This window comes from Malaclemys terrapin, chromosome 8, assembly GCF_027887155.1.
Source record: "Malaclemys terrapin pileata isolate rMalTer1 chromosome 8, rMalTer1.hap1, whole genome shotgun sequence".
Classification (NCBI taxonomy): domain Eukaryota; kingdom Metazoa; phylum Chordata; order Testudines; family Emydidae; genus Malaclemys; species Malaclemys terrapin.
This window is the reverse complement of record NC_071512.1, coordinates 20,292,520-20,436,698: the sequence shown is the minus strand read 5'-3', so window position 1 is coordinate 20,436,698 and position 144,179 is coordinate 20,292,520. Positions and strand designations below refer to the sequence as shown.

At 46.2% G+C, this 144,179-nt stretch overlaps 2 protein-coding genes across 2 annotated transcripts; one reads left to right on the top strand and one right to left on the bottom strand.

The window, feature by feature from the left end:
- The first annotated feature begins 35,611 nt into the window (after positions 1–35,611).
- ERGIC1 (endoplasmic reticulum-golgi intermediate compartment 1) lies at positions 35,612–139,938 on the top strand. Its single transcript, XM_054038204.1, has 10 exons — positions 35,612–35,734; positions 71,281–71,342; positions 81,967–82,039; positions 109,427–109,521; positions 110,658–110,782; positions 119,781–119,885; positions 125,349–125,409; positions 125,909–126,009; positions 128,747–128,869; positions 137,921–139,938. Exons 1-10 carry the CDS (start codon positions 35,715–35,717, stop codon positions 138,026–138,028), a joined length of 873 nt encoding a protein of 290 aa, XP_053894179.1. The 5' UTR covers positions 35,612–35,714; the 3' UTR covers positions 138,029–139,938.
- LOC128842301 (protein FAM204A-like) lies at positions 99,205–99,982 on the bottom strand. Its single transcript, XM_054038205.1, has one exon. The coding sequence runs from the start codon at positions 99,962–99,964 to the stop codon at positions 99,353–99,355; it is 612 nt and encodes a 203-aa protein (XP_053894180.1). The 5' UTR covers positions 99,965–99,982; the 3' UTR covers positions 99,205–99,352.
- Positions 139,939–144,179: the final 4,241 nt, after the last annotated feature.

Genomic DNA, 144,179 nt, shown 5'->3' with positions numbered 1-144,179 from the left:
TGCCGCCGAAGTGCCGCCGAAGACCCAGACGTACCGTCCCAATAACGGACAGAGCGCTGCCCCTTTCTATTGGCCACCCCAGGCACCTGCTTCCTTCGCTGGTGCTTGGAGCCGGCCCTGTGGGTGAGGTAATATCTTTTATTGGACCAACTTCTATGATGGAAGTTATCATTCAGATCAATATGATGGCTTTCCCAAAACACTGTGTTCAACTAGATTTGCAGCATGTGCCAGCTAGTAAGAGCTCACTGGAAATGGGGAGTATGTTGTGATAATAATAACAATGCTGTAGCTTATCCCTACATGGCACCTTTCAATCCAAAGTGCTTTATAAACTACAGGCCAGGTTCTCCTTTGCCCTGCGACTGTGCTGCTGCCTTGATAAAGAGGCCATAAAAGTAGAGGATATACTCACTGGAGAATATCCCTAGTATAGGGGCTTCCCTCGATGATGTAGTGCTAGCTATGATAGCTCTTCACTGCTTCCTCCTAGCTCCTGGTGTAGGCATTATGATAAGATCATGGCTAGGGGATGCGAATGGATGCACTTCGGCTGTTCTTAGCTACTAGTTTGTAGCTGAGTATAAGTTAGAGCATCCTCAATGCTGTTCTAACTTGCACCAGGCTCCAGGCAAGCCCTAGTACAGTCCTAGAGTGTGGGAAGGTACAAAGCAGGCTTAAAACCCCCTTTACCCCTTGCTCCATTCCTGGGCTAAGCACAGCTCAATCAACCCCTATAATTAGGGGATTTTTCATCCACTCCTGAAGAGCAGCCACCTTCGGGGTGTAACAAGGCAGCTGTTTCACAGCAATACCAACACAACACAACCACCAGGCTCCATTCCTTTGCCATACTAAATAACTCTCATTATTAAAAGTCAGAACCTCTGTTTTATAAGCTGGGATTTTCAATGGAGCCAGCTGGAGCTAGGTGCCCAGTTCCCAATACATTTCAATAGGCTTTGAGTGTCTAATTCCCTCAGGTGCCTTTGAAGGTAAGTTACAGATGGCCAGGAAAGGCAGAAAATAAGGGTGACAAACAAAGAGACAAACACTCATTCCCAAAGAACCCCTCAGAACATCTGGAATGCTGCAGTGATGTCATTTACCAAGAATGTCAGCCAATCCCAATGCATGCGGTTCCCATTAGTGTAAGATCAGGAGACCAGCAAGGCTAAAAATATTTCAGTTTGCTTTTTTAAAACTAGATTTAGTTTTCTATTTTTTTTTTTAAATCATGCTTACGCCACCTTTGTAAGTTAGAAATGTTTTTGTGGACAGTCACTTGAACATTGGTTGGATTCCAGTCCCCGCACCATTGCTATTACTCAGAACTTTTCCCATTGAGGATTTCATGATGTCTTTTTACTTAGCAATGGGGCATGATTCATATTTAATACCTAACCAAAAATGGTTTCTTTTGGTTATAAATCTCAGTGACATGATAGATAGATATTACAGGCCAGATCCTGAGCTGGTATAAATATGAGTAACTCCACTGAAGTGAATAGGAGTACCATAGAGAAGGTTTAATTCATTGGCGTTACACCAATTTATACCAGCTAAGGATCTGATTCTGGCCTAGAGGAAGAGGGATTGAGAGACTGATCATGCAACTTATATGTATAGATCCTTACCCATATATCTCAAAGGAGGGGCAGAAGTCTGTCTTCTACCGGCCCTGATCACAAGGCACATGGTCACCCATTTAGAGTTATAGTAGCTTGGGAGGGTCTTATTGCTTCTATGATATGGAATTCAGGCTCTGAATCAAGGAAAAGAGATTTGGCATTACCAGTGACTATACACTTGGGGATGACATCACTGACAGTCAGCCAGAAAGCTCCAGCTGTGTCCAGAGCACTGGGAGAAAAAAAATGTAAATCTGAAGAAAAAAAAATTCATTTCTTCATTGTGGCCTGGAGCTTTCACGCTTCAGTCCAAATCAGTCAATCAATTCTCTCTTTTCCATGCTTAGGGCAAGGAAAGCTCAATGCCGGTAGCATGGGATGGTGCAGAGAATCATTGCCCCAGTGGGAGCTCCGAGAGGCACCGTACCTGGGGATAATGCCTTCAGGCGCACTGTGCTCTTTATAAAGGCTCAGTGTGTGCTGACTGAGCCCCACTGGCTAATAGAATGGGAGCAGCATGGGGTGAGAGAGGTGCTCTATAGTGCAAGCAAAGCACTAGGTGTGCCTAGCCCCTGCCCTGAGGCACAAACGGGAGAAAAATCCTTGTGCCCTCTGCCCTACCCCCTGTGCACCCATGCACAGTCAGCCACTACCTAGCCTATACCTTAAAATGAAGGAGCTTGAATCTATGAGTAACAGGGGTGGAGAATGCCCCCCAGCACCAGGAAACTCCATGTGATACTTAGTTTGGATTTTGATCATTACACTTCCTACTTAGAAAAGCCTGAAGTAAGCAAGTCCAGCGCTATGACAGCTGGTACGTGCAGATTTGCCGCTCATCTGATTGCCCCTGGGGACAGTCATTAAAAATCTTTCCTAACAGCACTTGTTACCTCTTCTGTACAAGTGCTTCCAGTGTTCATAGTCACAGTGAGAAACCTCATTAAACAGTTTAGGGCTACCTGGTTTTCATTTTCACTTATATATTTCTTTTCAGTTATAAGATGAGTTTCTCCCTTGCGTCTTGCTTCAAAAAGACTTTGTTAGAATTAGCTCAGTGCTGTGAAGCGAGTGCAGAGCCTGCAGGGATCATATATAAGGCAGTCGATGATTTCACAGCATTTCCACAAATAATCCAAAATCAAGAATGCTACTTCAACCAGGGTGGGGAAAATACCTTGCACTTCCAGAGTCTACAATATTTTCAAAGTGCTTTACAAACAGCAACTATTGGACCCTCTCAGCACTCCTGGAGAGAGGTAAACTGTTATTATTACAGACAGGAAAACAAAGGCATAGAGAGCTGAAAGGTGAAATTCTGGTCACACACACAATTTCTAAGTAAAAGGATTTGCGATCCATATATAGTCTCTGCTGGCCATCTTCCTAACCATAATCAGTTGGGAATTTCCAATAGGCACCATGAAAGAAGTAAGTTTTGAGAGGGATTTGAAGGAGGACTGGGTAAGAGTTTTACAGACTAATTTGAGGGGCTGTTCAATGCATAAAAGTTCTTGTGAAAGAAAACACAAAGGCACTTGTGGGAGAAGTGAACAAATAGTCCAAAACTGACACCTTTAGTGGATTAGAGGGAGCAAGGGTTCCAGGATAAGATACAAACATGGATAACTAGGGAGGGGCAGAGTTGTGAAGAGCTCTGAAAGTGACAACAAGACATTTGCATTTCATGTGGTGGAGGAGAGGGAGCCCGCAGAAAGACTTGAAGAGATGGGTTGAATGCAGGGAAGATGATTTTAGCAGCAGCAGTTTGGATGGCCCCTAACAAGGACAAGATGGGTGTCAGAAAGCCCAGAGTGGAGGAGATTACAGTCATCAAGTTGGGAGATGCTGAGGCCTGGATGAGAATGTTGGTCAGCTGGAGAGAAAAAAAAAGCCAGATCTTGGATGTTATGGATGACCACGTGGTGAGGTTTGGAATGGCCTGCATGAGTTGGTCTAGTAGACAGCAGTCCAAGATAACCGCCAGTTAAGGAACCTAAATGTCTTGGAAGATGTGATTCTGCCAACAGTGATAGAGAAAGGAAGGTTTCAGAGGAAAGTAATGACATTCACTTTTGGCCTCATTAAGTTTAATTTGGACACATCCCAGAGGAGTTGTCAGTGAGACATGCTGAGATGTGGGACTAGATGGAGGGTGTAATGAGGCATTCCCTTGCTCTCGGGGAGAGGGATAGCTCAGTGGTTTGAGCATTGGCCTGCTAAACCGTGTGTTATAAGTTCAATCCTTGAAAGGGACCATTTAGGGATCTGGGGCAAAAATTGGGGATTAGTCCTACTTTGAGCAGGGGGTTGGACTCGCCGACCTAAGGTCCCTTCCAACCCTGCCATTCTATGACATCAGCCAGAGACCTCTTCTGAGTGCAAACCCCAGTGCCTTTTTATTTTCAGTGTCAGCTCCCACCACCTTCTATTTACAGTGTGCTCCAAACCAGCCATGTGGGGAACAACTAGCTTCTCCAGCCAGCTGTGATAGGATGGGGGTGGGGGTGCAGGTGCACATGCACACCCGCCCCAGCCACTTTCACTTCCTTCCTTCCTGCCTGCCAGCCAGCCTTATATAATCCCCTGACTAATCAGGCCCGCAGGTACTTCTCTTCTAGCAATTAGGCATGGCATACTCAGCCAGCCCCAATTAATACTTCTTAATTGGAGCTGGGCTAATAGGGGCCTGGCTCAGGACCTCCTGGCCACACCCTGTTACAGAGAGACATAGTTCAGGTACTGATCAAATGTCCTTACCATTTGGTGGCCTATGAAGAATGAATTGGTGGGTTTCCATCTATTTCCTAGTGGGACAGGTGTCCACAACACAAAGAGCACTCACTGTCTCCCTGGTCTTAATGGAAAAAATAAGGATTTAATAGACAACAGAGAAGAGAGTGAATTTGTCCTTCCATAGCAAGCTAGAGGCACGTTGGTGGGGCAAAGTATGGGACATTTGCCTTAACACTTCCATGATGTACTTGCTCTATGGATAATAGAGGATTCAATTGTCAAGGGCTGACAAAATGGTACTGTCACAGGATGGCTGGCCCAGTAAATGAAGGAGGTCCAGCATCCCCATGCCAGAACAGGCGCTCTCATTAAGAGGGTGGGACTGGGATAGCACCTCAGGCTATGAAGGATGAGGGAGAATCTGAGGGGCAGAGACCCAGTGAGAGACAGTGACGTGCCGAGTTAGGGCTGCAGCGTCAGGAGACTGGAGAGGAGGTCTCTACGAAAAGCTGCAGAGAGCAGAAAGCTCGCTACAGGCCCTCCCTGGAAAGAGACAGGAACGATCAGGAAGTCAGCGGAGGGGCTAACCTGCTGACTTTCAGGAGCTAAAGCCAGTGCTGGGAGCCTGAAAAGAGTGTAAAGGTAGGAGACCAGTGGAGAGGCTAGCTGGATGTTCTTCCTGAGCCATTGAGCCACGGCCAGAAGGAATGAAGGCTAGCGGGTGGTGAGGGATGTCAGGTCTGAGCTGGAGAACTGGGGCCTGGTGAGGGATGCCGGGTCTGAGCTGGAGAGTCGGGGCACAGTGAGGGATGCCGGGTCTGAGCTGGAGAGCCGGGGCACAGTGAGGGATGCCGGGTCTGAGCTGGAGAGTCGGGGTACAGTGAGGGATGTCGGGTCTGAGCTGGAGAGTCGGGGCACAGTGAGGGATGCCGGGTCTGAGCTGGAGAGCCGGGGCACAGTGAGGGATGCCGGGTCTGAGCTGGAGAGCCGGGGCACAGTGAGGGATGCCGGGTCTGAGCTGGAGAGCCGGGGCACAGTGAGGGATGCCGGGTCTGAGCTGGAGAGTCGGGGCACAGTGAGGGATGCCGGGTCTGAGCTGGAGAGCCGGGGCACAGTGAGGGATGCCGGGTCTGAGCTGGAGAGCCGGGGCACAGTGAGGGATGCCGGGTCTGAGCTGGAGAGCCGGGGCACAGTGAGGGATGCCGGGTCTGAGCTGGAGAGCCGGGGCACAGTGAGGGATGCCGGGTCTGAGCTGGAGAGCCGGGGCACAGTGAGGGATGCCGGGTCTGAGCTGGAGAGCCGGGGCACAGTGAGGGATGCCGGGTCTGAGCTGGAGAGCCGGGGCACAGTGAGGGATGCCGGGTCTGAGCTGGAGAGCCGGGGCACAGTGAGGGATGCCATGGCGGTGCTGGAAAGTTGAGGAGTGATGAGGGATGCCACGGCACTACTTGGTGTACCGTCTGGACTATTGTTGTGTTCTTGGTGATGGAACTTGTTTTCTTATGGTTTATGTGCATGGGGCTTTCTTTTGCAATAAACTAACCCCACAAGGGCCATTTGTACTCAGAAACTGTTTAGGCTATTTCTGGGGACTCTGAAGGAGGGAAACTGAGGCAGGCATGCCTGTTATACTGTGGCCTGCCACAGGAGGATGCTCCAGTCAGGGCCACCCTATGACAGGCACTTTTCAGCAGCATCAAATTCACTTTAGGGAATGAAGAGAAGCAGCAGCAATAACTGAAACCAACAGTTAGTAGGAAAATGTCACAGAATATGTAAACAGAACTAAAAAACAACCCTGTTCGGTGATAGATTCCAAATCTTCTGATACACTGAGCTATTTTTTTTTCTTGAAATAACTCTAAACGATTTCCTTGAAACAACACTAACTCCTCTACCCTATTCCAGTCAAGAGATGTGTGATTTTCAGCAGTACTGTCAGATTAAGGAATGGATGACCTGCTGTGGTGTGAGTAATTCAAGTATCCCAGTGATTGCACCAGAGTCAGAGAACATGTAAATTGTGTCCCGCATCCAGCTGTTAGTCACCCTCCTGGGGGGACTCTCTCTTGCAAAGTTAGTGTCCCAGAACACACTGTATGTTTGCTTATTTGCATTCTTTTCAGTCTTTCAACAGAAACATTAAATCCTCTCAAAAATGTTTGTGACCTAAAACAGCTGGAATGAAATATTCTGTTGTTTCTCAAAATAGCAAATTTCTGTACTTGTTACTCATCATTCACCTTACAACTATATAACAGTTGGAGGTATTAGTTTAAAGGGAGTCTAAGTATTTTACATACACCGCTACCTCGATATAACACAACCCAATATAACACAAATTCAGATAAAACGCGGTAAAGCAATGCTCCGGGGGGCGGGGCTGTGCACTCCAGTGGATCAAAGCAAGTTCAATATAACACGATTTCACCTATAACGTGGTAAGATTTTTAGGCTCCCGAGGACAGCGTTATATTGAGGTAGAGGTGTATTAATTAATTAAGACTCTGTGATAAGCATTATTATGAGAGACTGTGTGTCTAGGGATTCTTGCAGGGGAACAGAAATGAAGACTGCTGGGTTCTATTCCAGTCTCTTACTTGCTGTGTGACCTGGGACAAGTCCCTCAGATTCCATGGGCCTCAGTTTCTCCAACTGTAAAACAGGGATAATTATACTCAACTTCAGTTGTAAAGTTCTTTCTAATAAATCCTCAGATTAAAAATGGTATATGACTTTTACCTTGGGGGTTATGTTACCAGGACATACATATCAAGTGGGGTTCTGAAGGCCACTCTGTCTTATATCTACGGCCCTACCAAAATTATGGTCTAATTTGGTCAATTTCATGGTCATAGGATTTAAGAAATCATAAATTTCATTATTTCAGATATTTAAATCTGAAATTTCACCGTATTGTAATTGTTGGTGTCCTGACACAAAAAGGAGTGGGAAGGTCACAAGGTTATTGTAGGGGAGTTGCTGTACTGCTACCCTTACTTCTGCACTACTGCTGGCGAGACAGTGCTGCCTTCAGAGCTGGGCAGCCAGAGAGTGGCAGCTACTGGCCAGGCACCCAGCTCTGAAGGCAGAGCTGCCACCAGCAGCAGCGCAGAAGTAAGGATGACATGGTATGGTATTGCCACCTTTACTTCTGTGCTGCTGCTGACGGGGCGCTGCCTTCAGAGCTGGGGGATTGGAGGCAGGTCTCAAGTGGGGTTCCACAGGGATCTGTTCTGGGTCCGGTGTTGTTTAACATCTGTATTAATGACGTGGATATAGGTATAGAGAGCATACTGATCAAGTTTGCAGATGACACAAAGCCATGGGGGTTGCCAACACTTTGGAGGATAGAGCTAAAATTCAGAGGGATCTGATAAATTGGAGAACTGGGCTAGAGCCAACAAAATGAAATTCAAGAAAGACAAATGTAAGGTGCTACACTTAGGGAAGAAAAACCAAATGCACAAATAGAGAATGGGAGAAAACTGGCGTGGCAGCAGCTTTGCAGAGAAGGATCTGGGAGTTGTGGTGGATCACAACCTCAACATGAGTCAGCAATGCAATGCTCTTGCAAAAAAAGCAAATGCAATTTTAGGTTGTGTTAACAGAGCCATAGCATGCAAGTCATGGGAGATGATAGTACCGCTCTGGTTGCCACTGGTTAGGCCTCAGCTGGAGTACTGTGTCCAGTTTTGGTCACCAATGTATAGAAAGGATGCAGAGAAACTGGAAAGGATCCAGAGGTGAGAGACAAAGATGATCAAAGGGATGAAATACAAGCAATATGAGCAAAGGCTGAAGGAACTGGGTATGTTTAGTTTGGAAAAGAGGAGATTAAGGAAGGATATGACAGTGGTCTTCAGATACTTAAAAGACTGCCATAAAAAAAATGGAGAAAAGTTGTTCTCCTTTGCCACAGAGGGCAGGACAAGAGGCAATGGGTTTAAACTACAGCATAGTAGATTTAGATTAAATCTCAGGAAAAATTTCCAACTGTAAGAACAGTAGGACAATGGAACAGACTGTCTCAGAAGGTTGTGGAAGCTTCTTCACTGGAGGTTTTCAAATCCTGTATCTTGGCAGAGGGTTAGACTAGATGACCCATGCGGTCCCTTCTAGCCCTATGATTCTATAATAGCATTGCTCTACCTCACAAGGGTGTAATGAAAATGTAGATATTAAAGACATGGGGCCTCAGTGCACTGGTTGATGCCAGATATTTCAAATTCAATTCAAATATGCCATTCCTACCAAAACTTGTCTATTGTTAGAGAGGAAACTGAGTTCATTTCCAGTAAATCTGTGAAAAGGACTGAATGAGTGTGGCTACAGGATGATTAAGACAGGACTTTCCCTAAGGATCCAGGGACACTGGGACATGTAAGATAGGAATGTGAAGCTGAGTAAAGTTTGCAGTTAAATACACATCAGCACACTCCGATAACACTCACAAGAATTTTTTTACCCTGAAAAGCAAAGAGGCGGGTATTTATCCTGATGTGTGATCTGAAATCGAGCATACACTCTTTCAGAACTACCTGCCTTGAATCCTTTCTAATTGCTTGTTCTCCTGAGAACTGATTGTGGCTGATCCAGTGTAGCCAACTCACGCAATATTGAGTTGTTCAGGTAACTCACCGGTGTGCTTATGACTGTGTGGCACAGTCGCTTGTGTAAATAATGCACAAACAAGAGAATGACCTTTGCTCATTGCGCTCTGAATGGAGTCTATTTTTATGAGCCATTCTTAGTCACCTTTATAAAATGTAATAGCTTTTCCATTAAGTTAACACTCACAGCTTGATTTTTAGGTCCATATCAGATGTTTTGCTCTGCTCTGGTTCTACAAAGTAAGTTGGAAACCTACTGGATTTAGCCCTCTCGGGATCTCCCCTGTGTAGAGAGGAAGGATGGTTTAGTTTATTTAGTGGGGGCACTGGACAGGGATGCAGGGGGCACTGGACAGGGATGCAGGAGACCTGCCTTCAATTCCTGCGTCTTCAAGTCACTTAATCTACATGTGCCTCAGTTGCCTGTCTTTAAAATGGGGATAGTACACTCTATGGGCTGGTCTACATTATTGCTTCAGTCGATGTCACTTACGTCGCTCAGGAGTGTGAAATACTCAATCCCCTGAGCGACGCAAGTTACATCAACTTAAGCGCTGTCCACATCGGCGCTATGCTGGCAGGAGACACTCTCCCACGGACATAACTTCACCTCTCATGGAGGCGGAGTAATTATGCCAACGGGAGAGCACTCTCCCATCGGCATAGCGCGTCTTCACCACATGCGCTACAGCGGTGCAGCTTTGCCAATGTAGCGCTGTAGTGTAGACTTGCCCTTAGTCACAGGGATATGTGAGGATAAAATCTAGTAATAGTTGTGAGGTGCTCAGAAACTATGGTGCTGAGGGCTGTATAAATACCTAGATAGTACAGAGAATCCCTGTGTGGCAGCAGCTCCTTGTTGCCCCCGATCCTGGCTTCTGGTGTAGGGGGCATTTACAGAAGAAAGGGAGAACTGAAGGGGTGCTGGCAATCCTGTGGCTGGAACACTCCTTGGAACTATGGGGAGCTAGATATAAATAGGGCCCTACCAAATTCACAGCTATGAAAAACACGTCCCAGACCGTGAAATCTGGTCTCCCCCCGTCTTCATGTCCTCCTTTCAATAGGATCTTGAATTCTATCAGATCATGATAATTTCCTCCCAAGTTCCCGACCACCTTCACAACTAATTCATCTCTGTTGATTAAAACCAGATCCAAAATGGACAACCTCCTAACTGTTTCCTCAACTTTCTGAATCAGAAGGCGGTCCCCTACACACGCTAAGAATTTTCAGGATGTATTATATTTTGCTGCAATAGTCTTCCAACAGATATCAGGGAAGTTAAAATCCCCCATTCATACTAGCTCATGTGTGTTATCTAATCTTATTACCTGCTTGTAGAATGACTCATCCACTTCCTGATTTGGTGGTCTACAATGGATTCCCACCAGAACATTGCTACTGTTTTTTCCCCTTGTTATCCTCACTCAGTGACTCTCAGTAGGTCTGTTGCTCACTTCCTCTTGGACTTTGGAGCAAGTGTATACATTCTTGACATACAGCGCAACAACTCCTCTTTTTTCCCCATACCTATCTTTTTGGAACAAGCTATATTCCTCAATGCTGGTACTCCAATCATGGACCCTGTCACCATTTTACAGATGGGGAACGGGGGCACAGAGAAGTTAAGGGTACACCTACACTGCAAACCCCAAAAAACCCTGCAGCAGCAAGACTCAGAGCCTGGGTGAACTGACTCGGGTTCACAGGGCTCACACTATAGGGCTAAAATTAGCTGTGTAGATATTCCCACATAGCTGGAGTCTAGGCTCAGACTCTCCTTCCTTCCCAGGTTTCAGAGCCCAGGCTGTAGCCTGAGCAGGAATGTCTACACTGCTATTTTTAGCCCCATAGCATGAACCCGAGTCAATTGACGCAGGCTCTGAGACTTGTTGCTGTGCGGTTTCTTTTGCAGCGTAGTCGTACTCTAAGTGGCTTGCCCCTGGTCATACAGGAAGTCTGTGGCAAAATGGAGAATTAAACCTGGGTTGCTCAAGTCCCAGGTTAACCACTAACCCAGCCTTCCCCTCTAGGACTGCCGAGCCTCTCCTATACTAGCTGAAAAAGTGTAAAATGGTGACATCTACAATGGTTTCTTCCTGGTGTGAACAAGAAGCCACAAGCATTGCAACTGCACTGGTTCAGCCAGTTCTCCCTCCCCCCCCCACAACAAAGCAGTTCAGCAATTACCCAAAAGCCACTTCTCTCAGTAACAGTGATGGGTTGTAGGGACAGGTGCTTTCTAGGATGCTGTTTCTAAACAATTATAATTTTCCTTTGCTCAGCATTCATAAATAACCCATTAATAAGAAACAAGTGGGCAGAGTCTCAGCACTTATGAACAGCTAAACAAATGTGTGCAGTGCCAACTTTTATGGGCAATAATAAAACAATGCGACAAAGTTATCTCCTCCTCCTCCCATGTCAGGGTTGAAGTGTGTACACAGGGGACAGCATAATATCCCTAGTCCAGGGCTGGCTCCAAGCACCAGCTGAGCAAGCTGGTGCTTGGGGCGGCAGATTGTTGGAGGCGGCATTCTGCCCAATCCTAGGGCGGCACGGACGCTTTTTTTTTTTGTTCCATTCCGGTCGCCCTGTAGGGGGCGGCGGCGCGGAGAACCAGAGCGCCCTGCAGGGCAATCCTCTTCCTTCCCTCCCCGCCAACAGGATCAGAGCCCTCGCGGCAGGTGGCAGGAGGCGGTGCAGCAGGAGAGGCCGCGTGGCAGCGCCCCTGCTGTAGCCCTGGCCGCCCCCTTCTCTCCCTCCCTCCCCCTACCCCCCTCCAGCCGGTCCCCCTGCACCCGCGCTCCAGCCACGCCGCAGGTTTTTTTCTTTTTCTCCTTTGCCATTCTGGCTTGGGGCGGCCAAAAAGCCAGAGCCGGCCATGCCCTAGTCTGTTGATAAGTAGAAGCCATTAGCCTTCAGGGCTGCCAATACAACATTTTTTTGTACCTGAAAAATTCATGGTTCATTTTGCTCAGTTTCCCAATCATAGGATTTTAAAAATAATTTAAAAAATAATAAATGTCACAATATTTAAATCTGAAATTTCACCGTGTTGTAATTGTTGGTGTCCTGACCCAAAAAGGAGTGGTGGTGGTGGGGTGTCGCAAGATTATTGTAAGGGGGATTGCTGTACTACTACCCTTACTTCTGCACTGCTGCTGGCAAGGTGGTGCTGCCTTCAGAGCTGGGCATCCGGAGAGCGGCGGCTGCTGGCCAGGCACCCCAGCAGGGAAGGCAGAGCTGCCACCAGCAGCAGCGCAGAAGTAAGGTGGCATGGTATGGTATTGCCACCCTTACTTCTGCGCTGCTGCCTGCAGAGCTGTGCCCTTGGTCAGTAGCCGCCATTCTCCAACCATCCACCTCTGAAGGCAGCAGCGCAGAAGTAAGGGTGGCATGGTATGGTATTGCCACCTTTACTTCTGTGCTGCTGCTGACAGGCGCTGCCTTCTGAGCTGGGCACCAGTAAACAGCTGCCACTCTCTGGCCACCCAGCTCTGAAGGAAGCACAGAAGCAAGGGTGGCAAAACTGTGACCTAATAACCCGCCTCCCCTTCAACTGTCTTTTTGGTCAGGACCCCCAATTTGAGAAACACTGGTCTTCCCCCCCACCCCATGAAATCTGTATAGTATAGGGCAAAAGCACACAAAAGACCAGATTTCATGTGAGGAGACCGGATTTCACGGTCCGTGACATGTTTTTCATGGCCGTGAATTTGGTAGGGCCCTATTTATTAATGTCTGAGCTTCTCACATGGAAAGCACTATGGAATTATGGAAGTTAGAGATTATCTATCTGGCTCCCTGGGGACAATATAGGATTGTTCCTTTCAGTGCAATTTCTAGTCCTTTGTCCAGTCTATTTTTAAAAAGTCCCAGGAAATGGAGTTTCCATCACTTCCCTTGGGAGACTGCTCCATAGTCAAATACATCCTGTTGATGGGAAGTCTGTCCTGCTATTTAGCCTATAGTTAGAGTGCAAAATGTAATTATTATTATCATCATCAGAAATAAATTAATTTTCCTAAAGAATTAAACTCAAATATAAATATACCGGACCAACTCCTGGGATTCTTACTCTGATTTAAAATTATAGTCAAGCAACCTCCATTGTCTTCACTGGAAGTTTTGCCTTAATAAGGGAGGAATACAAACTGAGTAAGGACTGCCAGATGTGGGCGAAAATCTACATCTTGACAAAGAAAGAAGCTGGAAGTTCCTGTTCACACAAAGTTTCTGTCTCCTGAACTTCAGCTGGAGATGATTCTCGAAGAAGAGAAAGGACTATCAGAGGAGAGAGGAGGCACCCCAAATTATTTCTTCCTCCCTTTCTCTCTACCCATGGCATCCACAATGCCTGAAGAACAAAGGAAATAGCTCTGGACTGGGGGAGGGATCCTGATTGAAAAGAATTTAGCCAGCAAGATCACTGTAACATGTGGTGAGAGAGACTTTTGCTTTAAATTAACTTAGATTATTAAGTTAGGTATTAGTTGTGTTTTACTTTTTTCTTTTAACCAATTCTGACTTTTATACCTCATTACTTGTAATCACTTAAAATCTATCTTTTATAGTTAATAAACTTGTTTTGTTGTTTTATCTAAATCAGAGTGTTTAGACTGAAGTGTTTGAGAAAGTCCATTTGGGATAACAGGATTTGTGCGTTTCATTTTCTATTAATGATTAACTTTATATGAGCTTGTATTGTCCAGAGAGAGCTGGGCAGTATAAGATGCACATTTCTGGGGGAAAGTCTGGGTCTGGGAATTTACTGGTGTTGCTCTGCAGTGTAATTCACAATTGATTGACTATAACACTCATACAATATAACTGGGAGTAATTTACATGCTGGAGGCTGTGTGTGAGGAGACCAAGACTTGTAACTCTCATGGCAAAGCAATATAAAAGGCACCCCAGGTTAGAGAACTAAGGGGACACAGCTGTTCATCGGTCCAGATTGTACCCTGTGTAATATCACAACTTCTACTTGCTATTACTAGACTCTTTATCCTTGTTAAATAAACTTATATTTGTTTTCACTATAAACATATCTAGGTACTGTGTGTTAAGCAGAGCGGTGACCTGAAGTGTAACTAGTAAGCTGGGCTGGGCTGCTCTTTTGGGAGCAGCAAATCTGTGAATACTGTGAGTGTCCAGTGGAATAGAGGCTGGACACTTGAGGGAGATGTTTGGAGGGCTCAGGGGTTGGAGCATGCCTATCGCTAACCAATAGAGAGACAGCGGCACCTGTGTATGTATAGAAGGGAGTGCCTGCATTGCCCATGGCCAGTGGAGTTGGGGAGTTGAACAATGGCAGGCACAGACAAGGCTGCCTCACACTAAACACAGATGGTCGTGAGGTGCCTCACAGGTGGGAAGCATCACAATCAGCTCTTCTCTCTAATAAACCAGAACAGCAGGAGCAAACCAAGGAGCAAACTACATTGTTGTTTACTTGTGTCACCAGTGAATTGTGACCCCTGAACCTTTTGTACATTGCATGTGCCAATGATGTGAAATCAACATTACTCTGCCGAAACAGGAAGTAGCAGATAAGACATGGTGCAACATAAACCTTTCCCAAAGGTTGAGCAGCAGTTCAGTTCTTTATGTTTTATAAAGCACAGACTCTTACAAGTACAGTTGACAAAACTATTTTTTGCAAGTTTTAGCCCTTTTTTCTATTTTATGAACCAATTCTGCATTTCTGTGAATGCATCTGTTATCGCTAAATATTTACCTAATAATTTGGAAAAACAATTTTCCTGGGAATGTTTACTCTGGGATGTTTGCACACTGCTCACTTACACTGTTTGTTATTTGAATTGTGTAGTAATGGTGGTTTAGCTTCTGCTCCCTGGCTGAATGACTGAAATTTTAAAGTCAGAAAATTGAGGATGAAAGACAAATAGCAAATTGCAATTAATATGTGTTTCAGAATGAATTTGTGGAAAAATAATTACTTGTGCTAACATTTGTGTAACTCACAGGATTCATGAGCATTTAAAAAAAATACTGAGCAGTCATCCAAATACTAACAATAACATGACAACAAATAATATTACAACCATGGAGCAAAGTACAGATTTGCAAACTCTGCTTTTTCATTAATCAGCCAGGTCAAATTACCAGCATTAGAAAGTGTTACTCTAAAACTGACTGGGTGCCTATTTTGTTCTTGATGTCCAAAAAGCAAGTCCTGCTTCCTTATTGTCTTTTGACAAGTGTACAGAGTTTAGCATATTCTGTTTGTGGTGTTCTCTAGTCTACAACTGCTGAACCGAAACATTCAAATTTCTAGGGCATATATGCTTGACAGCAGAGAAAATGCAATCCCCACTCGGGGCATGCTCAGATATCACCAAGATATACTGCACAGTTCATTTAATCGAACAGAAGCCAGCACAACCGAGATGCTGATTAAAGTGAACAATTGCAGAGGATTTCCTATGATGCTAAGCTTTGAAAGAAAACGGTAAGTAACGTAAAGGAAATTAGTGTATTTGCTCAAACTGAAAAGGTCATCCAGTAGCAACTCTTCAATGCTGACATACATGTTACAATTCAACTTTGTTTCCATCATAAGTTATAACTTCCCAAAGTCTGCAGGAAGAGGACAGAAAGATTGCAAGATCACTGGGTGACTGTGGGAACATAACTGACCATGGGTTACACACACCTTACAGCAAGACATCCTCCTTTAAGTAATTACATACAAAATAACTGTGTCACAGCATTGCAACTTTTGCATTTTCCCATACTGATGCAACTTCATCATGTCAAATGATCCACCTTCTGTTGGTGTCAGGATGATTCAAGACCCCCATAGGAATGTCCTGCAAACCCAGTTTAATAGGACCTGTGAAAATTGGTACTCTCCTGTGAAATGCAGAACAGGTGACAACCCTGTATGAGAGAATCCAGTCAGGTGTCCATTCACTTTGATGTAACACAGAGTTCTATATTGGCCAAACCGGACAGTCTCTATGCAAAAGAATAAATGGACACAAATCTGACATCAGGAATCATAACATTCAAAAATGAGTAGAACACTTAAATCTCTCTGGTCACTCAATAACAGACCTCAAAGTGGCAATTCTTCAATAAAAAAACTTCAAAAACAGACTCCAACGTGAAGCTGCAGAACTGGAATTAATTTGCAAACTAGATACCATCAGATTAGGCCTGAATAAAGACTGGGAGTGGTTGGGTCATTACAAAACCTAAACTTAATTTCCCCAATACTAATTTCTCCCTACTGTTACTCACACCTTCTTGTCAACTGTCTGTAATGGGCCACTCTCTTACCACTTCAAAAGTTATTTTTCCTCCCTTGGTATCCTGCTGTTAATTGATTTATCTCATTAGACTGACCTAACACTTGGTAAAGCAACCCCCATCCTTTCATGTATTTATACCTACTCCTGTATTTTTTACTTCATACATCTGATGAAGTGGGTTCTAGCCCACAAAAGCTTATGCCCAAATACATTTGTTAGTCTCTAAGGTGCCACAAGGACTCCTGGTTTTTTTTGCTGGTACAGACTAACACGGCTGCCACTGAAACATATCAATCACTGTGAATACAGCAATATCTTTGATTCAGAATATCACCATATAAGAAGTGAGACAAGCTAGATGATATATCTTTTATAGGACCAACTTCTGTTGGTGAGAGAGACAAGGTTTCAAGCCACACAGAGCTCTTCTTCAGGTCTGGGAAAGATATTCCCAGCATCACAGCAAAATTCAAGGTGGAACTGATTGTTTATGGTAAGTAGTTAGCACATACTGTAAGGGACCATACAAGGCAGAGTGGCCCATTAACACCTCTGCAGACAGGGCCGGCTTTAGGCCAATTCAACCAATTCCCCTGAATCGGGCCCCATGCCTAAGAGGGCCCCGCGCCCAAGCCCCAGTACGGCATACCGGCAAGAGCCGGTGCGCCATACCGGGATGGCCCGGCTTCCCCAGGGGGCAATTTAAAGGGCCCAGGCCCTTTAAATTGCCACTAGAGCCCCACTGCTGGAGCCCTGGGGTAGGGCTGCGGGGCTCTGGGGGCTATTTAAAAAGTCCGGGGCTCCCACTGCCTCTACCGCCCCGGCCCTTTAAATAGCCACCGGAGCCCCGCCGCTTCCCCAAGGCTGCTGTGGCTATTTAAAGGGCCGGGGCAGTAGAAGCAGGGGAGCCCCGGGCCCTTTATATAGCCCCCAGACCCATGGGATAGCGGAGGGCTCGGGGGCTATTTAAAGGGCTGGGACTCCAGCTGCCTCTGCTGCATCCCCTGCACACACGAGCCCCGCACCCAGGAGCGCCGCCAGCTTTTCCGCCACCTAGGACCCTCCCTGAAATGCCGCCCCCCCACAGAGGCGGCGGAAGGTCCTGCTGCGGAAATACCGCCGCGATCGCCGCCCCCCAAATTGCAGCGCCCTAGGCGACCGCCTAGGTCGCCTAATGGATTGCGCCTGCCCGCACCCTCTGCCCTGCCCGCAGCCAGTCCCTGTCTCCAGCCAGCCCTGCACCCCCTGCCCGCAGCCAACCCCTGCTGCACCCCCTGCCCTACCTCCAGCCCTGCACCCCCTGCCGCACCAGCCCTGCACGCCCTGTCCTGCCCGCACCAGCCCCGCCCCCCCTGCCTTGCCTGCAGCCAGCCCTGCACCCCCTGCCCACAGCCAGCCCCTGACGCACCCTCTGCCCTGTCTCCAGCCAACCCCTGCCGCACCCTCCTGCGGCCCTGCCCGAAGCCAGCCAGCCCCACACCCCCTGTCCTGCCCGCACCAGCCCCGCACCCCCTGTCCTGCCCGCACCAGCCCCGCACCCCCTGTCCTGCCCGCACCCAACCCCGCACCTCCTGCCCTGTCTCCAGCCAACCCCTGCCGCAGCCCCCTGCCTGAAGCCAGCCAGTCCCGCACTCCTCTGTCTCCAGCCCTGCCAACCCCTGCCGTATCCCCCTGCGGCCCTGCCTGAAGCCAGCCAACCCGCCCCACACACCCCTGTCGCCAGCCAGACCCGCACCTCTTGCCCTGCCTGCAACCAGACCCTACCTCCAGTAAGCCCCTGCCCTGCCTCCAGCCAGCCCCATGTCCACTGGTGCCCTGCAGTTCCCAGGGCAGTAACCCTGCACACCTGCTTCAATGAGGGGGACAGGGAGCAGCTGGGACCGACACATGTGCACACCCACACCCCCAGGGAGTGGTGGGGACCCACACATGTGAAATGGAGCTCATTAATAACCGATCAACAGCATATATGACGCAATGTACATAATAGATAATTGTATTATTTATATAGTTATGGAAAGTAAATAATACATGGAAGAAATGAAAGGGGTTTTTTTACAGGGTTTTTTTTTTTTTTTGTTAGTCATCCCTGCCGGGGCCCCACCGAAAATGTTCGAATTGGGCCCCGCACTTCCTAAAGCTGGCCCTGTCTGCAGGCATAGGACAAAAAGAGTGGGTTAGTTGGTTACAGATTGTTGTAATAAGCCATAAATCCAGTGTCTGTTCAGTCCATGATTTTTAGTGTCTAGGCGAGTAATGAAATTAAGCTCCCAGGCTCGTCTTTTGAAAGTGTTGCACAGATTTCCATTGAGGGTGACAACCGATAGGTCAGATATAGAGTGATCACTGTGTGAAAGGTGTTCACTCACAGGTGATATGGTGTTTTTGTCTTTTATCATTTTCCTATGTGAGTTAATTTGAGAGCGTAGTGATTGTCTGGTTTCACCCTCGTAGTTGTTATTGGGGCATTTAGTGCACTGGATGAGGTACACTACATATTGCGATAGGTGTGTGTAAGAGCCATGGATCTTGAAAACCGTGTTGTGGGGGTATTGATCATTGTAGCATGCCTGCATGTTTTGCATCTGTTGTTCTGGCAGGGTCTGGAGCTATTTTGAGTTGGTTTGTCCTGGTCTGTGGGGAGCTTGCTTCTGATGATGAGCTTGGAGAGGCTGCAGGGTTGTTTGAAGGCTAGGAGTGGGGGTTCAGGAAAGATTTCAGGATGGGATTCCCATTGAGTATGAGTTGTAGTTGTTTGAAAATATCCCGTATGGGTTCCAGTGTGGGGTAGTCGGTGACAATTAGGGATGTACGGTCAAAGGGGGTTTTATTTCTGTTTTTGAAGAAATACTCTGTCGGGGTATTTGGTTGACCCATTCCATGATGCGATCTACTTCTGTGGTAGAGTGGCCTTGTTTGGTGAAGGCGGTTTTAAGCGTGTGAAGGTGTATAGCCCGGACACACCCATCTTGTCTCTCTAATATTCTGGGATTGACATGGCTACAACTACACTCCATACATATGAGAAGTGAACAGAACTCCTGGGTTCCATCCACAAAACTACCACTGCCTCACTGTGGGTCACTGGTTATATCACTTAACCTCTCTATCACTTGGTTTCCACATTTGTAAACTGGGAACAATAACATTTAACTATCTCTAAGGAAGCATTATGAGAATTAATTAATTTCTGTAAAGTGCATTAAGATCCTCAGATGAAAGGTGCAAGAGACAAGGTGTCTGGGACTCTAATTAGGCAGCACTCACACACCCAATGCATGGACACTGTCCGAGGTGGAGTGTGACCAACCAGATGCGGCCAAGTCATCTCTAGTCGCAGGCTGTGACACTCTGATTAGGCAGCGCTCACACACCCAATTCATGGACACTGCATGGACACTGCCCGAGGTGGAGTGTGACCAACCACAATGAAAGTTGGCGCCTGTGGGTGCTCGCGCCCCCAGCCCCGCCCTGACTCCGCCCCTCCCTGCCCCTATTGGACCCCTCCCCAAAACCCCACCCCGACCCCACCTCTTCCCTGAGCACGCCGCGTTCCTCCTCCTCCCTCCCAGCGCTTGCCGTGCGAAACAGCTGTTTCGCGGCGCAAGAGCTGGGAGGGAGGGGAAGAAGCAGGACGCGGCAGTGCGCTCAGGGGAGGAGGCAGAGGTGGGGTGGGAGGGGCGGGGCGGGAAGCTGCCGGTGGGTGCAGAGCACCCACCAATTTTTCCCCTTGGGTGCTCCAGCCCCGGAGCACCCACGGAGTCAGCGCCTATGACCAACCAGACGCAGCCAAGTCATCTCTAGTCGCAGGCCATGAGGAGCAGGTCCTTAAAAGGGTAAGGGGCCATGTGCTCAGCAGTGCACTCACAAGCTTGTACCTCCCATGAAGGCCCTTTGCCCGGACCGCCTGGCCAGTGGTTCACTGCGTTGCAGTCCATCGTGCCTCGGGAAGACTTACCTTCATCGCACCATCCATTGCTGTGCTGTGGGACACTTACCGTGAAGGATCCTGACATCTCCAGTGCCGTGCCTGTCCTGGGAGCGTGAGTATGCGAGTGTGACCCCCTGCCTTCTTTAGAGCTTATCTATCAGTATAATAAACGTGCTGCTTTCTGCCAAACTCTGGTGGGTCATTAGTCCTCCCTAAGCTTACTAGCTGGCCCAATTTTGGGTAACAAATACTACTTGTAAAAAAAGAAAGGAGAAAAAAAAGTAAGAAGAAGCTACTTGTACAGAGTGCTACTGTATCTCACAGAACCTTATGAGATATAACTAAAACACCAGATGCAGAAGACTCAGCAAACACTAACTGAAGACCAGGCTGGGAGAACAGAATTTTGATCTATGGTACTTGTACAATTCATTAGAGAGTTACATTTCTAAAGACTGGAGACAGCATGCTCCATGGATGGGGTGTCCATTGAGAAAATACCATACCCCGAAGGCCTGCAGACAGAAAGATGGCACAGTTTTTAGCCTTTAATCTGTGGGGTCTGGTGGAGAACAGGCAACAAAAATATATGAAGGACTCAGCTCATGGAGGGACTTTAAAGGTCATGAATATGACCCTTAAAACAAATGGGACCAGTTCACTTCTGTCTGGAAGCTTTACTACATGCAAATCAAAGTAGATGGAAGTCCAGCAAGACTAAGGTTAAAATAATTGATATCGGCTTGCTATTACGGAGGCTTGAATCAGGGCAGTGGATTGGATGATCAACTAATGAGGAAAGGATTAAAGAACTAAATACACATAACTTTATGAAACTAAGACTATGGTAGAATATGATACCTTTCTACAGTGCCTGTGGGGTGTGAGAGGAATTGGTTAAGAGGTTCGAGCTGGGGAGCTGGGGGATAACCACAAACAAAGGGATGAAGTGACATATACGTAGAAATAGGCTGAATAACAGGAAATGGTTTTTCACAATGAAATCTGCTAGATAGTTTTATAATCTCCAAAGGGAAGTAGTGGAAGACGTGTGCTGGTTTCAATTGACTGAGCAAAGCTCTGGAGAATCAACTGTAGGGAACAATCCTTCTATGATCCCTGGGGATGGACAAGAAGAGTAACGTGTCTTTTTCATCTCTAATTTCAGATCATGAAGTCCTTACTCAAGTAAAACTCCCAGTGAAGTCAATTAAATTTGGCCTATGTAAGGATCTTAGAATTCTTTCTATAATTCTACCCAATGTACCCAATACAAGGCAAATGTGTTCTAGTTTGCCAGAGTTTATCATGCCTTTTGGTTCCCCAAAGTTCAGTCCTCCACAGCAGACACTACTACGCTATATCTGCTGGCAAGAGGTACACACATGGGTCATACGTACACACACACGCACAGTAGAAACAAGGATAGCTGAAAGGGTCAAAGTCTTTGGGCCTGAACCCAATTCTCCTCCCGTTTAGTTACATCAGTTTTATACTCGTGTAACTCCGTGGAGTTGTAACTGATTTCTGCTTGGGTAATTAAGAGAATAATCAGGCCCTCTTTCTTGAATAATATTATATGCTGGGTTTGTATGGTCAGACACTTCACACCTGGTGCATTTGGCTGCTTTCACTGCTCATCATCACTGCTGTTGTCTGGAGTACGCTGCCTGTGTGAGGTTTGTTATGAGATGGCATGCAATGTGGTGCCCCTCAACAGCAGGACTTTTTCTTATGTCATTACTGAACTAAATGAGGGACTCTAACAAGAAAAAACTACCCTTCAAACTAACCAAAAGTGATCAGTTCCCAGTGGGGAGAAGGCTTCACTGCAGTCCACAACTTCTCCTTTTTCAATTCCAACGCAACATTTACAGTCAGCATGTAGCGATTTAGTGACTTTTGCAATCCAAAGCAGACACCAGGACTGTATAGTCAGCCCAGTGTCCAAGAGACTTTCATATTCAGAATGACTTGCCATTCTGCCCCATTGCCCCATCAACAATGCTGTGTGGTTGGAAACCATGGCCTCCCACCCATAATAGACCTGCTCCGAGAAGAAGAGAGAGGGAGCACAGTACATCTTGTAACTGAACTGAACTTAGCCTGGCTAGTTGGGAAAACAGGAAATGACAACAGAGGCTTCTCATTTACATAAAGTTCGAACCATGAGTCATTTTTTCTTTCACAGCTTCAGCTTGTCACTGTGACGAGCTTTTGGGCGGTAAGTGAGCACATCAGCTGCTGGTCACACGCTCACGCAGCATCCATGTGACTTGATCGGTGTCTGGTTCAGGGAAATGTGCAAACGTTCAGAAGATAAAATTTCCCTGTGGTGTGGGGAAAGTTATGTGCATGGCTTCTGTTATTGTTGGTGAGAGTTATTCACTAATAGCTCAAGTTACCCCAAGCTGACAGCTTAAACATAAACCTTATGTATCCATTTTTGCCTACCTATCCCCTCATATACATTACTTTGCCAATTTCCAAAGGGTCTTATATTAATTAACATAATTTATTTTCACACCATTTTACAGATGGGAAAACTGAGGCACGGGGCTGTCTTGCCCAAGGCTGCTCAGAAACTCACTGTGAGAGTTCCAAAGTGAACACAGGAGTCCTGGTTTCCGGTTACCTGGTTTAGGGCATCCATGCAGAGAAAGGCAATCTCGTTTCTCCCTGTAAGAGGCCAATATACGTTTGTGATAGTACAACTAGTAATAATTGGCTAAATTCATCCCTATTGTAACTCCTCTAAAGTTAGGGGTAGATTTTACTCTTCAATATTTTATTTTCAGACTTTGATGTTATTGTCACTGCTCTTACAAGCAACAACCATCTACTGGAATGGAAAGGGCACAGCAGGCAATTTCCACTGGAGCAAATGGAATTGGAAACCTCCCTCTATCTTATGGTATATGAGTGTGTTTCCATCAAGATTTCAGGGAAGAGACTGAGTAAATATGGGTGAATCTGGGAAGTCACCAAATTATTTCAGAATAAACCTTAAAAAAAAAGACAAACTTAGAAATGACAGAAACAGAATTTAAATGAGAGTGTGGGAGGCTTCTAAAAAATGCAATAAAGGGAAGCGAAATATAAATGTGGTGAGGGAAACATTCTTTAGGATTTGGGGGGAAAAAATTAATAGAATGGCCATCTTTGTGAACTGCATACAGATCGCAAGGTCAGCTGGGCCCCTGTGATCTACTGATCCATGGATTTTTAAGGCCAGAAGATCATCTAGTCTGACCTCCTACACAGGCCAAAGAATTTCACGGGTACCCCATGACTACCATTTTGGCAGAATCACAGGGTGACTGGCCCACTCTATCTCTGACTTTTTAAAGAAGAACAATGCTCCTGCCTCACCTGTAAGTAATCAAGGGTATGTCTATACAGCAAAGAAAAAACCCTGGCTGGCCCATGCCAGTCGATTCGGGCTTGTGGGGCTTGGGCTGTGGGGCTGTTTCATTACTGTGTAGACTCCTGGGCTTGGGCTGAAGCTTGGGCTCTAGGACCCTGCGGGGTGGGAGGGTCCCAGAGCTCCTGGGCCCAATAAATGGCTACCAGAGCACAACTGAAGGAGGGTGCTTCTAAAGATATGAGCTACCACAGAAACTAGTAGCAGATGCCTGACTACTGACTGATCTCTCCAAGCCTGCAGAAAATGGCTCAGCTTCAGAGAAGCTGGCTGAGGCCTGCAGCTGGCCTGAGTCACAACCAGGTCCGGGAGGAGAGCTGTGGTACTCCTGCATGTAAGGAAAGTAAGTCTACCTGAGTTATTACACAGGCCAGTAAGAGGCTGTGGGATTCCTGAACTTAGGAGGGGATACCTGCCTGCCTACACTGGTACCGAAACTTACAGAAGACAGGGGTCTTGAGGGTCTAAAGAGTTTGTATGCTATGTGAGAGTTAATAAATAAGCCCCACAAAGAGGGAACCTTTGTGTAAGTACTCTAGTCTGGAAGTAGAGCACTGTAAGAAGGAGAGAAGGAAGGCAGTGGGCCTGCAGGGCCATGCCACAAATGGGCCTGCTTGGTGGATGGTGCCCTGTCACAGGCAGACAATAATATAGTGTATTAACCTACAATAGCTAAGATCAGTGCTTGCAACTAGTCTAGTCCCTACATTGGTCAGTTGGATCTAGGGTTGCCAACTTTCTAATTGCTGAAAACCAGACACCCCTGCCCTGCCTCTTCCTGAGGCCATGCCCCTCACCTCCCTGCTTTTCCCCCTGAGGACCCTCCCCTGCTCGCCATCTGGAACAGTATCCCCGATAATGTCACGGCAAACCTGGTGGCTGAACTTTGTGACTTTGTCCTCACCCACAACTATTGTACATTTGGGAACAATGTATACCTTCAAGTCAGCGGCATTGCTATGGGTACCCGCATGGCCCCACAGTATGCCAACATTTTTATGGCTGACTTAGAACAATGCTTCCTCACCTCTCGTCCCCTAACGCCCCTACTCTACTTGCGCTACATTGATGACATCTTCATTATCTGGACCCATGGAAAAGAAGCCCTTGAGGAATTCCACCATGATTTCAACAATTTCCACCCCACCATCAACCTCAGCCTGGACCAGTCCACACAAGAGTTCCACTTCCTGGACACTACAGTGCTAATAAGCGATGGTCACATAAACACCACCCTATACCGGAAACCTACTGACTGCTATACTTACCTACATTCCTCCAGCTTTCATCCAGACCACATCACTCGATCCATTGTCTACAGCCAAGCTCTACAATACAATCGCATTTGTTCCAACCCCTCAGACAGAGACAAACACCTACAAGATCTCTATCAAGCGTTCTTAAAACTACAATACCCACCTGTTGTAGTGAAGAAACAGATTGACAGAGCCAGAAGAGTATCCAGAAGTCACCTACTACAGGATAGGCCCAACAAAGAAAGTAACAGAACGCCACTAGCCGTCACCTTCAGCCCCCAACTAAAACCTCTCCAGCGCATCATCAAGGATCTACAACCTATCCTGAAGGACGATCCTTTACTCTCACTGATCTTGGGAGACAGGCCAGTCCTCGCTTACAGACAGCCCCCCAACCTGAAGCAAATACTCACCAGCAACCACACAACAAAAACACTAACCCAGGAACCTATCCTTGCAACAAAGCCTGTTGCCAACTCTGTCCACATATCTATTCAAGTGACATCATCATAGGACCTAATCACATCAGCCACACTATCAGAGGCTTCTTCACCTGCATATCTACCAATGTGATATATGCCATCATGTGCCAGCAATGCCCTTCTGCCATGTACATTGGCGAAACTGGACAGTCTCTACGCAAAAGAATAAATGGACACAAATCAGATGTCAAGAATTATAACATTCAAAAACCAGTCGGAGAACACTTCAACCTCTCTGGTCACTCAATTACAGACCTCAAAGTCACAATACTCCAACAAAAAAACTTCAAAAATAGACTCCAACGAGAAACTGCAGAATTTGAATTAATTTGCAAACTGGACTCTATTAATTAGGCTTGAATAAAGACTGGAGTGGATGGGTCATTACACAAAGTAAAACCTATTTCCCCATGCTGATTTTTCTCCCCTACTGTTACTCACACCTTCTTGTCAACTGTTGGAAATGGGCCATCCTGATTATCACTAAAAAAGATTTTTTTCCTCCTGCTGATAATTGCTCACCTTAATTGATTACTCTCATTACAGTTGGTATGGCAACACCCATTTTTTCATGTTCTCTATGTATATATATCTTCCTACTGGATTTTCCACTGCATGCATCCGATGAAGTGGGTTTTAGCCCACGAAAGCTCATGCTCAAATAAATTTGTTAGTCTCTAAGGTGCCACAAGTACTCCTCGTTCTTTTTTGCTGATACAGACTAACACAGCTACCACTCTGAAACCTGCTCCCTTCCAAGGAAGCTGTCATTGAGCGAGCTGATTCATGAGACTTAGAACAGCATGAGATGTTTAAAAGAGGTGTTTGTTCTTTGCCTTTTGGAAAACTTTTTTCTCATACTTTCTTCCTTTCTACAACAAAATTCTCCACAGAAAATTCGTGTAGAAAAACCATCCAGCCTTAGAAGCATTCATTAAATGTCTTACCTCTTCTGTTGATGGGCTTTCCCCACACACCTTCGCAGGGACTTTTTAAAAGAGAAAACTGATTGCACACTCAAACGAAGCAAGCCTAATGAGCAGATTCAGTGCTGTATTATACAAATACATATCAACATTTACTCAATGTGCATCTTTTTGTAATTGTGTTCTAATACTTAAGGCTTATCTATATTAGAAAAGTTGTACAGTCTTAACTAAATTAATTTGAAGTCTGTGTAGTTAAATAGGTGATACCCCCTAATATAGATGCATTTAAACCCATTTGAACCTTGTTTAGCATGTACTAGTAAATTATTAAATTTAATTAAACTGATTTAAGTGAGGGTTAAACAGGTTTAAGTGCATCTACATTAAGTGAGAAGTACCAATAATACTAATATCCAAAAACAAAGTTTAAAAATCTTCCTATAACTTGCCCGTTAAAAGCCCATTCCACCTCTTTTCTATGTGCTATTAGATACCAACCGATGCAGGAATGTGATTTTTTTTTTCTTTGGGTGAGGACAAATGAGAAGTTCCACAAACATAGAACATAATATCCCAAGAAAATGCCAAACAAACCGGACAGGCCCGGACAGCATATGTAATTCTGCTATAAAATGCACCAACCCATTTGCCAGACTGCTGCTAGCTATCACCCCTTTTTCCATAGTCCTAATCATCTTGTTTTTGTTTTAGAATCTCAATTTGGTACAAATTTTGTGGCTTCTGGCATATTATGCACAGTAAGATTTATTTGAAATTTATGGAAATTAAGTCTTTTTAGGTGTCTACATAGTTCTTTGAAAAGCTGGCAAATTATTTTTGGCTGGTTAAGAAAGTATTGTATTTTAAATCAAACTTTATTTTAAAAATTGTCACTAGAATAAGCATCTCAGAATATTGTTTGAATAGAAATGTATTAACCCACACTCTCAACTCACAAAAAAACGTACCCTTGTCCTACTTCCCAAAGATGTGAGGGTCCAGTAATTGGCATTGAGGGGTAATGGGATTATAGGGGCACTAATTGGCATTGAGGGGGAATGCACTGCGTGGGGGCACTAGGATTTTGGGGATAGCTATAAGTGTCATTGAGGGGTTGGTGGAGGCATGGAGGGAGCAGTAACTGGCATTGATTGGGCATCGGGGGAGGACTAACTGGACTTGATGAAAGCAAGCTGTGATCGAAGGGGGGAGGGTGGATTGCTTACAGGGAATGAGTCAATCAAGGGGGCGGGTTTTCATCAAGGAGAAACAAACAGAACTTTCATACCATAGCCTGGCCAGTCATGAAACTGGTTTTCAAAGCTTCTCTGATGCTCAGCGCTTCCTGGTGTGCTATTCTAATCACCCTGGTGTCTGGCTGCGCGTAATCAGCAGCCAGGCGATTTGCCTCAACTTCCCACCCCGCCATAAATGTCTCGACCTTACTCTCACAGAGATTGTGGAGCACACAGCAAGTAGCAATAACAATGGGAATATTGGTTTGGCTGAGGTTTGAGCGAGTCAGTAACGTGTGCCAGCGACCCTTTAAACGTCCAAATGCACATTCTACCACCATTCTGCATTTGCTCATCCTATAGTTGAATAGCTCCTGACTACTGTCCAGGCTGCCTGTGTATGGCTTCATGAGTCATGGCATTAAGGGGTAGGCTGGGTCCCCAAGGATAATTATAGGCATGTCAACATCCCCAACGGTTATTTTCTGGTCTGGGAAGTAAATTCCTTGCTGCAGCCGTTTAAACAGACTAGTGTTCCTGAAGACGCGAGCATCATGAACCCTTCCCGGCCATCCCACGTTGATGTTGGTGAAACGTCCCTTGTGATCCACCAATGCTTGCAGCACCATTGAAAAGTACCCCTTGCGGTTTATGTACTGGCTGCCCTGGTGCTCCGGTGCCAAGATAGGGATATGGGTTCCATCTATCGCCCCACCACAGTTAGGGAATCCCATTGCAGCAAAGCCATCTACTATTACCTGCACATTTCCCAGAGTCACTATCTTTGGTAGCAGCAGCTCAGTGATTGCTTTGGCTACTTGCATCACAGCAGCTCCCACAGTAGATTTGCCCACTCCAAATCGATTCCCGACTGACCGGTAGCTGTCTGGCATTGCAAGCTTCCACAGGGCTATCGCCACTCGCTTCTCAACTGTGAGGGCTGCTCTCATCTTGGTATTCTGGTGCTTCAGGGCAGGGGAAAGAAATTCACAAAGTTCCATGAAAGTGCCCTTACGCATGCAAAAGTTTTGCAGCCACTGGGAATCGTCACACATCTGCAACACTATGTGGTCCCACCACTCTATGCTTGTTTCCCAGGCCCAGAATCGGCATTCCACAGCATGAACCTGCCCCATTAACAGCATGATCTCCAAAGCGCCGGGGCCCGCGGTTTGATAGAATTCCATGTCCATGTCCTCATCACTCTCGTCACCACGCTGCCATCGCCTCCTCCTTGCCTGGCTCTGGTTCAGCATAAACTGCACGATAATGCGCGAGGTGTTTACAATGTTCATGACTGCTGTCTTGAGCTGAGCGGGCTCCATGCTTGCCGTGGTATGGCATCTGTACAGGTCACCCAGGAAAAAAGGCGTAAAACGTTTGTCTGCCGTTGTTTTCACGGAGGGAGAGAGGGAGAGAGAGGGGGGCCTGACGACATGTACCCAGAACCACCCGCGACAATGTTTTTTGCCCCATCAGGCATTGGCATCTCAACCCAGAATTCCAAGGGGCGGGGGAGACTGCGGGAACTATGGGATAGCTATGGGATAGCTACCCACAGTGCAACACTCCGGAAGTCGACGCTAGCCTCGGTACATGGACGCACACTGCCGAATTAATGTGCTTAGTGTGGCCGCATGCACTCAACTTTATACAATCTGTTGCCAAAAATCGAATTCTGTAAAATCGGAGTAATCACGTAGTGTAGACATACTCTAAGAAAGAAGCCCCACCCTGGAAAATCTGGTCCTTCGTGTAGCAGTCCACCTACTCCCTATGAATACACTACTCCACCATTTGGCTGTCTGCACTGGCTCCTCATTGAACAAGGTGCTGTTCAAGAGCTCTGTCCTGATATTTAAAGCCCTCTGTTGAATTGGACCCAGCTAGGTGAGTGATTGCATCTCCTTCTGGCCATGTCCTCTTGGGACCACTACATTCTACTGGATCAAGAAAATGGTGACTAATGGGTGTGTGTGCTTGTGAATGCAGGAGGCAGAGCTGTCACAGCAGCTAGTGCTAGTCTATGGATCTCATTCCTACAAGGGATAAGAGTGACCATAGACCGCAATGTGGTGAGAACTAAATGCAAAACTCATCTTGTCAATGTGGCTTTCCCTTAGTAAATTCTTCACACACTCACACAAGCTATGAAATAATCAAGTTACGTCTTCAGGGTGGGACGGAAGAAGGGAGAGGTTGTGGTTTTGTCGTCTACACTGGGGAGATGCTCAGATACTACAGCAGTAGGATCATTTAGGTACCTAGACAGGCAGGTAAGTTTATAGTAATTTATTCTAATATTAATTTAAAATCCACTTCTACCATTAATTCACCAGTGATTTAAAAATATGATGATAAATTTCTGTACCACATCAAAATTAGACCTAGGTTTTGGTCTTTTATGTGCTTGAACAATATTGTCCATGGCCAGTATAGATTGTGAGTGCCTGGGGGCAGGGACTGAGCCTTCATGCTTGTCAGTACTAAGCATGCTATGTGAATTCAATAAACAATATTAATAATCAAGTCCTCACCTAACTGCAAACTCCCCCTGACTTGTTCACTCACATACATTTCTCCATTTACTTTAAAAAAATACATTTTTAACCTTTTCTTTTTGCTTCTCTGAACTGTTTTCTCTTCCTCAATGTCATTTGTTTGACACATCATGCAGTCATTGACACGCCCTGTAGAATTCAAAAGGGACTCAAGTAAACACACCCTGAAAACAAATGCACTTACATAAACCCTGTGGTGACATGAGGACTACACATATACCTGGTTAATAAATGCACAATGACAACACAGTACAGCACACACCCTGATATACACTCCCACATGAAGGGCTAGTAAAGTTCAGCAGCTAGCATACATTCATAAGCAACAGAAGAGGGTGCATGTCTGAATAAGCTCAATGACTGCGCATACCAACTTTTGAACAAAATGTAATTGAGCTGAATGGTGACTGTACATATACAGCTCAAGAACAAAGCTTCACAGATTTACCTTGACACATAATGACTGCTCATGACCTAGTCAATGTATCTATAGTACATTCCCAATTCATGCTTGAGCCCAAGCCAGAGGTTATCAAATAGCACTGAACAATGAGCAAGGGATCTCAAAAGAAAAAAGTGACCATTTGATGTGAGCCTTAAAGGATATTTATTATACAGATTTGTACAGAATGATTAAGAGAATTGGGATTACTCTGTTTAGAAAAAAAGGGACTTTGGGTTGATACAATAGAGATTATGGAATTATGAAAAATCAGTATAATGTATAGAGATACATTAATGAGGAGTTAAAAATAAGGGATGTCATATAATCTACATACTAGGAGTACCTAGATAATTTAGGCATACATCTTCTTATCAAGAAAAACAAGTTTATGGAATAAATGATCAAGGTAGGTGATTGAAGCAAATCATATAAAGAATTCTGGACTTCATGTTATCAGAAAGATATTGGCAAACTGGAAAGACTGCAGAGAATGGCAACAATCAGAGAACTAGAGGGGTTGACTTGTGAAGACTGATTAAGATAAATATGTCTAGTGTGGTGAACAATAACTGAAGAGACATAACAGTCTATAAAAGATTGGCTAGGGCATAAACACTTAAGCCCAGTTCTGGGCCAGATCCGCAGCTGGTGTAAATCATCACAGCTCCACAAGGGGAATAATTACTAAAAATAAAATAAAGGAAAATGGAGGCTGAACATCCGTAAAGGTTTCTTGACAATGAAATGTATTTGGCTGGGGAATAGTCTCCCATGGAAAGAATAAAACTCCCATCATTTGGGACTTTTAAAATCAGATTGAGCAAAAGACTAGAAAACATGCTGTAGGGAAAAGTCCTGAACAGGGAGATAAAGATGTTTTTCCTTCTCTAGTGTCTATGATTTTGGGTGACAAATAGTTTTTTTCTGGGAGACAGTATAGGCAGGGGGTACAAGCAAATGTTGGGGAGTCTAGAAAACTCAAGTTCTCTTTCTGGTTGTCATTTGCTCTGGCTGTGAACCTCTCTCTGTGTCTGTTTTCTCATCATTAGGTAGGGATGGATTTATCTTCCAGGGAACTTTGGAATCCAACAAGATCCACCAGCATCCCAGAGTGGATCATCAAAGCAAGTCTCCTGTTCTACTGCTGGAGTAGAATGGTACTGAATTCATCTGGGAGGAAGTGGCAATCTCACCTCAATTACAAGACCATTTTATTATTTCTCTATCTTTAATCTATGAGACAGTGCTTATGAATCCAGAGAGAGTCACCAGTGATCTATTTCATCTGTAAGAAAGCAGTCAGGAATATGGAATGTTACTTTTTGTACTTTTGTGAACATAGAATTAGGAGTTAGAAACTCCTGGTTGCTAATCTTGGCTGTGAAACAGACCCCATGTTGTTCCTAGGTGAGTAATTTCACCTCTCTGCCTGGGTTTCTTCATCTGAAAAATGGTCATAATGACATTTACTTACCAACTTCAAAGGAGTTATGAGGATCAATTAATGGTAGTAAAGCACTTTGAACAGAAACACGAGGTAGTATTAAGATTACTATCATCAGGAGAGTGATAATTTATTGTTTCTTTATTAAAAAGATAGTTACTTTCAGATCCAGTCATCAGTATCAGCTTACTTATTTCAACTCCAATTATGCTATAGTCATGCCACATAAACTCTTGCTTTTAGTTCTTATTCTAACACACAGTATGATCTAAGCAACCGCACCCAGCTGGACTGCAGTCAAATTCCTGTTCTTATCTCAAGCTTTCTAGAAGCCTTATGTAATTAAACAATGTAATGACGAGGGGTCTTATCTCAGGGCATTAAGTTCTCCTTTCCTTGGCAGGACTGTGAGCTGTATCAGGCCGTAAATCCATTCTGGCATGCTGTGGTGGCCCCATCAGTTTCTTCAAAATTTGACTTTTTTGTTTCAAATAAAAACTTCCATATGTGACCTATTGCTGTGTTGTATATATTCCTAAATATATAGTCAGAGCTATTGTTTTAGGCTGCCTAAGGCTCTGTGTACATTACAGTTTTTGAGTTTGTAACCAGTTTAGTAACTTGCTTGGCTTACATGGTTTATGTCTTCAACACAATATGGCTAATACTAGGTGACTGTAGCAGCTAACACTGTTTGGTTCTTGCTAGTATGTATTCTAGGCTGTATCTAGATCAGCACTGTTATTTTGGGTTTTTTGGGGGGAGCGGGGGGGTTTGCTATAGGACCCTCTAGCCAAGCCTGTCTAACCAGCTCTACCTTATGAGAGCTGGAAATTGCCCTATTAAATTTTGATGGGCTGTTAAATTTCAGATGAGTATGTTAACTAGCTCACTGCTAATCATTTAAGAGAAATATCCCACTAATGTGCTTGTAAAATGTGGTCAGATAATATAGATGTCTGAGTTACAAAAGGTCTATTAAATATTTTTTTATTCATTCCCAGGGGCTTTTGCAGGATTGTTCCTTACAGTCTAATCTCCAGGGCTTCCCCCAGTCTAGTTTCACGTATCCCAAGAAAGGAACATAAGAATGGCCATACTGGGTCAGACCAAAGGTTCATCCAGCCCAGTATCCTGTCTTCTGACAGTGGCCAATGCCAGGTGCCCCAGAGGGAATGAACAGAGACTAGGGAACCATCCCTGCCCATCCTGGCTAATAGCCCTTGATGGACCTATCCTCCATGAATTTATCTAGTTCTTTTTTGAACCCTGTTATAGTCTTCACAATATCCTCTGGCAAGGAGTTCCATAGGTTGACTGTGCATTGTGTGAAAATATACTTCCTTTTGTTTGTTTTAAACCTGCTGCTTATTAATTATATTTGGTGGCCCCTAGTTCTTGTGTTATGAGAAGGAGTAAATAACACTTCCTTATTTACTGTCTCCACACAGTCATGATTTTATAGACCTCTGTCATATCCCCCTTAGTCATCTTTTTTCCAAGCTGAAAAGTCCCCGTCTTATTAATCTCTCCTCATATGGCAGCCGTTCTATACCCTTAATAATTTTTGTTGCCCTTTTCTGAATCTTTTCCAATTCCAATATATCTTTTTTGAGATGTGGCAACCACATCTGCATGCAGTATTCAAGATGTGGGCGTCCCATGGATTTATATAGAGGCAATATGGTATTTTCTGTCTTATTATCTATCCCTTTCTTAATGATTCCCAACATTCTGTTTACTTTTTTGAATGCCACTGCGCATCGAGTGGATGTTTTTAGAGAACTATCCACAATGACTCCAAGATCTCTTGAGTGGTAACTGCTCATTTAGACCCTGTCATTTTATATGTATAGTTGGGATTATGTTTTCCAATGTGCATTACTTTGCATTTATCAACATTGAATTTCATCTGCCATTTTGTTGCCCAGTAACCCACTTTTGAGAGATCCTTTTGTAGCTCTTCGCAGTCTGCCTGGAACTTAACTATCGTGAGCAGTTTTGTATCATCTGCAAATTTTCCCACCTCACTGTTTACCCCATTTTCCAGATCATTTATGACTATGTTGAATAGGACTGAGCCCAGTATAGACCCCTGGGGGGGCACCACTATCTACCTCTCTCCATGCTGAAAACTGACCATTTATTCCTACTCTTTGTTTCCTATCTTTTAACCAGTTACTAATCGATGAGAGGACCTTCCCTCTTATCCCATCACAGCTTATTTTGCTTAAGAGCCTTTGGTGAGGGATCTTGTCAAATGCTTTCTGAAAATCTAAACACACTGTATCCACTGGATTCCCCTTGTCCACATGCTTGTTGACCCCCTCAAAGAATTCTAGTAGATTGGTGAGGCATGATTTCCCTTTCCAAAAAACATGTTACCTCTTCCCCAACAAATTGTGTTCATCTATGTGTATGACAATTTTGTTCTTTACCATAGTTTCAACCAGTTTGCCCCGTATTAAAGTTTTCACCCCTTCCCTTAGGAACCTATTTCATAGCCTAATGGATCTCACCATTAAGAAGTGTTTCTCTGCATGTTCCAGCCTAAACGACTCTTGCTTCTAACCATAGCTTTGGTTTCCTGCTGAGCCACCAGAGAAGGGTAAAATAGAGAGAGGTGAGTCACTGGGAGGAGGCAGATGCCAACAGCCACAAGAAGACGATGAAAGTGGTGGAACCACCATGGAAGGCAGTGCGGTACGCATAGAGTTCTGCGAATTTTCTCTTCCCCTGGATCCCTTTTCTTGATTAACCACCAAGAGAAAGTATTTTGGCTGTAACCATGTTTCTTTTCTGTGCTGAGCGACAAAGAGTCCTATGGCACCTTATAGACTAACAGACGTATTGGAGCATAAGCTTTCGTGGGTGAATACCCACTTCGTCAGACGTCTGTCATGCGTCTGACGAAGTGGGTATTCACCCACGAAAGCTTATGCTCCAATACATCTGTTAGTCTATAAGGTGCCATAGGACTCTTTGTTGCTTTTTACAGATCCAGACTAACACGGTTACCCCTCTGATACTTTTCTGTGCTGTGATCTAACTTGTGCTGTAGGTGAGACCACTTTGTCAACCCCCTTTCCAAAGCAGTGATTAGTTAGTCCGTAGCCAGCAAAAGGCCTGGGGTTATCCTTACACCTTCCTCTGAAGCCTCAGCTGCTTTCTCAGTTTCCACTTATTGCTGGACTCAGAGATGATCTGAAGCATCCCCATCAGTGACAGGCTGCAGCTTATTGGGCCCAGGCTCTCCCTCCAGTGCAGCCCCAACTACTCCTGTGGTAACTCATTATGTAAGGAGAGTGATTATTATGGTATTTATTGTTTGGGCTGAAAGGTCCCTAGCGAGGTCAGGCCCCCTGTGCTAGGCGCTGTACAAACACGCAGTGCTTACCCCGAAGAGCTCACACGAAGCCGGAGGGGGGCGGGCGGCAGAGGCACAGAGAGGGAAGGCCCTTGTCCAGGGTCCCCCAGCAGGGCAGTGGCACAGCTAGCTCTCCTGAGTGCCAGCCCGGGACCAGGGAGCGGCTCCTCTAGGCCGCGGACCGGCGGCGCCGCCTGCCCCCGGCCGGCCTCTCCTGGCCCTTTAACTCGCCGGCGGAAGCGGCTGCCGTGGCCGGTGCCGGCTGCCCAATGGGGATGCGGTTCGCGGCCCATCACTTCCTGGCCCTGCAGCCGGGCCGGCACGAGCGAGGCTGAGAGAGCCGGGCCGGGGGAGGGGCCGCACCCGCCACCAACATGCCCTTTGACTTCAGGAGGTGAGTGCGGGCGCCCCCCCCAGCGCGCGGGGAGGGCCCCGGGGGCTCCTTGCGCGCGGACCTCACCGCGGGCTCCAGGGCCCCTAGAGCACGGGGGCGGGGGACACCCGTGGCATCCCATGCTGTCCGGGGCGATATCCGCCGGGGCGTCACGCGCTGGGGGAGGGGTCGATGCAACCCCTTCCCTCCAGCCGTGCATGGTGTGGGGGAAGAAAAGAGTCACAGGATCCTTGCAGCTCTCGGCATCTTGGGGCTGCTCCTCCTCCCCGAGCTGGTGACTTGCTCAGGGACATTCTTCCCTTGCAGGGTGCAGAGCACAGTTGTATCCGTTCACCAGCTAAACCTGGCCTGGCCTGGCCTCATCTGGGGACGCTGAACGCCCCCACCCTCTGAGCGCTTCCTCCCACGTGTACGTTAGTTCACAGGGTGCAACCTGTGCGAGTGTCTCGTAGACACTGGGTAGAGCTCGCTGAAGCACAGGCAGGGGTGTGATCTTTGCGCAAGAAAACATGTTATTATATAACACCATAAATGTGCCCAGTGCTTTGCAAAAACAAGGTGAGGTCCCGACCCAAATTGCTTATGACCTCACTCAAGCTGCAGAGCAGGCTGGGGAGAGGGTGGGGAGGCCACTTTAGGGCTGGGGTGGGCAGGATGCCAGGGGAAGGGGACTAGGTTTTGAGAGGGAAGGTGCATGGGAAGTTGGAGATTCTTCCACCAATGCTGTTATGTAATAATGTTGTGTAAAGCGGGTGTCAAGAATCTTTATAGAGCGTATTGAGGGCATGTGGGCATGCTGGGTGGAGAGGAAGAACCCTTTGTATGATTCCTAAGCTGGCTGGGTGGAGGTGATGCTTCATTACTTTAGACACAGACAATAACAAAAGAGCTGAGTTGAGCACTCTGCCTTCTCTTTCTCTCCTTGCAGGGAGACACACTGACAGGTCTTTGATCTCAGTATAATGCTCTTACCAAGCTAAAGCTTCTCTACGGGGCTGCCTGATATAATAAGGCTACATGTAACTAAATCTTTGTGCGTTGTTGCTACTGACAGCATTGAAAGTCTCATCAATCAAAACAGCATGGACATCTCAACCTGTACTTGCCTGCATTCGTGTTAGCAAACTATGTCTTGAGACACAGACCTATAAATGAGGTTGCCATGCATGCTTCATGTAGCCTCATAGAGACTTAGATTCATACTCAAATTTTTTTTGAAAAACAACAAGGAGTCCGGTGGCACCTTAAAGGTTAGTCTTTAAGGTACCACCGGACGCCTTGTTGTTTTTGTGGATACAGACTAACATGGCTACCCCCTGATTCAAAAAACTTGGTTAACATGGACTTGAGGTTGCAATGGCAAAATCATTCCCTGTGCTCCTTGTGCTCTTCCTGCACATGAGCTTTTAATTCCCCAAATTTGCACTGGAAGAGCAGAAACTGTGCAGTTAAGGTGTCCTCATGTGCCCCTTACAAGAGTGTTGGGCTTACAATTAAAAATGCAGAGTAAGCATTGGAGAACTGGAAAAAGTAAAGTCAAGATGATACTTCCCACCTAAGAAGCTATAAAACCTTAGCTGTGCCCTCTTTGGGATACCTTTGATTTCAAGAGGTGAGATGCTAGAAGGAACTGGGAACATCACAGTACCTTACCTCTCCCAAACAAAACTCATTTTCTCTGTGCCCACCATAACTCCAAATCAGGATTCTTATTTATACAGTTCAGTGGGATTTTCTTTGTGTTCTGTGAGGCACTATTGATCCAGTGGGTAATTGCTTCTAGTGGAATGAGCACAATGGAGTATTGCTTAGCTGGAAACAATACAATTTCACTAAATCCTACTAGATTTGGGGAGGAGGGGGGTCTGTGGCTTCAAAGTCCCCTGTCTGATTTGTGTGAAACTTGGTGGTAGAATTATTCCTCAGCTTTGGAGATAGAGGCGTATGAGGTTTGAAATTGGCATCCTATTTGCAGACAGTAGAGGTGTGTGGAAAAATAGGGCTTATAATGGGATCTGGAGCAACTGCTATAATAGAATAGTATGCGAGGGAAGTGTGTTTCAGGTGGCTTGATAAATGCAATTCCTCGTGTTCCAAAGTTTCAAAACCCATGTGGAAACACAAGTTCACTAAAATAAAGGAAAGGGCTGATGATTCACAGCATGATGAGACAGAGAAATTAAATAAATCTGGGGTTATAAAGTTTGATCCAAACTTCCCCAAAATTTGGAGGTGTTGATTCAGAGCTATTTTTTTGAAAGATTTCAAAGTCACAGATAAACTTTGCATTCTTTGTTTCTTGGCAACCCAGAGGGCTAAAAATAGATTTTTTTTTTTTTTTTAAGGTTTCAGAAATAGCAGCTGTGTTAGTCTGTATCCGCAAAAAGAACAGGAGTACTTGTGGCACCTTAGAGACTAACAAATTTATTAGAGCATAAGCTTTTGTGGACTACAGCCCACTTCACTTATGCATCCGAAGAAGTGGGCTGTAGTCCACGAAAGCTTATGCTCTAATAAATTTGTTAGTCTCTAAGGTGCCTGTATTTTTTTTTTTAAGGCATCATCTTACATAATGTAAACTAAAAAAAAAAAAAAAAAAAGAAAGTGTTTAGCTTTCATCTAAGATGACAATCATAAAATTGTCAAACTGGTATATCCCAGAACCCAGTCGTTTTATGGTACAGAAATTAATTGTCATGTCTGACAAAATAAAACTATACAGTGTTGTTGCAGCCGTGTTGGTCCCAGGATATTAGCGAGACAAGGTGGTCGAGGTAATATCTTTTATTGGACCAACTTCTGTTGGTTAGGGACAAATTTTCAAACTACATAGAGCTCTTCTGTAAGAACTGTGTTGCCCGGTAGAGTAGCTCTAGATAGAGTGGATTGCAGTAGTCTGGACTGGAGATGATAAAGGTACGAATGGAGTGAGATCTTCATCTGCCAGGAAAAAAACACAACCTTTTGGCCAGCCGAACATGAAGGAATGTGTATTTGCTGCCCTGAATAGAGATGAGACCAAGACTACAAATCATCTTCAGACGAGCTACAGCCACAGCTTCTCATCTCCTAGATCAGTAGTGACCAAAATTGGCCTTTTCACAGCTTTTCAGCAACCAGCATATAAAATGAGTTGGTGAGTCCCAATCCATCTACTAGTGGACATGGATACATATCATTTTTTGCCTGTATAGCTTATCCCAGTTCCCCAAGCAAAATGAGCTGTACTGGCAAAAGCATTTTTGTACAAGTATGACTGTATCTACACCAGGGCTTTTGCTGGTATAAAAAAAGTCACACTCCTTAACCAAAATTACTATATTATACTAGCAGAATTTTCTAGTGTAGACCTGGCCTTAGACTGGAAGTGCTCAGAGGCAGGAGCTGTCTCTTATTCTGTTGGTATGGAGCCTAGCACAATGGAGCCCTATTCTCAGTTGGCCCCTAAGCACAACTGTAATAACGTGGTGGTTTTTTTTTTTTTTTTTAAAGGAGGCTGTCCCTAGGATGACTATTTGTAATCCACACTTTAAAACATACTTTTTGTTGGGGGATGAGCAAATGTTTGCTTCAGTTCTTATTTGTTTTTCCTGAGCTGGTAGGACCATCTCTAATTGAAGCTGACATGCTTTCAACCTTGTTGCTTTTAGTGGAGGGTAAAGCATATATGTGTGGTGTTTTTAAAGCTTAAACCCATCCATTGTGATGGCTAATGGACAAAGTGATGCTTGAATTAGCCAGCCTGGAGTATTTGAGAAGCTGATGAAGCAGATTGCAGCAGGAACTATAGGGCAGTGTTATGTTGCCCTTTTTCTCTCTGCCTCTACCCCAAATATTAAAAACTGGCTTCAGACTGACAGATTATTGACTACTCTAAAATCTTACAAAATTTCTCTTCTGAATTCTGTGATTCCATGAAGAACTTCTGCATTCACTTGTGAGCCCTAGGAAAAGAGCTTTGTTTTCAGTCCTCAAACTTCTGAAGAAGACACACAACTTTCCTTCCTGACTCTCTTTTTTTCTTTGACGATTCATAAGGGTTGCAACTCAAAATCCTGATGTGACACTCAAAATGCTGGTTAATTGGGAGTTGGGTGAACATCTTTTCCATATCCCCTTTTCTATAAATTCACCATTTGTGTAGTTTTGAATAGAGTTCCTGACTAAATGACGCATCGCTATTTCCAGATCCATATCAAACGCTTAATGGAAATGTACATATTTAGACGATAGTTTTAATTTGGAGTCTCCAAGGTGCTTTGTAGGGACTCAAATGAGTCTGTATTGCTGATAGCCCAGTAGTAGTTTGCACTGCACCAATCTGTCTGTTTGCTCTTGCTGTGTGTTGTTTAACTAGCTGCATTAATGCACAGTGCTAGTTGATTTGGCAAAAACACACTTTTTCAAAGGAGCTCTGGGTGCCCTTTGTGTAGAATATAAAGTGCTGGTGCTAGGTAGCAGTGGGTGTGTATTTCTGTAAGGGTGGGGAATTAATGCCAGCTTTCCACTTCCATGGCTTTTTGCTGATGAGATGTGTTGGGCTTATTTTTTTGCTTTAGAATCACAGTGTGTAAACCTTGGTATGTGCCCTATCGTAAATTAACCTCAAAATGGCAATTATTCAACAAAAAAAAACCTTCAAAAACAGACTCCAATGTGAAGCTGCAGATCTGGAATTAATTTGCAAACTAGATACCATCAGATTAGGCCTGAATAAAGACTGGGAGTGATTGGGTCATTACAAAACCTAAACTTAATTTCCCTAATACTAATTTCTCCCTACTGTTACTCACACCTTCTTGTCAACTGTCTGTAATGGGCCACTCTCTTACCACTTCAAAAGTTATTTTTCCTCCCTTGGTATCCTGCTGTTAATTGATTTATCTCGTTAGACTGACCTAACACTTGGTAAAGCACCCCCATCATTTCATGTGTTTATACCTGCTCCTGTATTTTTTTACTTCATACATCTGATGAAGTGGGTTCTAGCCCACAAAAGTTTATGGCCAAATACATTTGTTAGTCTCTAAGGTGCCACAAGGACTCCTTGTTTTTTTTAGTGACAATAATTCCTGATGTTCATATCATGCCTTTATTCAGCAGAATTGGTAAAGGTCCTCCATGGACTCTTGTATATGATTCAGTTGGATGCTGTACTCTTCGCTCCCTGACCTAATTTATGGATGTATAAGTAAAAACGGTAGTGTTGCTCTGTGCTGTTAAATAGCTTCTGCTTTACACTCCAGAGAGAGCTGCATTTTTATTAGCTGTTAAAGTGATAACTAAGCATTTGGTTACACAATACTTGTCATTCCATATTTTTTATTTGATAACACGGTCACCGCTGGGGTGGAAAGGGGTATGTGTTCACCAGTGATAGAGCACAATGTAGAGCAGGGGTTGGCAACGTTCGGCACGCGGCTCACCAGGGTAAGCACCCTGGCGGGCCGGGTCAGTTTTATTTACCTGCTGACGCGGCAGGTTCGGCCGATCGCGGCCCCCACTGGCCGCGGTTCGCTGTCCCGGCCAATGGGGGCAGCGAGAAGCGGCGCGGGCGAGTGATGTGCTGAACGTTGCTGACCCCTGATGTAGAGTGACACACAACCTCTCCAAATGCACCTGATGCGGGAACCGTATGTAGTTGCCAGAGTTTGGTATCATTCAGGATACTGCCTTGCCCTCAACTTTGTTTAAAATAAACAAGATATCGTTGGGGAAGAATTGAGGGGAATTATTGTGGAATCTCAGGAGTTAACTAGCAAGTATTGGGATGCGCAGAACCTCTAGAAGTGTCAAGAACTTTAGTGAAGCTTGTACCATAGGTAATGTGATTATATAAGTACTACTTTCTTTCCAGGTATTCTTAATCCCCCCCTATATTCCTTCTAAAATCTAATTACTCGAGTGCAAAGTTTTTTTACTCTGAACACAGAAGAAAAATATTAAGCTTCAGTTAGCTTTGGCTTGTTTCTTCCTGACTTCACTTTACCAAGATATTTGTCTTTCTTACTACGTTCATTGAAGCCACAATCTTCACTTTGTGACATCACAGGTCATTGACTTGCAGTTGCATCAGATATTGCGCACAGGATTGTAGCAACGCTTCATGAATTAAGCAAGAGTAGTGGAAGCGAGAGAGCTTGAGTGTAAAACATATGTACGTACCTATTGAAAAGATTCATAGATTTTTATGGCCAGAAGGGACCATTAGATCAGTCTGACCTCCTGTGTGACAGAGGCCACAGAACTTCATCCAGTTACTCCTGTATTGAGCACAAAAGCGGGGAAAACTTAATCTGCGAAAGGCTGAAATAATCTTTTCCCCATCCACACTGCAAAATCTCCCATGTCCTAAAGCAGTTTTCTAAACTCTTGAATGTGTGGATAGTGATCAGTGCTCTGAAATCAGAATTAATGGGCTAGTAACTATGAGATAGTTTGCTGTTCAGTGACTGAAAACACCCATTGTAAAGAGACTTCAGCTGGAGAGAGTGTGATAAAAGGCTGGCAGCTTTTGAACTGGTTTTGCAGGTTGTTGTGCATTTAAGAAAAATCTTCCTTAATGAAGCATATCTTAAACGTTTATCAGGAAAATGCACAAGGAGCCAGAAATACAGATTTGATTTTTATAACGAATGAACACTTTGCAATGGGCACAAATTCATGTTAAGGTAACAAATCCACTTTCTCAAATCTTTCTCCAATATTCGTTTGAAATAGTGAGACTTTGAGGTAAGTCATTTGCCCCCCTTCTCCCTGCCATCTGCCCACAGGCCAATCCATGCTCCAGGTAAAATACTTTTGGGGATCCTGATAAAACACTGTTGCGACTTGTAGTGTAGATCTGACTGTAGCCATGTTTCTTAACCAGGGTGAAGCCTTGGGGATTGATACTAATGTTTGGTGTAAATTGGGAGTAACTTCACAGATTAGAACTGGGCCTCTGGACTGTCATAACATTAGCCTGGTTGGAGAGCACTGATTAAGTCTCATTCAAGTTATAAGCTGTAACTGTCTCCTCTCCCTCGTTGGCATTTTATAGTGTGCCTTGCACCTTCATAAACTTTTCTTGGAAAGGTTTCAGAGTAACAGCCGTGTTAGTCTGTATCCGCAAAAAGAAGAACAGGAGTACTTGTGGCACCTTAGAGACTAACAAATTTATTAGAGCATAAGCTTTCGTGGACTACAGCATCCGAAGAAGTGGGCTGTAGTCCACGAAAGCTTATGCTCTAATAAATTTGTTAGTCTCTAAGGTGCCACAAGTACTCATGTTCTTCTTTTTTCTTGGAAACTGGGTCAGAAACAGGAACGGCACTGAAAGCCAGATGCTGTGTCTGATCTGAGCTAATCCTGTGGTAATACAATCAGTTTCAAAAGGAAATCAAAGGTACTCCCACTGCCTGTGCCGGAGAAGCAGCTCACAGGATTTGAACACAGTAAGTGGAAGTCTTAGCTGTATATTTCACCTAAATTTTTTTAACCCTGCCTGTACTCCTTGCAGTAAAAAGTTTGTGACAGAAACATTGCTGTAAAAAATGTTCCATAGCAGACAAGCAATGGCTCAGATAGGGAATGTTACTGAACCACAACTCTTAATGTTCCATTGGCTTCAATGGATGACTGTAGCACAGCAGGTGCAGGAGAATAAATCAGAGGTGTGGATGTTGTGGGGAGGCCATAGTGAAATTGGGATCCTATATAACTATCAAATCTTTCTTTTCTGCTAGGTAAGCCAGGATACCAAAACTGGGCCCCAACTAAGACTTTTAAGGAAGTTAAAAGATGGTCCAGCTGAATTTGTCCATGTTAATTTAGATGGTTGGTTACCAAGTTGAATCCTCTGTAATTAGAAAAGAATACAAAGATCATAGAACGGTGCTCAGGAATTAAATTCTAATTGGTCTGGAAGGGAAGAGAGTGGCAGGTAAGAGAACCTTATCTGGTAGCTGCCCCTTTTGAGCTTTGTCGCTGGATAGTTACTGAGATGCTGCTTGATATACCAGCAGCCAGAACATATTTGGAGCCATCTTGGTGTCCCTGGGAAAGGGGTATGTTGTGGCCTGACATCTAGCGTATTGAGAATGACATTTGTCCATACAATATTATCCCATTTTACTTTAGGAATGTAGGGGGACTCTTCAGTGCTTCAGGTGTGTGGCTGGGGTCCCACGGGAGCCACACTGCGGTTACTTAATTAGGGCAAACTGCAAAGAATGGGGCAGACAATCCCCAAAGCTGGTGGTCATTCCAGTACTTAGATACACCAAACTATCCTCAAAACAGCTTCTGTAATACTTCACTGGTTACCCAGAAACCAAAACACCGTTCCCTTAAAGCAACCCAGCCTTAGGCCTCCAACCAGACACACAAGTCAAATATGATGAGGATTACTGAAAATCTTACTCATTGTATAAGAAAGTTCTATTAATCCCGAAGGATCAGACACATTACCTCCCAAGTTAATGAATATTTCAGATCTTACTCAAGTACACGCTTACAGCCAATTCTTAAGAACTAAACTAAAATTTATTAGAAAAGAGAGAATTTATTAAAAGCTCAGTATACATACAGACATGAGTACCATTCTGAGATCAGTTTTATAGTAGAGATGATGAGCTTTGTAGCTGTAAAGAGTTCTTTCAGATTAGTCCATAAGTTATAAGTCCAATGTTCATATTCAGTGTGATCCAGATGGGACTGGAGATCTCAGTCTTACGACTCAAGCTTCCCCTGCATAAAGTATCAAGCAGATCTGAGATGAAAGGATCAGGACTCAAGAATCATTTATACAGTTTTCTAGCAGCTTCTTGACCATACAGTCCTTAAGCGGACAATAGGCAATCATAGAGACTCTCTGAAGTAGACCTATTTCCTAAGCATCACTGGATTAACATAAGGCAATTTATCCATTAAGCCATTTATCACAAACTTTAAAGAGAGCTATATACAGTGACATTATTTCACCCAAGATTCATCTAAATGTTAATACTCCCTTTGATCTCTGAATCAATAGCTATAGGAATAGACAGGAACTGTCTGTTTACATGGCTAACATCTAACAAGATATAAGTAAACACATACAATTAGTATCCCCTCTAATTTTCTAACAATACAGGTTTGCATTTCAAAGTTCTAGCCTATCTAACATGGAATGGCCCTAATTACCATTTACATACTTTTCTAACATGTCGCTAAAGGTTGAACCTGGGTCAATTCGCCTGTGAACTGCTTAGCCCTTTCTGGCTATGGGTCACAGGGTATATACAGGGAGGCAGCATTGTCTAGTAGTCCCTGGAACAAGGGACAAGGTGTCTGGACTCCTGGGACTCGTTCCTGACTCAGACAGCTCTTTGTGGCCTTGAGCAACGAATTTCACCTTTCTGTGCCTCAGTTACTCGATCTCTGAAAGGGACATATTACTTGCAGAGCACCTTTCATTTGAAGTGTTCACAGTTCTTTTCTCTCTGGGGTAAGAAATGTCGTATTTGGCGTTGTACAGTAGGAGCATAATCAGTTGTAGATAGCAGAGCTCTAGCAGTTTCCCTGTTTGGTGTGGAGAAATCTTTGTCTCCTTGAGTGGAGCATGGTTTCTCTGAAAACCATGGCTGTCCAAACCACATCTACAGGTGACTGTTCCTCTGTCTTCCTCACCTCTTGGCATCCCCCACACGTCCCATTATCCTGACACAATACTGTCCTTCACTGTTCAGGAAAACCATGTGAGGTTAATACTAGCAACAGCTATGTACCACACTTAACATGTTTTCAGTTCTAGTGTGGTACTGATGCTTTCTTTACTTGATCAGATTTTGTTTCATGGCATTGTAGAGTGCAGGACAGAAGTGGAGTCTAACGATTTTTAGTCTTGGCTCCTAAAGTGGACATCCCCGCCTGTTGGTTTTGTTAATTGCTTCACTCAGAATTAGGTTCTCTCTTGCTTTCGGTCCAGCAGTGGGTTTGGTTCCTTTTAAATACCGGTCCCCTTACTTGGACATTTTTTCTTCATTACATTTTTCTCCTGTTTTGATGAAGCATAGTGTGGTTTGCTCACTTTTTAAAATACTCTCCCTCACACACTGCCATCCTTCATTGTGACATTTTATTCTCACTGCCTAAAAGGGGAAAAAAAAATCACTCCTTGGCACAAATCCACAGCCAAGTCTTTCTCGGTCTACAAATACTAATTTCCACTGAAATGTAGTTGTGCCTAATATATTTTTCCTTTGAAATTGTGTTCTTCTGCTTCCTCTTAGCCCTCTTTTCCATTCTTTCCAACCTCTGAAGCAGTTTGTTCTGTTGGCACATTTCAATGATGGTGATTTATTTGATATTCCTGGAGGATGGAGAGCAAACCACACAAGCACTTGAAGACCAAGATCTCCAAACTCATAACATAATATAGTTGGCAAATAAGGCATAATAGAGAATAATATGACTGGTGGGAGGAGCAGGGGTAGGAGAACTAGGTTCTTGGCAAAGAAGTCAATTCAATAAAGGAACAGAATTTGGGAGCTGTGGGGGTGGTGCTTGCAGGCAGGAGCAGAGCGTGAAGGGAGACCTCTTGCCCGCCTGCCCCCAGGGCCGCGCTGGCCACTTCCAGGAGTGGCGTGGGGCCGGGGCAGGCAGGGAGCCTGTCTTAGCAGCAGCCCCGCTGTGCCACCAGAGATTGCGATCGACCGGTTGGTGACCACTGTTCTAGGAGTTCTGTATGAAGATAGATAGTGGGTGCAGGTTATCTAAATAATGACACTGAAATCTGGGTACCACCATACTATGTAAGCACCCACACTACTGCCAAGAGTGTTTCTGATGTCCTCTCCTCCCTGGTCCCTTACAGTCCAGTTATTGACAGGCTGAACTTGTAATGAATGTACTGTCTGTATTTAAACAGAATGTGCCAGTCCTATATAGTGTTAACCTCATTAGCTTGTTCTCAGTACTCCTCCTTGTTTGAGAAACTTCCTCTGTTTCAGTGTGTCTTTGGAATCAGAATTAAGAGGGAGGAACTGGCTCGCAGAGAAATCTATTCCTGTCCTTTACCCCAGACCTAAAAGTGCAAAAAGCTATCAGGTCAAAGAGGAAGGGCAGTGTTGAGAAGTGCTGAGGTGGCAGGAGTGTGTGTATTGTGTAAGTGACTTGTCTTGTGCCAGTCCCAACCTCATTTATTTTTAAAACAAACAAGTTAATTTAAAACTACATTAAACCCTCCACCTCCCTGAATTTTCCAGTACATATTGGAACTTGCTTCAAGCAGTTCAGAATAAACTGTTTTCATTGTAAAAAGAAGAACAGGAGTACTTGTGGCACCTTAGAGACTAACAAATTTATTAGAGCATAAGCTTTCGTGGACTACAGCCCACTTCTTCAGCCCACGAAAGCTTATGCTCTAATAAATTTGTTAGTCTCTAAGGTGCCACAAGTACTCCTGTTCTTCTTTTTGCGGATACAGACTAACACGGCTGTTACTCTGAAACTTGTTTTCATTGTGTAATTCTGAAACTGAAAAAAGATCACTCTTCTAAAACTGGCCTTCTGAAGTACATATTTAATGCACTATTGTAAATAAGGCTAGTTGGTTGCTTAAGGATATTTGCATCTTATCAACTGTTATACAGGTGCTAGTCTCATAATGTGTTTTAATAACTTGCTGGTATTTTTAATAAGCAACTTATTCATTCTGCTTTGAATGTGTGTTTGTCCATCTTCACTCAAATATTCAGGACCAGCCACTGTGTGTGCCCAGTTTGCATGTGTAAATTTTGATTTACAGGAACATGCAGTTTAGCTTACATCCTTTTGAAAACTGGGCCTGTATTCAGGAAAGCATCCCTGTTCACGATGGCATTTATGCTTAATGCATATGTTTAAGTGTTGTCATGAATCAAGGCCATGGCTCTTAAAGTGCATGTATCATGGGGTTTAACAAACTCCTCGAGTTTCCCTAGTAAAGACCTTCCAAAGTATATATTTAAAAAAATAAACCTTTGATCTTAGACATTTAGCACTTATGGAACTTTTCATTTGTAGATCTCAAAGCACTTTACAAATATAGGTAAGTATTATTAGCCCCACTCTACAGGTGGAGAAAATGAAGAATAAAGGTTAAGTGACTTGACCAAAATTACACACTGAGTCAGTGCTGGGAATAGAATAGAATCAGATCTACTAACTTCCAGTTCTTCATCCTAACCACAGGACCACACTCCCTTTATATCTCCCAACATCTCTCCTGACCACCTCTCCCTCATGTTACTCTCCCTTCCCATTAGATGGGAAATATGGAAACTTTTGTCTAAACAAAGAGAAGTAGTAGTAAGAGCAAGGAACTCCCGAGTTCTTATTCTGGTTCTGCTACTGATTTCCTGTGTAATATTGGGCAAGTCCCTTAACCTCACAATGTCTGTTTCCTCATCTGTAAAATGGGGATGGTAACATTTGTCAACTTCATTGCAGGAAGAATAATTAGTATTTATCAAGCATTATATTAGAAGTGCAAGGTGTTCTGCCCTGTACGTCAGAGCTGGTAGCTGCCTTTGGGTAGGAAACAAAGGAACTTCCTGGAAACAAAGGATCTCAAAATAAAATCTTAAATTACTATTTTCCTAAAGAATGGAAAAAGTAGCTTGTACAGCTATAGCCTACCTTTGACACACAGTTTAAACTAAGGCAATAGGTTAAGGCATTTTGTCTTTTTCCTCTCTGCTTTTTGTAAGTGAATTTAGTACTGTTGAAAGGTATGTTCTGGCTTATTTAACAGCTCTGGTGAGTGAAATCCTAGGCCTATCCCCAGAATAGGTACAACATGGATAGCAATAGTTTGGAAAAAAAATAGGCAATTAAACCATTTTCCCCCATTAACATTTTGTTTGTATTTAAAGGGACACCTTCAACTTGAAATTTAACTTTTTTTTTTAAAGACCCTGCACCACTAACCCTCCCTGAGAAATGGTGTTTTTTACAAGCACACTTTTTTCTTTTCTTTTCCCCATTTGCTATGTGAAACACCCAAATGAGGGGGGGAAGTAACCCTAACCCTACCCAGACTGCTGTAAAATTCACGAAGTAAACAAACTGGAAAAAATAGTAACCTTTTCTCTAATCTGAGTCAATGTGACTTTAGATATGCAGCAGTAGTAGACAAAAAACAACAAAAATGAACACCCCCCCACCCCCAATCACAACTTCAGAAGTGTGTCCGTGTTTCTCTTTAAATTGATCTTGAAAGTTCATGCTTCTGGGTTTCTGCTGGCCACCTGTAGGGGGTCAGGAAGGGACTTTTTAAAAAAAGTCTTTCCTCTGAAGCATCACGGATGGCCATGGCTAGATACAAGACATTGGACAGCGAGGACTCTGAGGTGGCACCAAACATACTCTCGCTCTCAGGTGCTTGGCTGGCTTGATTGTGCTCATATACATGGGGTTGGGAAGGAATTTCCCCCCTGGTCAGATTGGCAGCGACACTGGTGTTTTTTCACCTTCCTTTGCTGCGTGTGGGTGCAGGGCACCTGCCAGAATTATCTGGGTATAGTTTACATAACCATTTCCGTTCCATTACGGGGGCATTGGTGCATCTCAGTCCCTTCTGTTCTCTGCGTGTGACATGTAATAATTTCATCTCCTGTGGGCTGTAACACTTTGGTCTAATTTTGGTTGTTGGGTTTAGTGTGTGGGTGCTGGGTGGTGTTGGTGGCTTATGATACAGGAGGTCAGACTAGATGATCTGAGGGTGCCTTTTGGCCTTAAATTCTATGATTCAGACTGCACTGTGCTTGTGCATGGTAATCTCAACGTGAATTGGACACAACTGTTCTGATTGTATTACCTTTTCCTTTTCACTCAGCTTGGACAGTCATCCTAAATGTTGAAAAGTAAATAAGATTTTTTTTAACACTTGTTCTTAGTAATAATAATGATAAGAAATTTGCTTTTTAAAAACATTTTACCTGACACTCCTCCTTTTGTAAGAAGCTGCTAGGGAAGTAAAAAGGGAAGGCCCTTGGCCCTCCCTTCCCCAACCCCGCACACCCACGGCATCCCCTGGGCAGCGCCCCCAGCACTTGTGGCTCCCCGTGGACTGCCCCCCCAGGCCGCCACTCCCCCAGCACCCATGGCGCCACCTGGGCCGCCCCCACGAGCACCCGCGGCACTCCCAAGATTTAGTCAGGGGTATGATACAAATTATGGACAGGTCCCAGGCCGTGAATTTTTATTTACTGCCGTGACCTGTCCATGACTTTTACTAAAAATACCCATGACTAAAACGTAGTCTTAGTTATAAGCCACTCAAGATGGCCAGCTGTGGTAGTGTGTGTGGCAGTCCCGTTGTTTGTTTGGCATTGATGGGACTGCTCTAATAGTCTAGCATTCAAGGACTGTTAGCCCACCATTACTGACAAAGCAAAGATGAATTGTCCCAAAGTCATTGTTTCAGAGCAGTGACCCAAGGAAATGAAAGAACAGTTGGTGGTTCTTCACAACTTGTTTTTCTAGCCCTGTATTGTGTGGCTTGCTTTGTGTGGTAAAATCTGCTTTCCTAGGAGCACTAGAAGGTTATGTGTGTTTTTTTTTTTTTTTTTTTTTTTTTCGTTCCTGTTTCAAGTCTCCCTTTATATTGGTTTTCTAGCACTCTGTAATTTCTTATCTATTTTGTTTCGTTTTTTGGTGTCTTGGCAAAGGAGGTAGCTGTAATGGTGGAACATGAGGCACCTCCACACCCCCTCCCTTCATGGAGTTATGCCATGAAAATCTGCTTTGCTCTTTCATATTCCCTAGAAGAAATGGGGGGAAGGGGAAAGCAAGCGTGCGCATGTGTTGTGTGTGCACACCTATTTGTACACACGTGCCCCCCACTGACCATCTTGCATGCTGAACTACCTTGCAAAACATTTAGTGAAGGGCTTTTTTTCTTTGAATTTAAAAGGTGGTGAGCATTTCTCCCCTCGTACCTCAAGTTGTTGAGGAGCTAGAGGTAGGCTTTTAACTCATGCTCCTTCGTGCTTCCAATTCCTGTAATACTTTATTTCCTGACTTTCCTTTATTTCTCTGTCCTGTTATGACTTTCTCTGTGCCCAGGTAGCTGATGTACCATAGGGGTATAAATGCTGTTCAGTAAATCAGCTAGCAGATACAGAATGGAGGCCCCAGAAATACCATAGGGAGTTAGGAAGAAGGGCGTGCCTCTCACTCCGACTCTGCCCTCAGTATGACTGTCCCGAGCTGTAACTCCCTGAGACTGAAAAAGGCCCTTTCCTAAACTCAGGCCTACTGTGATTCCATGAAGCATGTAGAAGGTGGCAAAAAATGTAGTTGGTCCTTCTTTCCTCTCCTCCACCCCCTAAATCAGGGGTGGGCAAACTACAGCCCGCGGGCCGGATCCAACCCACGAGCCGGCCTGGGAGTTGCACCATGCGGCTCGGCCCTGCTTGGCACTCCACCTGGGGCACAGGGTTGGGGGCCACACCGTGTGGCTCCTGGAAGCCACAGCATGACCCCGTTCCGGCTCCTACGCGCTCCAATGGGAGCTGCAGTGGCGGTGCCTGCAGAGGGACAGCGTGCAGAGCCACCTGGCCGCGCCTCCGCATAGGAGCCGGAGACATGCCGCTGCCTCCGGGAGCCGCTAGAGGTAAGTGCCGCTCAGAGCCTGCATCCACTGAGTCTCTCCCCATGCCCCACCCCCTGACCCCACCCCGATCCCCCTCCGGCTATCCAAACCCCTCGATCCCAGCCCGGAGCACCCTTCTGCACCCCAAACCTCTCATCCCCTGCCCCACCCTAGAGCCTGCACCCCCAGCCAGAACCTGCACCCATTCCCGCAACTCTGCCCCAGCCCTGATCCCCCTTCCGCCCTCCGAACCCCTCAGTCCCAGCCCAGAGCATCCTCCTACACCCCAAACTCCTCATCTCCAGCTCTACCCCAGAGCCCGCACTCCCTCCCGCACCCCACCCCAATTTCGTGAGCATTCATGGCCCACCAAACAATTTCTATTCCCCGATGTGGCCCTCGGGCCAAAAAGTTTGCCCACCCCTGGGGTGGAGGAGGAAACTTCTCAAGGTAACTTGAGGACCGACTCTAATCTCCATACAACATCCAGCCTTTGCTAAAACCCTTTTTGGAAACAGAATTATGAATGGAGCCTTTAGCCTACAAATCATTCTGACTTAATCTGGCCCAAATTTATAGTGTTGTTTTTTTTCTCTGTGCTCCCTGTCTCCAATCCTCAAATTATTAGTTATATGATTTATGCAAAATGAGCTGGTGGGTTCTAAATTCCAAATGGACAGGTATTCACACCAACAGGCCGCACCTTGGTCGGAAGTCTGAACAGAAGCAGAGTCTGAATGAGCCATGGTCAGTGAACTCCTTTCTTGGTGCTAGAGGTGCTTCCTCCAGAAAAAATATTGAGGTGGTGGTGGCTGTGTAGGGGCAGCCTGTTCGGTAGACAAATGGAGAACTTGATTCTGTAGGGCCATCATTTCAGCTCACTTCACCTGAACAGAAATCCCCCTGAACGAATATTCTTATAAATGCTTTCTAAATTGGGATTGTGGTTGCTTAATTTTCCCTCAAAAACAGCCTGTGTGTTACACAGATGTCTGACTTGATGAATTGCTAATGCATCTCCTGTATCGTGAAATGGCAAATATAAAAATAGGAACAACTACACTGATCTTGGGAGAGTTGATTATCTGTCCTGGCTGGGTGTATGACATCTGGATTGATCGACCCAACTCCGCTTTCTGAGTGGCATGCTCATGATACAACAGTGGAATAGAAATGCCCAGGGAAGGAGGCAGAGACAGCAGTTGGCGAGGATGGTTCATTGGGTGGAGGGGAGGCTGACAAACCCTAAGATTCTGTTTTTTCTTGTTTTGAGGCTAAATTCATCCTCTTCACTTCATTTTTAAAGATGATTTGTGTCTCTTCCATGACAGCTGAATAGAAATAGTTTCTTGGTCGAGTTCAGCAGCAGTTGTTGTTGAGCTTTGTCCTTACGCAGTTGTTACATGGAATAATTACAGATGGTTTTGTAGTCTAGAAGGATGTGATCTAAAAACTAATTATAAACAAGCCAAAGTTTAAGTTTCAGAGTAGCAGCCGTGTTAGTCTATATCTGCAAAAAGAACACCTTAGAAACTAACAAATTTATTTGAGCATAAGCTTTCATGGGCTAAAGCCCACTTCATCGGATGCATAGAATGGAATATATGGTAAGGAGATTATATATACACAGACACACACACACACACACACAGAACATGAAAAGGTGGGAGTCTGTTACTGAGTGACCAGAGAGGTCGAAGTGTTCTCCTACTGGTTTCTGAATGTTATGATTCCTGATGTCAGATGTGTGTCCATTTATTCTTTTGGTCACATAAATACCCCCTATACCGGAAACCTACTGACCACTATACTTACCTACCAGCCTCCAGCTTCCATCCAGGACACACCACACGATCCATTGTCTACAGCCAAGTTCTAAGATACAACTGCATTTGCTCCAATCCCTCAGACAGAGACAAGCACCTTCAAGATCTCTATCAAGCGTTCTTACAAGTACAATACCCACCTGCTGAAGTGAAAAAATAGATTGACAGAGCCAGAAGAGTACCCAGAAGTCACCTACTACAGGAGAGACCCAACAAAGAAAATAACAGAACGCCACTAGCCGTCACCTTCAGCCCCCATCTAAAACCTCTCCAGTGCATCATCAGAGATATACAACCTATCCTGAAAGATGATCCCTCACTCTGACAGAACTTGGAAGACAGACCTGTCCTCGCTTACCGATAGCCCCCCCAACCTGAAGCAAATACTAACCAGCAGCCACACACCACAGAACAAAAACATTAACCCAGGAACCTATCCTTGCAACAAAGCCCGATGCCAACTCTGTCCACATATCTATTCAAGTGACATCATCATAGGACCTAATCACATCAGCCACGCCATCAGGGGCTCGTTCACCTGCATATCTACAAATGTGATATATGCCATCATGTGCCAGCAATGCCCCTCTGCCATGTACATTGGCCAAACCGGACAGTCTCCACAAAAAAGAATAAATGGACACAAATCTGACCATCAGGAATCATAACATTCAAAAACCAGTAGGAGAACACTTCAACCTCTCTGGTCACTCAGTAACAGACTTAAAGGTGGCAATCTTGTAACAGAAAGTCTTCAAAAACAGACTCCAACGAGAAACTGCTCAACTTGAATTAATATGCAAACTAGATACCATCAATTTAGGCTTGAATAGAGACTGGGAATGGATGAGCCATTACACACATTGAATCTATTTTCCCCCATGTTAAGTATCCTCACACCTTCTTGTCAAACTGTCTGAAATGGGCCATCTTGATTATCACTACAAAAGGGTTTTTTCTCTTGCTGATAATTGCTCATCTTAATTAATTAGCCTCTTAGAGTTGGTAGGGCAACTCCCACCTTTTCATGTTCTCTGTATGTGTGTATATATATCTCCTTACTATATGTTCCATTCTATGCATCCGATGAAGTGGGCTGTACCCCATGAAAGCTTATGCTCAAATAAATGTTAGTCGCTAAGGTGCCACAAGTACTCCTGTTCTTTTTGCAAAGTTTAAGTGTTCACAGAGAAACTACAGATGAGCATCAGTTGGTGCTCTTTGGCCTGTTAGAAGCCAGAGTCACTGCATGCAGCACCTCCATATTGAAGATGATCAAGAGCTGCATTTGTGTGGCTGCAGTTTTATATATCTTTGCCTTCTCATCCACTGCAGCCTGTTGCAGGGCCGCCCAGAGGATTCAAAGGGCCTGGGGCAAAGCAGGGGAGTGAACAGAAAAAAAAAAAAAAGGTGCCACCCACTACGGCGCTTGTACTCACCGGGCGGCGCTCCGAGTTGTCGTCATGTCCTTCCCTCGCTCCGCATCTTTGGCAGCACTGAAGGATCCGCCGCCAAAGTGCCGGCGAAGACCCGGATTGCTGCCAGCTGAGTAGCCAGGGAAGGGATTCTTGGCCAGGGCTTGTGGGGCCCGGGGCCTAGGGCCTGCTCCCCTCCCCCAAACCCCCCCCCCCCCCCCCCCCCCCCGCTCTGGGCAGCCCTGGCCTGTTGACTGTTGGTCTCTTCAGTGAATACCCCTGCTCTGGGAGAAACACCACATCACAGAATTTTCCGGACCATCTGAAGAGAATGCTACAGTGGACACTTAAGCTGTTTGACTTCACTGTGCCAACTAGGAATCTATGTCCAAGAACAATGAGACGTTCATTTTAAGGAGGCATGTGGGTGTAACACTTATGTAGCATGGATATGGCAAGTTAAATGTATAGTACTGTGTTAGTCTTTTCCTCCTCACATCTCCCAATTACTGAGCAGTATGTTTAATGAGTGAGCTCTCTGTAAGAAATGAGCATGCTCCCTGTCATGTCAGCCAGGCAGTGGCATATGCCTAGCTGCATTTTTATCATTCAAACGTTTTGTAAAAAGGAAACATTATACTCAAGCATTGCTGGATTCTTGATATGAGGTCTGTGGAAAAACACTGTTTGGTTCAGCTCTTTTTGGTTTGCAATGAGGCTTTTGGTGTTTGGAGGTTTCTCCCTTAATCTGACTGTCAAGGATTAGAGTGACCAGACAGCAAGTGTGAAAAATCGGGATGGGGGTGGGGGGTAATAGGAGCCTATATAAGAAAAAGACCCAAAAATCAGGACTGTCCCTATAAAATCGGGACATCTGGTCACCCAACAAGGATGGACATGAATACATGAACATGCACACACATCTTCTCTGGTTTGCAGGAAAGATTTGACCGGGTGAGGGAGCAATAGGGAAAAGCCAGTATTTGAGATGGATGCACTATCCAGTTCTATTCAAGAGATTACTGCTAGCGCAGTTGTATAACATTTCATCTTTCTTTCGTTCCATGAATCTGGATTCTTTGGTTCCATAGATCTGAATCTTCTTTCTTGGTATGAAGGTCTGTCAAAAATCCAATCCAAATGCCCTTGAGTGCTTCTAAAGAGAGAAAAACTGTCTGGTTTGTAAGCAAAAAGGAAACTGCCAGTTTAGGTGAACGGAACACTTGTCAATTTAAAAACCACATTTCTGTCTGAAAATGTAATATTAATAGGTGAAACAAGAACGAAAGTTACTAGAACTAAAGTAGATTGAAATATTTTTATATTTTTTAATTTTACATTATGAGTTGATAAAGTGATTATGTATTATCAGGTTTATTGCATTTCTCCTTTTTATAGTAACATCCCCTGTTGGTGTGGCTCTTTCACACAGCTACAGAGTTGCATTTGTGTGTGTGTGTGTGTGTCCGACCGTTCCCCCAAATGTCTGTAAGGCGACAAAAAAGGGCCAGGGGATCCAAGGGCAAATACCTGTTTCACCTGAAACTATTTGTAATCATACTTTTTTTTAAGTGACTAGATTTCAAGCTGATTGTGTCCCCCGTAGGCTTTGTTTAACAAAATCTACTTCATGCATGTTGAATTCATTGAAACCTTCTCTTTTGCAATGTTATGAACCTACACAGGAGCAGAGCTGTGCCAACTATTTCTGAACAAAGTCGTAAATAGCACAGTTCCATCCAGGGGTAAGGGCCTAAGAGCAACCAGGTTCTGAAAATGGCTTTAACCAAATGTGCCCCCTCCATGCTGGCAACAAAATTGCGCTTGGATGAAACTTTTTAAAGACGGTTTCCTAACCTGGTTTTATTTTATTTTTTATCCTGGATAGTATGGGCTAAACATTCAGTGACAGCAAGTGTGCCAGGTTTTGGAGCTTGCTTTCTCGGTGTATAAATGGTCCTGTGATATGAAAACGGTTGTGAATGAGTTCAGAAAATGCAGTGCTCTTCTTGTTCTTGTTCCCCTTCCCACTGCGTAGGGGTGAAATAACCCTGTGCAGACAGTGATGTGGGGGAGTCCCAGGGGCCTCCCATTAGGAAATGCCAATAACCAGCCCTAGAGAGGTCTGAGTTCTGTCATGACAGACTGTAGTGCCCTTGCAGTGTGTGGGCTCGATGACTCTTCAGCTTCCCTCTTGAGTGCGGATGTGTCACTGTGAAGTGGGTTTTCCACCACCCTCATTACACACTTCACTACAGTGAGCTGCATGACTCCCGCCTGATGTTTGAGCACTTCTGCCCAGGCAGCAGTCTCAGCATGACTAGCATAGAGTCGTGTGTCTCTTTTTATTTAAACAACCTTGTTCTGTGTATGTTGCAGCTGTCGTCCCCATCACCACCACCATCACCACCTTGTTGACCACCAACATCCCCTCTCCCTGAGCAGGAGCCTATCCGTGACTCAGTATAGTTTATTCTACCCAGGGAGGATGCAAGAGGATTGAGATTGTTCCTGAACCAAAAATCTCTTGGGGCAGTTCAAACTATTAAGTTTGACAGTTGTTTTTTCTCTTACCAGGTTTTCTGTCTATTCCTCTGGAGGCCTTATATATATTGGGCTGGCGGAATTCATTTTTTATTTTTTGTAAATTTTGATGGTTAATTATTAATTTCTATTTTTAACCTTAGTTGTTGTTTTTTTGATTTTTATCTTTAAATAAACTTTCACAGTGGTGCTGCAGGGGGCTCCCTGCACGGCCACAGGGTCGGTGACACCAGTTTCCTGCAGGCACACGGTGAGGGTCCTGGCTTGGCAGAGCAGAGACCCCTGGCCAGGACTGTGAGGAGGACACGCCTCCTGCTGCATGGGAGGCCACCCCACTGCTGAATGGCCCTTTCCTGGGGATGGCTCCGGTGAGCCAGTGACCATGGCTGCAGAGGGGGCCAGTGATGCTGTCACGGGGCCAGTGAAGCTGGATCCCTGCAGGCTCTAGAAGCACCTGCCAACTGTTACCAATAGACTTTTTTCATCTATTTCAGTGTGTCAGGTGAAATCAACCTTTACCAATCACTAGTTATTTAAATCAAATCTGCCCAGCCTATTTATATTGCAGAACCAGGGATTGTGATGGAAGGGACATAGCTCCCTACCCAGGATGAGTGGGTAGCTCTCTGCCAGCACCAGGCCTCAAGAACACAGCATGCATGGTGGAACACAAACGCCTACAGTACCGTTCTGCATTGTCAGTACAACTGTGTGCAGCCCAATGAAAATGTGGGGGCAGCCTGAATTTGATACTGAAATATCCTAACCCGGGGAATATTGTAATGCTTGCATTATCCATTTTCGTACCTTAACTCAATAAAATCTTCAGTTTTTGAACTCTACTTGAATTTCCAGCTCAACTTGGTCAACCAAATGTTTAGCTCAAATATTATTTGAAAGCAAATTTTGACTGTAAAATCTGTGATACTAGAAAGTTAAGAATTCATTGCTAAAGAAATTCACAGATTGATTCAGCAAATGTCACCTTTTTCGTCTTGACAGACTGATCCCAAGGTTATTGATTATTGTAAATTTGTTTTTTTCACTCTGTGCTAATGTGGGCTTTGAGAGTGATGAGACACACCAGGAATTTACTGACCTGCTTAACTATGACTATAGCTGCTGCACACAGTCGTACTTTTTTCTCTGTCCTATTGTACTCTTGCCCAAAATTGTCTGACATTTTCATCCAGAGGATAGTTAACACACACAGTAGGTGATGTCTAGGGATTATTAATATTCAACTAATTAGCAGGGACACTCTGACTTAAAAATCCTTACAAATACCACCTTTGTTTATTAAAATGGAAAGACTTTACAAATTTATTATTTGACTGTGCATTTGCATTCCTTTCACTTCACCCAATTAAAAGAGACTAGTCCGTTTTACTTTCAGGTACTCCTGGACTAGCATGGTGGTATGGTGCTTGGGTTGCCGTTGTTGTGGGGGAAGAATAAAATAAACATTTTTCATGGTGTGAAGTTTTGTAAAGAGCTTGTCTTAATGCAGCCTGTATTTCAGGCGAAACTTGACCTGACCCTGTTCTTCTAAATCCAGGATGAATTCATTTCTGGATGAGAAGTACTATTGCCAGGAGCTGGTTACTGCAGAAAGTGGAGACTCCATGGTTCTTTCACCATCCACATTCTTATGTTCTTATAGGCATGGAATTCAGGTGGCTTGGTTTATGACAGTTTCGCTGACGGCCATAGATACATCAGCCCCAGTGTAATCAGTTTTTTTTTTTCTTCATTTCAGTGACATCAGATACATAATTTGCCCTAATGAAATGGACAACCACTCTTAGCATGGGGAATAGGGGAAGAACAATGACCTGACCACATCTCCTAGGCATCTTCCTTTCTCAGTACATGTTGTGCTAATTCAAGACCAACCACTCTGGGGCCAGTGTCTATCAAAAAGCAGATGGATGGGGAAGGGGAAGCTGATCTTTAATATACAATTCTGCTTTGGAAAAATACACTTCACTTGTAGTGGGGAAAAAAAAAACAACTCATCCCACTGTAAGCATTAAAGTCAAATCTGAATCATATGAAATGGGGTGGCATGGCGGGGTAAGGGAATCCTCTCTTTGCAAATTTCATCATTTAGTTAAGACGTTGGTAGTATTTGCTGGTGTGTGAATTCTGTTCTGCAACTGGGTTGTGTGTGTTGTGGTTTTGCTTGGCTGCTGAGATAATTTTGTGGGATATAAAACGCAGTCCTATAAACAAAAAGTAGAACATCTCTTCCACGCTCCAAAATTCAGTAAACAAGCGTAGATGTGTGTGTACATCTTCCTCCTCCCCCAACCTCAGTTTTGTCTGCGGACTTGCTGAGAGTAGGTGGTTAAGGAATTTAATGTCTCTCTGTAGTGACTCACCAGAATGATTCACTAGTACGTGGAAATAGAATGACCCCGAGAGTCTCTTAACTACTCTGAAAGGCTGGGTCGGGTGGCATGCTCAGCATCGCTTGCCCTTTCTGGTATGGAGGCTGCTATTCTGTTCTCCCCATGTGCATTCCTTTATAGTGGGGCCACTAGTGTGCTCTTCCAGGTCCAATGAGGGGATCTGCAAACCTCACTATTCCTGCATGCATTGACAGGAACAGCTCCTATGTCTACAGTGAGTTTTTAAACATGTGGCCGCAAGTCTTAGCGCCCGGGTCTACAGACACAGACTCAGGCTTGCAAGGCTCACACTACGGTGCTAAAAACAGCTGTGTAGACATTTGGGCTTGGGCTACAGCATATGCTCTGAAGCCTGCGGTAGGGGTGGAGTTCAGATCACAAGCACAAAGTCTGCACAGGTGTGTTTAGTGCAAAAGCGTAACTCCAAATCAGCAGACTCAAGCTCCGTGATTCACTTCCACGGGTTTTAAAATAGAGTGAAGATGTTGTGACGAACTGGGACTGTTCTTACTGTGGTCTGCGAATGCTGACAGGGGAGTGTGGCTAGGATAGTCTGCATTGGGGGATGGTAGACTGCCCGAAGGAGAATACCTGAGTGTGTAACATGAGAACCCAGGAAGGGGTTGGAGGCCAGGTGACACCTTGGCCCGGGAAACTGAACAAAGGCTGTGGGAGGGGTTGCTGGACGCAGAGTGTTGGAAGCGGGCTGGAGAGATGGCTGGGAGGCAGATATGGCTCTGACCTCCCAAGGGGGGGCTGGGATGCCCTGGGACCCCAAGCTGGACCTAACTGAGGGGGGGCCCTGTTGTCTGTGCCTGCAAGACCTGTCTTGGACTGTATTCCTGTCATCCAAATAAACCTTCTGCTTTACTGGCTGGCTGAGAGTCATGGTGAATCGCAGGAAGCCGGGGGTGCAGGGCCCTGAGTCCCCCAATACTCCGTGACAGCTGGTGGCAGCGGCGGGATCTACTGCACCCCGTGGACGGCGCTTCCTGCAGTAAGTGACTGGGGAGCAGTAAAACGAAGGGGGATTGACGGGGACCAGGCGTGCTGAAGAGTGAGAGAGAGACGGTTATTACCCCTGGGAGTGTGTGACCAGCGAGAAGGACTTTTGCAGTAACAGGGTCCCCCGGGGGAATCGCAGCGAGTGGTCCCAGGGGCGGAGGAGTCTGCAGCTCGACCCTGGCAGAGAGGTGGTGACCTCGAGAAGGGCTGGCACACTAGGGGTCTCCCTGGGAACTGTGGGGAGCTGTGAGCACACAGGCCGGTGAGTGGCCAGCAGGAAGATATATGCTAAGCGGCTTAAGAGCGACCTGGTGGAGCTGTGCAAGCAGAGGGGGCTGCGCAGTGGGAGGCTCACCAAAGAACAGCTCATTGCCCAGCTGGAGGCGGAAGATCGCGCAAATGAACTGATCCCTGTGTCTCAGGGAAGCAGCCTGGCAAATGCAGCGCAGGCACCAGTGTCTGTCCCAGCTGGGAGTGGTCAGCCGGCTGCTGAGGGCTTCCCGAGACCCCTCCTTCCTATGCCTAGGGGAAGGGTGGGGAGGAGCCCAGCAAATACCGAGGGCGCCGTGACCCCCCCCGGCCAGCAGGGGATCCTCCCGGCGAAGCTCGCTGGCCAGCAGAGGATCCTCCCGGCGACGTTCGGCATCCGTGGAGCGGAATTGGCTGGAATGGGAGAAAGAGCTGAAACTGAGAGAGCTGGAGGATCGTGAGACAGAGACAGCATGAAGAGAGACAGAGACAGCATGAAGAGACAGCATCAGCATGAACTGGAACTGGCGAGACTGAAGGGCAGCGAACCCCCGGCTGCGGTGAGTGAGGGGGGACCCAGGACTGCACAGAGCTTTGATAAGTGCATCCTGGCCCCACGCAAGGAGGGGGAGGACATGGATGACTTCCTGGATGCCTTTGAGACGGCCTGTGAGCTGCACCGGGTTGATCCCGCGGACAGACTCCGGGTCCTTACCCCCTTACTGGACCCCAAAGCCGTGGCATTGTACCGCCAACTGGAAGAGGCAGAGAAAGGGGACTACGAACTATTCAAAAAGGCCCTGCTACATGAGTTTGGGCTGACTCCTGAGATGTACCGGGAAAGGTTCCGGAGTCAGGATAAAACCCCTGAGATCTCATATCTGCAACTAGCCGTCCGCATGGAAGGATACGCCAGCAAGTGGGCTGATGGGGCCCAGACGAAGGAGGACCTGGTCAAACTGCTGGTACTGGAGCAACTGTATGAGCGGTGCCCATCCAACCTGAGGCTGTGGTTGGTGGACAGAAAGCCAGAGAACCCGCGACGTGCAGGCCGGCTGGCCGATGAGTTTGTAAAGAGCTGGTCAGGAGATAACAGGGAGGAGTCCCAAAGGAACAGTCCCACCACAACGTAGAGAGAGAGTCACCATGGGACCTCCCCGTGGGAAAACACAGAAAAACCCCATCAAAGGGGAACATCCGGCGTCAGGACCATCCGACCCACTCAAGGGGACCCATGGGACATGGGCTGCTACCACTGTGGCCAGAAAGGCCACATACAGGCCCAGTGCCCTAGGCTCAGGGACAGACTGAGCAGACTGAACCCACAGAGGGTTGACTGGGTAGAGACCCAGCCCGGCGAGAGGCAGCATTCCCAGGGAAGGGGGGCTGGCAGAGTACCACCTGCTAAGGAGGGAGGAGAGCTCCAGGCCAGCTCCTCTGGGGGGCTGGATGCTCCAGACTCAGGGTTTTTGGTTTATACGGTAGGCGCGGGGCTGTCCTTCCGGAGAGAGTACCTTGTTCCCCTGGAGGTGGATGGGAGGAAGGTCAATGGATACTGGGATACGGGCGCAGAGGTGACGCTGGCCCGGCCCGAGGTGGTGGTGCCCAACACCTACCTGACCCTGACGGGGGTGGGTGGGACACCAGTCAAAGTGCCCGTGGCAAGGGTACACCTGAAGTGGGGGGCCAAGGAGGGCCCCAAGGATGTGGGGGTACACCCGTATTTGCCCACTGAGGTGTTGATGGGGGGGGGGACCTGGAGAACTGGCCAAGCAACCCCCAAAAGGCACTGGTTGTGACCCGCAGTCAGAGCTGGCGAGGGGCACTGCGCCCTGGCCTTGGGGCGGGGGTGCCTTCCCTGAGGCGCAGGACCCTAACCTGGTGGGAAGGGAACGCCCAGGGACACGGCTCAGGGAGGCTGCAGCTTCAGACCCAGCCGGCGAGAAAGAGCAGGTGGCCATCCCTGTCCCAGCTGCTGAGTTCCAGGCCGAGTTGCAGAGAGATCCCTCCTTGCGGAAGATAAGGGACCTGGCCGACCTCGATGCGGTACAGACCATGGGACGAGGTGGCCGGAAAAGGTTCCTGTGGGAGAAGGGGTTCCTGTACCGAGAATGGGCTCCCCCAGGGAAAATGGAGTCAGGGGGGATCAGGAGGCAGCTGGTGGTACCCCAGAAGTATCGCCGCCAGCTGCTGTGCCGGGCCCATGACATTCCCCTCTCAGGGCACCAGGGAACCTGGCATACCCAGCAGAGGCTGCTACGGAGCTTTTACTGGCCTGGGGTCTTTGTTACTGTCCGACAGTACTGCGGATCCTGTGACCCCTGTCAGAGGGGGAGGAAGGCCCGGGACAAGGGGAAAACAGCTTTAGGACCCTTGCCCAGCATAAAGGATCCTTTCCGGAGGGTGGCCAAGGTTAAAAGGGCGGCTCTAAACCAAGAGAGCCCAAAGCACAGACCTCCAGACTGGAGCGCTGGGAGAAGACCACAGCCCAGTTGGAACCCCAGGGGTATTGGGGTGGGAAAAGGGCACAGGCCGCATAAACCTTCCCACATGCGAACTGCGAGTGCCATCAAGCACCCCCGACCTAAGGGGGGGCATGAAACTGGAGGGGCCTGGTGTAATTCTCACCAAGGAATGGGAGAGATGCGGGGGCATCCATGGGAACGGGGGTAGGTTCTAACTTCCCCGGGTCACTGGCTAAAGTGACCCTGCTCAGTTCGGTCTCGAAGCGGGGAGAGATGTGACGAACTGGGACTGTTCTTACTGTGGTCTGTGAATGCTGACAGGGGAGTGTGGCTAGGATAGTCTGCATTGGGGGATGGTAGACTGCCCGAAGGAGAATACCTGAGTGTGTAACATGAGAACCCAGGAAGGGGTTGGAGGCCAGGTGACACCTTGGCCCGGGAAACTGAACAAAGGCTGTGGGAGGGGTCGCTGAAGGCAGAGTGTTGGAAGCGGGCTGGAGAGATGGCTGGGAGGCAGAGATGGCTCTGTCCTCCCAAGGGGGGGCTGGGATGCCCTGGGACCCCAAGCTGGACCTAACTGAGGGGGGGGCCCTATTGTCTGTGCCTGCAAGACCTGTCTTGGACTGTATTCCTGTCATCCAAATAAACCTTCTGCTTTACTGGCTGGCTGAGAGTCATGGTGAATCGCAGGAAGCCGGGGGTGCAGGGCCCTGAGTCCCCCAATACTCCGTGACAGATGTACCCAGAGATACTCGTCTAGATGTAGGGAGGAGAACATCTTGATTCCCGTCAAATAAATTCCTCCAGATGCCAAGGGTCCCCTTTGCTGCAGTGCTGCTAATACTTACCCACCAGACAGCTTGATTTCTTTTCCTTTGTTGCCACTTCTCACACTCTTAGGTCTGCACTTCTTTTTTTTTTGTGTACGAAGATCACCGTATCCTAAAGGGGTGTTATTGCAGAATTTCATGTCACTATTACAAAAGCTCTAAGGCAGTGGTTCCCAAACTTTAGCAACCTGTGAACCCCTTTCACTAAAATGTCAAGTCTCGCGAACCCCCTCCTAAAAATGAATGTTTCCGGGGATTTTCTCCTTTACCTGAGTATGAAATATAAAAGTAGTGATCTGGGAAATATAAAATTTGTTTTTATGACATGCTTATTACACACTATTTATTATGAATTATTATTGATAATTACAGTATTTTTATTACATTATGAAAACAGCAACACTCTTCCAAGTTCTCAGTTTTGCAGCTTGTATCACTTTGAATAAGCCTGTTCTAGGACAACACTCCTATGTTTCATCAAGCAGTATCAGATGTGAAACAGCATGAAGGTATTTAAGAAGCCAACTCAAAGAGTTCCTCCTACACAAGCATTCAGGTCTTGAGCAGTTCAGACAAACAACACACGTTACAACAAAGCTTAAACTTGTTCTTCATAATAATTTTAAAAACAATACTAGCTGCCTATTTAATTTTAAAAACAGCAAAATATATCCACCTCCTTTTCCATTTCTTATAAGGAGTCTTGAAGTTTAAATCTCCTCAGTGTGAGAGAGATGCTTGTTTTGATCTGCTTAGCTCTTGGCAGTCCAAGGCTCCGGGCTGCTGGCCCCCTGCTGTCTGGTGTCCCTAGGGCCAGCTCTGTCCGCCATTAGGGAATTCTTCCCCGAGAACCCCCTGTAACATTTCGCGAACCCCCAGGGATTCACGAACCTCAGTTTGGGAACCACTGCTCTAAGGTGTACCACCTCTGAGGTGTTTACATGCCACTTACCAATGGTGTGGCCTTTGGATTGGCAGCTGCTGTGCAAGTGTCAGGTCAGTAATATACATTCCTCCCACCCCAAAAATCCCTGTACACTTCTCTGTACAGTGGGGTAAAGTGCTTCATGCCAACTAATGTGGCAGACTCCAAATCATCTGAGTTTGAATCCTGCCCAGCCTGCAATGGACTCGCCTTCCGGTTGATGGGCACAGTTGATGCCTGTTCTCTCTGTGGCAGAGTCACATCCCAGATAGGTGCTCAGTGTGTAAATCCTTCTCTTTTGAGAGCTCGTACATCTAGGGACATGTGATTGAAACTGCATCTACTCAAACATTCGATACACTTGTCACTTCAGACTCAGAGGAGGTGACTGCCTCCAAAAAATGACTGAAAGGGTCTTTTTCAGTGACTGCTTCTGTGAGCACACACACTGCCTTAGGGTTCAACGAAAGGAAGGCAGGAAAGAAGATGCAGTCAGAATTGGCACCAGCTGCACTGACTGCCCCAGCACGAGTTGCCTTTATGCCAGCGCTGGTCTCAGGGCCAGCACTCCTGATGCCAACAATGTCGTTATCAGAGCTGACAAAGGTGAGACTGAAAGAGAGCTGAGTAGAGCCCAAGCATGGATTCAGGCATAGGGAGATGTCCTGTAAGGAGGGGAGAAGCTTCGCTCCAAGGACAAGGGGTTGAAGTCTGCTATTAGGGCAGGAATGATGCACTGTGAACTAGTACAGACTTAGATGCAGATCATACCAATTAAGAGTCAGTGATATGCCCTCACAGAATTATTGAGATTCCCTCCAGAGACATAGTCCGTACCAGAGAGGTGCCCAGGACTGGAGCTGAAACATTATTCCACAACACCTCTGTTCAAAAAGTTGTGTATTCTTCGCTGTTGCTAGATTACGCCTTCCCTCTGGCATCAAGCAGGGATGTCTGTCTTCTATCTTCTGAGAGTGACCCAAGGGCTGGTAGCTGACATCCCTGTGGTATGATTTCACCCTCGAAGTGTGAGTGCAGCAACCCCAAAGTCCCTGCACCTCCTAGGAGTCAGTGATAGCCTAGTGCAGTGGTTCTCAATTGGGGGTAGCAGTACCCCTAAGGGTATGCAGAGGTCTTCCAGAGGGTACATCAACTCATCTAGATATTTGCCTAATTTTACAACAGGCTACATAAAATGTACTAGGGAAGTCAGTACAAACTAAAATTTTGTACAGACAATGACTTGTTTGTACTGCTCTATAAACAATACACTGAAATGTAAGTACAATATTTATATTCCAATTGATTTATTTTATAATTATATGGTAAAAATAAGAAAGTAAGCAATTTTCCCGTAATAGTGTGCTGGGACACTTTTATATTTTTATGTCTGATTTTGTAAGCAAGTAGTTTTAAGTGAGCTGAAACTTGGGGGTATGCAAGACAAATCAGACTCCTGAAAGGAGTAGAATAGTCTGGAAAGGTTGAGAGCCACTGGCCTGATGGACTTCCTGAGTAGGCAATCTGTGACCAATTGTAAATGGTCCGTGCACAGATCCATCACAGGACCAATATTCCATCATTGGGGATCCCCCATAATAGACTTGCTTGCTACCAAGGACAATGCCAGGTATTGCAACTTTTCTTCCAGAGGTGGCCTCCATCCAGGATCATTGCCAGATATAGATTGTAAGCCTAGTGCAATGGGGCCCTAGGTGCTATAGGAATAATTATTTATATTTAGTGGTTGGCTTATAAACCTTTATGATCTAGAGCATAATGTCTTCCAAATTTGTGAGCACTTGCACAGATAAGTTAGGCTTATTTATACATCTCCAATCTCTTTTCCCCTCACCCCCACCCCATTCCTGCTAGGCTCTTGGCCTCAATGACTTCTCTGTAGTCTTGAGTTCTGCTGGCTAATTGTGTTGTGTTTTCTCTCCAGATCTTCTAACCCATCCCTCTCGTGGTCCCTGCTGCCAGGGCTGCTTTCTGTCTTGACCGCTGCAGCATCCTGCTCCAACCCTAAATGTAGTTGCCTAGTTCACCTGCCTTTTCTGCTACTCAGGCCATGTATCGGCATTCGCCCAATGTGAAGTTAAAGCTTGTACTACCTCCCTAAGCTCTCCTTCCTGCCTACAATCCAAGCGCCTCTCACCACGCTGTGTGTCCTTCCTCCACTGTTTGTTATGGGAACCCTTCCTCTCCCCTTCTAAAAGCGTGCCAGGTCCACAAAGCATTCCTCTTATCAGATGCAATCCATTGACTTTGCTCTGTACTGCACTATGCATATGGGTACGTCTATATAGCATTTTGGAGTCCACGGGAGTGAGCCTCCCAGCATGGGTCAACAGACTCTGGGTAGCAGGGCTCATGCTAGAGCTCTAAAAATAGCTGTTTAGACTTTGCTTTGAAGTTGCAGCGTGGGCTGGAGCTCGGGCTCTGAAACCTGTCCCTCTCCCCGGCTTTCAAAGCCCAAGCTCCAGCCTGAACTGAAACATCAAAGCACTGTCCACAGAGCTATTTTTAGAGCACGAGCATGAGCCCTGCTAGGCTGAATCGGTTGACCTGGGCTCTGATGCTTGCTTCCTTGAGCTCCAAAATGCTGTGTAGACATAATGTGTCTTCAGACTGTGAGCTCCTCAGGCCGGGGCTTGATTTTCTTCGTGCACTTTGTCTGTTGTGCCGTGCTTGGGTATGAAATGTTTGTAAAATGCTTTGAGATTCTCACGTAACCGATACTATAGCGGTACAAAGTGTTGTGATCAGAGAGGCTTGGGTCCTGAAGTCTGGATCTGGCTCCAAAGGCTCGCAGAGTTGAGTAATGTTAAGATCCAGAATTTTGGCTCAGTTCTGTCTCTAGTTATGATTTTATTAAATGGGAGAGGATGGGGAACGCAACTGAAGCAGCGTCGAAAATGGAGAGGCTAGATTTCTTTTTCAGTAGGTGATTACAGCCAGCAAATAAATGCGCATGACAGGTCACAGGTCAGTTTATGTTGGTGGTTTGTCCCACCACCTTTGACTCTGTCCCTCTTTAGAGATTTCCTGTATAAATAAGTCTAAAAATATTTGGTTTTGGAGGGGGAGGGGAGTGTAAAGAGGCCATTAGGAGGTGGGTGCCACTTAGGTGACTAAAATGGGAGAGGGCGCTATTTTGAAAGCAGCTTTTCACGTATATTCTGCATTTATTTTTACCCTGCGATGGGTCATAACTTTAAAACTAGTGAACACGTCTCACTCTAAAAACACGCTTCCTTTTATAGTGTACACATGGCGGTGGCTTTACTACATTCAGCATAGAACTATTTCCTATTTTCCAGTTGTTCAGTAACACTCCAAAGCCCTTGCTCTGCCTCCCTCTCCATTGACTTTCTCGCCTTGCCAATCCATTATTGTGATTTCAGTGAGACGACGCCAGTGTTGAGCGTTTAATGGGCCATGAGCAGGAAGTTCAGTTATTTCCTCCTCCTGTGAGACCATGATGTCATCAGCTGTTCTGGGTCACTTTATCATCTGCTGCTGCTGTTGCTTTGGTGTGTGTGGAAAGAATGTAAACAGCACTTTCCAGATGTTCTCAGGGTGGCTGCAAACCCATAAATGGGCTGTTTAGTTCAGGAGCATTAGTAATGTGTTTAGGGGTTGCAGTGATTAGAGTAATAAAAATGTGTAGTGCTATAAGCCTCCAGCACAGCATGCTCTGTTAGTTACATCACGTATGAGCAAAAGCTGGCAAGGGAGGGCAGTTCCTGCTGTGTATGTATGTGGCCCCATTGGTGCAGTATCTGAGCACCTCACAGGCACTAATGAGTTTAGCCTCTCAGCACACCAGGGGAGGATTTCACAGGTGGGTAACTGGGATACCGGATGATTAAGTGATTTGTTCTGTGGCTTAGTCAGGCATTGAACCTGGATCCGTGATGTTCCCAGGGCCTTAACCATAAGATTATTTTTATTATTGTACTTTCCTGTTTCTCCTCCCTCTCTCCCTTCCAAACCATCACCCCCAACTTTGAATCCCAGATAAAATTAAACAATAGAAAGGTCTGTGGCAGGCAGGTGCTAGTCTTTGTTAACCCATTCTGCCTCCAGGTGGTGGCTAAAGAGCTTGTTATATTGATGTTCTAGTCAGACTAATGATGAAAGAATCCAAAAAGGCATTCTAGTTGTCTTCGAACTCCCCCCCCCCCCCAAAATAGCAGATTTGGTGCTAGTGAAAGGTGCTGGATAGGTAATCTTGGAGCTGGTGGCCTCTGACCCATAATAGGCATAGCACAGATTGCAGCAGCAGAGTGAAAGTCTTCCACCCTGAGCTCTCAGTGATCAACAAGAGATCCCCTCTAGGTGGGAGGCTAGTTAAGTGCGGCTGGCCCATAGATTAATTAAACTAGTCCAGAGTGGGTAGATAAAATACAGCAAGGCCATGGCAGCTAATGGCTAGAGTGGAAGACTTTTTCTGGCTTTGCCAAGTTTGTCGTGTCACCTTGTGCAAGTCATTTAACTTCTCTGTACCACTGTGTCCCCCCCCATCTGGAAAATGGGGATGATGATGCTTCCTTACCTCACAGGGTGCTGTGAAGTGCTTTGAGACTCTTAGATAAATACTGAGGTTGACTATAAACAAAATACTTTAGCTAGTATTTTAAAAGGAAGCTACCTATTGAATTTTAGAAAATCAAAGAGAGAGTGGAAAAATGAATCTTAGCCTTGTATCTTCTCTCTGTGAAAATGCAGGTTATTATAGTGTCCAGTTTGGGATTGGAAAGGTCTTCTCTATCTCACTGCAGCTGGAGACAAGGACTTCAGGGTGAAGCATCAAACCTCATGCACCACTAGGGAATTAAAAAACAAACAAACAAAAAACCCCAAGGCTAAAAAACCCGTCACTTCAGGGTGTGGGTTTTTTTTTTTTTAATGGACTAATTAATTTTTATTGAGTCTTGGAAAATCTGATGTCAGACCTGCATTGTAGCAGGGCATGATGGAGCACAAGTTGATTGGAAATTATATAGCCATGATCACAAGGCAGTGAAAGTTTAACTATGGGAGTTTAAAATAGCAAAGCTGAGCCATGTTGATATTAAAAGACATGACTGAATAGAAATAATGGTTTAATATTAAACTAGTTTTCTTTTCTTGGGGGAGGAAGCAAAATGCGTTGCTGGTTTCTCTCCCAATATCTGTTGTCCAAATATAGGTTTCTTACTTCAATACCTTGATCTTTTTTTAATTATTGCTGGGAGATCAGTGTTTGCAGCTTTTCCCCCCACCAAACACAAGTTACAAGTTGCTTTATGGATTATCTGGCAGTCGTTTACGTGTGTCTCATCGTAGCACATACAACCTTGGTGTAACTCCACTGAAGTCAACTGGATGAATGTTGCCCCTTAAATTTCCTGGCAACTGAAGCCAGAGCTCCCTGGAGTGTTTTCCAGGCTTCTTCCATGAATCTCTGCTGCCATGTCACCTTTCTTCGTTTTTCATGATTTCAGCTGGGGAAGATCTAAATACCTGCTCCCTGTTCCACCTGAATCCACTGGGTGAAAGGAACTCTTCTGTTTTCAGTCTTAACAGACCTATTCTTTAATTTTCTGTGAAAAGCAGAAAAAGTCTGGGCCTAGTCGGTTAATGTGCAGGCGTTTAGTCTCCAGAGATCTGGATTCAAAACTTTATTTCTCTAAATGAAGTATGTATTCTTCTCCTAGTCCCTGGGTATGCTTGTCAGTACCTCCAAAATGACTGCCCAGTCCCATGACATTAGCAGCCTGTCTGATATTCCATCCCTGTCCAAAGTGGGTGCTGCAGGTAAGGACAGGGGAGTTTTGGGCGTGAGCATGTGTGTGGAGAGCCTGCCTGGTTCGTACTGGGTTCCTTGCATTCATGAGCCCATAGTTTGAATACAAAAAATTTGAAAAGGGAAAAGAATACTCTTTCTGATGACATCATTGACAATGGTCTATAATTTGTCCACCATAATCTATTTCCCTCCAGTGCTAGCTAACTAGCTAGAGTGCAGAGACCCATGAGAGCAAGGCAAGGGAGGTAGAGGAGGGAGCTTGCAAAGATGGAGCCAAAAAGTAGCTTAGTTACATAACTGTACAAAAGGAAAGGGCTTTGTGTGTTTTTTTTTTTTTTTCCATGCCCTTCTGCAAAATGAAAAATGGTGTTGGAAACCTGAATGGAAAAATCCTGAGCATCATTGAACCCTGCAGGGACATGAAGTATATTGAAATATTCCACCTGTTTTATGGCTGTTGCTTTTCCTCTTTCAGGTTTGATATCTACAGGAAGGTGCCAAAAGACCTCACACAGCCAACCTACACAGGAGCTATTAGTAAGTACCAGCTCTCATTGCCTCCTGGGCATACCCCAGTCTAAAATTAGTATTTCTTCTGGCCTCCCTCTAAAAGGTCTGATTTTTAAAGGGATATTAAACACATGAGAAAAGACATCTTCTGTGGCTGAGGCAGCTTGCTGTGTCCAGTCTGTGCTCTTGTATGGAGGAGCTGAATAGCCCCTGAAGGCAATTTGTTTTAGAACCACACGGACAGAAAATGGCAAAAAGGGAGCTGTTAAAAGCAGGCCATTTAACTGTGACACGGGCTGAAGTAGATGGGGAGCTGCTAGCTCTCTCCCTTGATGGGTGCGTGCCTCTCCAAACAGACTTTTCAATTCTTGCCCCGCCTCTTCCCTCAACGCCTCACCCCCTGCTCACTTCTCTTCTCTCCTCCCTCTGTCACTTGCTCTCCACCACCACCACCACCCCCCTGGCCCCACTCACTCCCCACACTCCCAGAACTCACCAGCTGCCTGCAGAGCCAGGCTGGGAGGAGCTGACGTGGAGCCTGCCCACCTGCCCAATTGGGGCACAGCGGGGGGTTGGTCCCCAGAGCAAGGGGCTGGGGCAGGGAGGGATCAGTCCCGGTAGCAAGGGGCAAGGGCTGGGGCAATCGGGGCAGAAGGGGGGGGGTGGAGAGGGCCCTCCCCCCCCCCGCCCCCCCACCAGCCACTGCTCTCTGTCAGGTGTCAGCAGCTGAGTAGCTCTTCCATGTGGCTGCAGCTGCTGCTCTTCCTACCCCCGAGTGATGGAGGCCGGTTACTGCAGCCAACAGTCAGCTGTGCTGACTGGATGGATGCCTCTAGGAACACCTGACAACCCTAGCTTTGGACTCAGCTAGCTTAAATAATTTTGTATAATCTGGAGACTTTGCCACTTCTGGATCATTAATTGATCACTTTTCTGGATCATTTAATGAATATGTTAAACAGCACAGGTTCCAATATAGACGCCTCTCTCCATTGTGAAAACTGATCATTTATTTCTACCCTTTCTTTCCTATGTTTTAACCAGTTACTGATCCAGGAGAGGATCTTCCCTGTTATCCTATGACTACTTAATTTCCTTAAGAGCCTTTGATGAGGGACCTTGTCATAGGCTTTTTGAAAATCCAGACATACTATATCAACTGGATCAGCCTTATACACATGATTGTTGACTCTCTCAAAGAGCTCTAATAGATTGGTGAGGTATGACTTCCCTTTACAAAAGCCATATTGACTCTTCCCCAACAAATACTTATGTATCTGAAAATTCTGTTCTTTACTATAGTTTCTACCAATTTGCCCCCTACAATGTGGGACAATACTGCATATTTGTCACCCAAAAAGAACAGCGCTCATATGGGAATCTTCCTGCACATTCTCTGCAGTGAAGATCAATACAAAGAACTCATTTAGCTTCTCTGCAATGGCCTTGTCTTCTTTGAGTGCTCTTTTAACACCTTGGTTGTCTAGTGGCTCCACTGCTGGTTTGTCAGGCTTCCTGTTTCTGATATACTTTCAAAAAAAAAAAAAAAAAAAAAAAAAAAACTCAAAACCTTACTACTAGATTTTGCATCTTAAATAAGTTGCTTCTCAAATTCCTTCTTGGCCTGTCTTATTGTACTTTTACATTTTATCTGCCAGAGTTTGTGCATGTAGGATTTGACTTCCAAATTTTAAAGGATGCTTTTTTGCCTCTACTGGCTTTCATTACTCTGCTGTTTAGCCAGAGTGGGATTCTTTTGGTCCTTTTATTGTCTCTTCTGATTTGAGATATGCATTTAGTTTGCGTCTTTGTCATGGTCTTTCTAACTAGTCCCCATGCTGTTTGCAGGCGTTTTACCTTTGTGGCAGCTCCATTTAATTTCCATCTAACAAGTGGTCTTATTTTTATATCGTTCCTATTTTTAGCGTTGAGTCTCTTTGGTATTCTGTCCCCTACAAGGATGTTAAAGTTAATTAGATGATGGTCACTATTACCGAGCTGTTCAGCTATAGTCACCTATTGAACCAAATGCTGTGCTCCACTTAGGACTAAATCAAGAATTGCCTCTCCCCTTGTGGGTTCCAGGATTAGCTGCTCCATGAAGCAGTCATTATGGTATCTAAAAATTTTAACTCTTCATTATGCCCTGATGTGACATTTACCCAATCAATAAGAGGCCAGCCGAAATCACCCATTATTATTGTGCTTTATGCTCTTGTAGCCTCTTTAACCTTCCTTAGCATTTCACAATCGCTGTTATCAGTCAGGAGAGAGCTGGGGTGGTGGGGTGGCAATAAAGATGGGATTCCTCTGGGATCAGAGATGGAGCTGGCGAGGAGAAGAGAGCCCAGTATGACTTATTTTCTGCAATTTTTTTGTTTTTATTTTTCACTTTGCCTATAACTAGGGTCCTACCAAATTCCTGGCCATGAAAAATGTGTCATGGACCATGAAATCTGGTCTCCCCCCGTGAAATTTGGCAGCAGCAGAGAAGTAAGGGTGACAATACCGCAATCCCCCTAAAATAACTTTGCCACCCCCCTGCAACTCCCTTTTGGGTCAGAACTCCCAATTTGACAAATCCTGGTCTCCCCCTATGAAATCTGGTCTTTTGTGTGCTTTTACACTATACTATACAGATTTCACAGGGGGAGACCAGCATTTCTCAAATTGTGATCCTGACCCAAAAGGGAGTTGCAGGGGGTGGCGATATCATACCGTGCCATCCTTACTTCTGCGCTGTGGCTGATGGCGGCTCTGCCTTCAGCGCTGGGCTCCCAGCCAGCAGCTGTGGCTCTCCAGCCACCCAGCTCTGATGGTAGCACCGCCTCCAGCAGCAGCACAGAAGTAAGGGTAGCAGTACTACAATCTCCCCTACAATAACCTTGGCCATCCACCACTTTTGGATCAGGACCCCTACAATTACAACACCGTGAAATTTCAGATTTAAATACCTGAAATCATGAAATATACAATTTTAAAAATCCTATGACCATGAATTTGGTAGGACCCTACCTATAACAATCCACTCCCCACCCTATGTATCTGTGCATAGTTTTTGGTTGATGTAAATTTCTTGCCTTGGGCCTTTCTTCTTCCTTCCTCCTTTTTCAAATTGACTGAGTAATGTAATTTCACACCATCATTATCACTGAGTGCTCTGCGTGGAGTGGTAAATACAGATCTAGCTGATCCTGCCAAATTTGTAATTAGATGCCTAATGCGGCTTTCCTGTTCCGTTTCACACTGACTCCCTTTGATCACGTAGTTGTGGCCCATTCACTCACCCTCGGAGATTGGGTCAGTGGCCCTGTATTCATTTCTGACACAAGTGATGTCATATCCCTTGGTGGAGTCAGTGACAGTGAATCAGAAGGATGTGAAGCGAAGGGCTGTGTGAGCCAGGGAGACTCCTGACCAAAGATGGGATGAGTTGTTTTACCAAACATTTGGTGTCACTGAACCATTTTTCTCCAGAGGCTCCATGCCTCTCTGGCTCTCCCAAACACTGAGTCCTCCAGCATTGACCCTGCCCTCCTGTAGTGATGGTGCAACTGCTAAGATTATTCCCAATGTGCCAGGACAGTAGTTTGCATAGACACCCCCCTCTCCCCAACAAGCACAGCCATAAGGTCTGCATGAACCTGTTGATAAGTTTGGAGGCCCGTAAGATCTGTTGTTAGGAGGGGACTCTTAGAGTGTGTCAAGGCCCCAAAACTTCCCTTCCATTTGGGAAGTGACAGTCCCACACCTCATCTTGATTCCGTTTGGGAGCTTGTCCCATAGTGCAGTTCTCTCTGTATCACCTGAAAAGGAGCTTTTAAAAAAACTTTTTTAGAGCTGGGATAGTGTGCCCCTCTCTGATCTGTGACATTTGATTAGTGCAGTAAGTTTGTCATGGAAAACTTTGGAGGCCAGGAATCTTACTAAAATGATTAACTGACTCATTTCCCCCTGTATCTGGCTTATCAAGCCTTCCTTTCCTTTGACAGGTTCCTCTCTAACCACTTCACATCTCCTGCCTGCCACCCTCCTGGTGTGGAGGGGATTGGAAAGCTTACACCAGTCAGGTGGTCAACATACAAAACCAGCTGGCACCTCTGTGTGTGGTGATCTCTGTATACAGCCTTCTCAATGGGCTGCCTCTCTGACTCAGCCTGTGACTCTTGATTGTAAAACCAGCATCTCTAAGCTTTGCAGGCTTTTTATGGAAGTCAGGAGTGAGACAAGCCAACTGCCCTACTTAGGGTATAATGTGCCAGTTTGCAGCCTGTCAGGACAGCAGGATTTTGTGATAAATATTTTATGAGATTTTGGTTGTAATAATCTTATTTAGGGGATTGCGTGTGTGGTGGGGGATTAATTCCCCATAAAGAATTTTTACCAGGGCACCAGAATAAAAGAAATGACTATGGTACTAGAATAGATGAAATGACTATGGTTGCATCTCTGGACATCTAACTTGCTTGAAGTTCTAAAACAGTTTGTAGCAGCTGATTGCTTATAGTCCTGCACTTTCCATGTAATTGCTACATAGGCACTGGTCCAGTGTTGCCTCTGGAAGGGAACTCGCATGGTGCTGAAGCTTTCTGGAATAGAAACGTGTTTGTCAGCCAAACTCCCACAGTCACTTTTGGGTTGTAAAATGCCGCTTCTCACTATGGCAGCTGATTGGAAGGTTTGGTGTCTCCATGCTGCCTGCACTAGGGAATGTTGAGCTGATCAGGTTCTGGGAGACAGAAGCATCCAACATGGGAAGTGCTGAAGTCCATCCCTGTCTGATGGGAGTGTGGGTAGCCTATCTTGATACAATGGGCAGGAGCACATTAAAACACCGGGGATGTTCAGGAGCCAGCTGATGCGTTTCTTTGGTGTCTGTCTACCTTTTGATTATTCTCTGTGGACCAGGCATTTCTGGCAGTGGTGTAGAGGGAGGGTTTGACAACCTCCTCAGATATCTCCTTCCTCAAGCAGTCCATGAACAGTAAATGGCTGATGCTGTACTGCCCGGCAGCCTGCCCGTGCTTGCACGTACTTTACAACCCTCCCACTGACTTCAGTGGGAGTGTGACTGTACCTGTAGTGAGGAAGTACTCGGATGAAAACCACCACAGTGCTGCTGTTGGTGAAGCCTGCCTGAGTCCCACTGAGGAGAAGCCAGCACCCAGAGTCCATGAGTTTCCAATGACCGCTGATGTAGCTGTAGATTCCCTGAAGAGTATAAGTGCCATATGCTTAGCCATCACTACTTCAACAGAGTCACAAGTGGAAAGCTTCTGCTGAGAGGCTGCTCTGCCTGCTCTGAATTGGGGTGACCTTGAAGTTGGAGAGGAAGTGCAATGAGGACCTGCTGATTGCAATTAAGAGGGAGGAAGAAACATTTAAAGCACCACCTCAGGTATTGGGGCAGAGGTGGACAGGTTTGTTTGGGATCTCTAGTGCCAAAGCCACTGGTTCCTCTAGCAGTGTTAGCCAAAGAGCTCTCATTCATTCAAATATTCCCTTCCAGAAACAGATAAGACAGTTGTTTCTCCTTCTCATCCATTTCCTTCTTTAAATAGAACCAGCTGATCCGTGACACATGTTAGAAATCTCTGAGTAGAAGTAGGATGTAGCCTTGAACAGCAGTCCCCTGATTCTTGCACAGTGTTAATGCTTACTACTCTATCCCTGCTGTCTCACAAATAAGAAATAGGTCCTTTACAATGACTGGGAATCACACCCGTACTCCTGCAGGGCAGTGCCCGTCACTAACCGCTAGAAACCCAATATTGGGGAGAGGTATAATCTGACACGCGCAGCTTTGCAATCACAGGGGATTTAATGGGTACGGCACATAACAGAGGTGTCTGAGATTCACAATGCAATCATTCCTATCGCAGGTAAAAACAAACATTAATATTAATCTAAACGTCATTAGAACTGGAGGAACTAGAGCAGTCCACTAAGATATGGTGAGATGAGGGCTGGAAAAACCTAAACACCCACTGCCTCCTTTATCAGTGCATAGAGTTTCTGGAGATGATTAGTACATAGTAGTTTCAGGCCCTCATATTGTACCTCCATTAAAATCTCCTTCATTGAATAGTCTTTTAACTTTCCATCCTCCAAACCAGCGAACAGTACATATGCCACTCCATTAAGTCCCTGTGTCAACATTAAGTGTCTCCCTCCCTCTGTTGCAATGTCTGTAGTGCTAGTGAACAGCCATTTCAGCAGACCTAAGTATCACTGTGACAAACTGGCCATGTTTGGGTATGTGGGCTGCAGCAGCACATGCCCAGGCAGTCTGACAGCTGGTATCTGGGTGGGCATGAGCTGCCTGACGACATAATGGGATCTGCAGTTCAGACAGCAACTCTGCCAATCCTATGATTTAGCAGTCGGTGTGGATGCATAGCTTACATGTATGTGTTGTACACACTGGGTAATGTTCTACAGTAATACTGTGCGGAGGCTGGAGTTTTAATACACATCAGGAAATATCAGTTATGACTTGCATGGCAACTGTGACTTGATCCCTCCTTGCACTTCCTAGCAGTTTGTGTAATTGGACATACAGTAACTCCTCACTTAACGTCCTCCCGCTTAACGTTGTTTCGAAGTTACATCGCTGCTCCATTAGGGAACATACTCATTTAAAGTTGCGCAATGCTCCCTTATAACGTTGTTTGGCTGACTTTACAAGGGAGCATTGCACAAGTTCCTCTTCTCCGCCTCCTCCCTCCCTCCCAGGGCTTCCCCTGCCGCCAAACAGCTGTTTGGCGGCGCTTAGGACTTTCTGAGAGGGAGGGAGGGAGCGAGCGGGGAAGCTGCCCCCCTTCCCCTCCGGCAGGCAGGGCCACCTGGAACACGGGCTTTAGGGGCTGAAGGGCCCTTGACTAAGGGGGCCCTAGGGCCATGGCCTGCAGCTCTAAAGCGCTTTGAAGGGGAATTAATTAATTAAGCATTAATCTGCTTTTGCTTTGAATGTCACTTTTTTTTTTTTTTAAAAAGGGGATGGAAAAAAGGGGCTGGGATGCATAGATGGAGGTGCTTGTTGCATGTGATACATATAGAAGAGTTAGCTTGGCAGTGCATGCTTAGCAAACATCCTGTCCTCCAGGTTAGAGCTGCTCAGGAATTTTTTGACACAGTTTTTTAGCTGAAAAATGACAATTTGTCTAAACCCAAACTTCTCATGAGGAAAGGGTTGGTTTCAACTAATTTCTTGACTGAAAGCTTTTGGAAAAAAGATTAGAAATAATCAAAATGTCTGTTTTGACATTTTCTAAATGAAAGATTAGTTTTCTGTTTTGAAACGATTTTTGTTTTAAAACTTAAGCAAAGTAGAGTAAAAGAATAAGCAAAACCTAAACATTTTGCCCCGAACCAATTTTGTTTTGCATTTTTGGTTTGTGAACATTTGAGACTTTGACTTTTCATCTCAATTGAATATGGAAAATTTTTTTTCAAACTTTTACAAAGGGGAAAACAGTTTCTCACTCAGCTTTACTTAAGTTTTCTGGTCAGCCAATAGCAGTATGTTCCAATGCTAGTAACGCTTTTAAACTTTAATATATTTGGAGTTTTGTAGGCAGAGTTCTATCATGACGACAGGTCAGAGCTGGTTCTTGATAGCTCTGGAGGAACACTGCGGTACGCACGCTCCAGCAATTGAATTAACTGCTGTAATAAAGCAGCTATCTTCTTAATCTGCCTCTAGACTTTTAACTACTATTCCAAGCATAACAAATGTGTGACCTAGGAATCGCGCATTCATGTAGAGGCAGATAAAGGATTCCTTTGTTAAATAACTGACTGAAGTAAATTGTGCAAGCCTTCATTATGGGAGTATTCTGCAAGTATGGAGGAACTTATGTTCTATGCCTGAAAGGCTTCCATTATAAAATTAGACAGACAATACAGTTCAGGTACACAGGGTGTTCAGAGGAAGGTCCCATTTCCAAACAGCATGCATGTGTGTATGTAATTCTGTAGTAGCCCAAATGCTCAGACGTGACTTAGTGATTTTTGGGGTGCGCAACTTCAGCTGTGTGATTTTTCAGAAAGTGCTGAGCACTTGTCCTCTAAAAATCAGGCCCCTGCAAGGTAGCTCAGGCTGGGCACCCAAACTCACTAATTGTGTTTAAAAACTCAGGCCAGTACAATTTACCTCTACTTTATTTGTTAAGTAATGCTGCAAATCTTCAGTGGAGGAGCAGGTTTGAAGGGAATATTCGCGAGAGGGCAGATGTTTGGTGTATCTGGAAGGGGGAAGGTAAAATGTTCCAAAGATAATGGCATGGAAGAAGATGTGAAGATGATGGAAGTGAAAGAAACTTACAAAAGGAGTGTTGCAGAGAGCAGCTTAGGGTTTGAGTAAGAGGAAATGAGAGCAGAGAAAGAGCCTGGCATGGTGGTGTGGAGGACCTTTATAGGAAGACAAGAGTCTTGAATGGGATGTGGAAGAGAAGGGGAAGCCTGTGAAGGGAGTTGAGGAAGAGAGTCACATAAGTAGTGGGTGGCAGGTGATCTTACCAGTCTCTCATTGTGATTTCAGTGCAAAGGGTTTATTTGTTTAAAATTCTGACTGATGTGCTGTATGCAGTATGTGCAAGAGGGACTTCCTGTGTGTACTGCCAAGGGCTTGTGGCCCTGTCACTGACCTGACCTCTCTGCTGTTTGGTTGCTTATGGATAAGAAGCATCCTGACCAACCAGTTTGTGCTGGTTCAGTTAGGTATGAAGAAAGGTCTCCCAGTACTTCTCCTAGGAGTTTCCCTCTGTGCTCTAGGTAAAAGCTTCCCCTCCTAACACCCATTGTTGTGCAACAGGCCAGAGGCTTCCTGGGGTAGCAGTGGAATGTTGAATTCTTCTCCCTGCCAAAGGCACAGAGATGGAAGGAACTGTGTGTGCGCATCTGTGAAGGCTTCCCTTAAAGTCTCTCCTCCCTTCCCCATCTTCCTACTATTCTCAGGCTTAGTTTTCCTTTCCTCTTTCTTTTTCCTGTTTAAAGAATGACCCATTTAATGGCTTTTGGCGTCTCTGTTAATCCTTCTGCCTGCTAGAGAGTGAGTGAGCTCTGAGATGACACGGCTGAGGAAGGGGGAAGCCAGGCAGGAATTTGCCTTTCCACAGAGTTGTTGGGCTGATGGATTGGAAGGATGAGGCACAAAGCTTTGAGACATCTGGACTTCGTCTTGGTGTTTTGCCTCAACTATCTCCTTCTTCCTCTCCTTGCCTCCAAACTTCGCCTCAGTCTTGAACAGCAATGGTGGCTACAGCACCTTCCCTCCTCAGATAACCATTCTGGGAGTCTCCTGAGGGAATGGAAATGAAATTGAGGCTGTATCAGCCAAGTGGAATAAAGTTGAGAGAGAACGGTCACCCTACATGGTTCTTAGTCCTCTGTACTCAGTGGTTGTGTTTTTTTGGGGTGAGGTGGTCATTACCATGGAATGCTCAGGCATTGAGGCGCTGGTAGGACTGATGGGTGGGATCATACTCCATGGAGTGCTACTCCCTGGGACTGAGGGAGTGTGAGCTGGGGTCATAATGCTCTCATTGTTCCTCTGTGATTACATGCCATTTCCTGAACTACTCCTTTGTGGTGATTCACTCTGGAGCCGGAATGTGGAGAATGTTTGTTTAATACAAATGTAAATCCCAGCCAGGTCCAGACCGTGGTTGCCACATCACTGTGGTGTCCCCCTTTCCGCTCCCCTACTACTCCCCGAGCACTTACAGTCTCTCTTACCCTCCTGAGTCTCTTTTCCTCCCATCCCCCCACAGTTTGGGTTAGTGGCTCTGTAACTATCACATGAGGCTGACTGCTTGCACAGTGTGCTGAGCAGTGTCCTGGTAAGGAATAGTTAATCATACACAAGCAACAGAGGGAAGGTTGCTTCTTTTGGCTCCCCATGAGTTATTTTCTGGACTGAATACATGCTAGGTTAGTTGGATTAGAGATAAAATATACACCACTGGCCTGTTGAGAGACCTGCTGTCAGAGTCACTGTAGGCCTCTCATTCTCTGGATTACTGGGAATCTTGGTTCATTGTAGAGCTGATGCACTGGGTGGTGTAGGGGGTCAGCTCATCTCGTCTGTTATCTCCATCTCCCACAGTCTCAGACCATTGACTCGTCTGATCTGTGAACCTGCCTTTGGCAGTGACTTGATAGTGTGTAGTGCTATAATAGTGTGTGGAGAGGATGATTCCTTCCAAACCCCACGCAGGAGATCCTCTTGCCCTACTGTCATTGCCAAGTGCTTTGAAGAAGGCATGTAATGGAGCAATCTTTCCAGAGGGTGGGTTGGCTGCCAGCAGTGGGGGCTGTAGGATGGAGAAAATGGGAGTCAAAGGTGGGGTGGGGAGTGGATATTCCACCTAGGGCTGGAAGTTGCCCTCAGAATATAGGCACTGATCAGGAGTCTCCATTCTGATTCAGAGCTGAGATTCCAGACCATGTTTCCTACTGATGCCATCATATTCTGCCAACATAGCTTGAATTGCTGCCCCTGAACAGGGTGGTAGCTCCCAGCTATGCCTAGGGGGCAGAGTAATGCGGGGCGGGGGAACCAGTGGCAAACCGATGAGTGTATGAAAACAAATCAAAATCTTGTGAAAGTTTTTTAAACTAACCTTCCCCCCACACCTATCTCTTCCAGTTTCTGTCTGCTGCTGTCTCTTCATACTGTTTCTTTTCCTGTCTGAGCTCACCGGATTCATAGCCACTGAAATGTAAGTAAAAGCTATTGAAAGTTTGTTTTATAGGGTTTTTTTTTCAAGTGAGTCTTCTTTGGATAGTGTCCCGATGGGTGCTCTGCACCAAGCTGTGCATGTACTTATTAACCACCTGTAGCTTTAGGTGGAGTGTCGCGGGGTTCATTGGCTAGCCATGCGGCTTGCTGCGCTTCTTGCTTATTTTTCCTTGTTCTCTAGTCTTTTCCTTTACTTAAATTATTGTAATTATTTTTTCTGTTATTTAGCACAGTTTGTACTTTTTTGTAGGGGTTCCCCCTTCCCTTCTTTCTTTGCCCAATCTGGGCCTTTGTCTTGGGTTTTTTCTCAGGCCTTGATCTGCTGCCTTGAGTATGGGTTATGGCTAAGATCCTGGGCTTCAAACCGTGCAGACCTGCCATGGACATTCAAACTGCCTCCACTACCTGGGAGAGACTTACGTCCCCTCCAAATGTAAGAACTGCTCAACATTTAAGAGCAGATCTAAGAAATTGAAGGAGTACAAAACTCCTCTTGATGGAGCGCCCCCTGAGACCTGCTGGGTTTGAGTCACTCCCCTGTACATTGGATTCACTGACTGCCTCTGCTCTGGTAGTAAGCAAAGACCCTGGGGGTCCTACGGTACCATCCACACCCTCAGAATAAAAGGATCCTATTCTCCGGAACGAGATAAGAGAAGGGGAAAGTCACCCTTGATCTGGGCCTCTGGGGACTTTGTGTCCCAATGTGGGTACCACTGAGGCTCCCATTCCTTCCAGGACTGACCCCATGGCACCAGCTAAGAAGCGATGTACTGACAAGCCACCTAAAGCAGCACTGACATTGGCACCAGGCTCAGTCCCCCTTAAACATAGGGACTCCTCGTCGTCATGCACCAATTGTACTTCGGTACCTTTTCCAGTATTACACAAGCTACTGACTCCTGAAGTTCCTATCCAGAGTCCTCACTACCGTCCAGCCACCTATTCTGTGAGGACCTTTGAACCCTGGAAGAGCCTGAATCGCTGCTGCTGACTGGTACAGAGAGAGACTTTCTATCAGAGAGCCTACTTATCCTCGGTCTCTACAGCCTTCAATGGCAACATGTCCTCTGGTACCGACACAGCCTCCACGCAAGCTCTTTGAGGGTCCTGAGAGAGCTTTCCAGCCAGTACTGACACATACCTCTTCGCCGTGCAACCACTTGTGGAACTTCAATACCAGTGAAAGTTCAGGGTCCGGCACTAACTCTACCACTTGTATCGGCACCACTTGCCCCTCAGATGGATGTGGGGATGACACCTCATCTGACTCGGAGGCGTCTATACAAAGTTCTTCTACTTCTCGGTTTCCCTTCTTTGAGGTTCACCATGAGGAGGAAATTCCCAGCAGGAGATACATCCAGAGACCCTGGCAAGGACAACTCTGGGTTTCTTCCTTTATGCCCCACCACAGTGAGCCCTGTGGACCCTGTGTGGTAACCAGTTCTACAGGGTCCCATCTCGTAAAAGGGCACATCAGGAGCAACAACAGATGCCCTTGAGCCTTGCCTCACAGGCACATCTCCCAGAGAAGCAAGAACCAGCTCCTCTGGAGAGGAGGAAGGAAAACAACCTCCTCACCAGACGAGGCTGTCATGCCTCCTTCACCATCTTGTCTTGATGATTTCAAGGCCTTTCAAGGACCTGTGAACCATGTGGCAGATGCTTTACCAATTCCATTGGAGGAGATATGGGAGCCCCAGCATTCCTTCCTTTGTCTCCTCGGGGCAAGTCTACCTTGCCCATCAGTAATGTTCTGCTGGCCCCAGCCCAGCAAACTCCTGCCTACGTGCAAATGAGCCAACAAAATATTATATTCCACCCAGAGGCTTGGAGTACTTTTTCTCCCACCCTATACCCAACTCTCTAGTTGTTGAGGCCATTAACAAACAAAACAGGTGACATCGGTTCCACTGAACACCATCGCACAAAGAGCCAAAACGTCTACACCTTCTGAGCCACAAGAGCTATACCTTGGACTCTTTGCGGTTAATCGCAGTCAATTACCAAGCCCTGATGGCAAAGTGTGATTTCACACACTATTTTTATTGAACATCTGCTTCGGGACCAGAGAGAACAATTTCAGGCTCTCATTGCAGAAGGCTAGACAGTTGCCAAGGCATCTCTCCAGGCCTCGCTCAGTGCTGCCAACACAGCTGCATGTTCCATGGCTGTGACAGTAGTCCTGTTCCAAGCTTCCTGGCTGCAGTCCACTGGCCTGTCCTGGGAGATAAAAATACAGTTTTGGACATTGCTTTCAAGGGCCCAAATTGTTTAGTGACACCACAGATGAGTACCTTCATTCTCTCAAAGATTACCAGGTGACACTATTTAAAAAAATAAAATAAAATAAAAATTGAGCTATACCTATCTCATAGAACTGGAAGGGACCCCAAAGGGTCATTGAGTCCAGCCCCCTGCCTTCACTAGCAGGACCAAGTACTGATTTTTGCCCTAGATCCCTAAGTAGCCCCCTCAAGGATTGAACTCACAAACCTGGGTTTAACAGGCCAATGCTCAAACCACTGAGCTATCCCTCCCTCCACTACAATCACTGGGCATCTATACATCTGAAACAAAGAGAAAATACAGTAGATTGCTGATAGTTAAATGATCTTGTCCAGTCCACTACCAGCCCATGAGACTGGCTAAGACCCCCTGGAAGAATCCTAGATTCACTAAGAAAATGTCCTCCATAGCCATCACCGCCCAGTCAGTGACACCCTCAAAACATCTGTTTTGACCCACTGGTTGAGGATTACAAACTATCTCCCATTCCAGATCCTGTGCTGTACTCCTCCATCTTTATGGGGATCAACTTTCCCATTTTCTACCTCCCTGGGAGCTTGTCACCTCAGACAGGTAAATCCTGGAGGTGATTTCTACAGGTAGTGCCATCCAGTTCAGCTCTTTACTGCCCTCCCACTCATTCCCTGCCCCTTCTCATGAGGATTTCTTGGGGCAGGAGGTATCAGGCCTCCTAACACTGGACCTGATAGAACCTGTTCCACTGAACTTCGTTGGAAAAGGGTTCTATTCTTGGTGTCTGGGGCCCTGTGAAAACTGGAGGATAGAGACCAGTTGTGGACCTTGGGACTCTGAACACCTTCATCCATGCTCAGCGGTTCAGAATGGCAACCCTACTGCAGTAACTCCCTCTCCTCTTCATCTGCAAGATTGGTTTGTCTTCTTCAACCTTCAGGACACTAAACGTCATGCATCCCTCACCCAGACAATTCCTACATTTTGTGGTAGGCAGAGACCACTACCTGTATTGCATCATACCCTTCAGCCTTTCCACTGCCCCAAGGGTCTTTACCAAGGTCCTATTGGCTGTCACAGGCTATCTTTGCTAGATGGGAATAATTGTCTTTCCCTACTTGGAGGATTGGCACCTGAAAGGTTGCTTGTTTTTCAAGGCACAGACAGCAACCAGCAAAGCCCTGCCTCTGTTCTACTTAGTGGGCCTCTGCCTTAACGCAGAAGAGTCTACCCTCACAACCACTCAATACATAAGCTTCATTGGGGCCACTCTGTATTCCTCCACTACAACCAGAGCATACTTACCAAAGGACAGATTTGCCACAATGTCCAACCTTGTTTCAACAGTACAACAGAATCTGCAAATCCTAGCAAGGGCTTGCCTACAGCTTCTGGCCTACATGGTATCCTGTATGGTTATGACACCCTTAGCAAGACTACATCTTGGTATCTTCAAGCCTGGCTGAGAACGTCTATGCCCCCAACAAGCACAGTCTATCTAAATGAGTGTCTAACATGGAGGGTCCTCAATTTTCTAAATTGGTGGAAGGACCCATAAAAGATATGCATGGGAATTTTTCCTACACTTTCTCCCATGAGGATCATCACCACAGACCCCTTCCTGGTAGGTTGGAGTGCGCATTCCCAGAACCTCACAGCTTAGGGTAAATGGACCCCTGAGGAGGTGATGATACATATCAATATATTAGACCTCAGAGTGTTTCATTTCGCTTCCTAGCACATCCTACCCCACATCAGAGGCCAAGATTTCATTCCTCCTCATAGCCATTACCTCAGCTAGGAGAGTATGGGAACTTGGAGCCTTGATGTCTGGTCCAGCATACACAGTGTTCTGTTGTGATAAGGTGACACTATGTCCACACCCTGACTATATAATTCTACTGTATAATCGAGAGATTCACCTACTAGTGTTTTATCCCAAGCCTCGCTTGTCAAGAAATGGAACAAGCCTCCATGCATTACATGCGAAAAGAGCTCTTGCCTTTTACCTCGACAGGACTAGATCCTTTAGGTGTTCCACTAGACTATTCGTCTCTATTGCAGAAGAAATTAAAGGGTGTCCTACCTCCACCCAAAGACCGTCTAAATGGGTTTCAGGATGTGACTTATCCTGTTACGAAGCCTTGGGGGTTCATCCCCCTCGAAGAGTTATTGCTCACTCCACCAGGGCTCAATCTACCTCTGTAGCCATCCTGAAAAATATACCTATCTTGGATGCCACATATATTTTACCACGTGCAGTACGCTGTCATGCTCAGTTACAGAGCTGACATGGCTTTTGGTGATGCTGTTCTATGATCTGTACTGAATCCACCTCCTTGGCACCCTCTTCTGTCATTGAGGTACTGCTTGGGAGTCTCCTGACATGGAACACCCATAGTGACACTACGCGAAGGAGGAGAGGTTACTTACCTTTTCCAGTAACTGGATTTCTTTGAGATGTGTGTCCCTGTGGGTGTTCCACTACCTGCCTTCCTTCCTCTCTGCCTCAGAATCTCTCACTAGACTTCTGTGGTTGAGAAGAAACTGGAGTGGCAGCAGGTCCGCCCTTCCCTACATACCTTTGTACTGGAGCATTAGGATGTCTAGGGTGCACATGCAGACCCGCAGGTAGTGCTGACAAAAATCTCAGATCTAGAGTGCCTGGGCATGCATGCATCTGGATGTGGAGCACCTAGGGGGACACATCTCGAAGAATTCCAGTTATTGTACAAGTTAAGTAACCTCTCCTTCTTTAACCAAATCATCCCTCTGTGACCTTGGTGTTGTGTGTCTAATTCCACTACAGTAGTCCAGTTCATTGTTTAACTATGGTGACCAGATGACAAAGATGAAATATTGGGATGCGGGGGGGGGGGGAGGAGCGCAGAAAAACCCGCCGGAGCGCCTCCCCTCCCCCACCAGTGGCACAGCCCCGTGTCGCGCCCCCATCCCCTCGCTCCTGGGCTCCGAGCTGCCGGGCAGGGTGCTGCTCCGCACTGGGGGATGCGGGAGCGGGGTCAGACACGCCCCCAGTCACCTGGGTCTGCGCTCCACGGTTCAGCCCCTCTTCTTCCTCCTCCTCCTCCATCCTGGGCTTGGGCTCTGCACGCCGCGCCCCGGGCAGGCTGGAGCCGGCTCCTAGGGTGGGCCCGGCAGGGACAAGGAGCCAGGTGCTTGCCACAGCTCCTGCCCCGCAGCGCTGCAGCCCAGCCCCGTGGGGGTCAAGGCCTTTGCTGGGGCTGTGTGCGCCCTGTGGTGCCAGCTGTATCCCAGCCCAGGGCCTGGCCCAGTCACCCCTGACCCTGCGTGCCTCGGCCAGGCTCCTGCCCCTGCCCTTCCTGCAGCCTTTGGGAGCCCAACGTGAGTGCAAAGCAGCCGGCGCCTCCACACAGTTCCTGAGCTGAGACTCCTATCTCCCTCCTGGGGGAGCAGCCCCCTTGCTAGCCCCCCTTGCCTGCCCGGTGCCGGAGCTTGCAGTCACCAGCTCCACGAAGGTCACCCCCTCCTTCCAGGCTTGCGCCGCCATACCACTGATCAGCAAGCCTGGGAGGGAGGAGGAATGCTGCGTGCTTGGGGAAGAGGCGGGGCCAGGGTGGAGATTTGGGGAGGGATCCAATGGGGCAGTGAGGGGGGCAGTGCCAGGGCAGGGATTTGGGGAGGGATCCAATGGGGAAAGGAGGGGCCTGTGCGCTGGAGCGGAGGGCAAAATTGCTTGTTTGTCCCGTGTCCCAACCGAACATCGGTCGGGACACTGGACAAACAAGCAAATATTGGGACAGTCCTGATAAAATCGGGACGTCTGGTCACCCTATGTTTAACAGTGTTTAGAATCCTCCTCATTGAAACAAAATTCTCAAGCATTCACTCATCTTGTTCATTTAATGGTGCCTCTTAGGAAAACTTTCATTCCTTTGAGGGAAAGCTGCTTCTTTCCTGTCCAGTCGTTTCTTTCCAGCTACATACTGGATTTCATGTTGAGTGTGATGGATATGTTAGTCAGGCTGTAGTCTGTACACAAACCCAACCCTTTTCAAAGTATCTCATGGTTGGTCAAAGGGTAGTATGAATGTTAAAAAAGGCAGATATCCTGCAGTTGCAGATCCCTCTCTTTCCTGCAGTAAGAGTTCCCTTGCCCTTTGCTGCAACTTGTTTCCTGTAACCCCAGCCCAGTGCAGTGAGCTTGTTTTACACACTTTCGACTAAAGGTGAGTGGTGTTCAACCCATCAGAATGTAATGATGTTACGGTGCTTAGTGGTTAAAGCAGGGGCATGTGAGCACTGACTCTCTGGGTTTCGTTCCCAGCTCTGCTAATGACTGCGTGACCTCAGGCAAGATACTACTTCTTCCCATTTCCCCATCTGTAAAATGGGCATAATGCTTTGTCTGTCTTCTTACAACACTCTGAGACCGACCTTTTGAAAGAGATGAACCATGTATGTGCAAATGGTCATTAATAAATGTTAATGCTGAAAGTTTTTCTGTTCAGCTGAAATAGAGCTGGGGTCCTATCTCTGATATTCAGAGACACGCTCTACTGGTGCCATAGATGTTAAAATCTCCCCTTACTTCTTGTCCCTGCCACAAACTTTACTCAGAAATATGGTTGACGGTGTGTCTGTGACCTCTCAAAAACATGCGCTGAATAAAACGAGAACAATTTCTTTTAAATTAGCACTAATACCAAGGGTTTTAATTCCTCAGTTACTGCTTCCTGTTTCACCTGAAATTCCCTTCCTGTCCTCATTTTTCTAAATTTTATTTAGTAACGTTTGACATAGTGAAAATACATTCTGTGTCCCAGGAGTCATTTACTATCATCCTGTTAATATTACAATGACCTCACCAGAATACAGAATTCCTGGGAAGTTAGGCAGTCGGGAACTTCCATCAGAGGCGATGCTTAGAAGATAGATCAGATAACAAGAGGAACCTAATCAGCCATTGGGGTGGAGGGTATGTGTGTTCCTCATGCTGTATGGGACTGATTAGCCACCTCTTGATTTTAAAAAGTGTGTCAGGCTTTTGGGCATTCACCCACGAAAGCTTATGCTCCAATACATCTGTTAGTCTTTAAGGTGCCACAGGACTCTTTGTTGCTTTTTTACAGATCCAGACTAACACGGCTACCCCGCTGAGGCTTTGTTATGTGGCTGTTAAATAATTGCCTCTTCCAGTGTTTGACTACCTTGGTACAAGAGTGTACTATCCCTGAAAACCGTAACCTGGGGTCATCAAAGATAGTAGTGAAATCTAGGTTGTAACTTGCTTTAATGTGTCTCACTGGTAGGGTTGCCAGGTATCCATTTTTTTTACCGGAACGCCCGGTCGAAAAGGGACCCTGGCACCTCCGGTCAACCGTTAAAAGTCCAGTATAGTCGTCGGGATGAGGAGGGGGCCTGCAGCTGCGCTCTCTATGGAGCTCGGGGCGGTGCGGGTCCCAGCAGGTAGGGGGTGGATCCCAGCAGAGGGGCTGGGAAAGGCATTCGGCTGCAGGCTGGGGCTGGCAGGGTTAACCCCGAGCAGCAGCCTCCTCGGTGGCTGGGGGCAGGGCCGGCTTTAGGAAGTGCGGGGCCCGATTTGAACAGTTTCGACGGGGCCCCGACAGGGATGACTTAAAAAAAAACCACGTAAAAAAACCACGTGGGGCTTGTACTCACCAGGCTGCGCTCCTAGTCTTTGGCGGCGGGTCCTTCACTCACTCCGGGTCTTCGGCGGCACTGAAGGACCCGCTGCCAAAGTGCCCCCAAAGATCTGGAGCGAGTGAAGGACCTGCTGCCAAAGACCTGGAGCGCCGCCGGGTGAGTAAAAATTAAAAAGGTGCTTCTAGCCAGGGAAGGGATTCTCTGCTACTTGCCCCCCACTCTGGGCAGCCCTGCCACTGGGCGCGGGGCCCTCTTAAGCGCGGGGCCCGATTCGGGGGAATTGGTCTAAAGCCGGCCCTGGCTGGGGGCTCCCTGCGGAGCAGGCATTGTGGCCTTTAGGAAATGTCTTCAGCCCCCTCCCTATCCGGCCTGCGGCTCCCCAGCCAGCAGGAGCAGAGAGGACCAAAGGCCTGGCTTCCCAGGGATGGCATGCAGCCTTTGGCAGGGGATGGAGCCAGGGCGAGCTGCTGTTGCTGCCTGCCCCAGGCCCCATAGCCTGCTCCCTGGGGACTGCTGTGCCTGGCTTGTTTCGGGACCATGCGGCCAGCAGGTAAGGGGTTGTGGGCTGGTTAGTCTCCTCCCAGGGATGAATGGGCTGCGTGGATGCATGGGGCTAAAGTTGGGCTCCTTTCCCCGGGAATGGGTCCAAGCAGAGTCGGGCAGCAGCTGGGTGCGGAGGCCCCAGCCAGTGGCCGGGCGGTGGACACACGCAAGACAGGGGGTCACTGCAAATGGTGTGGGGAGGAGAAGGAGGCTTGCAGCAGCGCTTTCCCTAGAGCTGCTGTGATTTGGGCTATGCCGGGGGAGCAGTGAGCCAAGGGCAGCAGTGGGGTGTGTGTGTCACTTGTGGGAAATTCTCCCACCCACCCCACCACTCCTCACATTCCAGAGAACAGGAAGAACTTTTGTCCTCAGTGCTCTGGCCTAGCCATGTGTCCAGGATTTATGGCAGATAGAGCAGCCTCTGAGGCCCAGGAAATGCCAGGGTAGTGCTGATGTAGCTGCTATTTAAGGGGCCCCCTGACATCAGTGCCTCCCAGAGCCCCTGCAAACCACACCAGCCAGAGCCGCCCAGAGCCCTCACCCCAAGCCCCCTCCCGCACTCCAATCCGGGCGAGGGTGGGGAGAGCAAGCGATGGAAGAGGGGGGGATGGAGTGAGTGGGGCCTCGGGCAGGAGGTGGGGCAAAGGTGCTTGGTTTTCTGAAATTAGAAAGGTGACAACCCTACTCCCTGGCCTACTTCGTAGATGGTGTTTTCTGTTTCCCTTTCCCTCTCTCTTCAGTTAATAATTCATTGTTCTATAAAATGCTCACGATCACCTGATCTCTAGAGCTAGGTCTTTGGGGTTCCCTTAATTTAAAACAAAATTTACACAGCTAGAAAGGGGAGAACTACATCCAGTAACACATTACTTCTCTTCCCCTGGGTTATCCTGAGTCGTGTCTGGTTTGATTTTTAAAATGTAAATTTCAAGGAGCGTAAACAACTCTTCTTTCCTGACCTTAGCCAATTTAATTGAGCAATTTTTTGTGGGTGATTGTGGGTGAGGGAGGTAGAGAGGGAGAGATTTGTTTTCTGGCTTAAGAGAGCCTTCAGAGTGAGAAGAACTAAAGTCTCTTTGAGGTCTTGTCAAGCTGATGTACATCCTGGCATAGTCAGCATGATGATGTCTTCTCAAAGACACTTCAGGTGCTGTGACTTCTTGAAAGCCCATCTGACAGAATACAAGGCTGTCTTTTCAAAGTCTGGGATAGATGGTGACTCTAGTGGGGTGGGGTGGCAAGGAATTGGGAAGCAAAAGGGGGAATTGTTCTGGGAGTAGGTGTTTGTGAGCAATAATACAGTAAAATCTGGATCAAAACATGATGGGAGAGGGTGAGATGACCAAAGTGATTGCAGGGGGCTGATTCCATGTGGACCACCAGCATGGGAGTCTGAGAATATGAAAATCCACTTCTGCTCATTATGGTCTCACCAGGATCTCTTACTGGTAGTGACTGGGCCAATGTATTTGTGAAGAATTTCCCTCTCCATCTAGGGAAATGACAGGATATCAGGCAACAAGGTACTTCCATGTTCATAAATTCTGGTAAACTGGGCATTTTTGTTTTACTTATTACTCTCCCTTCTAGGATACCCGGTATATTGCAGGTGTTAATAACACTAAGGGTATGTCTACATGACGAAATTAAGTAGATTTTTAGAAATCTATTTTATACAGTCGATTGCGTACATCCACACTAAGCGCATTAAGTCGGTGGAGTGCGTCCTCACTACCATGGCTAGCATCGACTTACAGCGTGGTGCGCTGTGGGTAGCTATCCCACAGTTCCCGCAGTCTCCGCTGCCCATTGGAATTCTGGGTTAAGCTCCCAATGCCTGATGGGGCAAAAACATTGTCGCGGGTGGTTTCGGGTACATGTCTTCAGTCACCCCTCCTTCTGTGAAAGCAACGGCAGATAATCATTTAGCGCCTTTTTTCCTGCATTACCTGTGCAGATGCCATAACACGGCAAGCAAGCATGGAGCCCGCTCAGCTCACCATCACCGCTGCTGTTGCGAGCTGGAGGCTTCTGCCTCAGGCTGCTCTCCCAGCCGGCAGCACCATGCAGTCACACCTACCCCAGCCTACCTGTTGCTCCCATGGCTTATGAAACCTGGACAGTAGTAAGGAGCAGTTCAACTATAGGCTGAGCAAGTGCAGAATGGTGGTAGAATGTGCATTTGGACGTTTAAAAGCTCACTGGCGCTGTTGATCAGACCTCAGCGCAACCAACATTCCCATTGTTATTGCTGCTTGCTGTGTGCTCCATAATATCTGTGAGAGTAAGGGGGAGACGTTTATGGTGGGGTGGGAGGTTGAGACAAATCGCCTGGCGTCTGATTTTGAGCAGCCAGACACCAGGGCGATTAGAAGAGCACAGCAAGGAGCACTGTGTATCAGAGAGGCTTTGAAAACCAGTTTCATGACTGGCCAGGCTTCGGTGTGACAGTTGTGTGTGTTTCTCCTTGATGCAAACCCGCCCCCTTCGTTGATTTTAATTCCCTGTAAGCCAACCACCCGCCCCACTTCGAAATAAAGTAACTATTGTTTTGAAACCATGCATTCTTTTTTTAATTACTTAAAAAAAAAAAAAAAGAGAGAGAGAGAGATTGGACAAGGTAGCCCGGGTGGGGTGGGGTGGGGTGGGGTGGGGGAGGAGGGAAGGACAAGGCCATGTTGCTTATTGTAGCCACGCTAAAAATCAAACTGTTTGAATGACAGCCTTCTGTTGCTTGGGCCATCCTGTGGAGTGGCTGGGTGCCCGGTGCCTCCCCCCCACGTTCTTGGGCATCTGGGTGAGGAGGCTATGGAACATGGGGAGGAGGGTAGGCGGTTATACAGTGGATGCAGTGGGGGTTTGTGCTCTTGTTGGCTTTCCCGCAGCTCCAACAGACGCTTCATCATGTCCGTTTGCTCCCCCATTAGCGTCAGCATTGCGTCCTGCCTCTGCTCTTCGCGCTCACTTAATTCTTTCCTGGCTTCTGCCACTGACTGCCTCCATGCATTAAGCTGTGCCCTATCAGTGCGGGAGGACTGCATGAACTTGGAAAACATGGCATCGCGAGTGCATCTTTTTCGCCTTCTAATCTGCGATAACCTCAGGGATGGGGATGATAGGGGGAGCGTAGAAACATTCTACGCTCTACGATTCTGGGGGGACTGCATGGTCACCTGTGCTGCTGAGTTCGCCACGCTGACCAAACAGGAAATTAAATTCAAAAGTTCCCGGGGCTTTTCCTGTGTACTGGCTAGTGCATCGGAGTTCAAAGTGCTGTCCAGAGCGGTCACAATGGAGCACTCTGGGATAGCTCCCGGAGGCCAATACCATTGATTTGCTTCCACATTACCCCAAATTTGACCCAGCAAGGTTGATTTTAGCACTTCTCCCCTCATCAGGGAGGAGTACAGAAGTCGATTTTAAGAGCTCTTTAGGTCGACGAAATGGGGTTGGTTATGTGGACGCATTCATTTTTAAATCGACCTAATGTGGCTAAATTCGACCTAACCCTGTAGTGTAGACCAGGGCTCGGTTTCTCCGCTTTCCTATGAAACCTGAGACTAATGGTACAATTTGAGGCAGCATAGTTTAGTGTTTTGGAGTATGGGCCTGGGAGCACACAACTCCTGGGTCCTACTTCCAGCTCTGTGTGGTCCTTGAGCATTTCTTCGGTGAGTTACATATCGCTCATCTCCCTCTCTGTGTGTCACATCTGTGAAATGGCTACGATGATACCTACAGACCTCTCAGGGATGTTGTGAGATTTAATTGACTAACTGTCAAGTGCTTTGAAGATGTAAAGTATTATTTAAGTGCAAATTAATTTTCAACCAGCTTTTGTTACCCTGCAGGCTTCTAGTGTGACTTTTATAAGGAAATCTCCTACAACAAAGCTCTCTTCCTGCTTGAAATTTCGTAGTGGCAGCTAGTTTATAATGACACATCTGCACACACCAGTCAATCAGATGAGCTTATGAGCTTACCCGCTTTGCTTGTATCAACTGTATTGTGAGACTCTGCATCAATCTTTCTCCTCTTGTGCAATAAAGTAAGTCGCATTAAAGCAATAATGCTTTCCCGAAGTGAGGTCGCATGGAAATATCTGCACTGTATGGATAGCTGAGAGAAATCCAAAGCCTTTGGCCGTGTGCCGCCTTAGCCAGAGGCATGCCAGTATGCTCCTATTAGTGCTTACCTAATGTCCCCCTACTGCAGAGTGGCTACGTGTAGTATGTGTGCACATGGGTGTAGGCAAGAAGACAGCCTGTGCCAGATGCAGTCTGTGTACTACTTCCCTCAGTGCCTGGATTAGACTACCCCATTCATGCATCTCCCTCTGCTTTCTTGTTGCTGTAACAATTAAAACTTCTTATATGCTCCTTAAATTTCCACTGCCATCAGAAGTCTGATGTCAATAACTCTCTTCCCCCAATTGAAAGGTCAGTATCTTTGACCCTGCCCATTGATTTAGCTTGCATGCTCTGTATGGCAACAGACTAATCTGGGAAGTGAAAGAAATTGCACCTTCAACTCTAGCATGGCAGTCAGAGTACTAACCACTAGGTATGCTGGAGATTTTGTGGCCTTTCATTTTCCCAAACCTGCTCCATAGTCTTAGTGGTTAGCTCACTGCACAGCCATGTGGAAGATTCAGTTTTAATTCCTGGCTGAGGTTACATATCCTTCAGAAATAGAATGCCTACGCCGTAGTGGGAAAGGGCAGCACCTTACATTATTCAACTGCAATACCTCTTGCCAGCTAGGGGAGGCAGAGATTAGCTCAAAAGGGGCTTCCTGATGAGAATGGTAGTGACCTGAAGTCTTTGTGAATAATAGGGCACAAGAAATTAAGAGAGCTCCGTGGTTCTGCAGGGAAGGATAAATAAAGAAAAGGAGGTCAGTGTCTCATATTTGAGCTTTTACTAAGTTGTCAGTCACAAACACATATCCTGTCCCACTGAGCAAATGACTCAAACAGTTAGGAAAATAAAGCTGCAAGTGTTGGATGCCTCTGGTATTTCCTGGGCAGGATCGATTGCAGGTTGAGGACCTCCAGGAGTTGCTCATCATAATTTTAACGGCCTCCCTAGCTCATCTCACTGTTACGTCACAAATTAAGAGCATAGAAATAATCTGTCCCTTTTTTTAATTAACCCAGATCTAGTTCTAGATGGTTATTATTATTACAATATTCTAACTGGTGAGATAATAGTCATGTATCATGTGACCTAATTAATACTCTGTAGAAGTGACGTTAAGAATGTTTCCAAGTATTTCACAATTAGAGGGAATGAAGTAATTAACCCAGTTGATCTGCCAGTAATTAGTAGGTGTGCAGTGGAAGCATGGCCTTGATTCCATTACAAATATGGCAAGTGTGTGAATATGGCAAATCAATTATTGTTGACCAAATAACTTGCGTTAAGAGCACCAGAGTGGAGTTAGTTATGCAATTCTGAAGTAACTGACTAGGTTTTAGTGACTTTCTCTCAAATGAAAGCTCATGGCCCACTGTGAAGCAACTACTTGGATAAAGTACCTACTTTTATATGAAGGTAATTATTTTACTGTATGAGTAGTCAGCAACCAAATCTGTCATTCTGTCCAGGGCTTGAGTCTTACCATTGGGACACCTGTTCTCTCTCTCTCTCTCTCTCTCTCTCTCTTCCCCCCAACCCCCCCAAAAAATAAATAAAAAGATCCTGCACCTGTCTGACAGGACAAACCAGCATCTTGCAGTGCTCACATACATTTACAGTTGGTCACTAAGGGCTTGTCTACATGGCAAGTTATTGCACCAAAAGCCAGGATGTGAATCTACGGTGTCCCATATTGCCACACTATAATGTTCCGTGTGGACACTGCTATAGCGCAGTGAAAGGTCCCAGAGGATGGCTTAACATACTATCCCTTGAAAGCATAGCATGTTAAGCTGCACGCCAGGACTTAGTACTGTAGCGGTATCCATGTGGGATGTTGCAAGCTGATGCAGTGTAGATTCATACCCAGGTTTGTCACACAATAACTTGCCGTGTAGCCCTAACTATACAAAGGGAGCAAGGAGGCTAGCACTCATGACCTTCTATTCTAGGTCAGTGAGCTATAGGTGCAGTTCCACTAGTTCATCCAGTTGGGGGAAATGATAAAACAGACTTATTGCAGAAGAGGAAACAGAGTGACTGTCAAGACTCTTGGTTGTATTCCTAACTCTACCACTAATTGGCCTTGGGTAAGTCACGTAACTTTTCTATGGCTTACTGTTCCAACCTGTAAAATGAAGATAGTAATACTTAGTTTTTTACTTCCCACGGGTGTTGATAGGCTTTTTAATGTTTGCCTAACACTTTGAGATTCTCTAATGAAAGGTGTTGTATGGTGGGGAAGTTATGCTGTTCATCCTAATCTACGTGTTTGTGGGTTAACAGGAAACGGACGGTTGTGCCATTATGTCATTTACAATGGCTGACTCAAATGGATGTTGACATCTTTAACGTGGATCTCCCCTCTTCCCCACCTCCCTGAGAACTGCATTTCCTTCCTTTGTAGGACTGTGTGTTTTGTACACCTCTCGGCTTAGCAATGAGACTAAAATGAGACGGACGGTGACCTTTTAAATGAGGAAGTGACCAGAACGTAGGCACAGCAGGAAACTACAAATGACAGAGCAATAACATATGTCCAACTTATTTTGCATTAGAGAATTTGCTGTCCCACTTTTCATTCCTTATCAAGAATTGGGAAGATGACATTACATTGTATAAATATTGATTCTCCCATCCACAGACAGAGGAAGCCGATTGTTGAGCAGCCTTTGCAGGGGACTGTACTGCTGGGAGCTCATCAGGTGAACAAGGAAAACAATGGGTAGGCTCAGATAGTGTGTCTGAGACACTGCGCAGCCCTGCAGAGGCCTATGAGGGTCATCACCTAGAAAAGATGAAAAATCTTTTGAGATGACCCCTCTCTTCACAATGTTTAAATCCCAGCAAGGCTAACTGTCGTCTATTGGACCTGAGAGAACAACGCAAAGTGGGGAACACGCTGGCAGCAGGGTTTCCTTTCTCAAACTGTTGGGGTGAGACAGAGACTGTGGTGCCTGGGAGCAGACAATGTATCAGCAGAAGAGGCTGGATTCCTGTGAGGCCACTTTGGGAGGGCTTGGACAGAGACTGAGTTTCAGAAGGATTAAACATGTCTCCTTTTGTGTCTGAAGGATCATAGGCATTTGGACACCTGCAAGTGCAGAAGTGTTTAATGTTACTGACCAGGGACCCTGGAAAAAATAATTCTCTTTTTGTTGGAGAAACAAAGCTGTTGTATCCCAAATGTCAGTTCTAAAGGCTCCGATTTGGGGAATGGCTCGTTTTTTATCTGGGTGAAATCCTTGAGTGATACGAATTGCTCTGTTACTGTCCCCTCTATCCGCATGTGCAGTTTGCACTGTCTGCAGGCTTGCCAAAGAATCCCTGAAACCTTCCGGTGCAAGTTTGTAAGCAAACGGCATGAGGAAATGAGGAGCCCAGCAACATCTCCTAGGAATTTGAAGTATTTCTAGAAGCAAATCAAATTGTTTCTGACTGGGGTCACGGTTTATGCCGCGTAAAATTATCCTATCTCCTAGAACTGGAAGGGACCTTGAAAGGTCATCAAGTCCAGCCCCCTGCCTTCACTAGCAAGACCAAGTACTGATTTTGCCCCAGATCCCTAAGTGGCCCCCTCAAGGATTGAACTCACAACCCTGGGTTTAGCAGGCCAATGCTCAAACCACTGAGCTATCGCTCCCCCCCCCCCAAATTTTTTTTTTGCACTGAATAAAATTTGCATTTGATATTCGAGTGTAAGTTGATCAACTCCACAACATAACAGATTTTACATATTTTCAAGATTCATATTTCTACATTTTGTCCCATTGACAAGATAGGAATTTTAAAACTTGAACACATGTGAAGTAAGTGGGGAAGGATAAACTGAAAGGGTTTTCAAGAGGGTGGTTCCAGGACATGGGGCATACTAGATCCACCCAGTGAATCTAAACATTGCGCTTCATGAACTCTCAGACTAAAATTTTCTGTTGCGATTCATCTAGCCACATAAATAAATAATACAAAGATAAGATACTTTTAGTAGAATAGACAACAGCTTAATTTAAAATTATTTTCATACTTAATACAACTAAATAAAAGGAGCATTGGGTAAGGTCACAAAAGTCAATATTCTGGTATTCTTCAGGCATTTCATGGTATACCTTCAACTCAATCAACTGATATCTTGTATCCAAATGGTTCAAAGAGCAGCCTCAAAACAATACTGTGATAAGATCTGTACTACTTAGTAGATCAGATGTATAATTGATAAGATATTGATTTTTTTTAAACTAAGAACCTGTCCCTTTACCCACACCCATGGATCACTGACATGAATATTTTATCATTATAAAAGCCATGACCACCTAACAGAACCTTACTGCACTGAATATTTGGGTCCAGATTTACGGGAATCTTGACCAGACTCCACAATTCTTCAGACCTGAGATGTGTTATACAGAATTTTCTCCATTTGGAGAACATGAGTGGAATGTTAAGTTTCTGTGTGCATTAAAAATAATAAAATATCTTTTCCCACTACAATTTTAACAGGAATTTGAAACAAGATATTGAAATCTAACAGCATTACAGGAAATAAGTAAACAAACAGGTTTGCTTAGTTTTTTTAAACTACTATCAATCTTGCTTAGTTGTTCAAGATTTAGTTATGCAAGCATAAAAGAGGCAGCACATACTGTATTAAACCCCCAATAATTATATTTTAAACAGCTTTACTTTCAGATGAGATCAAGACAGAACTACATGTATCCCATGTTGCTTTTTGTTTCCCATCTTTTCTTCGCTTCAAATCCCCAGGCAAGCTTCTTTTTCTTTCGAGCTTCTTGGGAAGCCTCCGTATCTTGCTTGGCTTTTACAAAGTTGCGACAAGCAACAGCTTTAGCAATTTTCACGCCGAGCTCACGAGTGGCTAATCTATTACTCAGTTCCTCAGCTCTCTCAATATCCCCTTCAGTCACAGATTTGTCTATGCTGACTTCAAGACCAGACTTTTGGGCAGCCCTGTTGCTCACAAGAGATTCAAACCTATCATTAATTCCAAAGTATTGTGAGAGTTCCTTCCATTGACCTTCATTTGAAGACTGCTGACTTTCAATCATTTCTTTTATGCTCTTTTTCAGTTTTTCTTTTCTGTAACGTTTTCTCTTTTTACCCCTGTTTTCCTGATTTGTTTGGACTTTCATTTCCAAGTTTTTCTTCTGCAGCTCCTGAAATTTCTGAACTCCTTTGACATCCTCATCTCCTTTATCTTCCTTGGAGCAAGATATAGGGCCATCCGCTGGGTCTCCATCATCAGAACTCAAGTCAACATCATTTTCATTCACACCAGGAGGCAACAGCCCACTCCACATCTTTCAGTCTAAAATCAGCTCCCTGCTGCCCCACCGGCTGAAATCGTGACTGCGAGCACTTGGGGTGGGAGCGGTGCGTCTTCCCCCCGCCTGCCCTTGTGCCCTCACTTGCCCCTTTCATACACCTCAGGAGTAGTCCCTAAGCAAAGCCAATAAAAAAACACAACCCCTGCCCTGCCACCAGAAGCAGCTGTGAAGCAGCAGTGCTTGCCTGCTGCTCCTCTGGTTTTGGGAGGGACTCGAACCATCCTTTGAGGCTACAGTGCAGCCCTAAAGGCAGCCACCTCTTTAGAATCCACATCTGCAGTACTCCCCCTGCCCAGCTTCGCGATTATATTATTTCTGTGACTGTCTGAGCCAAGCCGTGGTGCAGGAATCTCACATTCCCATTGCCTGCCCTCCAGAAGGGTAGCTGTATGCATGGTGGCATAATACCTTGGGCCGACTCCTTTTCTTTTGCTGGAGTCTCTAGCCCTCCAGCAAGGGCTGCTAGTCACTGTGTCACAAACTGCACGTATTATTTCCCACTTCACATCTGCTTAAATAATGGGAAAAAACCCATGAGACTCTTAATTCCCCTTCTTGGCCTTAGGGGGAGGGATGGCAGCTGGACAGCAAGTGCCTTAAATAAAGGGGCATAATACAGAAATCTGCCAGTTCCATGAAGACCCTAGTAGTGGCTCTGGGAGAGTTCATAGAAAGTGTGACCTTGACACGGGAGCTCTGATTTAGCTGCATGTTTCCAGTTAGTCTTCTGGGAGTGAAACTTCCAGTTCAGTGAAGGGGGGTGACATTTTCTTTGAGGCCTTCCCCCTAGCAAGCTAAGCCCATAGCTCATTATTAGGCGTGCAGCTGTGATGTGGTGGATGGAGTATGGGATGGGGAGTGAGGAGTCCTAGATTCTGTTCCTGACTCTGTCACTGGCTTTGCACCCTTGGGCAAATTGCCATACTTCTCTGCCTCAGGTATCCCATTTGTAAAATGGGAGTGATTCTACTGCTTACTTCCCTTTGTAAAGAGCTGTGAGAGCTACAATGAAAAAGCATTATGTAAGCACAAGTTATATCATGTGAACTATTCCAGTACCCTATTATAATTGACCTTGGAGAGAATTAAGGGTTAATCATGTATGAAGCTGCGTTTGACTTTCTTGCTGGGTCATAACCTGAAAATGCCCAATAAAAATTAAAAATATTGATGTCCTTGGAGTATACCACAGCTCTTTGAAGTGATCAATGAATTTTTGAACCTGATGCACGTTCCATTTCTAGCTTGGGCATGGAAATGTCTTTTCATTGGTAATGTTAAACTGTCCAAAGCAGTGACGGGGTGTGGCCCAAATCTCAGACAGCAGAGAAGAGCTGGGAGAAAGCTGGATACTATTATGAAACAGACTGACTGACTGGTAGATTGGGATCCTGCTGGAAGTACTTATGGGGTGTAGAAAGCTGCAACATTTCTGTTAGGATTAATGCCTCTTTTGGCTGAGGTCACTCCTGGAAGCCGTGTCGCAGGTATGACTTAATTTTTGGCACACATAATCTCTCAATAATAAGTACATAGAAGGCTTAATACCTTCTGTCAGGAAGGGGAGCTCCCAGCCAAGAAGCTCCTAACCAGGTCACAAATGAGCAAACTTGCCCTTCCCTCTGTGTCATTTTTATTAATCACGTGTGTGACGGGTTGGATCACAGAAACCCCCTTGGGAGCTGTCACCCGATGTGCAAAGACTACCTCTGCTCCTGTTTTCCCTGCCAGCTCAGGACTCCAGCACCCTGTCTTGCTGAGCCAGACACTCCCGTCTGCTCCAACACAGACCCAGGGTCTGAATCACTTGCCCCAAAGCTGCAAGTTTACCTGAAAACAGCTCACAGAAGTTTGCTTGTCTTTAGTACTCAGATGCCCAACTCCCAATGGGGTCTAAATCCAGATAAATCCGTTTTACCCTTCATAAAGCTTATGCCGGGCAAACTCATAAATTGTTCGCCCTCTATAACACTGATAGAGAGATATGCACAGTTGTTTGCTCTCCAGGTATTAATACATACTCTGAGTAAATTACTAAATAAAAAGTGATTTTATTAAATACAGAAAATAGGATTTAAGTGGTTCCAAGTAGTAACAGTCAGATTTGCGCATTTTATTTTATTTTGCTTGGTAACTTACTTTGTTCTATGTCTACTCAAACTAAATACAGATAATCTCACCAGTTCCAGAATGCTCCCTTTTACAGGCTAATCTCCTTTTAGCCTGGGTCCAGCAATCACTCACAACCCCTGTAGTTTACTGTCCTTTGTTCCAGTTTCCTTCAAGTATCCCGGGGGGGGGGGGGGGGGGGGGTGGATGGAGAGGCTCCTTCTTTAGCCAGCTGAAGACAAAAGGGAGGGGTCTCCCACGGGTTTAAATAGACTCTCTCTTGTGGGTGGAGACCCCGCTCCTCCCTCCTATGCAAAGTCTAGCTCCAAGATGGAGTTCTGGAGTCACCTGGGCAAGTCACATGTCCCTGCATGACTCAGTCTTTACAGGCCGAAGCCATTGTCCATATGGTATCTTGCATGTCTCCAGGAAGACTTCTTATGTGGATTGGAGCATTCCAAGATGCATTGTTCTCCAAATGTTTTCTGATCAGGTACTTAACCTGGCGAATTCCTTCCTAAAGAAGCTGACCAAATGCCTCCCAAAGCTTACTTAGAAACCAAGCAAGCATACAGCCCGTATTCTTAACCTCAAGTAGAAAATGATATATATGTACAAATAGGATGAATAGATATAGTAGACCGTAACCTTTACGGAGATATGTTACATGGCACAGGCAGCACAAAACATATTCCAGTTATGTCATCCATACATTCACAAGCACCCCCTCCCCATAAAGCCTTATGGAATACACTGTTACAACGTGAAATATATGTGAGGTAACTATTACCAACAGCTTGTCAGGCCAGTTAACAGAGAGGAGGTGGTAGCAATGTGGAGCTGAACAACAACACTGTTTTGGTTTCAATCAAACACCAATCACATTCACTGATCTGGTGATCATTATCTTCTCAACCAAACTTGCCCTATAGGCAAACCCATCTCTCTCTGCACTCCCTACTGGATAAATGTCATGCCATTCACCATCTAGAAGCTCATGGTCCAGAGATGGGCCCTCAGAGCAAAAGCACTTTGACTTATCTTTTAGCACCCTTCATCTGTACTGCCTGTTAGCTCCTCTGGCCTGGGACCTTTTTTCGTTTTGTTTGTCAAAAGGGCTTAGCACACTTTTGAGCACTAGATGAAAAACAATGTGGCATTCTCACTGCTGAAGATAGTAAAGCATATCTGCAAAAAGTAGACTATTATATCATATATGTTACATATTGGCAGATACAGCCACTAACGTGCTTATCTGGTCTGGCTGGATAGCACAGAGATTGAAAAGATCGTCTAGGTCAGTGGTTCCCAACCTTTCAGTGTGGGCGGGCACCGGACGACTAGCCACTAAAATGCCGCCGAGGAGCGCAGCCGCCGGACAAGCAGCCGCCGAAATGCCGCTGACAAGCGGCAACGCCAAGAAGCGTCGCTGCCGAAATGCCACCGAGAAGCAGCGCCATCAAGAGGCGTCGCCGCCGAGAAGCAGCAGCATTTCGGCGGCGCTGCTTCTTGACGTTGCCGCTTTTCGGCGGCTGCTTGTCCGGCGGCTGCACTCCTGGGCGGCAGGGCACAGTAGGCAGGCATACATAGATGCCCACGGGCAACCCGTTGGGGACCACAGTCCTAGGTAATCTTATCCATCTCTTTGGTCCAGTGCAGGATTTCCCCAACAATATTTTTTCCAGAGCTTTATCTGGACTAGTTTTTAAATCTCCCAAGCAAATGGGCTTCCAACGGTGTCTGCAGTGTATTTGTTGCCATATTTTAAGTGTTCAAAATAAGCATAAATGGTGGAACTAACAAGATTTGTGCCAACCCTAAATGTTCCATTGTTTTCTTGTATTCCTTCTCCCAGTCTGAGTCTGTGTTTTGTCATCTTACATGTGAGGTGCCTGGTGTTATAATATACTACCACCACACACAGAAAACTGTTCCAGAGTTTATTGGATCTCGCTATCTAGGAATCTTTCCTCTGATATTTTCTAGCCTAAATGCTCTTCATCTCAATTTCATGCCACTGTTTTGAATTACTATGCAGAGTTCCAAGTGAGTCACCAGGGGAAGGAGATGTAATTGGAGGGCTGGGAGAGGGGCACACCAGCCAAAAAGGAAGGGTCGAAAGTTAGGAATCATATGAATCGGAGAAACCTAAAACACCTCTCCGCTCCAGCAAAGAGCTCAGATAGCTTTCCAGCACAGGCAGGGTTAATCACAGGTGAGGAGACTAATCCTAAATGTCCCATCTCACAAACTGCCCCTGCTTCTGCCACCAAATGTGGGTGGCAAAAATTGATTGTGATCAGCTGCACAAATGGGCCTTTCTAAGGCTGTCTCTACACTGCCACTTTCAGCGGTAAAACTTTAGTTATTCAGGGGTGTGAAAAAACACACCCCGAGCATTAAAAGTTTTAGTGCTGAAAAACGCCAGTATAGACCGCGCTTTATCGCCGGGAGCTGTGCTGCTGGCAATAAAGCTACCACCGCTCATTCGGGGTGTTTTTTTTTTTTTTTTTTTTTTTTAAATCACCGGGAGAGCTCTTCCCCGGCGATAAAGCGTGACTACACTGCCCACGTCACAGTGCTTCCGCGGCCACGCTTAACATGGGTGGTGTAGACGTACCCTTATGGGATAGGTGGCAGTCTCCTTTCTCTAAATCCATTTCTGATGTATCAGATTATATGTTGTAGCTATGTCAGTCCCAGGTTATTTGAGAGACAAGGTGGGTGAGGTAATATCTTTTATTGATTACAGAGGTGTTAACAGACCACTCTACCTTGAATGGTCTCTTACAATATGTGTTAACTACTTATGCTAAACAATCTGTTACACCTTGCAGTTTGCTGTGAAGACCAAGGCCTTGTCTACACTACATAGTTTTGTCAACAAATATGTCGACACTCAAAAAGCGCTATAATAATCGGTATTGCATGTTCACACTCACTCCCTCTGTAGGCAGAGTGCATCCACAGTTGGGGCACTATCATTAACAATGTGAGCAATACACTGTGGGTACCTTTCCCACAGTCCAGCTCGACACCTTCTGCCACTAGGTCTTGTGGGAAAGCAGAGTGGATCGCGGTGCATCTAGGGAGCAGGCTTAATGTCCCATGATGCATTGTTTTCTGTCCCAGCATTCCATGGGCTTCCGGCTTTCTTTCGTGGCATTTTTCAACAGCCCTTATTTACTGTTCACCCCGCCATCTCTGTGTGAAGGGATGGATCCCGCACTGCTCTCCTATGCTCTGATAACTGTTGTGAAGACATTGCGGATGGCAGTGCAGTTAATCACAAAGTTCCTAACTAAAGAAGACTCCCAATTGCCTGACATGCTGTGTGTTATGGATAGGACCAACTTCAGATTGCTTTTGGCATTCACGGAAGAGCTGCAGACAGTGGACTGTCGCTTTTGGGTTCGGGAAACAAGCACTGAATGGTAGGATTGTATCGTCATGCAGGTCTGGGATGATGAGCAGTGGCTACAGAACTTTCGGATGTGGAAAGCCACCTTCATGGAACTGTGTGCGGAGCTCGCCCCAGAACTGCGGCACAAAGACACTGGAATGAGAGCTGCCCTATCGGTGGAGAAGTGCATGGCAATAGCTGTGTGGAAGCTGGTGACTCTAGACCGCTACCGGTTGGCTGCAAATCAATTTGGAGTGGGGAAGTCGACAGTTGAGGCTGCGTTAATGCAAGTGTGCAGGGCAATTAATCGCGTGTTCCAGTTTTGCCACCAGACCACCTTGCGACGGAGTACATCAATAGGAAGGGGTACTTCACCATGGTGTTGCAGGTGCTTGTGGATGACCGTGGGCATTTCACTGACGGCAACACAGGGTGGTCCAGGAGGGTGCATGATGCACTCATCTTCAGGAACACGGGCCTGTACAGAAAGCTACAAGTGGTGACTTTCTTTCCAAATCAGAAGATTACAATGTGGGATGTTGACATGCCCATAGTGATCCTGGGAGATCCGGCGTACCCCTTATAGTCCTGGCTCATGAAACCTTACACAGGAAACCTGGACAGCAGTAAGGAGCGGTTCAACAACAGGCTGAGTAGGTGCTGGATGACTGTGGAATGTGCCTTTGGCAGATTAAAAGTGCCTTGGCAATGCCTTTATGGAAGGTTAGACCTCAGTGAAGATTATATTCCCATGGTCATAGCCGTGTGATGTACGTTGCATAATCTTTGTGAAGCTAACGGTAAAAGGTTTGCTCAGAGGTGGAGTGTTGAGACAGACGGCTCAGCTGCTGATTTTGAGCCAGATACCAGGGCTATCAGAGGGGGGCAATTCGAATCAGGGAGGCTTTTAGGCAACACTTTGAAAATGAGAACCAGTAATGTATATCTCTGTGATTGGTGCTGCAATGTTACATTACATGTAGTTTTCCTAAGAAGCAATGGTGAAATTTGGGGCCTTACATTCCAATAAGCAAATGATTAAACTGCCTGTGTATGTATTGGTAGTGTCTGCTCTCTCAATTTGTAGGAAACAAACAAAGATGAGTTACCATTCAAAAACTTTACTTTTATTGCACAAGAAACAGCACACACACACACACACACACAAAGAGGCTTGGTGGGAAAGGAGGAACCAGGGAAGCGCTGACTTTCAGATCTGTGTGTAGGTCCAGCTATCATTATGAAAGTTGTCCGAGGGGATGGAGTGAAGGGGAAACCGAGAAGTCCCGGAAAGTGGATAGGACTGTGCTGGCGGAGTTTGGGGGGAAGGCACGGAAAAGAGTTCTGATTGTGCTGCAGGGGAGGGCAGGCACTCATGTGCTCAGTCTGCAGCATTATTAAGGACTTCAGCATCTGCGTTTGCTCCTCCATAACTAATTATCCACTCAGTAGTGTCCTTAACAAACTCCTGATTTTCTTTTCTGTCCTGCCTTTCGGCTTCCCTCCACTCCTTGCGTTCCCTTTTCTCTGCATTGGAGAAGTGCAGTACTTCCCGGAACATGTCTTCTTTGCTCAGTCTTGGGCGCTTTCTTATCTGGTGGAGACATTCGGCCGGTGTGTGGGGGGTGTTCCTCAAGGCCATATCTGCCAAAGCACAAGGAACAATGCACAGAAGCATGATTAAGTTCACGCACAGCATTGAAACATTTCAGTAAAATACACCTCTGGTAACATAATCACTTTCTCACTGACCCTTGGCAAGCAAACATCTCGGCGAACACCCAAAGCATGGTGAGTGTTGGCTAGAGAGGTGGAGGGGGAGCGCTCTACATGAGGAAAAGAGCGCCCTGCAAGGGTTGCATTGCAGCCAGCTAGGGAAAACATTCTAAAATTCTCCCACACTTTTCCACAGGCGGGGGTCATTGTAGCAGATATCTCACTCCTGAGGGTAAGCAGGGAAGAAAGGACACATGTACTACATGCTTGTGGCTTCCATCCTGGTCCCTGTGCTGCTCACCTGTGTGCCACTTTGGTTCCTGCACAAGTGATTGCCGAATGGCGCGGGAAAGTTCCCTACAATGGGGGAAGGAACAAAGCAGCTCTGCCAAGAAACCTTCGGCAGAGGATTGCCAAGGACCTCCAGGAAACTTTTTCCTAGAGATCTCTCTGGAGGATTCCCGTGTGCATCAACACCCCTGTTCCGCCATACTGATTACCTGCACAGGGGAATGTCCAGCACACAGAAATACAGCCAGCCTTTTACATTTCTATACCCTGAACTCAGCTCTGCACTACACAAACCACAGCCACTTACCAGGCGTCTCCTCTCCTGCTTCTTGCTCACGGGAGAGCAACTGCTGAGACTGCCTAGACACCTCCGGAGTGGTGAACAGTTCCTGGCTGCCTGCCCCACCGGGTGACCCACTGGGAGCTCCACATCGTCGTCTAACTCCACCTCTTCATCAATGACTTTGTCCTCTGGGTTAGGTCCTCTTTCCACTACCCTCAGTCAAACCGAAATATCCACGGGGCTCTTGGCAGTAGAGATGGGGTCACCACAGAGGATAGCGTCCAGCTCCTTGTAGAGCCAGCGGGTCTTGGGTGCAGCACCGGAGCGACAGTTTGCCTCCTTCACCTTATGGTATGCCTGCCTCATCTCCTTTATCTTTGCTCTGTACTGCAGCGTGTCCCGACCATAGCTCTTTTCGCACAAGCCTCAAGAAATCTGCCCGTAGGTATCCCAATTCCTATGGCTCAAGCACAGCTGTGACTGCACAAATCCTTCTCCCCAGATACTGAGCAGATCCAACAGCTCAGCCATAGTCCAAGCGGGAGAGCGTTTGTTGCACTAAGCCACCATGGTCACCTGGGAAGATGCAATGAGACCTCTCCACGTCAAGCCTACAGGAAATGGAATTTCAAAAATTCCCCGAGGCTTCTAATGGGGAGGGGCGGATGGTTGTTTACCTGGCTGCAGGGCAGAGGAGTTCAAACTGTTGACCAGAGCGGTCAGGATGGGCATTGTGGGACACCCCCAGGAGGCCAATTAAATTGATAAAATCAAGCGTGGTGTCTACACTGGCACTTTGTCGACAAAAAATTTGTGCAAAAAGCTTTATGTCTCTCATCGGGGTGATTTTATTTTGTCTCCAAAACTGAGCACTTTTGCCGCCAAAGGTCACATCACAGTGTGTATGCATTCATTGTTTTGTTGACAAAAGGTGCCTTTTGTCAACAAAACTCTGTAGTGTAGACAAGGCCTCAGAGGAGTTCTGTGTGGCTCGAAAGCTTGTCTCTCTCACCAACAAATGTTGGTCTAATAAAAGATATTACCTCACCTCCTTGACTTTCCAATAATATCTTTTATTGGACTAACTTCTGTTGGTGAGAGAGACAAGCTTTAGAGCCCCACACAGCTCTTTTTCAGAACATCTTACATCCAACATATCCTGGGACAGACATGGCTACAACTTTGTATATTTCAGATTATAGGCTTCCTTCTTCCTAAGGGGGGTAGGAGCCCCATAATGCAGAGGACTAGTGCCTTTCACCTCTAGAAAGAGCAGTCTTGTTTCACGTCACCAGTGGAAACCCCTTTTGGGGGAAGTCTATAACTTTTTTTTTTTTTTTTTAATTAGAGAAAGTGAGTTGACTTTGTTTCCTACTGGAGTGAGTGAGGTGGGGAAAGCCCCTCTGTCCTGCAATTGCTATGTGCAAGTTATAGAGTCAGGTTGCTAGTGTCTATACCCATCTGATTTCATATCTCCTCTGGAAAGGCTTTCTTCTCACTTAATTTCTGAGCCTTTTTAGCACCTGTCACACAAACTAACCCTAACTTTCCCTCCCTGTGCAAATTCCCCTACTGAACAGTAGCTGTGTGTGTGAGTTACAAAGTGAAATCATCTGTGCTCATCTCCCTGCAGAGTTAACGAGCTCTACGTAGACGACCCGGACAAAGAGAGCGGAGGTAAAATAGAAGTGAATCTGAACATCAGCTTACCGAACCTGCACTGTGAATGTAAGTGTCTCCGTTCAGGCCTAGATTTCTTGCTGTATTTCTAGAGGTGGTTACTCAAAGCTCTAAGTTTACTCATTTAACGTGAGATCTGAGAGCAATCCCCACCCTGTATTTTGGTGAAATGTTGTTGCCCTTTTCTCCTAGGGAAGAAATAAAAACTCTACCTTGTCCAGTGTATTGTTCTTCCCTTTCTGGGTAGTATGACTGTAGAGAGGCATTAGAGAGAGGCTTTTCTATAGTGTGTTGTCCTCTCTATAGGGAATCCGTTGTACCCATGTTTATACAATCCAGGTCTGAGAGGGAGGTCAGATTTCTGGAGTGGCTGAGTCTCTGTAAATACCCTAGTACTTCACATTCTAAGCCAAGTCATCTTTTTCTTGTGATCCTACCTAGCAATGGAATATGACTCTGTCCTCTTTCAGTTCTGACTAGTGACCCACCTCCCTTAGTGAGATCTGACTAAATCTGGTTTCCTCTTTCATGGTCTGCTCTTTTGTGTCTGGGGCCTTGGCTACACTTGCGGATTCAGCGCTGTGAAGCGCAAGTGTAGTCGCGCCGTCAGAGCTCTCTCGCAGCGCTGCAAGTACTCCATCTCTCCGAGGGGAGTAGCTTGCAGTGCTGCGAGCGAGCGAGCGTGCAGCGCTGCAGGCGCTGATTACACTGGCACTTTACAGCGCTGCACTCGCTGCGCTCAGGGGGGGTGTTTTCACACCCCTGAGCGCAGCAAGTGCAGCGCTGTGAATTGCCAGTGTAGCCAAGGCCTGGGAGTAAGAAACCTTTGAGTTCTAATCACAGCTGTCTGACTCAGATGTCACATTTGGCCTTTGGCAAATTACCTAACTTCTCTGCCTCACTTTCTCAATCTGAAAAATGGGAATTAGGCCTATCTCCCAAGAGTGTAATGTCCTAAATTAATATTCATAAAATACTCTGAAACTGAAAAGCCCTTTGGTAATTATTCCATCACTGCTGATGGGCAGCAATGATGTTTATTTTAACAGGTGAATTTACTTGAACGATTCTGTCAAATGCCAGGAAAAAGTTGTTTGTGCCCCACAAAGAATTGTGCACACCTGTTCCTATTCGTAACTTTCTCTGTATTTATCTTTCCTTTTCCCCCCCTCCCAACCGGGTAGTGGTTGGACTGGACATTCAGGATGAAATGGGAAGGCACGAAGTTGGCCATATTGACAACTCAATGAAAGTACCTCTCAATAATGGGGATGGCTGCAGGTTTGAGGGCCACTTCAGCATCAACAAGGTGAGTGTGAATGACACCTGTTGTGAGTGTAGGGTGGTTAGGGAGCAGCTGGCAAGCCCCATATGCAAAGCACTCCTGAAAGCCCACATCTGAATGGCTCTGCAGTTACTGTGGTTTCAAATCAGGACGTGAGCTCAGCTCCCTGGTGCTGCAGTATAGTGCTAGGAGGAGAGGCTGCACAGTTAGACCAATAGAAGTATTAAATCAAGCGCCCATATACGCTTCTCTAGAACGACATTCCAGGTGTCACCTCTTGAATAGCAGAAAATAAGCCTGTGTTGTGGCCAACAGCCCCTTTCATTAAAACAGGCTCTAATGTCTTAGGTTGTGTATGAGCTATTGGGGAATGCAGAGTGGCTGCTGTGTTTGCCCTCCATAATCATAGAATATCAGGGTTGGACGGGACCTCAGGAGGTCATCTAGTCCAACCCCCTGCTCAAAGCAGGACCAATCCCCAGACAGATTTTTACCCCAGTTCCCTAAATGGCCCCCTCAAGGATTGAACTCACAACCCTGGGTTTAGTAGGCCAATGCTCAAACCACTGAGCTATCCCTCCACAGCACCTCCAGTACATGGCTCACTGCTGTACAAAGAGCTTTGGCACATTTTGATCCAAACTCTCTCCTAGTCCAAGAACTACAGAGTGACTGGAATGTTCCCCCTTTGGGGATGCCAGCTTGACAGAAATGGCTTTGTGTTTAGATGGGGTGGCATGAACACACATGTGCGTCCATGCGCGCACATCTATGTGCTGTGTAGAAATGGAGCTCTGGCATGGCCTGAGGGAATGAATATACAGGCCTAGGGAGGTTCCTCTCTGGGATGGGTGTGTCCAGAATTGGTTACTCTTGCTATGTAATGCTGCAGATGACTAAATGGGGTGTGGGGATTGGGAAGGTGTGGCTCACTGGCAGCTTTATTCATGCCCTGTCATGTACCACAGAGGCAGCCAAATCCTGCTTCCTTCTCCCCCTCCCCTCCCCCTCCCAGATCATGTTAAATCACATCTAAAAATAACAGACAGAACCCCTTGCTTACGCTGTGGCATGAAAATGATTTAGACTTGGCTGTTCCTTGAAGCATAGTCTTTTTTTCCCCCTCTCTCTCCCATTGAGCAGCCAGCGAGACTGATGACTGACTAGATACTAAGCTGGGATGGGGCTCGGTGCAGTTTCATCTTTTTGTTCTGAAAGTCTGAGAGCTCCCTGAAGTGTAGGGCTAAGATAGTTAACTCCTGTCTGGTACGTGTATGTGTCTGCTTTCTGGCACAGGTCAGAGCCAGGAGGCTTGCTCTATGTTCTTCTTTCACAAAGTAGGAATAGGGTGATCTGCCCGACACTCTCTCTCTCTCTCTTTCTCTCTAATTTTTGTTTTTATTATTTGGGTAATACATCAGTCTTGGGGGTGGTCTTTGGCAGCAGGGGTCAAACCCAGGAGCTCTGGCTCTAAAAGCATGAACCTCTATTGCCTGAGCTAAAAGATCCCAGTCTGTTAGCAAAAAGGCTGTGTGGATTTATGAACCTCTTGGATCCAGCCACTAGAAGCGGACAAGCCATGCTGTGTAAGCATGGGTTAATTTGCATTATGGTAGGGTCTAGAGGCCACAGTCGGGGATTTAGGTCTCATTATGTTCGACACTGTACACACACAGAATGAAGGCATGATCTTACAATCGCAGGCTCTGATCCTGCAAGCAGCTAAGCCTCTCTGAACTCTGTGTATGTGACTAGTCCTGTTGACTTCAGTGGGACAGCTTGTGTGTGTAAAGTTAAGCACATGCTTAACTGTTTGCTCCATAGGAGCCTAACAAGTGTATCATAGCATATGGCTAGACAACCAGTGGGTACAAGTGAATGGGAGGGAGTGCAGAGAGCAGCAGTGAACATTGTACTGTTTTACAATGCATCAGTTGTTGCTAGGTGTTGCCAACCACATCAGCACTCAAGATCCTTTTGTTCTGACACCAGCCCTGAGCTGCCAAGGAAGATTTACCTGGCCCTTCCAGAGCAGCGGTTGCATTGACTCTGTTGAAAGGCTTCATGGTGCAGTTCTGGTAATCACATTCTGAAGTATCTTTGAATTCCAGAGTGATCCAATCAAAAATGACAGGAGAGCGGCTGCTTTACATTGTCATGGCAACTGAAGCCCTTAGGTGAAATCCGTGTATGCAGAAGTTACTGTTCTTCGAGTACTTGCTCATGTCCATTCCATATTAGGTGTGTGTGCTCACCACATGCACCGGTACCGGAACTTTTTCCCCTTAGCAGTATCCATAGGGGACCGACTCTGGCGACCTCTGGAGTGGCACCCACATGGCGCGGTATAAGGGGTGCGGCCGGCTCTCCCCACCCTCAGTTCTGTCTTGCCGTCAGTGATGGTGCTGGAATTTCTGCTGCTTCGGCTAGCTTTCGCTTAGTTCACAGTGTGTCTCACAAATGTTTCTTTGTAAAATAGTTGTATATAGTTTAATATTTACCCTTAGTATTAGTTCTAGTTAGTTGGTCCCAGACGGGACTCAGCCTAGGGACAGGGCATGCCCTGATCCTCAGGCTTTAAACCATGTGATCGTTGTAAGCAGCCTATGCCCATCAGCAACCCACATGTTAGCTGTTTAAGGTGTCTAGGAGAAGGACACATAAGTGATAAGTGTCGCATCTGTAAGTCGTTCAAACCCAGAACGAAAAATGAGAGAGACATCCGTCTCAGGGCATTCCTGATGGAGTCGGCGCTGACCCCGGCACCGGAGCAGAGGTCCGACTCGGCCCCGAGCAATGCAGTGTCGGTACGGAGTGCCCCTCTGGTGCTGTCTATGAGGCGGCACTGATTCCCCTCCCCAGCCACAGCCAAGAAGCCCAAGAGGTCCACGAGGGGAAGATCTCCCACTTCCCATAAGGGAAAGGAGCGGGCTGGAGGAGAGCCAAGATCCATGCTGGGTGGCTCAACATCTCTGTGAGGGAGTCAGACCCCAGCTCATGTTGAGCGGTCAAGCCCCTCCCGTACTATGCCTGCCACACCGGACAGTGACCAGGGCCTCTGTCAACTCAAAGTTCTGTCGATGCCCGAGGCCCTGCAGCCAGCGCAGGAGATTCTGATGCTACCGGTGCCACCCACACTAGCTCTGGTGGTACCCAAACCCAGGGGTAAACCTGCCTTGGGACCATTCCAAGTGTCCCTGCCTCAGCAGCGCCACTCCCCATCGTGTGGGACATCCCACCAGCGCTCGCCCCCATGGAGCCGTCATGCCTTGGACTTTGGGAGGCAGGCTCAGAGAAGCCCTCTTCGGACTCTGGACCCTGGGCACCGACAGCAGGATTTGAGGTGCGGCTTGCAGGCGCAGACCTGCGTAGGCACGTGCCCCCCGACGTGAGTGTCGAGACTAATCGGCGGAATGGGGTCACCGGTCACCTGCTCGACGGCACCCATCGCTGAGATGCGAATCTCCTCAATCGGGGAGATGCTATTGACGACCAGCCCACTCAGACTCCCGGTCCCACTTAGATCCCGGTACAGCTCAAGCAGCGTGAGGCATAGATCGGCGGTCTACTGACACAGATTCACCGAACGCCGAAGATCCCCGGGGTCCCACAGGAGGAACGTCTCCCAACTGCACAGGTCAGCGTCGAGGCACAGCGGCCAGCACTGTGGTGAGGCGGGCCGCTGAGCCAGCCGCTCATGGTCATTCTGCTTATGACTCCGGTGCTGATCAGGAGTCCCTGGTAGCAGGACAGGCCCCTGCACCAGTGGTACCGTCTGCCTCATTGGCACCGCAACCGACCCTGTGGCCTCCGGGCCAATGGCCGGCAGCATGGTACCCTTGGAATCCATGGGGGTTCACCCAGCCTTCCCAGGACGCCTGATCAGTGACGGGGGGCCTCAGATAGGCCATCGGCTGCAGCATCCCACCCTCCTCTGGAGGTGGAGGCCCCACAGGGGAAGACCTCCTCTCCCCCAGGCCCATGAGGAACTAGGGGAGCAGCCAGTTGGACCACCAGGAGATGCAGATCCCTCGGCGCTGGCTTTGTCCTCATCACCAGACAAAGTGATTACGGGTCCCCCTCACTCAGTTCTGCAAGGTAACGCCAAGGCTCATCAGGAACTTTTGAAGAGGGTCGCCTCTAACCTGGGGCTCCAGGCAGAGGAACTTGAGGAGCCGTCGGACTCCTTGTTCGATGTCCTTTGCTCCACAGCACCTACTTGTGGCTTTACCCCTACACAAGGGGATATCGAAAATAATTAATACGCTATGGTAAACCCCCTCCTCCCTGCCGTCCATCTGAAAAAGGGCTGAGCGCAAATATTTTGTGCCAGCTAAAGGCCATGAGTATCTCTATACTCACCCGGCCCGAACTCCCTCATAGTTGAGGCCGTTAACCAGAGGGAGAGGCAGGGTCAACCCAGGACTACGCCCAAGAATAAAGACTCAAGTGACTGGATCTGTTTGGGCGAAAAATATATTCATCTTCCAGCCTTCAGTTGAGAGTGGCCAACCACCAAGCCTTCCTTGGCTGCTATGACTACAATATGTGGCAGTCTATCGACAAATTCGAGGTCTCGCTGCCCGAAGGGTCCAAGAAGGAATTCTGGACAACCCTTGAAGAGGGCATGGCTGCAGCAAGAGTGGCCCTCCAAGCAGCCTCGGACGCAGCAGACTCTGCGGCTCGCACCATGGCCTTGGCCATCTGTATGCGAAGGGCATCCTGGCTGCTCCTCTCGGGTCAAGGGAGGCTCAGCAATCGATGCAGGACCTCCCCTTCGACGACCAGGCTCTGTTTGCAGAACAGATGGACAGTAAACTGCATGGCCTTAAGGACTCCTGCACTGCCCTGAAAACTCTGGGGCTGTACGTTCCCGGTCTAGCCCGTAAGTGATTCAAACCACAACAATCTCAAGGCCAAGGGAGTCAAACCCGCCAGTAGCCCCCCCCCATAAGAAGAGTTGAGGCTACAGGCGCCGCCCGAGGCACCCACCTCCTCCCTCTGCCCAGTCAGGCTCGACCCGCAATAAGCAGGGGGGCAAGCGAGCATTTTGAGGGTGCACTCGAGGGCAACCTACCAGACTTTACCCCGGATCTGTCTGCCCCGCTGTTCTCCAACCGCCTTTCTTTTTTCCTCCCCACATGGACAGCTATAACTTCAGATCTCTGGGTTCTCAATACTGTGGCGGAGGGTTATACCCTACAGTTTACTTCCCCCATCCCCTTCCCTGTACCTCTTCAAGGACCCTTCTCATGAGAGTCTCCTCGTGCAGGAGGTAAAGAGGTTGATACAATTGGGTGCGGTGGAAGAAGTTCTTCTCAAGTACAGGAACAAGGGGTTCTATTCCTGGTACTTCTTAATCCCAAAGACCCAGGGCAGTCTGCGGCCCATCCTGGACCTGAGGGACCTCAACAAGTAGCTAAAGAAGCTAAAGTTCCATATGGTCTCCTTGGCTTCTATCATCCCCTCCCTGGATCCAGGAGACTGGTATGCCGCCCTTGACTTGAAGGACGCATACTTCCACATAGCGATCTTTCAAGGTCACAGAGGCTTCCTCCGGTTTATGGTGGGCCCCCACTACTACCAGTTTACGGTCCTCCCGTTTGGTCTGGCAACAGCACCCAAAGTGTTTACCAAGTGCATGTCACTGGTGGCTACTTACCTCAGGCATCGGGGTATCCAGAGTTACCCGTATTTTGACGACTGGCTAGTCAAGGGCAACTCCAGGTCTCAGGTCCATGAGGATGTTGCGGTGCTGCAAGCTACGTGCCACTCCCTGGGCCTACTGGTGAACAACAAAAAGTCTACATTAGTTCTGATGCAAAGGATAGAGTTAATCGGAGCAGTGCTCGACTTTACCTGCGCCAGAGCAATCCTGCCGCTAGAAAGGTTCCAGACATTGACGGACCTCATCGCAGAGGTCTCCGCATTCCCCCTGACTATGGCCAGGGTTTGTGTGCACCTGCCGGGTCAGATGGCAGCTTGCACATACGTTGTCCGTCATGCCAGGTTCCAGATGTGGCCCCTGCAGCAATGGCTGGCCATGATCTATTCCCAGGCCAGAGATCACCTGGACAAAGTCGTTACCATTCCCCCGACAGTACTTGCCTCACTGCGATCATATGACGGTCCTAGAGGAGGTTCCGTTCGACACCTCCCATCACACAATTGACTTGGTATCAGACGCCTCGGACTTCGCCTGGGGCGCGCACCTGGGCGACTTCCAGACTCAGGGTATGTGGTCCCTGGAGGAGATGACATTACATGTAAACGTCAAAGAATTCAGGGTGGTCCGCTTGGCATGCGGAGTTTTCCTACCTCACCTGCCAGGCAAGGTGGTGAGAGTCCTGAAGGACAACACGGCCTCTATATTCTGTATCAACAGGCAAGGGGGAGCATGTTCGTTGACTCGCTTCCAAGAGGCACTCCATCTTTGGGACTTCTGCATCAGCCACAAAATCCATCTAGAAGCTTGTCACCTCCCTGGCGTCAAGAACACGCTAGTGGATCACCTCAACAGGGCCTTCTCCTCTCACCATGAGTGGTCACTCTACTTGGAGGTAGCTGGCATGATCTTCCAGAGGTGGGGGACTCCCCGAGTGGACCTGTTCGCCATCATGCTAATCAGGAAATGCCACCAGTTTTGTTCGCGGCAAGGCCTGGGCAAGGACTCCCTCTCCGATGTCTTCCTCCTGTCATGGTCAGGGAGCCTGATGTATGCATTCCCTCCGATTCCTCTCATCAGCAGGGTCCTGGCAAAGATCAAGAGAGACAAGGCACAGGTTATCACGATTGCCCCGGCATGGCCTCGCCAGCATAGGTTCGGCACGCTCATGAACCTGGCAGTGGCCCCTCCTTGGCCCCTGCCCAACTGACCAGACCTGTTGTCACAGGACCATGGTCGGCTCCTGCACCCCAGCTTCATGTCCCTCCACCTCTCGGTGTGGATGTTGCCTGGCTGAACCCAGAGGAGCAGACCTGCTCGGATGAGGTCCAACAGGTTCTCCTGGGAAGCAGGAAGCCCTCAACCACACTGATTTACCTGGCCAAGTGGACGAGGTTTTCCCGCTGGGCGTCCAAGTGTGGCATCTCTCCCTCATGTTCTTTCATACAGTCTGGCTTGGACTTCCTGCTTCATCTGAGGAACCAAGGCCTGGCACACACTTCCATTAGAGTGCATCTCGCAGCCATCTCTGCTTTTCACCCACTGATCCAGGCCAGACAGTGTTTTCTCATGACATGACAATCAGATTCTTGAGAGGCCTCGAGAGACTCTTCCCACAGGTACGGACTCCTGTCCCACAGTGGGGTCTTAACTTGGTCCTCTCTAGGCTCACCGGCTCACCCTTTGAGCTGCTGGGTTCCTGCTCCCTTTCCCACCTGTCATGGAAGGCTGCGTTCCTGGTTGGCAAGACGGGTCTCGGAAATTAAAGCCTTGACCTCAGGACCTCCGTACACGGTCTTCTACAAAGATAAGGTTCAGTTGTGGCCCCACCCAGCCTTCCTGCTTCCCCCCTTCCATATGAACCAGGACATCTTCCTCCCAGTGTTCTTTCCCAAACCGCACAAGACTAGTAAGGAGAGGTGTCTTCACGCGCTGGACATCCGAAGGGCCTTGGCTTTCTTCTTAGAACACACCAAGCCTTTCCGAAAATTGACTCAACTCTTCATTGCTACAGCGGATAGGATGAAGGGTCAGCCGGTGTCCTTGCAGAGGATTTCCAATTGGATCACCTCATGCATAAGGACCTGTTATGACCTGGCGGGGGTTCTGCTGCCGCCGATTGTCAGAGCCCACTCGATGAGAGTGCAGGCGTCTTCGGCGGCCTTCCTGGCACTCATCCCTCTCCAGGACATCTGTAGAGCTGCAACGTGGTCCTGTGTCCATACGTTCACGGCTCATTATGCCATCACTCAGCAGGTCAGGGACGACACTTGCTTCGGCAGAGTGGTGTTGCAATCTGCATGTCCATGAATTTCTACCCATCTCCAGGGGTACTGCTTTGGAATCACCTAATATGGAATGGACGTGAGCAAGAACTCGAAGAAAAGACAGTTACCTATTCCGTAACTGGTGTTCTTTGAGATGTGTTGCTCACGTCCATTCCACAACCCGCCCTCCTTCCCCACTGTCAGAGTTTCCAGCAAGAAGGAACTGAGGGTGGGAGGACCTGGCGGCGCCCCTTATACGGCGCCATACAGGCGCCACTCCAGAGGGCGTCAGAGCCGGTCCCCTACAAATACTGCTGAGGGAAAAACTTCCGGCACCGGTGCATGTGGCAAGCAAACACACATAATATGGAATGGACATGAGCAACACATCTCGAAGAACACCAGTTATGGAAAAGGTAACTGTCTTTTCCCCTAAATTAACAAAACAAGCCTGTTCTTGAAGGGGCTGGAAGCTGAAAATCTGACCAGTTTGTATGTACATGGAGCCTCTATCTCCTTATATTTAAAAAATAAATAAATCTGCTCCCTTTTATTCTAAATCTTTTTGAACAGAACAGTGCACTTGAGCAACACTACAATAAGACTAGTACCCATGACTTTTCCAGGCGGCTAAACAATAATGGGTCCATGTATAAGTGTGAGTGTGGGAGAAAAATGTTAGACAACAATTTTTTACCTCCGACAATCGTGGATCTTCATTTCGATGGGGAAAGGGAAGGTGTGCCTTAGGTCTTGGGAACTGGAAATGTTGGGATATGATTTTTTTGAAAACATCTAGCAAGCTTATGGAATGTTATATAAGGGCACTTGGGTCTTGTATTTTGGGATGTAAGCTGATCTCCCCTCTATGTGCAGCATTACCTCGCAGGCCAGGTGCATTATGGGCTTTCAAACCTTCTCTGAAACATCAAGTATTGGGCACTGCTAGAGTAGATGGGTCTATGATCTTATCCTTGTGGTCCTATTTTATGTTGCGATACCTAGTAATGCCCAAGGAAATAAAATATAGAGTCATGTGTTTCTTTTGTGTGTTTTTTTTTTTTTTTTTTAAATGATTGGCTGACTGCAGGTTCCAGGTAACTTTCATGTGTCAACACACAGTGCCACTGCACAGCCTCAGAATCCTGACATGACGCACATCATCCACAAACTCTCATTTGGAGATAAGTTACAGGTGAGTCCTTCCTCCAGGCCATCTTGCTGTCTTCAGGGGCAGAGGAACCAGTCTTCTTCTTTTTACTACATTTTGAAGCATTTTGCAGAAGGTCTGAGTGTGGTGGGGAAGGGCAGGGAGGAGCTGTATTCTCATTCACAATAGAGAACTTCAAACTTCTGCGGCTGTGTTTCATCTATAGATCTCACAGTGCTTTTGAAAAGATGGAAAGTAGCCCTATCCTGGTGATGGGAAATGGAGGCACAAAAAGGTTGTGATGTCACTGGCATCACTAGGAATAGAACCTAGGAATCCTGACTCCAGGTTCCCTGCTACAGCACTTGGCAAGTTGCTTTGAATATTCATTTTGCACATGTAGCTTCAGTTAGTGGCTTTGTGGAGACTAGGCATGTACATCAAGGGACTACAATACCACAGGAGTGGTAGTTGAGAGCATATGGTACTGCAACAAATTCTAGCCCCATATCACCCTTCCTTCCACTATGCTTCTAAGGGAGATCAAAGATTAGAAAGTGAGACATCTAGCAACTTCCCCCTTCTCATAGGACAAATTGAGCGGTTGTTCAAAGCTGCCAGCCTACAGCTGGGGAGAAGGTGAATGTGTGCATTTGCCCTATGGCTAGGGTTTCACCTGGTATGCTGTATGTTATTACATCATTCCTGACTTCTTAATGGAGACAACTTTCAGCCCTGCACCTCTGTAACTTGCTTCAAGAAAGCTGAGTTCATAGGGATACAAAGGTGCGTGCACACACCTATTCCATGATTTACCCCCCAACATGGCTTAAACAGAGCCTCTCTGTAATCCTAGTTCCTCAATACAGACATTTCATTACGCTGCTCCCTGTTCCACACATGCCTGCTTACTCCAAAATCTTTGTAATGCTAATGAGTCTGAAGCATTGCTTTGTAGTCCTCTATTTCATTCTGCTCCTGCTTCCTTTAGGACATGTCTTGTGTTGGAGCATTGAAATATTAGCATATTGATTAGTTGGTTTCATGTCTGTAAAGCACGAAAAATAAATCGTAACTTTAGTAGACCTGGTGGCTCACTATAAGAGGTAAGTGCTCATAGGGACTGCTGCTGACTGCATGGGAAACGTGTCCTATACAGGAATGTTATACGTCTTTGGAGAGTGTTAGCATGAATGTGGTGGGAAGGTTGGGCAATGGGAGGGCTTGAGCATGGAGTGGATCAGGCAGAAGATGTCTGATTGCAGACATTGTGTCCCCCAGCATAGAAGTATTTAGCACATCATATAGTCTGCCACTCTCCCAGACGTATCTGACTATTGGTGTGTGCCATTACAAGTTGATTCAGAAATCTCATGCCTCTAAATAACACATGCTGTTCAGTCACCTCTATCTCTTCATGCATGTGTGCGCACGTGCTGTTGGCACAGTAAGCAAAACCATGAGCTAAAGGGCATGTGACATGGGAGGAAATGTTCGCTACTCTGCTTCTAGCTAGACTGAGCAAGTACTGGTGAGGGCCACTGAGGGTATGTCTAAGCTGCAGCCAGAGTGTGCTTCTCAGAGCAGGCACATAGATGCACTAGTTCTGCTTGAGCTAGTGTGCTAAAAATAGCAGTGTAACCACGGTAGTATGAACGGCAGCTCAGGCTAGCCAACCATGCACAAGCTCACCTGACCTCCTGGGTAAGTACTTGGGTGGCTAGCCTGAGCCACCACCACAGCCACCCTGTTTTTTAAGCATCCTAGCTGAAGCAGAGCTAATGCGTCTGCACTGTGGGAAGCATACTCCCAGCTACATCAAAAGACGTATCCAGAGTGATTTCCTAAGGGGGTGTGTGTGGATTATTTTAACGTGGTCTGGATATAGGTGAGCTTTCTTTGTTCAATGTTTATTTTTGGTTTCACCTGCCTCTATCTTAGGGTATCTGCTGATCTAACAATGGGTTGAAGGGCTTGTCTGATTCCTTTGTTCCTTACTGTGTCATGGCCTGAAATGTGGGTTTTTCATAAACTCCAATTGCAAAAACTTCCCAGTTTATCCCTCAAGGGATCTCCCCACCTCCTTTTGCTGACAGACTAGGAGAATATTTATCCCCTCTCTCCAATAGTGAAAAGCCCACTGGAGTCTCAGAGGCTGTGCTACTTTAGGCTTCATTAACCTTTTCTACACTTCATCTCTGTAGTTCCTGCATTTGAAGTGCAGAGCTCAAAATGGGGTGGGGTGTTCTCTCCAGTATACTGGATGACAGCATGCTCTAGTTAGAGCATGGGACTGGTGTTCAGTAGATCAGTGTCTAGTCACTTACCTATATCATACAGATGTTTTGTGACCTTGGGTAAATCATTTAACAACTCTGTGCTTCAGTTTCCCTGTCTGCAAAATGGGGATATCTCCTGCCACCAGTGACTAGATTGGAGGGTGGCTGGGAAATGATGGTGGTACTCCTCCAAGCTGTGCCCATAAAATAAGCTCTGTCCACATGAGCCACCAAAATGAGACGCTGCTCACTGTAAATATGATTGTGTGGATCCTGGGGCTTAGCTTCCTGCCCAATTTGGGATGTGCGTCACGGGGGTGGAACCTTCCAGGCACCCCCTACTTGTGGCACAAAAATGAGACATCGCTCTCAGTAAACTGTGCAGGGCTGGGACTTTGCTCTTCTTGTTTACAGAGAAGAATGAAATAATTTAAAGGGTTTTTTTTTTTTTTTTTTTTGCATTGTAACTATGCCCTCTTGAACCCTCGCCTCGCAGGACATTATACCTAAAGCTTGTGGGTTTTTGACATTGGAAAAACTTGGGGAATGTTTTCCAGACACTGGACGTTTGCCCCCAAAGTCTGTTGTTTGTGCCTTGACTGTGTGCTGTTGTGCATGGCCTCCTAGGCCTTGTCTGCACTAGGCAAACTTACAAAAAGTATCCCACCAGTTTTAGCACTGTTTCAGCTGAACTGTCATCAAAACAGATGACCACCAGAGTTCAGACAAGGATCTAGCAACCCATTTTTACTAATATTTTAGCTAACCCTTCTGAAAGCAAGTCTAATCAAAATAGTGGTTTAAAGACTGGTCTGGCTGCTGGAACCTTGTCTAAACTACATTTCCTATTGGTTTTAATAGTGGCTCAAGCTGAATTGATGGGAAACTTTTTGTAAATTTCCCTAGTGTAGACCAGGCCAAAGTACCAAGTGGATCAGAAGCAGGTGATATGCTACCCACTAAGATCAAGGACATTGGGGAACTTTTATATGTATAATGTGTCAGAACTATTATTGAGTGACAAATCTTGCCCTGGCCTTAACCTCGTAGTTTAAACTTAACTCTGATGTCTTGTGTGTACCTCAGGAAGGGTTGGATGGTTCATGGAGTTATGTAATGCACAGACAATCCTCTGAAATAGATGTTTAGCTGAGCTCATCCCTTCTGAACTAGTTTTGAAGTACCACAGCTGCCTGTAAATATGCTGCGCTAAACCAGCATTCCATACACACATCCATGCTCCTGTGCCTGCTAATCACTCTTCCAGCTGCCTTGATTTTCCACCTCTTCAAGGTATTATGACATTGAAAACCACCAGGCATTCTGCTGGCATGTTGCAGTGGTGGGGCTTGATTGCACTGGTTCGTCGCTTGTAGTGCAGCCAGCAGCTCATGTAAATCGAGCATGTATGCTCCCTCACTGACATATGCTCCCTCTTTAGATTATGTAGAGATCACTGTTATTAGGCAGACTCTTGTCCTGAGCTGCCCCCAAAGTATCCCCTAATATGAGGACACTTCTGCTTGACCATTAATTCCTTTGTGGAGTCACTTCAATGTGTGGCTCCTTTTGGAGAAGGGAGGTATTCCGAGTTGTCTTCAAAAAGTACCTGATTCTGCCAGGATTAACTATTCAGCTATTAACGTGCTCTACCCTCTGAGCTGAAGCTTCAGGCTTCATTTTCCCTGCCAGGACTTGTACTGGATGGTGATGCTGAAGGAGTGGTTGGAAGAGCTGCTGTGTCATAACAGGTGCCATCTTTCAGATGAGATCTTAATGCCCCTTCTGCCTGTCTCAAAGGGCTTTCCTAGTAGAAGTTTGACTCCTATTGCATGTATCAAGAAGAGCTGGGGTTAGCCCTGTTGCCAAGTCAAATATTCTCCCTCTCTAGATAAACTTATGTCCAAGGATGTGTGAACTATAGCACAGAATGCTGTCTGCCTGCCTAGTTACTACACTGCTACTATCCAACTCAGCACTGTGTAAGCCTTTTGAGATACCAGCAGTCTGGAAGGCATTATAGAAAACCCATTTGTGCTTCCAGTTATATTTGTCACCTGCATGTTACCTGTTCCATCAGTTCAATTTGATGAAAAACAAGGAATTTGTCTTGCTAGAATTTTCTTTCCTAGGATATTCCATCTTGCTGTGGAATAGTGATCAGGGAAACATGCCGTAGGACCAGGTGGATGTGTCCTACGCAGTCAAGTGCTTACAGCTGTTGGAAGGATGGTGGGTAATGCAAATTGGTGCAGTGACTTGTTAATGCAGTGAAAGCTAGAAGGACACAACTCTTCCTCCAAACAAAACTGCTTATCTGTTGTCTGTCAGTAATTTCCCAGCTCGTGGATATCTCTTCTCCTTCTGTATATCTTAATGTGGCATGTGTTACATTGCAACCCTCTGACTACAGTTGCAGGACTTCTGTATAGCTTTCACCATTCCAGAAATTTCCCAAATCAATCATTCTGTTGGTGGATGTTGGTCCTTGTTGTTTTCAACTAATTCCATTAGCCTCTACCTTAGAGGAGTGGGGAGTAATGGGGGAATCCAATTGATCTGTGGTGAGGGGTTGGGAATGCCTAACACTTGCGTGTGTGGAACCAACTGCTAAGGAATGGATGGCCTAGCTGGCATGTCTCCTTCCCATCTTCCAAGACATAGTGTGTGTTGTTTGTTCTAGGAATGCGTCTGAGTAGAAAGCAGGCAGCTCCAAGTTCTGCCCTGAATTTGAATCTTTAAAGTGTGACTCCCAGCAGGCTATAGTCTCTACTATCTATTTGCATGTGATAGAATGATGAGTGCTTGCTAGTGCAAGCTTTTATTCTCCAGCTGGGGGATTGATCCTAATTATGGGTTGATGACACCATCCACCAACGCAGACTGGTGTGCAATGATGTCATGGTTTGCCATGGAGATTCACCTCAAAGCTTCAGACTGACTTGTGTTTCCCCACCAGTCACTTCCAATCTGGGAGTGCTCCCTTGGCTGAAGCAATTTAGAGTGGACATTAATGTTAGATCTTTGGAGGTTGATCTTACAACCTCCCCAATTGGAGCCAAGCCTTGTGGTAATGGCCACTGAGAATAATGTGTGCCTTTTTCTCATTGGGTTGAGGCTTTGCATTTGGGAAGACTGAGTCAAACTGGACCCTTCAAAAGTGGGGAAGCAAAAGTCAAAAGCACCAAGTATGGAATATAACCACTGTATGTGTCTTCTCGCTCTCCAGGTCCAGAACATTCATGGAGCATTCAATGCCCTGGGGGGAGCAGACAAGCTCAGCTCAAACCGTATGTATTGTCAGTGCTTCCAGGGCTTAGCCAGCCCACTGATAGTGGGCAAAAGCAAAATGAAAACCAGGATATTAATGCAACACTGATTAGGGGGCCAGATAAGCAACCAAAGGGACCCAGGCATCAGTGAATGGGATTTCAATTCCCACCCCTGGCCCTAGGGAAGGCCTAGTCCACAGGGTCCTTTGCTATCTCCCTCTTGCACCCTGGGTTTTGTAGTCACTGACATTCTCTGCAGCTCAGCTTGATTATGATCACCTGCTACAAGAGGGATTAGCTGGGTATCACATGGATTGTAGCAAGTCTGAGCAAGGGAGCTTATGGTATTTGCATCTGTATACTGCTCTTCTAACCCCCACCCACTTGCTACTGCTACCACCATTACCACCAAAATCACCCCTATCCTTTACTAATAGCTGTCATGAGCTTCCACCCTCCTTCTGGGGGCATGGACTTTTTCACTGGCTAATCTATCCTTTCCCTTTCTGACTCATAGCCCTTGCATCTCATGATTATATACTGAAGATAGTCCCCACCGTGTATGAAGATATGAGCGGCAAACAGCGGTACTCATACCAGTATACTGTAGCAAACAAGGTAAGGCTGGAGGTGACTGTTGCGTAGTCTTGCCATTGGTGAAGAAAAACCCAATGAGTTCATAGGAAGCTCTTTACTTAAAACTCAGTCCATGGTATTGTACTCTGGTATAAAGCATTTGTGTTTGGTAGGCATGCAGTAGCCTCTGGTGGAAGAGTGAGGAACTGAATTGCTTTAGAATGAGGACTCTTGCAGTCATCTCTTCTACACTTAGCAGCAGCTACATTATAGTAGCATGAGAATTTTTCTCAGTGCCTGGTGCTAATTATTCTTTCTCTGAAGAATTGTTGCCTTGCAGCTGACTCTCTCCTATGTGTGCTTAACTGATTCAAGTCCCGACATATTGTACCGAAAACCTTCATAGCCTGAAGTAATTCTAGATCCTAATTCTCTTGCTAAAGGGGTTTCAGAGAGATTTATTGCCTGGTACTCTCTTGTTTTTACAGTGTAGAAACCTGGCAGGCCATTCCCATGACTGAATTGGGTGGGGGCTAATTATTTGCCCTTTAAAGAGCCTTAAGACTCTAAAAATTAACAATTATTTTAACGCAGAACAAATGTAATGCATTGTTTATGGGAGTACTGCCCTTTGCTAGTTGCTCGAAATTGGACAGGGTTGTTGCTCTTCGTGTCTGTGGATGTCTGTCCAGGACATCTCTTGATTGCATTGGCCCAGTGGAGCATCGAGTGGCTCTTACTTCCCTTCAGACCTTTCGCATGTGGATTTATTGTCTGCTCTACCTGAGGGTTCTGAGGCTGCCATTCTGCTAAAATATCCACTCATTTATTATGCTCTCATGAGCTGTGCCAAGACTAGCAATAGTCTCCTGTGCTTTCTGGTTGTGCTGTACAGAGTGTCCTGAGGGTTTGGATAGCTTTCTCTCCCTGGATAGAATGTATTTGTTCTGTTTTAATGTTACAACCACTCTTCTGATAAGACTCTCTTGCAACACAAGTTCTGAAATTAATTGGGAAAACGTACAGCCTGAGCTGCTGATCTTGATACTTCAGTGAGCAGGATTGCAATTGGGGCCCTCAGCCAAGACTGAATCATCGGGACTGTGTTGCTGAGGGCGGAGGGTAAGGAAGGAAAAAATGAGGTCAGTTCTGTCAAAACTGTTCTTTTCATAACCAGAGTGCAAGCAAATGGAGCTATGTCTGCATTTTCTGTGCATTTTAAAAAGGTTTCTGATTACTGCCTCTGCTCTAAACTCCCATGCTGATAAGAGGGAAGCAGGAATCGGAAGGAAGTCTTTGGAATAGTCTGGCATAGATGACCTAGCATGAGGTGGTTCTCTACCATGATGGTGATGTGTGTGAACTGTCTGTCTCCTCTCCCATGTTATCTCCTAGATCTTCTGTTTCCTCTCCACCCAAAGCCACCACTACAGTTCTGGCATCAACCAATTAGTTCTGCTAGGAGCCCTTAAAATATGCTGGTATGGGTCCCCCTCCTATTCTGTCCATTGAACTTCAGTCCACCGACTGTGGAAGAGACTTCAAAAGGGAGGAAAAATCCCAGTGGGGTTGATGGAGCACAATGGTGCTGCTTCAGTTGGTTCCCTCTCCCTTTGCTGAGAGGAGATCATCCTGTTAGTGTTGTACCTGTGGACATGCCTTTGTTTGTCCTTCATCCACCTCTTTAGGGTTGTTGTTGTCCCTACCTCCTGAAGAGTTGGGTCTATCAGTCAAAAGTGGCACACTTGTCACAGGGATAGGGAAGGGGTATCTGCTGAAATAAGGGCTGGAATGTGCAGGGCATGCTCAGGCATTTCTTAAAGGTTTGTTGTATCCCAAAGCCAACTCTCCTCCTCTACTTGTTTGTCTGTCTGCTCATATCAATGGCTGGTATTTATCTTCGTGTTGAGGGCACAGTTAAAATATACAGCAAAACAACTAAATATTTTCTTGGTAAGACCTGATAGAACTAAGATGTATTTCCAAAGCAGGTTTTAGAAATCCCTTTCACAGTGCTGATTTCTCCATAACGGTGGATGATCTGGAGAGCTGCCCTTTGGCTGATACTTCACATGTACCTGCTCTATAGGAAGTGGATTAAAGGGTCCTGTCCACAGTGGAGCTAAGAGTCTCTCTGCTGAACAGATTTAAAATGGTGTTTGCAAACTCTGTGCTACATTAGGTCCCCTCCTTGCCTAGAGCAAGTTTCTTAACATGGTTTAAACACAGCTCTGTCCTATTTGCACTGGGCAGGCAAAAAGTGTTAAAAACTGTTTTTACCCCAGTGTGGATGAGGCCTCAGACACAGGAAATGCTTTGTTCTGAATGCAGGGGGCAGGCCAACAAGCTGGTGTAAGTCAAATTCCCTTTGTATTGCTTAACTTACCAGTGGGTTAGCTGCAGTTTTTAATATTAATAGTGCTAGAACTCTATCTACAACCACTTGGAAAATCCATGTATCCACTAGGGGCTGATCCAAAACTGTCTTTTTTCATTGACTTCAGTGGGCTTTGGATTAGGGACATACTGAGTGGCATTTTTTGTTCTGTGCCACATCACCAGGCAGTCAGTATTGTTATTTATAGTCATTCAGAAATGAACAAGTTACTCTTCTTAGTGTAATCGTTATGGGTAATTACTATCTCCTGATAGTATGTTGCAATTTTCCCTGATAGGAATGAGGAGCAGCCCAGTGGGAAGGGAGTCAGTTCTGAGATCAACTTCTTTGAAATAAAATTGCTAATGCTTTCTGCCTTCCTCTCCCCACTCTCTTTTCCAGGAGTATGTTGCCTACAGTCACACTGGCCGCATTATCCCCGCTATCTGGTTTCGCTATGATCTGAGCCCCATCACAGTGAAATATACAGAGAGGCGGCAACCTTTGTACAGGTTTATCACATCGGTGAGTTACTTTAAGCCTGTGACTCTTCCTTCTTGCCCTCTCCTGCTCTTCCCGTGGCCTCCTTGCCCAATCTGGGAACTGAGTTCCTGCTTCAGAGTACTATGACGTTTCCTGAGAGTAAAGCTAAGCTCCGCCTTTGCCTTAGCCAGTTCACACGTATCGAAATTGAAGGAAAAAGTGGAGCATCCGATAAGAGAGAACCAACCTTTGATGGTTTGATTTAACCGCTTTGGCATAAAAGAAAGACAAATAGCATGGGTACTGCTAGTGCAGGATATTTGCCCCTTGGGTTGGGAGGGAAGGGAGGCACACTGGCAATATGCCAGGAACATGGGGGCAAAACCTAACTAATACATAATAAGAGCAGATTGCAGCAGACCTCCTCTCTAATAATGGGACCTAGCATGTACAGACTATAGGACCCATCATGCTGTGTACCTTGGCTACTCAGAAAAATGTGTAGCATTACATACTAGGACATATAAGCTCCACGTGTCTATGATAAACTGACTGAAATAACCTGACTTTGGTGGCGCCCAAGACCTGTACTTTGGAACTGGGGTCTGAATATTTGAATTGTAAACATAAATGGTGCTTTATCAGTTGTGCTGTGCTCTGTCCCTAGGAGGTTTGGTTTTTGGAGTTCTCAATAAACAGTCAATCAGCTTTAGAGATGGATCAAAACACCCCCAAACTCTGAGGCAGAAGAGTTGAGATCCAGAACTTCATGGTTTGGGCCCTTCTTTAATTAGCATGTCTGCCTGGTCTCAAAGTGTGGTCAATAGGTTAAAACATTAGGGCTTACTAACCTGGTTGCTAATGCTTCTTGCTGTCCTTCTCCCTCCCAAATTATGGTCCCATGTTCTTTTCTTTTTGGGGGAGGCAGGTAGCATGGTTTGGAACCAGGGACCAGTCCATACTTCAGTACTCTGCACTGCTGTTCACTGTCATGTCTGTTTGCTTGTTGCTAAGAGGTCATCTCATGGTTGGGAACAGCTGTAGCATCTGTGTTAAATAAAACACTGTGCTTGAAAATTGTGTAAGCAGCTGGTGGGGACAATGTTCCAGCCACTTTTCTTTCCTCCCGACTACCACCAAATTAGCCTCCCAGGTTTCGGTGGCTCCATTTGGGCTGTTCTGTGTTGATATTTGTTGAGTTGAGACCTGCGGGTAACAGTACATCCTGTCACTTGAGGGTGACTGATGTAACTTGTGTGTCAGACCTTTTGCAATTACCTACCATGCAGATCTTTGCTATATCAATGGGACCCTCTGGCCAGGATGCAGTTCCAGGTCATGTCCCCTTTATGTTTATCTAAGTTGAGAACTCCAAGCTTTGGTTTGATCCCCTGTGTGTGCATGTGCTGGCTTCTTAGGTTTCTTGATGCAGGTGTGGGGAAGCTTTGTGAAAGGATCAGGGAGAGCAGGGTTGCTGGGGATTAAGATGCCTTGGTCCTCAGTTTTCTTGTCCTATCTCAATGACACACTCTGATCTGTTGTCATTTCCATCATTCTAGCTCTTACTAGTAGTACCACCAGCCTGGCCTTCTGCATCATGATTGCCCGGGGACTGGCTTGTCGTCACTGGCGTGCTGAAGCCACAGCATTCTGATCCAACAGAAGATTATCTGCTTGTGGCAGCTGGAGTTATTGTTGAGTGGGGCAGGCTTCGGAAACACCTAGGCTCTTGCTATTCAGCAGATGCTTGGTTAAAAACCACAGAAGGGGGCTATGGAGGGAGCACCTGCCCATTCCGTATTGAGCAGCCTGTTTACTAAACTATGCTCACACAATCGTCACAAAAACACTGTAGTACTGAAATATGTTCTTGGAGGTGTAGCTGGGAAAAGACTCTGTTGGGCTGTGAGAGGCTTTGGCAGGGTCGTAAATGTAAACCTGTTTGTTACCACAAAGGCAGCTGAATTTTTAGTTTCTGAGTCTGTGGGAACCCTAAGCATGGGTGTCTGTTGGGAGAATGATGTAGCTGTTGAATGTTGGGTGCTAAGGGCTACCAGCTGTGTGTAGGGAGGTGCTGGGAGGTCAGGTCAGAAAGAAGTGTTGGGACTATGCAATATAGTTCCAGTGGAGCTCCCCATCAGTTGTGAGCTCCCCTCGGTGGTTAGCCAGAGAGCAGCCTTTTAGTACACAGGGTTAGCTCTGTGGGAGGAGTAAACAGGGAGAGTTACAAAGGAGCAATGTAGGAACCCCCAATCCCAAGGGAAGATTAGGAAAAGATTCCATAGTATTAGAGGGCTCTTCATTCTAGCAGGCAAAGGCATAAGAAGATCCAGTGTCTGGAAGTCAAAGCTAGAAAAGTTCAAACTGGAAATATGGTGCAAATTTTTAGCAGTGATAGCAATTAAGCATCAGAACAGCTTATTGAGGAGTGTGGTGGACTCCCCATCACATGAGCTCTCTTAGAAAAACTCCCAGTTTTGATTTAAATACATATGCACTAGTTCAACAACAAGTTATTAAGCTCAGTGCAGGGATTACTGGATGCAAATATATTGCCTGTTTTATGGAGGAGCTCAGACTACATGATTACAATGGCCCCTTCTGCTCTTAAAATCTGATCATGAAGAAACCCTGAAGATCCTCAGTATGGTATTTCACTTTGGGAAGAGAGAGCCATGTTGCCATTGCCCTTCTTTCATGTTCCCCTCATTATACCCATGCAGCCTTCTGTTACCAACAACTGCACTGTAGTCCCCTAATCATATCTGTTAAAACTCTAATGTGCTGCCCATGTTATCACTGGATGATCTCTCACTGTTGTCTCCCTCCTCCCTTACTCCCCTTCCTTTGTCTTCCCCCTTGGTGGGGTAGGCGTAAATATCTCCTTAAGGCAGCTACTGATCATTCTATCTATAAAGCTCCTTTGCACCCATGGCACTACACAAATAAATAATAGTGTGGTGCCTGCTTCCCGTGAATCCCACCATAGAACAGGACTCTGAGCACATATTAGAACCTCACTGATGGACTGTCTGACAAATAAATTACATATCACTTCTGTATTGACCCAGAGAGACCTTGTGTGTCACCTCTTTTGTTGGTCACAGCAAGCTCAAAAGCTGTGTGTGTGCTGGGAGGCAGAGTGCAAACAAATGCCAGGTGTGTGTGAGTCATAAGCACTCAACGGTACAGAGCTGTGCAGATTAATATGTATTTTTCTGTGGGGGTTTTTTCCCCCTTGCGTGGTGGCACTAAAGTCAGATTTTCCTACCATCTGATGCAAACTCTAAAAGCATTTTTTTGTGGTGTAAAATCTCCTGTCAGCTGATTCCCTGTGGACTGAAATAGCCAACCACCTCAGCTGTCACTTTCCCTGAAAAGTCACCATGCGTCACATTGGCAAGGGAGGGGGGCAGAGTGCGAAGAGTGTACTCGCTCCCCAAAAATATGAATTAAGTCTCCGACGGGTGCTCTGGTTTCTGAGGCTTTCATCTGCCAGAATGCCAGCTGTGCTGCAAGAAACACATCACCCGGGCCCACCGTCATTGAGGCATCTTGCTGTTTCACTGAGCTCATAGGACACAAATATCATTGGTTATAAATATGTTTATAAATGAGTGATTTCTTCCCCACTGCCCTCTCTCATCATTAGTCTATCATTAGAGCTGTTTATTACTGTAACAAACTCCTTGCCTAACTCAGCCACTGCTGCTCGTCTGTGTGGCGTACCAGTGGGATTTGTTCTGTGGCAAATCGGATATGGTGCAATAGGCCCAAATCGGGGTTGGCTCCCTCCCAGGGAAGTTGCACAGCTAACTTCCCTATAGCTGCTGACCCATTGCCCTGAAGCTTTAAATAATCTTATTCCATTTTCCCATCCATCTCTAGGATCCGGCACATGTCCAAATCCTCCCTCTTCCTGAGCAAATGAAGCATTGCAAGTTTGTTCACCTTTCACCAGCTCCAAGAGTCACTATTGTTCAGTGAGCCACCCCAGGCTGCACTCTGAATGACATACAAAAAGACTACATTAAAAGAATATTAAGGTTGCAAAGGCAAGCACACATAAGTTAGAAATCTTAGCAACTTTAATTTGGGCCCCTTGTGTGTATGCATTATTATACAGTCTTTCATTACATGATCACATACTATTTTTACTGCCTCATTCGTTGCCCAGGATGGATGGTGCTCACTGATGGGATATCTATTGAATATTTCTTTTTATCCCCATCATTCAGGTCTGACCCATGACTTATTTACTGCATACAATTTAAACCTAGCACTGAATACAAAATTATTAATTTCCTCATGGGCTTTTCTATGGTGCGCATCATTTTAGTATTGAATGCTTCACAAATATTTATTAATTTTATCCTCACAGCATCCCTCTGTAGCAAGGTTGGTATCAACCCCATTTTACAGATGGGGAGCTGAAGCAGTATAAAGGAGATATATTGATATAAAAGAGATATGAAGGCCAAACTTGTCTACTAATTTTGGATGCCCTCACTAAGACACACAGGGCCTGACTTTTCAGAGTACTTAACATTTTAGATGTTCACAAAACAGTTTCTATTAATTTTAGCCACAGCTGTGAGCACTCAGCATTTCAACAAATCAGGCCCCAAGTGATTCAAGGTGGGCACTCAGAAAATGAGGAACACACAGCTAGTGGCCCCCTGTGAAAAGTTGGGTTGTGACTTGCCCAGCATCACATAGGAACCTCTGGTAGAGGTAGGAATAAGAATCCATTTCTCCAAGATGGCATTTGAATTCCTTAACCATAAAACCCACTACTTATTTTTTCTTGTAGTCCCCTGCCTCATTTACCGCACACTTTGCAACTTCTGTAACAAATGAAGCAGGCGGGGCCAACAGTCTCATTCACTAGACAGCCCTGATTCATTCCTGGAACTCCATCCATCCTGTGCCTGAATGAGGCAGGGGTCTTGTGAAAAATAGAATGTGATCATGTAATTAAAAACTATATCAAAGTTCATATATATGTAGATAGAGTGGGCGGGGGGGGGAATTAGGGTTGCGTGAGCAACCTTAATGCTGCTGTTTCCTAATTTTTGAGTATGTGACTATTAAACTTAAGTGTTCTTTTAACATAGGGTTTTTCATGTAATTTCCCACATTTTTCAAAAAGCAATTTGGAAAAAAACCCATGTAGAACCATATTGACCCTTTCCAACATGGGCCATCGGCACAATTGGAACCATTAGTTCCACAGTACAGACATCTGCCCTTTAAGCTAATTAAGTGATAGATGATTATGACCTGCTATTGCTGTGTGGACCAGCTACTAGAATGTGATGAGACACACTGTATTAGTGGTTTTACAGGTATTTGCCAACAGAGGAATATTGGGACTCTGGAATCCAAGGTTCTGGAGAAGAATATGCTCTAGTAATTACGGATTCTTCTGATTCTGTCCCCTAGCATGTCCCCAGCCCTCCCCAAATTGTTCCCTTCTGTCACATTCCTCCTCTGCTCCTGCCTTCACTTTAATCCTCGACCCTCCCCGGGTCGGGTCAAGTTTCCTTCTTCTCCATGCTGCCTGGGCACCAGCAGTGGGAGTACTGAGAGCACAGGAAAGGCAGTCGCCATGGTCTCAGTTCCGGTGCTGGGCACCACAGTGCCCCCCACCAGCTGTGAGGAGCAGTTGCAAAGAAAGTCCTGCTCAGCCCCAGGCCAGAGAATGCTGTGAGGTCTGGGCGGGGTGGAGTATGCTCAGCACAATTGCTACAGAGCTCTGTGGGGATGGAATGTTCAGAGAATTTTGCTGTCAAGCTCTTAGCAAACTTCTAGTGAGAAAGTACAATTGGTGATTTTCCAAGGCTTAGAATTCAGACAAATTGGGTACATTTTCATAGGGACACCAAGAAACACCTCTGACTTCCAAGGCAACTCTCCTGTGAAATTTCTAGTCCTTGCTCCAAAGCATGAAGGAGCTAAAGCTTCTCAGTGAAATAGTTGTGAGTTTAACACTGGAAAAACATTTTCCCCTAAGCTTGTTTTTCTTTCCTTTTGTGTTGATTGATTTAATTAATTCAATAATTCAGCCTGAGTTAGACACCCAGTGTAGCAGGGTGGTTACCCGCTCCAGCCCTGACAGGGCTGGGAGAATAGCCCAGGCTGAGTGGGAAGCAGGCTCAGTTAGGGCCATGCCCCAATTAGGACCCAGCTGGCCCTATAAAGGCTTCAGCAGGGAGCTCAAGCAAACACTTTCTCTCTGCCTTTAGAGGGAGAAGGGCCTGACTGCTAGGGAGCATACCTGGGTACCTAAGGTGGAGCAGGGCTGGGGGAAGGCAAGAGGAGCTGGGGAGCTCCGGCCTGGAAACCCCCCAGGCTGCAGGCCTAGGGTAAGGCCAACTGGGTACTGGGTTGCAAAGGGGCAGCCCACGGGTAGGCAGAGGCAGCAGGTCCGAACCCCTTTGCCTGTGATGAGTGGCTGATACTGCAGTCTGCTCCAGTGAACGGGGGCTAGATGGAGACTGGGCAGTAGCCAAGACTGAGGCGAAGTGGGGATAGTGGGTGGGGGTTCCCCTGGGAGGGGGAGACCCAGAACTGTGGGGGTATTGTTGGGGGGCAGCACCCAGAGAAAGGGGCACCAGGGTTTTGGGAGGGACCCGGGGCCAGTGGCAAGGTGGATCACTGGCCTGCAGAGGACGCTCCAAGGCTGGCAGAGCTAATTCCTGGAGACAACCAGCAGGAGGTGCCGCAGGGGTGAGTCCCGCACGCTTCCACCCAGCATGGGAAAACTTCAGCCTGAACAGTTAGTTTGGCAAAGTCATAAACAACTGAAAATGGGCTCTTACAATGGAAAGTGTTAGGTAGCCTTAACTATTGTGTCGCTGCCAGCTCTGTCTCTTATTAGTCTCCATCCTTTACGAGCTGAACAACACACGTTCGCCCTGCATTGCAAAATGCTCTACAATAAATAAGGGAAGGCAGACTGCTATGGATGATAGAAAGCTGCAGCGGACAGATGTTGTGTGGTGACTAAATTAAAAGTCGGCTTGCCAGAATTTGATTTTTATTTTTTTGTAAGTTCAGTGGCTGATACAGATTTTTATTTTTAACCTTTTCTGATTGATTGAACATTTATTTCAAATCAGTCAGTTTCACAGCAGTGCTGCAGGGGGCTCCCTGTGCAACCATGGTGGGGCATTGATAGCGGGACTGCAGGGGGCCATGACAGCAGGGCTGCAAGGGGCACCCTGCAGGGCTAGTGGCTCTGGATCCCTGCAAGCACAAGGTGCGGGAACGGTTGCAGTCCTGGCAGGGCAAAGCGGAGGTCGAGTCCCTGGCCACAGGGGAGGCCATCCTGCTGTTGAATGGCTCCTCCCTGGGGATAGCCCCCCACGCTCCCAGCCAGTGAGTGAGTGAGTGGGGCCATGACAGCTTGGTGGTAGGGGGCTCTATGCTTGGCGGTGGGGCCGGTGTCACTGGATCTTTGCAGGCACAAGGTGCGAGGGAGGCTGCATTTGCTGATTGTTACCGATGGATATTTTAGAGTGTCAGGTGAAATTGACTTTTACTGTCAACTAACCATTTATATCAAATCCTGCCACGCCTAGTTAAAAGCCATCATGCTAAAGTTAGTAGGTGGGGAATGGGGGATTTAAGAGCCATAAGGGAGAAGAGATTTTTTTCTGCTGAGATTTGAAAATAGCTGAGTCTATGAAGCAGAGCAAGGCTGTTTCAGTCAATAAGAGTTGCATTAGGAAAGGCTATTGTACCATCAATTGTAAGACTATAGAGGGACAGAACACCAAAGTGAGGTGAGTGTGTGGAGGGACAGAATCACCACCAGGCCAGTGAGTCAGCAGGAAGGGAGAGTAGTGAGATTCCAGAGGGCTACTCTAAGTAGAAGATGATCTAGAGGAAGACAAGGTGGATGAGGTAGTAACTTAATTGGACCAAGTTCTGTTGGTGAGCGAGACAAGCTTTTGAGCTACACAGAGCTATTCTGGTTACCTGGTTGTCTCGCTCACCAGCAGAAATTGGTCCAATAAAATATATTGCCTCACCCACCTTGTCTCTTTAATATCCTGGGACCAACATGGCTACAGCGACACTGCCTACATCCAGGGGAAGAGACATTCATACCACAGAATCCTGAAAGTTAGAGCTGGATTTATGATGTGACAAGTCTTTCCCGTTCCTTGGGGGCCAATGCAGCATTGTTCCTTGTGGCACATTTTTTAGTGTTCTGTCCAGACGTATTTAACGTGTGCTAAGTGATAGAGTTTCTGCCACTGTCTTGGGAGGCTGCTCAGATATTTGTCTCTGGAATAGTGGCAGAGTATGGGAAGGGACAAAGGAGAGACAAATAAAGAGACTTTATTAGACATTTGAGATGAGCTGTACTTTTTATTGGAACATATGATAGAAGCTGGTGCGTCAGATTCCTTTGCCTTAAATTCTTTTCTTCCTTGTGCTAGTATATTAACACTCTCTGAGATGGGCTGGGGAACAGTGAGGGCATGCTTTGGAGCTCCCCTATATAGTAGGTGCACATTTCAAAAGCAATGACTGATGTGTCCTGATGTCAGCACTGTGATGAATCCTTGGAGTATTTCTTGGGGTAGCTACTGGATTAAAATGTAGCAGATTTAAGCTATTTTAAATGGTCTTATACATGGACCTGGAGTATGAAGGGGCTGGGTACTTACTCAAGTAGATAACAGAAGTAGGGGGTTCAGACAAAGTGGGATCAAGGTACACTCCAGAGGAAAATCCAATTGTATTTGTGATACTGGGGATAAAGAGGGGACTCTTGTAAGTACACACCAAATGAGTGACATTGTGTTTAATGTGGTAACTTCATCCTTGAGTAGGGCTGGCAGAGAGAATGGGCTAATAGTGTTGTGAAGAAGTTCCTTTCCCCTTCAACAGGACTGGTAGTTCCCATTCCTTGACATGTAACCATCTCCCCAGCATTGATCCCCCTCAAAATAACCCATTGACTCCATCAAGTACAATAACTGTAAGCACTTACCTTTTCTCTGGGTTTCAAGCTGTGTGAAGGTCTGTCTCATCATCAACAAATCCCTAAACTCTCTCTCTTTTTGTAAATTTCAGATTTGTGCCATTATTGGAGGAACGTTTACTGTAGCTGGGATCCTTGACTCGTGCATTTTCACAGCCTCTGAAGCCTGGAAGAAGATCCAATTAGGGAAAATGCAGTAGCGATGAAACCATTATTCAAGGCTCCAGGGGCAGGAGTAAAGAATGAGAACCCCCCCCCCACACACACACACACACACCTGTTTCTGTTTCTTCTATTTGATTGAATCAATACATTATTCTTTAGTCAAGTTATTTGGTGAAGCTCTTTTTTCAACAAATCAAAAATCTGTCTACATTTCAAAGCTCTGAGACATCAATCCCCTCCTCGCAAAAAACCCCAAAAGGTTTCTAATGTAGAAATTGCATTTATGAATTAACTCTCCAGGATCCTATAGAGTAACACTAGTGTCAGGAGGGTCCCTTATGTAGGGTTTGCAAAGATATGTGAATTCTCTTCCAGCTCTTTCATGCTATTGGAATTGCATGACTAGACAATCATGTATTTTATAAGGCAAAATTACGTATTAGAAGAAATTCTACCCACAGTGCCAAAAAGAGTGATGTGTCCATTGATGAAGAATGGAAAGTGTTTAGTCCTCATAGCAATCCAAAGGAGAGAGAGAGGCAAAAATGACTTCAAGGTGTTTTCTTTTTTATTGAAAAGCTCCTCTGTAGGTATGACCTGGTCTAGATGAAATGAGCAAATATGATTAAACCTTTCCCCAACCACCTTCTCCTGGGTAAACTATCTGTAACTGGGGAAGGGGACAGCCTCTCTTGTACTCTTTTTGGATGTAAAAATATTTTCATTTCTTCCCAATAACTGAATATCCAGTCTTGTGTTTACAGATGGCCAAATTGAGTAACACTATTTTATGTTGCCTTTTGTTTTGAAGGGGAATAGTTGTCATTGCAACACTAGCTTTGTATCCTTTTCTCCTGCCTTTTTTTAAACACAGACCACCTAGTTTGGAGTCTGCAATTTGATTTGATTTATTTGGAAAGGGTCACCCATACTACTTGTTCATAGAAATGCTGTGCTGTTTTGGGTGGATGTACACAGCTTGATGCCTTGTGCTGTCTGTGTATGTGATGCACACCTGTAAAAACAATAAGCCTGTCCTTTGGAATTTTGAGGTGCCTGCATTCCCAGCACTTTTTTTTTTTTTTTTTTTTAATAAACTGAACCAGCCCTAGACTGGCAGTTACTGAAGTCCTCTGTCTACTCACAGAGACCGCTCAGGCAGTAATGGGGCAAGCTTTCCTCACAGACTGGCTCCTGCCAGTATTCCTAAACCCTAAGCATGAAAGGGTAGCTCAGTTTCCAGGCCCTTCATTTAATTCTTGACCTGTCTGAGACCTCCAACAAATGGGAGTATGAGAGGAGACTTTCTGTCAGATACAGTTTGTATGTGATGTGAACATCTGTCAGTCCACTGGGAACTGGACTTACCCACCATGTGTTCTCCATATGCCCCTAAACATCCCTTCAATCCTTGCACAATGTGTGAATTGCGTGACCTGAGGGGACACACATTTTGGGTGTTCCCGGGTGGCTGCAAATCATAAAACAATAAACCCCAAGTGTGTCAACTTTACAGATTCTGGAACGGGTTAAGGCTTTCTTTGGAGTAGTGTCTATTGTCCTTAGCCCTCTTCTGAAGGTGAAAGTGTCCAAATAGAACATTGTAATTATATGCATCTTGAATAGTCCACATTGATGCAAGAGTCAGAAACATTTCAATCTGCCCAGTATGTGTCTGTTGAAATTGTCTCATTGCTTTAGAAGTAGGGAAGATAGCCAATAATTTTTAATCGTATTGAAAAACTTTTGGTACCTGCCCTGTAGTAACTTCTGCAAAATTACAGCAGTGGAATTTCCCCTGTTTTTTTAATGGACTGATTGCTATTATTTTAGGTGTGAATTGGATCTTGTAACTTCCTGTATCTGTTAATGTATGGATGGATTTTATACATTTTTTTCCATTTATAGAAATCAAGTTGAAAACAGTACATTTGTCTTCATTTTAGTGTGTGTTCGTGTGTTTTTGCCCACTTGGTGGTGGTTGCTTTGCAGCGGGAACATGGGATTTTTCTAGTATGATCAGTTCTGCTGAGGAATTTCCTCTAATTCACTATTCCCAGCCAAAGCTTAAAGCAAATATGTCCTCGTTTTTCCTCTTACGTTTGGTGAATTTTTGCTCAGAGCCTGTTGGATTAAAGAATTAAAAGGATTTTAGCATCTTTCACAGTGCATCTTTGTCCCACACTTCAAAAACGGAGGTCCTTGGCTATAGGACAGCCAGTTGGGCTGTGTTGGTTTTCAAATAGGTTTCAGCTTCCCTGCTTTCTTTCCAAAACAATCCACTGAAATAACCCAGTCAAAGAGCTGTGCTAGTGAGTTCAGTTTTTGCTAGAGGTAGAGCCCCAACAGCCTTCCAAACTCCAGATGAATTTGGAAAAAGGGAATGTCCAGATTTTGACATCACAGCTCAGACCTGTCTCTAGGCAATGGATCCACACCCTCTCAAGCTTTGCCAAACCAATGCTGCTGTATGTTCTGGGCATCCCCATCCCTTTGCTGTAGCTGACCCATATTTTGGTAACATGAAACCAGATGTCAGAATATGTTTAATAAAGGAGTTTGCTGTTCATCTCTCTCAAAAGAGAAGGTGACTTGTAGCATCCACTTGGCTTTTACAGTAGAAGTCTCTCCTCCCCTCCCACCCCCCCTTTTATTCTGTTTTGTTTCCATACACTAGGAGACACCAGTTAAAATGAGTTAACTGTTAGTGATATTTTAAATAATAATGAAAACAAAACTCAACCAAGCCATAGTGGCAAGAAAAGAGTCAGTGGAATCCCACTAGTCTGATGTCTAACCAGCATACCCTAAAATTCAAGCAGAAGTTTCCACAAAGCTGTTACATTCATAGATACTCCGTTTCCATTCCCCTCACTTTGCTTTTACATGTACCACCATCAAAATACTGATTTGACCGTTTCTTGGAGGGACATCCCCAGAAATAAATATTTAGCACTTTTTAAGATGTTAATCTCTGCAGTAACTAAATAATCCTCATAGGCCCCCTGAAACCTGCATTATCCCTATCACACAGTTGAAGAAATGGGGGCCCAGAGAGTTTTGCTTAAGGCCCTGGAGCAACCAGGGTTTCAGTTCCCAGATCCATGAAAAGTCCACAGCCTTATGGTGTTGCCTCAAATGTACGTGGAGTGCTAAGGAAAATGGGAAACGGGGCTCTCTTGTGGTGCTAGTGTTTGGAAGTGGTGGAAACAAATACTCAGAAGAGGTTTGTGCATGTCTGTTTGCAGATGTTTTGCAAACCAGGGTTTAACAGAGTACCAGCTGGTCTAAGTCAGATCACTGAATATTCATTATAGGCAGTTCAGGTACCGACATCTATACTTAAGGTTCCCAAATGCTGTTCGTTATACTAAGACCCAGTTTTCAGTTGCTTATAACTTTGCCATAAAAAGATGGTTCAGGTTAAAATTTTCCTTGCTGGCTATCTGCCTCAGACTGCTTTATTTATTTTTTAAAAAGTTTTGGATACAAAGGTTCACTGAATGACGCAGGGCCCTGTGGAAAAAATAGCGTGCAATCATATAATTAAAGGTTCTCACAATGCATATGCATAAAGGTGCCAAATCAGGGTTGCACAGGCAATTTTAATTCTAGCATTTCCTAACTTTTGAGTGCTTGACTTAGCAGCCTTTACATTAAAAGAACATTGTCTTTTTGGATGTAATCACCACATAAAATTTCACTTCCATTTGCCTCTCATTCCACTAGCCTTGCAAGACCAAGTTTGATGGGGTTTTTCATTTGTAAATGTTTTGTTTATTTTCATGAGCTGTGTACAGTGAAATCATTGTAAGCATTCTGACCTGGGTGGAAAGTTGAAATAGTAGGCAGCCTCCTTGAATTTTAATTGACGCTGACTCACTACCAGGGCATAAAAATAGGTAGGGCTCAATCTTGGAGGTCCTCAGTCTCCTCAACTCCAGTTGACTTTAGTGGAAGTAGTGTGTTTGCTCAGCACAATGCACGTTGTGCTCAGAACCTTCCGTGACTGACCCTTTTCAATATGTATCTTGCTGTATAAAAGCACTTTTCTCTTTCTTTAAATCCTTTGCAATACAGGGTTGTAATGATTGATTGAACCACTGTGTTAATTAGGCCCAGGAGCGCCGCCAGCTTTTTTGCTGCCCTAGGCGGCGGAAGGTCCCGCCCCTGAAATGCCGCCCCCAACAGAGGCGGCGGCAGGTCCCGCCCCCGAAATACCACCGATGACCGGGGCAGCCAAAGATCCGGCCGCCACGGTCGCCACCCCCCAAATGTTAGTGCCCTACGCAACCGCCTAGGTCGCCGAATGGGTTGCACCGGCCTTGATTAGGCCAGACAGTTTGTCAGGCTGAAGAGAAGAGGTGTTTATAAAATCGAATTATGTAGACAAAGATCATTGTCTTGTTTGAGTTACCACATCCCCTTTAACTTTCATATTGTTTATTAATATCTATACATGTGTGACAGTTCAAAATACTGAGAAGGGATCAGGCTCTGCTAGCTTGCAGTTGACCTCAAGCCTGGGTTGAACCCAGGTTTCCAGAAGTGACAATCCTGTGTATGAACTCACTATACTGCTAAAAAGAAAATTGAGAGTATTACAGAAGCTGTTTTTATTTATCTGAGTACTACAACCTATCAGTTTACAAGTGGCCCCATCAGGTAGGGCAAAACACAGTCATGCTTCTATAGTGCTTTTCATTTGAAGATCTCTTAGGGTATGTCTACACAGCAGTCTGGAGCAAGCCTTCTAAGCCAGGCTGACACAGTTGGGGTAGCGGGGCTCATGCTAGTACTCTAAAAATAGCAGCATAGACAGCACATTGAAGTTGAAGCTCCAGCAGTGGCGCTGATACCCATCCCTCCCTTAGGTTTCAGAGCCCAAGCTCCAGCACAAATGGCCATTTCAAAGTGCTGTCTGTACTATATACGTACATCTAGAGCACTTATACAAGCCCTGCTAGCCAAAGTCTATTGAGCCAGGCTCAAGGGATTGTTCCAAATGGCTGTGCAAACAGTGCTTTGCAGATTTTAATGACCTGGCATTACCTCCCATCACAGTGAAATTATTTGCATCAAAATACATTCAACTATGGCTGTAGCCGACCTAATATTAGCTTTACTGAATACTGCTGCAGTTCAAGGGTGTCTGTACAGCATGCAGGTAAGGCCTTGGCTACACTTGCAGCTGTACAGCGCTGTGAGTTAAACCTGTCTTCGTACAGCTGAGTAGGGAAAGCGCTGCAGTCTGTCCACATTGACAGCTGCCAGCGCACTGTCGTGGCCACATTTGTGGCAATTGCAGCACCATTGGGAGCGGTGCATTATGGGCAGCTATCCCACAGAGCACCTCTTACCATTCTGGCGCCATGGATTGTGGGAAGGGGGCGTGGGTGCAGGGGATTCTGGGTCCTGTCCCACCGCCCCGTGATGCATCGCTTCGCATCCCAGAAATCCCTTTGTTTCCGTCCACCTTTGGTACCATCTTTCAATGGTTTCTGTGCAGCGCGATCTGTCTGCGGGAAATGCATCACGTTTGGCTGTCGAACTATTCCTTAAGATCCAAAGTGAGAGTGAGGAGTCAGACGATGCTATCGAGCCGCGTAATGCGTACGACACGAAATTGCTTGTGGCATTCACGGACATGCTCAGCACCATGGAATGCCGTTTTTGGACTCTGGAAACAAGCACCGAGTGGTGGGATCACATCGTCATGGAAGTCTGGAATGACGAGCAGTGGCTGCAGAACTTTTGGATGAGAAAAGCCACTTTCATGGGACTATGTGAGGAGCTTGCCCCCACCCTGCAGCGCAAGCACACGAGATTGAGAGCTGCCCTGCCACAGGAGAAGCGGGTGGCTATTGCAATCTGGAAGCTAGCAACTCCAGACACCTACCGGTCGGTCGCAGACCAGTTTGGAGTGGGAAAGTCGACCATTGGAATCGTGTTGATGCAAGTTTGCAAGGCCATTAATTGCATCCTACTCAGAAGAACCGTGACTCTGGGTAACATGCAGGACATAGTGGATGGCTTTGCACAAATGGGTTTCCCTAACTGTGGAGGGGCGATAGATGAGACGCATATTCCTATTCTGGCACCACCCCACCTAGCATCTGAGTATGTTAATTGGAAGGGGTATTTCTCTATGGTTCTCCAGGCGCTTGTGGATCACCGTGGGAGTTT

Coding starts and splice junctions, on each gene's coding strand:
- ERGIC1 (XM_054038204.1), top strand. CDS start 35,715: ATGCCCTTTGACTTCAGGAG. Junction 109,522..110,657: donor ACCGAACCTGCACTGTGAAT/GTAAGTGTCTCC, acceptor CCAACCGGGTAG/TGGTTGGACTGGACATTCAG. Junction 128,870..137,920: donor TGTACAGGTTTATCACATCG/GTGAGTTACTTT, acceptor TGTAAATTTCAG/ATTTGTGCCATTATTGGAGG.
- LOC128842301 (XM_054038205.1), bottom strand. CDS start 99,964: ATGTGGAGTGGGCTGTTGCCTCCTGGTGTGAATGAAAATGATGTTGAC.